At 35.5% G+C, this 144179-nt stretch overlaps 1 protein-coding gene across 8 annotated transcripts; it reads left to right on the plus strand.

The window, feature by feature from the left end:
* Positions 1-20182: 20182 nt before the first annotated feature.
* On the plus strand, positions 20183-85497 carry LOC105233657 (uncharacterized). 8 transcript variants are annotated; one of them, XM_049456856.1, is made up of 12 exons: positions 20183-20692; positions 27277-28685; positions 39144-39170; positions 55832-55989; positions 70056-70332; positions 71277-71371; positions 71482-71727; positions 71957-72604; positions 72895-72978; positions 81490-81729; positions 81983-82486; positions 83914-85497. In XM_049456856.1, exons 2-12 carry the CDS (start codon positions 27541-27543, stop codon positions 84045-84047), a joined length of 3558 nt encoding a protein of 1185 aa, XP_049312813.1. In that variant the 5' UTR covers positions 20183-20692; positions 27277-27540; the 3' UTR covers positions 84048-85497. The 8 variants fall into 8 exon arrangements, with proteins under 8 accessions (XP_049312813.1, XP_049312812.1, XP_049312819.1 ...); XM_049456855.1 differs by having other exon boundaries at positions 20183-20686; XM_049456862.1 differs by having other exon boundaries at positions 20183-20686; positions 55853-55989.
* Positions 85498-144179: the final 58682 nt, after the last annotated feature.

A 144179-nucleotide genomic window follows, 5' to 3' on the forward strand; every position in this document is an offset into this window, starting at 1 on the left:
TTCTGCAAAGCAAATAATATATTAACTATTTGCTATAAATTACATGACATTTCACTTATTTAACACTTTGCACTTAAGCTGAACTTATATTCCACACATTTTAGACACTTGTGGCACTTTTTTCAGAACGCTTCTAAGGTTGCACGCACTTCCGTGCACGACGCTCCTCTTGCTGCTTTTGCAGAACAAAAACCTTACACAACCGCACTTTACTCTGCTTTATCACGCAACACCACTGAAATTTGATTTTCACTACTTTTTCTTGCACAAATTCACTTTATTTCACAATTCACTAAATTTCACTTATTTTTAACAATAACACGAAATGACAGACGCCTTGCAACTGACAGGAAGCTAACATGGCGGGCAGCTAGAATCACCTGGAAAAAGAAATCAGCTGTTAAATTTGTCGCTTTAGCAAAGTCATGAACAGAAAAATTCTTTTAGGAGTGAGTTGGTGACATCTATAGATGATACTTAAAATGTACTAAATGTGAAATGGTCTTTAGAACCAGATAAGTGGAGACACACAATGTTCTAATGGGAAGTATTGGATAACAACTAAGGGTTTTTGTAGCAAAATTGTGAATTGAAAAAAGGTTATAAATACTCGTATAGCGCAAATAAAGATGGAAAGGATACAAGGAATTTAAGATACAGTAGAACTCCAATTATCCGAATTAATGGGGACCGGGACCCATTCGGATAATCAAATATTCGGATAATCGGATTTTTTTTTTTTAAATTGCCATTGGAGAGAATAAGAGCTACGTTTTGATATCGCACTATTTTTTTTTATTGAATTAAATGGAAGAAAACATGTTTTCACATGTTGTTAAATATAAATAAAAATGTAACTTATGTACAAGTTTTTTAGAAATAAAATCATTGTTTTTTAAACCATCTCGTCAATGTAAGCTGTTTTGCGGTCTTCAACCGTTTTTTTTTCGGGCAGCCAGGTCACGCATTCGCTTGACGGTGAGGCAGTTGTAAGTGGTCACACTCGCACCCTTACACGCCAGCTCCTGACGCTCCATCCACTTCAAAAAACAGTCTCGAGGCCGGCAAAAGGCTTCACTAGCTGATGGTCCAGCGTCTACTTCAACATTCAGCAGAAAGTTTCTTCTTCCACTTCCACTTCAACATCTTCTCTCACACTTACAACAACTTTCCACTCGTCATTGAGAATTTGTAAAACCAGACGTGTCACAAGCCATCCACTCTCCTACATCTTCAGCACTTACTTCTGTACAAACCCAGGAAGTTTTTTTACAATCATTTTTCTTATTTCCTCTAGTGACAACGCATATCTTCATCATCATCATCCTCTCCATATTTCTTGTTTCTCATGTTTCTTCAGATTCTTTTTTTTTGTTCTTCTCAGACGGTAGGCCTTTCAGTTTATTCCACGCACACGTCTTAGCGTCACTGGCGTAAACTGAAACTCCAAGCCTTCCGCCTACCATGTCACAAGCAGTCCTTTTAAATTTATTTTGTTATGATTGCCAAAAAACTGCAATTCTTCATCTTCAGTATTCAGAATAATAGCGCACTTAGACTTTTTTGGACAATTTTTTGTGATTCGGATAATCGGCGATTCGGATAGTCGGAGTTCGGATAGTTGGAGTTCTACTGTATTATAGAAAACAGACTGACTACTTCGCAACGTCGTAACGGATGCGAGACGAATTTGCAGACAAAAAAAAGACAGGCCGAAATACGTGAGTACGAAGAACTAACAGAGGAAGACCGCACCATGCTCTTGTAGAACCGCCAGAGGTGATCTAGTGACTGATGCCTAGAACATACAAAAATAATGGAGTGAACACTCCTTCAGCCTGCTGAATGGCAGTAAAAACATTAGGAGATGGTGAACCCAATTCCCCAATCGATGATGATGGAGAAGAAGTTCGAATAGCAATTACCCGTCTTAAAAACAATAAAGCGACGGGGGCTGATGGATTGCCATAGAACTCAAATCGAAACACCGAAACACGAAATCATTTTATTTCACAATTCACTAAATTTCACTTATTGTGAACAACCTTACGGGAGGATAGCCGCACTTTAACTGACAGGATTCTGAGCATTGCTCGGGCAGCTGGAATTAGCTGCGAAGAAATTCCAGTTACAAAATATGTTGCTTCAGCAGAGCCACAAACCAATCAGGTTTGGGTTTGATTTAGGAATGCGTCGGTGACATCTACAGATGATATTCCAATGTACTAAACCAAACCTGGTTCATATGAGCTTGCTTACAGCGACATCTCTAAGTGAAATTTTTAAGATGCTGGTTGATGCTTCTGGAGGCAACCCAGTAGAAAATCTACTTGATTTCTTTAATCTGTTATGATGCTTGATCAATGACGCCTGAGAGTATGCTATACTTTCCGATCTTGTAATTAAAATAAACAGTTACAGTTTTTTGTTTTGTTGCACCGTTTTGTTAATTTGAGTTATTGGACAATTTTTCCTTTCTGTTTGGCAATCGGTGTGTTGACACGTGCGTGTTTTTAGTGAAGTTTATTAAATTATTTAATAGTGAATAGTGTAAAATAGTGAGCGAATAAAGTGATTAATTATGAAAATAGTGTCGGCATGTGAAATAGTGAGAAAATGAATATCTAAGTACGCGTGCGTCATTGTACGGGACTTTGATGTTTGCAAGTGCGCGTGACCATATGCATGCAGTTATGAGAAAAAGGTAAGTATATATGTATGTATGTATGTATGAATGTGTTAATTATCATTAGGGCTATTGAAGTTTTTAAGCACGGTAATAATTTCTTTGTACTGGTAGAGATGTGTACATTGGTCCGTAGTATATGAATGGGGCGCCACCATGAATCTTTGCCTGAACTGTGGTTGCATAAATTTTTTAACTTTTCGAGGAAATGGTAATTTTGAAAAAGGTTGAAAGGTTGCCAGTCCTTTGTTATATTTAAATTGAAAAAAAAAACGTCTAAGAAATATAACTCATGCTCTAAACACATAACGACGACAGACGACAAACGACATCTGTCAAATATTACACACGTTCTTATGGACACTTATTTTGACGACGACACGAAAACACGACTGTAGGCCGACAGTTGTCATTCTCGCTAATTCCTATTTGCCAACGACAGTAGAACGACAGTAGAAGTAAGAGAAGAGAGATGAGGAAGAGTGGTGATGTCCACTAATAGGTAAAATGTAAAATTATGTCACAGCTCTTTTTTCTTTACAAACTTGACGTTATTTTACAAAATAAAAGCATAAACTAGCTCTATTTTATCATTTGTAATAACAATTGATAATTTAAAACAAAAATATATACCTATTTACTTATTTTTTGCATAAAAATTTTAACTTTGAACAAAATATTAAAATTTCATTGAAGTGCAAGGTATGTGTTTGTTACATGAAACGCAAAAATAACAAATGGTATAGATATAAGAATCTTACAGTTTAATTTATTTTTGCGAAGAGTTGCCACGTACAGAAAATTTTTAGTTTAATAAAATTGTTAAGATACATAAATTATTACCAGATGGGTATGAAAAACGGATCTTTCGAAAGGATTACAATAAGAATTATTTTTGTGAAGGTTGCCACCTGACTAAAATTTTGTGTACAAGAAAAATGAAAGGAAATAAAAATAATACAATATAGTTATGCAGAATTTTTAATAGCATATTTTTTAAAAGGGTTGCCACATGTTTGCAATTTTAATATTGTATTAGGCAGTTCAATCATATAGGGATATTAAATTGCAGAACAAATTGAAATCGAAAGAAATTTTTGATTAGAGTTGCCATCTACTTAATATTTGTATATACATATGTAAAAGAAATTGGTAAATACACGAATACTATGATATCGATTTTTATAATAAATGAGTTTAGAGAAGCCTTGCAGTTTAAATATGTTCGAAAAGGTTGCTACAAAATTTTTAGTCAATATACATTTGTACAATACATACATACATACATACATACATATAAACATAACTGAAAGTTAAAATATTTTCAATATTTAATAAAATGTGAATATTTTTGATATATACATATAGATTTGAAAAGCGTTGTCAGTTGTTTAAAAAAATATTAAAATCGTTTCAGCATGTGGAAACGCTGCCAAGCTATCAAATTAAAAGTTAAGGTTTCATAAGCTTTTTTCTTTGTTCATAAAGGGTGATCCATTTCGAAGTTCCCTACTTAAAAAAAACCCAGAGAAACCTCTAATTTAATGGGAAATATTTATAATCATTCGAAGGAACATTCTTTGGCATTTATTTTTTAAAGATTATCTCATTCAAATGTTGGCCGTGGCCACGTCTCGGATGGTCCATGCGTTGAGTCCAAGTTTCGACTGGTAACTGGTGAATGGCACGCATGATGTTTTGCTCCAAGGTCTGAATTGAAGCGGGATTGTCCCCATAGACTTTAGGTTTTTCATATACCCACAGGAAATGTCACACGATCTTGGTGGCCAATCGACCGGCTCAAAATGTGAAATTATCTGCTTACCGAAGTGTTCTCTCAATAAGCCTATTGATTGATGCGATATGTGGGAAGTGACGCTGTCCTGTTGAAACCAAATGTCGTCGAGATCACGATCTTCAATTTCAAGCATCAGATAGTCGGTCATCATGACAGGATACGATCGCCACTTTAAATTTTTTCGTCTCATTTTTGAAGAAATGATGATTCCACCGACCCGCAAACCACACCAAACCGCTATTTATCTGGATGAAATGGAAGCTCCTGTCTCTCTTCGTCCCGAATGCGCCAATTTTGCTGTTTAGATAACCATTGAGCCAGAAATGGGCATCATCGCTGAACAAAATTTGGGTCGAAAACGTCGGATCTTTTTGGAGCTTTTCAAGAGTTCATAGATCGAAGCAATGTTGCTTGGGAAGGTCAAGCGACTTCATTTCTTTCACAAGCTGTATTTTTTTGTACGTTTTCAATTTAAGGTCCAAGTCGTTCCATACGTCAGTCTGCTGGACGTGGTCTATTTGGTCGAATATTATCCAATAACAGGTGCTGGGTCTCCAAATGGGTTATGGTGTTGCGAATAGTATGCTCAGTAGGCCGATTGTGTTGACCAAACGTTGAGCGGAGAGTGCGAAACACATTCTTTACAGAACCGTGAATTTTCGTAATAATGTTGAACGATTTGTTAACGTTCTCCAATTGCCACGGATATTACTGGTTACTTTGTGCCAAAACCATAACTACAGACTGATCAGTTTGAAAGCCTTCTTAAAAACAAATGAAAAGTATGGGACGTCGATACCACAAAACTCCTTATTGAATTGTTTCATCCATATGAGGTCTAAGCTACTCTAAAATAAGTTCAAGAAAAATTCCTGACTACTGTATTACTAAAATTATACGCTATCCAAAAAGTAAGTGATCGATTTCGACGATCCGTCATTAGGTAATGCCAAAATCGTATACCGATCTTGTTTTAATGGGCTAAGCAACAAAAATGAGTGAAAAAAATGTGTTCGAAGAAACACGTGAGATGTAGCTCTCATAGGTTCTCGTATGCTGTTATATATTTCAACATTATTTACAATGTTGTTGTATTTTTATAGTTTTAGTTTAATTTTTTAACGAGTTAATTATCCTCAGCTATTCAAATGTTCGAATTTTTAAATATATTACATAACAAATACATACATATATCTATATATTAATTAAGCGTTTATTATATTTTCAAATTTGCGGTTGAAAGCAATTTTTGTTAAATACTTGATTTGTAAATATGTGTTTAAAATAAAATTGTATAGGCGGAAAATTAAACAAAAAATAAGAATGTGACTAGAAAGATTAGAACAACCAGCCCCTCGATTTCGTTAGACATATGTACATACGTCACAAACATATTTATATAGTATAGTAAATGTATTACACTGCTATGCAGTGCTTGACCGGAAATTGATTTTAACAACCGTTTTGGGGTTTGAAAAAAAAAACGTTGGCATAAGTGTATTGAGGCCAAAGAGGATCACCCTCTCTTTCACTTCCAATGAAAGATTGTACAAATTTTTGGGAATTTCGCGATCTTATTATTTCTGGCAGATAGATATCTCCCCTTTTAATTTTAATTATACCATACCAACTTGCCTATCATTTTTCACTTATTTTCGAGCCTGACAGTAGGAATGGTGAAAAAATAAATTTTTGATGATGTTGAATTTTTTTAAATGTTTTTTTATTATTTTACATTGTACCTAGTATATAAAAATAAAATACTTACAACAATTCTGGTCTAAATAATTAGGAGAGATACTTAAAAGCTAAATGTTAAGAAATACATTTGCTGCTACTGTTGTCTTACTAGGTCGAAAGGCTTCTTGCGTTTCAACCTGATTTCTCGCCCAACAGTTTCGATGCGTCTGGAGGCTTCCTCATTAACGTGTTGCCTAAGCCTCAGTTCGTGAGACTTTGCTAACTTGGAGATTTCATTTACCACTAAATTCACGCCTAGATCACGGTGCAGGTCAGCAGATCTAATGTACCAAGGAGCATTAACCAAAGTCCTTACTTTGAAAGCGCTGAATGCTAGCAATACATCATTGAGCAACCCAATGATGTTGAAATGACGATTAAGGCCTTGATCGTCCAGAAGCTAGTAATCGTATTGAATTGGTTGAAAAAGACCGGGAAATTATTGATATATGTAGTTGACATTTTTACTACGAGAATTTGGCTGAGGGATAAAATACGAGTAAAAATACTATTTGGACATGAGAATTTTTCAATAAAAATTTTTTAACAAAATAATCACTATATATTTGAAACAAAAAACAATGTGTTTGGAACATAAGAAATTAAGTTTACACCGAATTTCGTAAAAGAATATTAATTACAAATAAAAAAAACAAAAACTTAGTTATTTGAATTTTTCATATAAATTTTGAGGTTATGTGAAAATGGTGTATAAACAAAAGTCATAAATATTTCTTTCGTACAACTCACGACACATAACTTTTTACTATAGGATTCGTAGTTTTGCCCGAAATTGAGATGAACTGTTTTTAACCGTTAAAAATTCAACCACTCCCTCTGATTCTTCTTCGCGATCTCAGTTTGCCTCTATGTTATGTTTCCTATCATTGTAATGAGTTTCATCTTGCTAAGATTTGTATTGCTTTCAAAAATTATCTAACCTGGTCTAAAAACCAGGAAGTTTTGATAAATGAGGACCAAACAATTTAACAAGTTTTCGAGTAAAAAACAAATTTCTTTCATTAACCACTCCCATATTCGCTTTATGCATCACCGTGTGACTATTTTCTATTTCTAAAACTGAAAACCAATAAAAAAAAGGAGCATTTTATGATGATACCCCAGCCATTTAGACAGCTGTAACCGAAATGCAGAAGAACATTCTCATAAATGATTTTAAAAATCGATGCTTGCGCTTGTTGTATTGAGTCTAATTTGAATCCATAATAACTTTCACAAGTAATATACTATAATATACATTTTATTCTATACGCAAAAAGTTTACTTATTTTTAGTAAACACTATTATCGATCTTGGCTATATATTCTCCATTTATTTTGAAAACAATAAAGAACTCAGTATCGATCAACTGCTATTTGCAGTATTATTCTTATTTTGTATATTTTATATTGGTATTTGATATTGAGCTATTAGTCAAGTTTCAGTCACCGCCTCTTACAATGGCACTCCTTTATTTGCAAGCCTTAAAGGAATTCATATAAAGTCTAGAATATTATAGACACTTTTACTTCTATTATTTGTTACATACATACATATAATATAAACGTTCATATGATATAAATGTATGCGTACATGTATATTTATATATATGTATATGTATGGTAGGTTTGAATGTGTTTAACTGAGAAAATTCATGTAGTCATAAGCAAATATTTACTGTCTTCGTGCATGTTTATCAAAATTTGCATATTATCGATTTTCATCAATGACTTTCAAGCAAAATTGAACTCAACAAAGGAGTATTACTACGCATGTAGTATGTATGTATGTATGTATGTATGCATGATTTACCCATATACTAGGGCATACATAAAACATGTTTATATTTTTTTATAGTTATATACACGTACTTATGTATGTACATATATACATACTTATTTAATGTGATTAGACGTATGCATGGCTCAAAATATTTTGGAAAATGTGTTATATAATTTTTGATGCCGATCCACATCATGTGCCAGATAAAAATAAGTGTTTTTTTACTTCCACTATACAAGGACGCATATGGAGTAGATTTTATTATTCATATACATACATACATACTATACATATATTATATGTACAGACAAAGCTATATTTTCCTTTACAGGTGTATATCTTATAGCATAAAGGGATATAAAAACATCTGTATCTTTAATTTCAACGGTCAATTTGTATGGCAGCTATATGCTATATTTCAACGATCTCAACAAGATATATGGAGGTAGTATCTTGGCAAAAAAAATGTTCACTATATATACTCAATTTTGATCGATCAGTTTGTATGACAGCTATATGATATAGTGGTCCGATCTGAACAATACTTCTGCACATGAAAGGATTTTAGAGTTACATTTCAGCTATCCAAAAGGCGATTTCGACCGTATATTCTCAAATTAAAAAAGACCTTAAACACTAGTTTGAAATGCTAATTGACCGGGCTAAATGCTGTATGGAAGCACAAGGAAACTAATTTGAATAAAAAAAATATCTTTGAAAAATATTAATTGTAGTTGTTTTTTTAACAATCCTGTTTCTTTTGCGACAGACCTTGTAGTACATGCGATTACAGTGTCATATCTCACAGCATAAAGGGGTATAAAAAAGGACTTCATCTTGATCGATCAGTTTGTATGGTAGCTATAAGCTATAATGGTGTGATATGGGTGGTTTCGATAAACGAGCAGCTTTTTGGAGAGAAAATAACGTGTGCATAATTTTAGAACGATATGCCAGAAACTGAAGGTCCAGCACCCGCGCTGATCATTTATTTACATATACATACATGTATACCTCAAAAGGTACCCCCCGTTTCCTCCTAACTGCTTTCCATGGCATACTTCAGGGTATAATAGTAATTATGATGAAATTTTATATATAATATATGTATATAAATACATACATATTTACATATGTACACACATATGTATATGTGTGTATATATGTACATGTCTGAAAAATACATTATTACGAATATTATTTGCCCAAATGGCTTTCCATCCAATAGTTATTGTAAAAAAAATTACCTTATCATACAAAAGTTTGTTTTTGTTCTAGTTTAACTGACTAACCTATCTTCAGAGCAAATTATAAATCCATAGAAAATTGTGAAGTATTAAACTTTTAATTAAATTAAACGATTTTGTTTGTTACATATGTATGCAACAACAAAATGAATGAGACCTTAAGGACAAGAGAAACTGCAAAAATATAAAAATGCACAAATACATATTTACATTCCAGCATTGTGCGCAAATTCTGGTGTACAAGAGCTAATATACATATGTATACTATGTACGTACATATGCACATATACATACATAACAGTAACTGCAAAGCTTCGCCTGCACTTAGCACCAGCTACGAGTTTTATATAAAACAAAAACCTTATGTAATCTTTTATACGTTCTTGTCTATGTACATACATACATACTTACCTATCTAAGTGTATGTGTGCACGAAAACAACTTAATCTGCAAAACCAAATAAAAAGCACACACACAAACAGTAAAACAAAAGCAGCAATGAAAAACAGAAAACTCACTTAAGTACATGTATGTATATGCATGTATAAATGTATATAGACAAGAATAAGTAAATAAAAATATCAAAAAATGGTTATTCAATGAGGAAATACTTACACGATTTCCGATTGGTCGGTACATTTGCTGAGAAGGCGCAACGAGTGGGTCGCGAGTGTGGGTAGGGGACACACAACGCAAGCTGCCAACGAAATATAAAGTGAATTAAAATGAAAATAAAGAAAGGAAAACACTTCAATATACGAATTTATGTACGGAACAACTATTTATTTATTTGTGTATGGCAATATTAGGGGGTGCGTTTTTAATGAAATTTTTTCAAGTTTTATTTTTGCAACATTTATTAATCAAATAAGGATTTTCCATGAATACAAAAAACTTAAAAATCTATATTAGGGTGTGCCCTTATTATTGAAAACTTTTTAAATTTTATTCTTGCAAAATTTATTAATCAAGTAGGATATTAATCAATAGTTAACTCAAACTATGATCGTCAATATTAGGGTGTGCCTTATCACTGAAATTTTTTCAAATTTTATTTTTGCATAGTTTACTAATCAAGTAGTTATTTTCGTTGAATACAATAGATAACTCAATTAGGACCGTCAATATTAGGGTGTGCCTTTTTAATGAAATTTTTTTAAGTTTTCTTTTTGCATAAATTACTAATCAAGTAAAGATTTTCGAGCTGTTTCTTACTTCTAAGCCTTGACAAATAAGGTTTTTCTTTGGCCGTAAATATTAGCGCTAATGTAAAAATACTTTTTGGACTGTGTTTTGAAGATCAGAATTTTTTCATTTAATATTTGGTTTATAATTTATTAAATATATTTTAAGTTGGAGTTATACTTGGAAATAGAAGTTCTGCGATTTTTTTTTTTAATTTTAAGAGTTAAGCATTTTAGTTTAGAGGCCACCATGTGCAACCATACAACTGATATGAAAAATAAAAATAAAAATATATTTTTATGTAGAAGCTCTTTACTGTTTATAGTTTATCGTGCAGATATTTTTTCAAATGAAAAAGTTTTCCATATAAGAACTTGATTTTTAACGCTTAGCTTGTATGGCAGCTATACAATATATTGGTACAATCTGCACAATATATTCGAAGAATGTAGTTTTGCCTTCGGAAATATTGTTTACCAAATTTCGTGAAGATATTTCGTCAAATAAAAAAGTCGCCTGTACAAGAAGTTGATATTGATCAGTAGGTTTCTACGCAGCTATATGCTATAGTAGTTCGATTTGAACAATTTCTTCAGACATTATAGCAATACTTTGGATAAATATCCATGTCAAATTTCGTGAAGATAGCTAGTCAAATAAAAAAGTTTTCCATACAAGGACTTGATCTTGGTCGTTCAGTTTGTATGGCAGCTATAGTGTTTCGATATCGACGATTCTGACAAATAAGCAGCTTCTGAAAGTGAAAAGTACGTGTGCTAAATTTCAGAACGATATCTCAAAAACTTAGGGTTTAATTTGCGTATAAACAGCCAGACGGGTTAGACTCAGCTCGTCACAATGATTATTTATATACATACACACATACATATGTAAGTATATATGTACCTACATACATATACTTTATTGAGTCTGCGACGTTTCTTTCGCGGTTAAAAAACCTCAAGCAAACTTATTATACCATTTTTATTTTAAAGAAATTTTACATATAAACGGACTACCTTAATGTTTTGTATATGCCATTTTCATATACTTGTACGAAGTAAATAAACATAAGGACTAAAATTATACCATTGAAATTGCGATTGTCGAGCACGAAGTGACAGTATTTGAAAACAAAATGGTGGCAAATGTTCACAAATTTTCCTTAAAAGCAAAAGAATAAAAACTATACATACACACATGCAGACATAGTCATGAATTGTGCGGAAATAATGTTAAATGGGACATTGACACAAGCTTCTACTGATAACTATGACTTCCAATAACAATGTGTGGTACATACATACATACTTACATACATATATAAAACTGACGGTATAATCCCGATCTTGAAACCTCCACAGCCATTTTCCGTTTTAAATTAGGTTCCTCTTGGGCAATGAGGTTGCCACGAATTCATTATTACCCATACATATTTACATATGTACATACATACATAATTATATGTACATATGTATATAGAACATCCTGTGTTCTTATATTAAAAATATCAGAAAATGGAATACGAGCAGAAAAATAACGGTAGTTTTATTTGTGTAAAAACAAATATACTTGCACCTATGTATATACATACTTATAAAAACAACAACAAATATTACCTACAACACCACCGTTTACAGAGAGTAAGCGAAGCGATTTCAGTGCGACGCCACCTCCAAGCAGTATTGCCATCTCATTCAGAATACAATCAAAATTGGCAAGAAAAGAAATTAAAATAAATAGCACAAAAGCTAAAAGGAAGACGCGGGCACAAATGTGCCCGACAAATACACACACTCATACACACGTCAATGCACATCCCTACAAATGTAATGTCAAAGTGTGACTGTGTGACTGAGCGAGCATCCAGTGGGCGGTGGGCGGCAGGCAAAAACGATTGACAAGCGCACACAAACCGACTTATATTTGTTGGGGTTGTAAAGATATACACATACACACATATACATATAAGAATATACATACATATATGTATAAATATGAAATAGGGAATACGAGTTGCGATTTTAATGTACAAATGTTTGGTTGTTGTTGTTGAAAGCTCCCCAAAATATCCGTTTGTTGTTGCAAAAATCATATGTTTGTATGTATGTATGTCGGTGCACCGATGCGGCACCGACTACAGATGTTGTTGGTTGCGCCGAAGAGCGAGAGAGTGCTTTCCTGCCGAAGGCTGCACACTCAAGTAACGGTGTCGTACGGTAGTAAACGGCACTTACGCCAGCGCCATTGTCATTGCCATCGCCATCTCGTTCGCACAAGTATTTGGAAAAGGAAAAACTCAATTTGTCATTTGCTTTTTTAATTTAAATATTAAAATGTTTTCCCAATAAATGTGAGCGGCAGCGGCGACGGCGCCGACTGTCTGCCCACTACTGCGCCTGGGTATAGGTACATCGTATAACTACCAATGCTGCTAAGTGTGTGTGCTTGTGGGTGCTGAAATAGTTGTAGGGTTGTCATGTGCAAGGATAACGGAAAGCTGTGTGCAGGCAAATATGAGCGTTATGCGCAATATGTGAAATGTTGTTTTGAAAATTGGGAGCCTAATATGACAACATTGTTTTAATTGATCGAAATTGATAAAATTTATAGAATAAAATAAAATAAAATCTAAAATTGTAAATTCTACTCTATTTAGTGATATTTTCTGAAATTTAAAGGTTTTAATATTTTATTTTATTGTTCAACAAATAGTTCAAAAATAATATAAAATTTTGCAAAACAAATTTTATGGATTATTTCAGTGGCGGATTCAGAGGGGGATATTGGGGCCCTCACGGGCTAAATTGCTTATTAGTAATTTTACTACTCTGAAAAAATACAAAGTCCAGAAATTTGTCCTTTTTTTCTAGAAACAAAATTAAAAACTGTCTCCATTTTTGAATAAATGTATATATAAAATGGATATTAAGTTGTTAATAAATCCAATCAGATTCGTAACTGAAAGTGTTAAATTTGAAGCGACGCGGCTTGACAGAGAACTTGAAATAAATGTATGCTGTTGGATGGATTTCAACCGAGTTTGCTGCTTCCAGAAAAATTATGCGCTTTGAAAATCAAAGAAATGGAAAATCTTATTGACTGCTTGATAGATAGTAGTTTCAAAGACCCTTTGGATAATGACACCGTCGTACGACGCTTGAAGCTCAAAGGTGAACTTGATCACTGGCAGTACCATTGGGGGCAGAAACAAAAGACAGCAAGTTACCGACTACAGCATTGGAAACGTTGAAGAACTGCGATGTCGACCTATAACCCATAATTCATAGTTTTCTTCGCATATTATGCAACTTCCTGTGACGAATGCAAGCTCTGAACGCTCTTTTACGATACTTTCTCATACACGACAGCCGTCGCATTAATTTTGTTCGACTAAGGGAGCTGTCCATAAATGGGGGCATAGCAAAAACGAGTGTTAAAATGTAGATAGTTTTAGAATCAGAAGCTGTAACTCATTACTTTATTTCTATGGAATTAAATAATGCGAGCCAATGTCGGCCAGAAGTGAATGAATCATAATTATCACATTAATCTCCGTTGAACCACAGTGAACCTGACGACAGCAATGCATGTCATTTGGTTTGCTGTGATCATTTTTCGCAATGTTCTTAAATAGAACTAATACGCATCCAAAAAAGGAGGAAATATAAATTCTACACAATTTTCTTGACAGATTTTATAAAACCTTGTCCGTTTGTCAGAGATAATTTGAACGAAATATTTTCAAAATAGTATCTGTGTCCGGTCATTGGAACGTACTCATGTCCGATTATAGAAATAGCTTTTGGAAATAATAATATTATAATACAAATAAAATAAAATAATAAAATTTTGTGTTCATGAAATTTGTTCAGTTATGGGAGGTGTCTGGTTATAAATACTGTCCTTAATGGGTTATTTCACTGTATATTATATATATTATATATATTTTATATTATATTAATATATTTTGAACCATGCTTCAATAAGTCAAGTGGTGATGCATTAATCGTCTAACATAAATTTATTTTTATTGTGCTATAGTGCTTTATTTTAGCCAATGTAATTTCTTAGTACCATGAGCTTATTAAAAGGAAAGTTTAAAATCAGAAAAAAATATCTAATAATAAGTGTATATAAGCAAATGCAGCTATAGAATGAAATAAATTATACAAAGATATACTATTTCTGAGTTTTAAGAGTATCTGTCTATCTTCGTGATTTGTAAAAAACGACTTTTTTCATATTTTTAATGTCGATATAAACAACGAGAAACATTCATTTGACCGAAAACCATAAGTAGTGTTTTTAAGTATTGGCGCATTTCGATAAACCATAACAGATGACATCACGAAGCATCTTCTTAGGTTTAGACATAACGTTATCCGATTTTTTACATATTTTTAGCTTGAAAAATTTAGTAAAAACACAATTTCTTGATCGCTGTCATACGAACTAAGCTTTTGAGTTTGGCCAATAACGTGTGGCAGTTCAAAAGGGCAGTCTCCAATGAAAACACCGATTTAGAGATATATCGTCTTCAAATAGGACGCTGAAAGTGTTAACTATTAATTTTTAAACTAGAATTAGTATTTGATTTATTTTTTTTTAAGTATAAATATTGTGATATAATTCTAAAATAAATCAATAATAAAAACTTAAAGTTAGTGAAGACATTATTCCAACATTGAATTAATTTAACCATGCGATTACATTTCAATGAACAGTACTGTACGTTCACTTACACATATACAGTATATACGATTTCAGTTTCACTAGTAGGGGGAGGAGCTCTAGCTTGGCAGGATTAATTTTTGACAAACATTTGTCTTATACTATGCACACGGCATATATATGTATGTATACATAAATATGCATATTTATGTAGCAATATAACAAATTATATACATACATATAAATATTATATTATATAAAACAATTCATATAAAATTCGTTATAATTGTCTTTACTTAAACATTTCTTCAATACAATTAAATACATAAAGCTTCTTCCGTACAAATTTAATCCCTCTCTATTAAAGATGTGCGGAGAAACACCCCTTAATAGCAATAACTCCGCAAATTCCTATACAATTGACATTTCTGGCGCCACTCAGCACGAAAACGAAAAAAAAATGAAAACAACGCAAACGAAAATAGAAAAGTAATGTGAACTCGTAGAAACATTTGAAAGCAGAGAAGTAAATAAAAGCGCATGTTTATTGGTGCAGCCCACCTGCTCGCCGTATGCCAGCAATGAGAAAAAAGTAAACACCGCAAGGCATAGCGGCAGCTGAGCATTGCGAGAGAGAGAGTAGAGTTTGGTATTGCCATGCATGGGGCAGGCGTGCACAGCGTGTGCGACTGAAAGCACCACAGCCGTGCCCAACTAGAGCCAGGTGCGAATGCGATGCCTGCACTCGGGCACAGGCCGTGCGTGTGGCTGTGTGCGCGCACTGTGGAAACGAAATGATATGCGAAATGAGCGTCTGGAAAAATAATGCAAAAGAAATACAAACCAATAGAAAGAGGAAGAGCGACTGAGAGTAAAAATAAAGTAATAAAACAAATAGCAATCATATTCGAAACGGCAAATTGGAGAACAAATAGTAAATGTTGATTGTGTGTGTGTGGAGTGGTGCATACGTATGCAAAGTCGGACGGGTGTATGTAGTGGTACACGAACAGCAATTCAAATAGCTACGTTTTCGTATATTAATCGCATATGTTTCATATTCATTTCGTTTCACAATTCGTTTTATGTTTTTTTTTGTATTTTTTTGTTACAGTAATATGGTCTGCAGGCGAATTGCGTTTATTTGTATTTTTATTTTCATTTCTCAAACGACTGGCGCCCCTTAAAAAACCACTTCTGTGCTTGGGTTTGCGTATTTTTGTCTTACTTCCACACTTGGCATACGTCTGTCAGAGGAGCAAACGAAGATTCTGCAGCAAATATTAAATGATATGTATAATTCATTTGTAAGCCCGCAGTGGAGTAATAAAACCTGAAAGGGTGGTAGTGGTAGCCCCGCTGCCGCAGTCGTAGTCGCTGTCGCCACTTCTGTTACTGCTTCTGTCGCTACCTCTGTCGCTGCTTCTGCCTCTGTATCGTCCTTATCAATATCGCTGCCGCTGCTTTCTCCATTACAGCATCTTCTTCTGCTTCTTTGCTACTCCATCAACCTCAACCTCTAATTTTGTCTCTGTTGCCTTGCTTTACCAGTAGCAGTTGCAGATATCATTGCCGTTCAATCGTTTTTCGTTGGTTCATTCGTTGATTTGTTATGCTTGGTTGGTTTCTTTTTCTGGCTTCATGTACATATGTAAATGTTTTTATTTAACTTATCGTTGTTCTCTACAGCAGTGCTGGTGCTCTTTCGATTCGGTTAGTCAAAAGTGGGTTGGGTATTTATGTATATAGAAATCTATATTATTTATAAACATATGTACATATGTATTTGTGTATGATTTTTGTTTGTATGTATGTATGTATATGCTTTTAGTTATTTAAAATTGCAGCTTTTTATAGTTCCAAACTTATGTAAATACAGTTAAGTGCATTAAATTAGCATAATAAATTGAAATAAAAAATTAAATAAAAAGTAAAATTATTTGCAACTATTTTTTAACTATGTCAGAAGAGCTAAAATAAATTATTAAATATTGTAAATAATAAATCAGAAAAAAGTATTTGGTGGTCTAAAGCTTTTAAGTGGCAAGTGCACTTTTAGGGCTTAAAAAATAAAATTATTTACCCACAAGACATGCAAACATATTATAGAGACCGTATGTTTTTTGTGTCGGTATAATTACTTACTATTGAAGGCTGTAACTCAAAAACAATTTTAAATATCGGTTTAAAATTGTGGATTGTAATTTTTTAAGTATTGTAATTATGGTCTATTGATATATGGAAGAATAAAAAAAAACGATTATTCCAAATATCTGCTTGCGAATCTCAAAAAAATGCAGAATATTTGAATTGTATTCGGCAAATAATTCTAAAGGACATAGGAAACAGTTAAAAACAATATATTTATTTTTGAATTGACTCGTCCTTGACTACATAACTCGCCATGCGACGTGGTTGACTTCTATAGATTTCAGTTACAGAAATTTCAAACCAAAAACTAGTACTTTTTACATAATGTTTAACTATAGTTTATGTACTAAATAATTCTACTGACGGAGGAGGTGAATATTGGCAGGGAGGCTAGATTTGGGGTTCGATATCTCATAAACTAATATGATTTCGATAAAATCGTTTAAATTCGTTCGTTAAAAAAATCGATTTTTTTTCAACTCACACAGACCTTCGTAAGTTTAGTTACTTAACCTAATAATTTGTTTTAATATTTTAACCCTTAACATACGTATGTATATTCCAAAAATACCCACATTTAGGATACCAGTAGATTAACAGTCGAGAGGAGTTGAGGCGAGGTGATCTTTATCAGTAATACAACTTGGCCTTAAATTATTGATTTTAGAACATAACATAGATACTACCCTTTAAAATTTCAATGACTGAGAAAATGAAAATCGATATCAGTCTCTGAAATTATTCTCAACTATTAATTGGCTAATATTAAAACTTGAAGTTAAACCAGCAGCTTCGGAATATTGGAATGGGAATTTTTTGTCTTATAAAATTCTATAACACCTCTCGAATATTGTCCTAAATTTTCAAGTTCATCGGAGTAATAGTTTCGGAGATACAACCTTGAGAACTTGTCCGCTCGAGGCTAGCTAGGCTAGGTGTGCCTCTTTTAAACGCGTTTTTCTCGAAACTGTGCTTTTAAAGTCGGTTGATAAGATTTCGGGAAAACTACTCAATCAATCTTCATGAAATTTTTGACAGGTGTTTGAGGTACAATTTTTAAATCCAAGAGGATTTTTTGTTGAAAAAATACTTTTTTTACCTGAGGAAATCCATGTAACCTTAGAAGTTTAGTTACTTCACCAAATAATTTGTTTTAATATTTTTCCGTAAAAATACATTCCAAAAACGACCACTTTTAGAAAAATTACAGGTGAGAGCGGAAGAGGTGGGGCGAGTTGATCTCTGCCAGTAAATTAACTTGGCCTTAAATTATTAAAAGTTCAATGACTGAGAAAAAGAAAATTGTCGAAGATCTAAATCAGTCTCTGAAATTATGTTCAACAATAAATCAGCAGCTTGCGAAAATTTAAAATGTAATAAAATCAAAAATTCCAACAGTATGAGAGCTGTATCTTCGTTTAACCGATAGAGATGTTAGCTAAAAATTCTTATCTTTTGTACATGGCTGTGAAAAAAATTTTAATTTGAGATTTTCATATAACCATACTACAAACATATAATATATGAATATAAATATCTCCTTATACAGTTATATACATATGCCTCTACCCATTCACAGCTTTGTATACATTTCTTATATAAAAATAATAAAAATTTACAAGCACACACCACATCCTACCCAAAATACAACTGCAAATACAAATGAAAACAACCTTAAAATGTTTCCTTACAGTTATTTTCATTATTTTCTACAGTTGCTGTCTCATGTTTCATTTATAGTTAATGTGTATGCCATTTGACTTGGCGCACAATTGGGGTTGCAAATCCACACTCAATCTCAGCTAACCGTTATGCTTATGTATATACCCGTAAGGCCCGAAGTATTGTCATTGCAATCGTATTGTTGTATTGTATAAATACAATTCGTTGCTTGTGGTAATTTTGTTTTCGTTCCGATTCCATTTCCAATTGCTATTCACAACTGTTTATTTGTTGTTACATTCGCTATCTCGCACTCGCGCACATAGTGCGGCTATATTTTGTCACCATTCCAAACGAACACACACACATGCTACACATGCAATTGAAACGCGTACGCCCATCTGCCATGCCAACTACCATTTATATATGTATGCCGATATATATATTTATATTTCCATGCTCATTCTCATGGCTGTCTCGCATGCCCATTCGTACACTCGCAATCATTCGTATTCACAATTCACACAGTCGTATTCGTTTTCATGCACACACATACATATGTGTATGTACACATTCACAGTTGTCGTAACGAGCATAGAGCGATACGAATCGTTCGCAATGCAATCGTAGTGTCACAACAACACATCAACAAATGTGCAAAACAAACACAAGTAAACACAAGCGGCAAGCAGCAGCCACACATTTTTCGCTACCTGCCTGCGCGCTTGCCACAGGGAACATCGCAACATCATCACAACTTTACACCTCTCCCCAAATGTATCCATGTTGCTTGCTCTGCACACCAAGCAACTCCAACAGGAGTATGGAGCCGCTCTTTTGCCTGCCATGCGCTCACCTCTCCGCCACCTCACTCCACCGTTTGTTTGCTCCACTCCACAAACACACTCATTACCTCAAACACATGCCACAAACGTACTCGCAAGCTCAACTTTAATCCCCCTCTAACCACTTGAATATACGAATGCTACAAACATACATACAACAGCCGCAATTACAAATACACGCGTCTATATGTTTGTTTGTATGTATGTGCGTAGCAATGCAAACACACAGTTACAGCTACAGCCACAGCTACACTCCGTCCATTTCTCAAAATATACAGTTGCAGTTACAATTGGGGAAATATCTATGTATACATGTGTATTTCGTGTTGTTGTTGTACGACGTCGCTCATGCTCGCGCAACGGCAGCCAGCACACATTTCAAATCGGTTTCATTACGAATTTGTCATTCGTAAGCGAAGGTAATGCAATAAAAATTTTGCTGTGCGCGCTTCTCAACAACTCGTTCTACTCACTCGTCTCGGTCGCGTCGCGTTGCTTTGCGTTGCGTTGCCATTGCCATTGCCGCACGTTCGTGGCATGTGTTTCGTTCGTTCGTTTGGCTTGCTTGCTGTAGTGTAAGCAATTTGGTTATTCGGTTCACGTTGTGAGTAATCGTTGTTAGGCACGGTGTTATAGAAATGTTAGTGTTGCGAGTGTGTGTGTTTGTGTGTGTGCGTTGAATTTGTTGTGCTGTGTTTGCCGTCGCCAATAGGCGGCATTTGTCAAGTGAGCGGTGTCGGCAACAGCAACTGACAAATGGTAATCGGTCGGTGTTAGTGCGGATTTTATTTAATTCGATTTGCGTTCAAATCAAAAATTTCTATAACTGTATAAAAGGTGTGTTTGAAAATTATATAATATTCCGGGAAACTTATTTAAAAACAATGGAGTGACAAACAAATAGAAATTAGAAAAAGTAATGGTAATTTAAAAACAAATTTAAAGCTGGCATAAAGGAAAATATACAAAAAGTTATGATTAATTTTTAAATATCTCAAACAGATTTAAAAAAAATCATGAGTAATACATGAAAAAATTTAAACGAACACAAATAAATATAATAAAATTATAATAATATTATATAGAAAGAATTTTAAACCCTAGAAACTAGTTATATGTAATAAGATCACTAATAACTAAATTAACTGATTATAAATCGGAACAATAATAAAAATAAAATAAAAAAATATTTTTTTACATAAAAAACCAATTAATTCATTTTAAAATTGAATTAAAAATAAAATTTAAAGCATATAATATAAAAGAAATATATAAAAATATAATAAGGAAAATATAAAAAAACTAAAAGTTAATAAAAGCAGAAAACCGAGAAAATTATATACGTTTTTTCCGCCTATAAGCAAGAGGGAATGATTTAAACCAACTTAAGGGGCATAAATCGCGTGACAGTCTAAGAAAAAGCGATGTTTGGCAATTGCAAAAACAATAAACTGCTGTATCTATTGTTCTAAAGTTTTAAGGATTTATTTAAACATATTTTAAGAATAAACAGTTCAATTTTTGTTGCAAAAATCAAATATTTTTAGAGTTACACCTCCATTGTTGCAGGAATACCGACCTACACCGTCAATGAAAACTGAAAAAAGTTTAAGTGTATATTTAAAAAAAATTTCGAGTTAGACATGAACTACAGCGACGCTAAAAAAGGTCCACCACTTCCAAAGTGATACCGGTTTTTTCCGCCGGTGAAACCAAACAAAAAAAATTAATACTGGAAAATACTGACTTTTGGTTGAGAAAAAACAACAATTGCCAAAATGGCGGCGTTCCCACACATTTTCCTCAAAATTCTTTTTAGATCAGTTCAAAAAGCTGTTAATTCATTGTAAGGAGATCTATGTATATAAAGAACATGCCGAGAACTGATAATAATCGAATCATTTGTCTCCAAGTAAACACTCAAGTAAATTGGAAAAATGTTGTTTCGAGTAAAAATCTCTTAAAGAAATTGTTCGAACTGATTAAATTTTAATGTGCTATTTTTAAAAGTTTCATTTATCGAAATATTCAATTTCATTGAATTTAATGCTAGGTGTGCGCCTTAAGCTATATTATGGATTTTCTACAATATTAAAATTCATACCTGACTTAGAGACCAGCCTAGTAATATCAGATTATGTATCTCAGTACAAAAAAGTTCGTAATTTCACTATTATTTTTTATTTAAATTTTTTATTTTTTTCTGATAATTTTTTTTTATTTTTGTGTTATGGTTCCAAAACAAACTCAGAGTAATTAAAATATAGTAAAAATATTTCATTAAAAATACATATTTGAAATCTTTTTTTTAAGCAGATTAAGTCTTTTAAGAGGGCAAAAACTAAAACCAAAAAATAAATTAAACTATTTTCAGTTATTTGAAACTCCTCCTCTCAAAATAAAAATCAACTCAATCAGTCAGAATTATATAAAATAAAAGTAATAATGATAATAAAAAATGTGGAAAACTTCATCTGATATTCATCATCCGTCGCAAAAACAAAAATAATAATTTTATCCAAAAAATGCATTTTCATTGTTCAAGAAATAGTAGCATATAAAAAGGCTAAATTGTTTTTACAAAAGCAATTAAAAATCAATTGCATCATTTTCAATTATGAGCTTCTGTGTTACTGCTGTGTTTTTAGTATACCTCAGAATTTCGGCTTAGCAATAAAAAATAAAGTTTTTGGTATTCCATTGCATTTGGTCTTACAAATAAATTGGCTTTCATTATGCAACTCAGCAAATACAATAAATTATCATTAATAAAACATTGGGTAATATAAAGCTTTCAACTCCTTTACAGATTATTACTCTCAATAAGTTTTAACAATTGCGCTCAGAAATCTCCGTCAAACAAAACCATAATTAATAATTCTCTTAAATTCATTAAAAACAATTTTCGATAAAATATCTTAAAGCAAAAAATTATATTATAAATCAAATCAAATTAAAAATCACAAATATTATAAAATCAATAGGAACAAAAATAAATGAAAACAAAATAAATTTTAATTATACTATATAATTTTCTTGAGAATTTCGATAATGAAAAAAATACGAAAAAATCAAATTTTAATATCGATAATAATTATATTTTTTTACAGTTATACTCAATAAAAAAAATCATAAATAAATTCGCACAAAGTAAATTGTAGTAATCAATAATAATTTATTAACTTCACACCTGCTTTACGAAATCCAAACTAAGCATAGCAATGTCAAGTCAACAAACCAACAATTTTACCCACACAACAGTCAGTGACAAATCAAAGTCGTATGCAATGAAAAAAAAATAAAAAAACAGCAACAACAATAGCAGCAATACGTAGCCAATGCCAAGCTTATGTCAACCTAACCGAGTTGCCGAATAAGCGAGCCTCACACCGAAAATACCCTACAGGCTGCTCCACACACGGTTCGCAAACCAGCACCTCCCAGCCAAACTTACATACATATGTACAAATGCACAAATATGTACAAATGCATATACCTACACATTCATATAAATAAATATGTACATATGTATGTAGTCCAATTCCAATTGTAATCCCAACACCAAAAACCACCCCAAACTCTCAACACAGCACTTTCATTACTCACAAGCGCAACAACAATTTTATAATAAATATGAAAAAAATACAACCTCAACCATTTCCCCTCTTCAATTCAATAAAATGCGTTTCGTTGCCGCACATGAATCGAATCGAACCGAAATGAATCGATGCGACAGCGCCGCGCAGCAATCACAATCATTTCTCCCATTTCCGACGCAACTGATTGAATGTCATTTCTCGCTGTCGCTGTCGCTGCCACAGCTGCTGCCAGCGTCGCAGCCAAACTCAACGCTGTCGACGTTAAACAAACGACGTTGTCCACGTCGTCGTCAACGTCATCGTTGTCGTCGTTGGCATCGTCCTCGTCGCTAACGTCGTCGTACACGCCAGCAGTTGTCGTATTTTTCTTCTATCAAATTTCATTTTTTCGTTTCGGTTCCTTCTGCAATTGCGATTGTGTATGTAATGTAATTGTTGTTTGTCCCTGCTCGCTTGTTGTTGCTGGTTTGTGTGTGGCTGTGTGTATATGTGTGTGTGAGTGTGGGTATATCCGCGTATTTTCCCCACATTTGCTATTGCTATTGCTGTTGTTGCTGTTGCTGTTGCTACTGCCTTTGACTGTTTGCTGATTGTGTATTTGGGCGGCGCACTACGCGTCTATTTACTAACTAGTAGATATGTGAGTGCGAATTGTATTCGTATTCGGCATCGCAATCGCATTCGTATTCGCCGTGTGTTTCTGTGACTGTCTGCAATCATTTGTCCTCTCATACGCGCAGTGACACGCCGACGGTGCGGTAGTTAAATATTAAATGCGGTAAATTCGGTAGCAGTTTCGGTTATACGTTATTGGTGTTTAACTAATATTACAAGAAAAATTAATATTGTAACGCATTGCGTCAATTTATTATTTGAACTTATAGTGTTTTTGTGTTTATCGAAAATTGTGTTATTTTTATGTGTGCGAAATAATTGTGAGTGTTAAAAAAGTTACTAGAAATTAAAGTTCGATGTTAAATAATTAAGAGCATTAATTTATTTAATGCATAAATAACAGAATAATGACTTTTTATAATAAATAATATTTATTATTGTTATGCTATAATAAAAAAAATAAAAAATTCAATATTAATTGCATAAAAACCTTAATATGAATAATTGTTGTAAAACAGCATAAAAACTTTTTTAAATAAATAAACAATATTTTATAAAATATAATGCAATACTAAAAATAGAATTTGATTAATTGGCTTGCGGTCGAAGAACAAATTCTAATTGTTGCGGTTTTAGTAATTTTCATAAAATATTATTTAATGCAAATGAGCAATCAATAAAACAATTGTGTCTGTGTTTTAATATAGAAAGAGAAATTGTTTTTTTTTTTATTTGAATTTTTTAATACGGAAAGGAAAAACTTTATTTTTTGCATGTCTATAATTTTTTTTACTGTGTTCTTCTTTTAATTATAAAATCTTTTTTGGTGAATACTAAAGTTTTAAAGAATTTTGGTGTTATAAATAAATAAATAACTTCTTCTGTGATTAATAATAGTTTATAGTAGAAATAGTTATATAATAAGAAGAAAAAATACTTAATAAAAATAGAATTTGGAGTCTAAAATCAATTAGAATAAATTATTTGCATAATTTAATATAAATTATGGTAGTAATGGCAACGAGTTAGAATTTTTAAATAAATAAAAAATCGTTGTTGAAGTGTACAGTGTACAGTAGTTTTATTGTTAAATAAATCTATTTAAACTGTCTTAAAGAATTAAATCTATTAGTAAAAAAAATTAAATAGAGTTTGCTCTGATTTCATTAAAAAAATGCTTTAAAAATTAATTTCTTGATAAAAAAAAATTAAAATAAAAGTATACTCTTATTTCGATAAAACTTCTGATAAAATATAATAAAAATTATTTCTGTTAAAAAATCATCAAGATAGCTTTAAAAAAAATTATTTTTTTAATAAAAAATCTCTTTCTAGCACTAAATACTACTTACATATATATCAAGTTTTCTCTTTTGTTTTATTTTTTTTTTATATTTTTTATTTAATAAATTTTTCTAAATTTTGTTTTGATTTAATAACAACTGTAAAGTATAGACCAGTGCACATTTTAATATGACAAAAGGAGAGAAATTTTATTTAAAACAATTTGGAGCAAACCGCAATTTTTCATACGATATTTCGTATTTTTAAGTAAGGATTTTAGAAAAAAAGTGTATTGTTGTTGCTACCATATTCCTCGGTGTTTTGGTATGCTAAATAAAGTTTTGTAAATTGTTAAGTGATTTTGAACTTATTATCTGTAAAAACTTCCTCAAAAATTTCTCGATCTAGGAAGGTCTCAAAATTTTTTCAGTTTTAATAAACATTGGATATGAAAAAAATTTTACTTAAAAGTTTAAAATTACAAATTTTATATTGAATGTACAAAATTCGTCTGCAATGTATTTAAGACACTTTAAAGACAACCCTTAAGCAATAAGCAGATTATATGTTTTTTCGAAACTCCAGTCTTCACTTCACTTCACCGAAAGAAATGTGGGTCCAATAAACTATATTCATATGTACATAACCAGCTTGACGCGCTGGTCTCTGGTCTTAGAGATATCGTCATGAAATTTTGCACACGTTCTTTTCTGGATAAGAAGTTGCTTCGTTGTATGAATTGTTGTTACCTGTTACCATGTTATAGCTGCCATATAAACTAATTGATCTGAGGCAAGTCCTTGTATGGACAACTTTTTCAGTTTACAAGATATCTTCACGAAATTTTACACTTCTTGCTGTCTAAGAAAGTACTATAATCCTTGAACATATTTGTTTAAATCGGAGCACTGTAGCGTATAGCTGCCATACAAACTGACCTATCAAAATAAAGTTGTTGTATGGAAAACTTTTTCAATTGAGAAGATATCTTCACGAAATTTGCTAACTATAACGATATATCCTCAGAAGAAATTGTGCAGATCGGAGCACTATAGCATATAGCTGTCATATAAACTTGTTGATATAAAACAAGTCTTTGTACGGAAAACTTTTTTATTTGCTAACATATCTTCACAAAATTTGATATGTGTTACTGTCTAAAAAAGCACTACAATTTCTATATGTACAATATTTGTTCAAATCGCTGTACTATAGCATATGGCTGCCATACAAACTGACCTCTCAAAATCAATTTCTTGCATGGCAAACTTTTTTGTTTGGCAAAATATGTTCATGAAATTCAGCCTAGATGATACTCTAAGATGCCGTTACAATCTCCGAACATATTGTGCAGATCGGACTACTATAGCATACAGCTGTCATACAAATTGACTGCTCAAAATAACGTTAAAGATCTTCAAAAAAGATGTTTTTTCCTTATGTTATAAAAGCTGCACATCTGAAGGGGATTATAGCTGCGTTGCAGCCGAAGCTAACGTGTCTTTTGTTCGTATTGTAATTTCGAAGACTCTTTAAAGAGCATTTCGCCACTTTTTTCGGAAAACTGTGTTCTGTTTTTATTTCTGAAAACTTACTTTCTAAAATATTAAAAAAAAATCCAAATCTGGAATAAAACTCAAATTTACAAGGCATTCGATGAAACAATATTTAGGTCATTGCATAATATGATATGTTATTACATCTCTGAATTCTATGGAATAATCAGCTTTCTTACGTAAGCTGGCATAATATGTGTATATAAAGTGCTTTGCTCACTTTATAAGATAAATTTTAATGTAATATAATTTATAATATTTTTTTTTAATTTTTTGTTTTTTTTTGTTTTTTTTTTGTTTTTTTTTTTGTTTTTTTTTGTTTTTTTTTATTTTTTACAAAATATTTTTTTTTAAGTAATATTTTTTTTTAAGCCGCTAATTTTTTATTTTTTTTATTGCTAATTTTGATTTTTAACAGAAATAAAAAATTATTAATCAATAACCTTCCACAGTGTCATAAAAATCGCGCAAAATTACACAAAACTAATAAGAGCGACATACACACGTGCAAATATATGCGCCAAAACTAATTTGTGTGCTGCTCAGTGATAACGAAAAACAATAAAGTGAAATACAAAAAAAAAAAACAAAAAAATTCTAAGTTGTGCAAACTCCCCACAAGTATAACCAAGATTAACCGAAAAATTACGAAAATCACTATATAACGGTTAAAAAAACGCAAACAAAAATAGTTACAGTGTTGGATGTGACAAAGCATGGATTCTAACGCCATCGATGCACAATCGATCACAAGTGAACACAGTGTTGCCTCGTCTACCTCCTCCGCGCTGCATGGCGCCGTATTAGCGGCTGTTAAGCGCGAACGTTCACCGACACCGGTACACAACAACAGCAAAACAATGAACACCATTTCAGTGGCCACCAATCTCACAAACAATAATCATAATAGTAATAACAATAACAACAACAATAATAATAACAATAGTCCACGCCACAACAAGCTGAGCCCCAGCTATCATCACAACAATAATAATAACAACAGCATACTGTTGGCGCACAGCATGAATCCGACAGCGCTGCTAATGCATCATCAGCAACAGCAGCAGCAGCAACAACAGCATCAACAACATCAACAGCAGCTAAATGGTTCACGTGATGGCAATAGCAGCCGCGGTGGTAGCGGTCCCGGCGGCAGTGCTGCCGGCTCGCTAAGCGGCAGCATAGGCGACGATCGTCCGTCGAACGGACGCCTTTCGCATACTGGACGCGGTTCAAGTTGCTCGCCAGCCAGTTCACCGACACGCCATCCCAACGCCGTCAGTCCGGTGACATCGCTCAATCATACGATGATGCAACAAATGCAACAGCAACATCATCAACTTAGTCCACCGCCACATGTGACGGGTGTGCCGACACCGAATGGTTTGCCCGCTGGTCTGCCGCCACGCATGCCACACGGTTTGCCACCACATTCGCTCGGCTTGCTCAACTCACTGCAAATGATGCATCATGCCTCGCCGCTCGAGCTGATGGCGGCTGCCCATCATCATGTGCCGCCGCGCTCGTACAATAGTCCGCCACCGATTTCCACATCGGATCCCAGCGCTAACGAATGCAAGCTGGTCGAATATCGTGGTCAGAAAGTGGCCGCCTTCATTATTAGCGGTGACACAATGTTGTGTCTGCCACAGGCTTTCGAGCTATTCCTCAAACACTTGGTGGGCGGTCTGCATACGGTCTATACGAAACTGAAGCGCCTAGATATTGTGCCGTTGGTGTGCAATGTGGAGCAAGTGCGTATATTACGCGGTCTCGGCGCCATACAGCCGGGTGTTAATCGGTGTAAACTGCTCGCCTGCAAGGACTTCGATATTCTCTACAGGGACTGCACGACTGCCAGGTAGGTGGTAATTTTAGGGGTTCATTGTTTAAATATTTAAGCTAATTTGAAACGATCTCAAGTAAGTTAAGTTCATAACAGAGTTGCTTCACATTTTTAGGCGAAAATTGGAGTGATATTTTTGGTGTCTTCATGATCAGTCTTTTTTTATATCCTAAAATGAATACAGTGATTGTCAGCGGTACCATATTAGTCCCTTCCTAAATCTTTCTGCCTTTTTTCAGTTTGTGGGAAAACGGCTGCTTCTGATCAAGCTTTTCAATCCGAACACTTGACTAAATCTAGCTGAGAAATTTTCTCCCAAAATATTAGATATATTTGAGGATCCGAACTCGGCTAGAACCGCGTAAGCGGGTCTACGCCAATGAAGAAGATTTGAGGATCCCGCGAACTCAACTAAACATGTTTGGTACGGTCCAAACACTAAGCTATTGTTTAGTTCTTATAAACCAATGTGTATTCAAGAGAGTAGAATGTTCTGAAGCTGTCGCCTCTTTTAGTTAGATAAGATATCCGTGTTTATCGGTATTATCGTTATGTGCCTTTCGCTTAGCTGAAACTTCGGACAAGGAAAATTTAGGTTCAGGTCACATCGCTACTCAAAAAAATTCAGACAGCCACTATTCACGAGCTTCTCTTGAAGCAAAGTTTTCAGCAACGAATTAGTTATGTTTTGAAGATCAGTTGGTCCATTCGTTGAGTCCAATTTTCGATGACTGGTTCGAGCATTCCGACTGGTAACTGGCGAATGATAGCCGTGATGTTTTGCTCAATGAGAGAATCCATGCAGGATTGCCCACGTAGACTTTCGACTTTACATATCTCCACAGGAAAGAGCTTAACTGTGTGATATTACACGATCTTGGCGGCCAATTAAAAGGCCCAAAATGTGCAATTATCTGCTCATTGAAGTGTTCTCTCAGTAAATCCATTGATTGATGCGATATGGCGCCGACTTGTTGAAACCAAATGTCGCCGATATCACGAGCTTCTAATTTCAGGCATCAAATAGTTGGTTATCATGATAATGGTCGCTATTTACGATTACGTTTGCACTGGGATAATTTTAAACGAAATATGGACCGATGATTCCACCGTTCACACCATCACACCAAACCGTTTTTTTTTTGGTTGAAATGGCAGCTCATTTCAGATTGCTCTTCGTCCCAAATGCGACAATTTTGCTTGCTTACCTACACATTGAGCCAGAAATGGGTCCTATCGCTGAACAAAGGTTGGCTCGAAATCGTAGGATCTTCTTAGAACTTTAATATCTATATTTCTTGAAAATATCTCGTCAAATGAAGAGGTTTTCCAAAACAGCACTAGATTTCGAACGTTCATATTGTATAACAGCTATATCGTATAGTGGTCGGATAACGAGGATTCTAACAAATGTGCAGCTACTTGGTTAGTAAAGAATTTGTGAAACATTTCTGATCGATAGCTCAAAACCTGCGGGAAAGTTAGACGGATAAGTCTAAAAAGGCCTCGGCTCAGCTCAATACGCTGATCATTTATACCCTATATGTACTTTAAAGAGCCTCCCACGTTTCCTGCTGTGTAATACAAACTTCGTGGCCAACTTCGGTTCTAGTAACGGTCTAAAAAAAAAATTCTCAATACTGTTCTAAATATGTAGACGAGCACTCATGACACGGAAAAGTGGGTATTGGAAAGTTTTTTCAACCGGAAAAACAGTTGACAGCGCACGCATGCCAGTTACATGGTCATACAAACTGAAATTACAGTTGTAAAACAGTACTAGCAAGTAATTTCAAAGAAATGTATATTTATTGAAGACTCGAACGAAACTATTGTAAAGCTGCTAATATATGCCTGTGAATATTGCCGAACATGAAGTTCTAGTTATTATTTTGAAAATTGTTGCATACAACATTTGCTAGCACAGATTGCGCAAGCTAAAATGCTGAAGAACAATACACACATTTACATACTTTTGTTTCTGAATGTGTGTGTGTGTAGCTCGCAGTATGGTGGCATGCCTAGTAAATTCGTTTGCATTGCGTATTTCCGTTGGATGTCATCGCGAACGAGTGTCCAACGAAGCGATCGAAAAACTTTTGTGATTACCTGGCAAATACATGCATACATGTATACTTATATATGTATGTACATATATAGAGCTCTATGTTGTTGTTTAGCCAGCGCGCCTCACTCTCTGCCATGAGTGTGCTTGCTGAAATCTCGTCTATTTTAGGGCGTGTTTGGTAGGAACTTAGCATATTTGTTGTACACATGTCTATATACATACATATATACGATACTCATACCACTCTGCTCATAGTCAATTGCAAACTTTGACATTTCAAGACTTGCAATTGGTTTGCGCTTGCCATTTCAATCTCACATACATGCGTTGCTATTGTACTATTAGTATGTATGTTTATATGGCATAGCAGCCACGGCGGTAAATAAAAATATAATTAAAGTTGTTTGGCGTTGCTCAATGCAATTCTTCTCTCTGCACTCTATTTGCTTTGATTTGCCTATCGCACGCACCACGCCTATTTGCGTTTTTGTTGCAATCGCTATGTGTAAATGTTGTTGTTGTTTTTATTGATTCGCATTTTCATTTCGAACAAAGCGGAAACAGGAAATGAGAAAATTTCTTATGCAGTTCAAACGCTCATATAACTACATACGAGTATCTATATATTCATTTGCATATGCTCCTTGTGCTAGCAGTAACCGTATTGGTGTAAATCAAAGTAGCATAATGCGTTGCTTGCGCTTTTTCTGTGCAACCAACGACTTTAATAAAACCAAAGGCGGTGTAAAGTGCCTAAAGTCAATTTTTAGTGTAAGTTTTTGCATTTTTAAATAAATGGCGTTTCAGTTGAGAAAAGTGGCACGCAGTTTTTAAATTATATAAACTGAAGGTTCCCTACTTTTTATTTAAAGAAAAAACACAGAAACTTCAAGTTTTATGGACAATATTTATTATCGTTCGAAATAAAATTCTTTGGAAGTTATTGTTTGAAAATTATCTCTTTCAAATGTTGGCCGCAGCTACGTTTCAGATGGTCCATTTTCGATGACGCGTTTGAGCCTTTCGACTGGTAACTGGCGAATGACACGCATGATGTTTTGCTCCAAGGCGTCCAAGGCGATCAATATACTCGCTCAAAACGTGGTATTATCTGCTCATCGAATTGTGCTCTCAATAAATCCATTAATTGATGGGATGTGTGGGAACTGGCGCTGTCTTATTGTTGAAACTAAATGTCACCGAGATCACAAACTTCAATTTCAGGCATCAAATACTTGGTTTTCGTGACGCGATAACGGTCGACATTGACAGTTACATTCTCATCCGCACTCAGTTTTGAAGAAATATGGACTGATGATTCCAAGGGCCCACAAACCATACCAAACAGTTGTTTTTTCTGGGGAAACGACAACTTTTGCATCTCTTCAGGTTGCTCTTCGTCCTAAATGTGTCAACTCTGCTTGTTTATATACCCATTGAGCCAGAAATGGGTCTCATCGCTAAACAACAATGAAGTTGTTTTACTCAAATTATAAAATTTTCCCATTTTTCTTTAAATTTCTGGATGGCATTCCAAGAGAACTGCGCAGCTTAAAGACTAAGAATAAACCAAGCCAATTTTTATACTCTGTTCTTAAGTAAACCCTCTTTCAATGAGGGCATTCTATATCGATCGGAACCAATGGTAGTCAAAGGAGCCAAAAAAGTCTGTGCTATAAAGTGGTTGCAGCAAAACTTCCCAGCCACTGTTTACCCAAATATCTTGGAACATGAAACTGGGTCTTGTCATAATAACAAATTATTGCCTTGTGTTTAGTAGTAAATTTCTAGCGTTTTCGGCAATAGATCGCTTTAGTTAGATGAATTGTTGTCGGTAGCTTCATTAATGCTTTTAACTGGTTTAAGATGCTCATAATACGTCTTGCCATCCTGATATCAACAAACATAGATTATCGACATTCGGCTTCACTATTGATTTGGCTGGTTGGGCAGGTTTCACATATGATTTTTTGCGTTTACGGTTGTCGTAAAGGATCCAATTTTGATCACATTCCGATACAAAACCAACTTATTTTGTAGCATTACTGACATGCTAAATGTTCAAGTGCCAATATGACAAAGAAACGCTCGAAGTAATAAAAATATTGCTGCCGTTCAGGCAACTGTTGCTGAAGACCGCAATTTCTCGATTTCAAGACGTTCTCAAGAATAGGGAATATCTCAAAACACGGCAGATTTTGAGAAAGTAATTCGGCTTCCACTCGTATAAAATTGTTCTCACTCAAGAACTGAAGCCATTGAATCACCGTAAACGTCGTGAATTTGTTGATTTTGCCTTGGAACAACTTGAAAACGATAACGATTAAAAACAAACCATCTTTTCCGATGAGTATTTATGAACAACCAATTCACCTAAATGAGAGTTTTGTGTGATTTTTGGTGTGTTGGAATCACCAGTCCGTACTTGTTCTGAAATGAAACTGGTGACACTGTTACAGACAATGCAGAGCGGTATGGATCGATGATAACTAACTTTTAATGGCCGCCATTATAAGAAGTTGATCTTGACAATATCTGGTTTTAACAAGATGGGTTTACGTGCCACATAGCACGTGCAACAATCGAATTTTTGTGAGAAAAGTTTGGAGAATCGATTATATCAAGAAATTGTGACATTGAGTGGCCTCCAAGAAGTTGTGATTTAACATGGTGTTAAAGACTACTTCTGGTGGGGTTATTTGAAGTTATTGGTTTTTAGCAATAAATAGAGTCTGATTTAGGCTTCAGAAGTCAATATTGATGGTGCTATTCATGATATATGACTTTTAGTGGAAAAAGTATTCGAAAATTGGGTTCCTGCAAGAGAAGTTGAAATTTTGACACAAACTTGCGGCTGTTGAGTTGATCTTCGAATTACCTTTGTCAAGAGTGTCACGACGGGCGTTGGTTTTTCTGTGATCTGGTGTTGTATGAAACAGGAATAAACTTTAACTTCGGCTGTAGCTAAGTTACAATATGTTTCGCCGGTGTATTTTTATTACCATAAAGCAGCAGCATAAATATCTTCTTGTTGATATTGTTCGGTTAGTTTGTAAGGCAGTTTTAGGCTATACTGGTTCGATCTAAGCGATTTGTGCAGTTTTTAAGGTATTGTGTTGAACAATATTCTTTGCCAAATATATTTCGTGAATATATCTTGATACAATATATAAAAAAGTTTTCCACACAAGGATTTTATTTTTATTGGTTAGTTTGTATGACAGCTATAGACTATAGTAGCCCGATCAAGAAAATTTCTTTACATGTTATAGTAATTTTGTTAGACAATAATGCGTGCCAAATTTCCTGACTATATCTTTTGATATAAAACAGTTTTCCGTACAAGAAATTGATTTTGTTCGATTAGTTTGTATGGCAGCTATATCCTATAGTAGTCCGATCTAAAAGATTTGTTCACATATTATAGTAATACTTTGGATAATAATCCATGCTAAATTTCGTGAATTTAACTTCTTAAATGAACAACTTTTCCATACAAGGACTTGGTTTTGTCCGATCAATTTGTATGACAGGCATATGCTATAGTAGTCCAATCAAGTAAATTTCCACATATATTATGGCAATGCTTTGGGGAATAATCCATGCCAAATTTCGTGAATGTATATTTTGATATAAAAAAGTTTCCCACATAAGAACTTGAGTTTGACCACTGACTTTGTACGACAGCTATATCCTAGAGTGACACTATATTAAAACAAGTAAGGAAGGGATAAGTTCGCATGATAAAGTGATAATCGAGATTTCATTATCCGTCATTTACCTATCATCATTGCTTCCTAATGTATATATTATACAGAGAAGGCATCAGATGGAATTCAAAATGGCGTTATATTGGAATAAGGCGTGGTTGTGAACCGATTTCACCCATATTTCGTACATGTCATCAAGGTGTTAAGAAAATGTTATATACCGAATTTCAATGAAATCGGTGGAGCAGTTCCTGAGATATGGTTTGTGGTCCATAAGTGGGCGACGCCACGCCCATTTTCAATTTAAAAAAAAAACCCTGGGTGGAACTTCCTTCTGCCATTTCTTCCGTAAAATTTAGTGTTTCTGACGTTTTTTGTTAGTCGGTTAACACACTTTTAGTGATTTTCAACATAACCTTTGTATGGGAGGTGGGCGTGGTTATTATCCGATTTCTTCCGTTTGAACTGTATATGGAAATGCCTGAAGGAAACGACTATATAGAGTTTGGTTGTAATAGCTATAGTAGTTTCCGAGATATATACAAAAAACTTAGTAGGGGGCGGGGCCACGCCCACTTTTCCAAAAAAATTACGTCCAAATATGCTCCTCCCTAATGCGATCCTTTGTGCTAAATTTCACTTTAATATCTTTATTTATGGCTTAGTTATGACATTTTATAAGTTTTCGGTTTCCGCCATTTTGTGGGCGTGGCAGTGGGCCGATTTTGCCCATCTTCGAACTTAACCTTCCTATAGAGCCAAGAAATGCGTGTACCAAGTTTCATCATGATATCTCAATTTTTACTCAAGTTACAGCTTGCACGGACGGACGGACAGACAGACATCCGGATTTCAACTCTACTCGTCACCCTGATCACTTTGGTATATATAACCCTATATCTGGCTCTTTTAGTTTTAGGACTTACAAACAACCGTTATGTGAACAAAACTATCATACTCTCTTTAGCAACTTTGTTGCGAGAGTATAAATATGTGCGAATATTGTTTCGCTGCTTTGGAAAATTTATTTTCGCATTCTAATAATTTTGAAAATGTTCTACAAATGTCCAACCTGAGCTGTAATCTTCCAACATTATTTTACCACCTTCCCTCTCTGCATCTATGCTCACCCGACAGCTCATTTTGCCAACAATTTTTGATAGCAGCCACTTAACTATGGTGAGCCGCAACATTAACTGCAGCGCTCGCTGTTCACAAATAGACAGACAAACGGATAGCGAACCCTTTAACTAAAAACACATTGGTTAATTTCATTACAACAACTAAGGCAACTAAATTGGCTTTTAGTAAGAACATAAACGAAACAGAAAACAAAAATGTTTTCGAAAAAAGAAACAAACCCGAGGATAAACGTGGGGTGGGGAGCCACAAGCATACATAAGTGTGTTAATAATTCAGTGCATCCCCAATAAAGGATAACAAAGGAACTTGACATGAGCCACATGTGTATGTATGTACATATGTAAGAATGACAGTATGCAAACCAACAGTGCTAAGCGGTAAGGGCTACTGCAGACAAATATTTGGCGCAGGGTTGCAAAATAGTACGCGCAAAGTGTACTGCAAAAATTTTCAAGGAAATTTCAAAAATGCGCAGAACACACATACATAAGCACATACTTATATGTGTGTCCCTTTAGCTGCATGTGTATATGTATGTATGTATGTTCGGTAATATTGCGAGCAACGAAAATGTTGGCAAAAAACCGGCAGAGTTGTAGCTTATAATTACCCTTTCGTTTGGCCGTTCGAACGAGCAAGCGAGCCTTTTGACCGTCGTTGTGTCGTGCCTACGGTCCGTTTAGTGCACGCCGCGCAATCATGCTGCTCGCAGTGGGGCGCAATAGCCAAGCTACAAACACCAAAAACAAAAACACATTTGTGTAAAAGCACGCCGGCTCACATGTAAATATTGTGTTTTTAATGTTCGGCCGAAGTCAGGCGAACACATGTACTGACATATGTACATTTGCATGTACTTATTACGAATGTTTGTGAGCAAAAAACGCATCAGGTTGATTGTTGTAGTCCTTTGTAGTCGGCGGCGAGCCCTTTTTAGCCAATATTTAAGTCTCCCTGTCAACAGTTTACCACTTCTGTTATGACTGATCGATCTTCACTCTAGTATTTGCAATTTTCTCCCGGTTTATGTGAATTTATCTGACAGTGCAATTGCAATATGCATGTGGTTAATAATATGCTAAGCATATTTGCAGGTTGAAGGTTGTTCAAGAAGCTATCATATTGAATGTGCAGCTACTTTGAAATATAATTTTGTTTCTTGAACTGCGTTTGACTGGCTGAAATGTATTTTTTTAATTTTATTAGGTAAAATGAAGATTATTGAAATGTTGATTGAGCCTCTAGGATCCATACAAGAATGGCAGAAACTGAGCTGGATAAATTATTAATAATTAGGGCGATCCAATATTTATTTTCTTAGATTCGTATTACACAATTCAGATATTTTTCTGGTATGGAGGCCAAAGATTTTTTTACAAATAAAACAATTATTCGTCTACTATTGGTTTCTTCAGTAATTTATTAATATTTCTAGATATTACTAAAAAAATTATAGGAAATCATTAAATTTGAAGGTTTGTTCTAGGCATTTTTTCACATTCGATAAAAATTTAATATTTTAAAACTTTAATAAAAAATATTTTTTTTTAATAATTTTACTAACATTAAAAAAAATAATTTATTTTGAAAATAATATTTTTATCACTCATTTATTAACCGTTCAAGAATGCACCAAAAACATTTTCAAATAAAAAAAAATTAATTTCGTAAAGTTACACTGAGTTCAAGCAGTTGTCACGCTAAAAATTAGTAAAATTGCTACACATTTTGTATTATCTCCTTTACTAGCATAGACACCGCTATGCGGTTAACCACAGCGCGCCAGTTGTTTCTTCTTTTAGCTATTTTGCGAAAATTCGAGATACTAAGTACGGCTAGGTCCTTCTCCACCTGATATCTCCAAAGAAGTGGATGTCTTCCTCTTCTTTTGCCTCCACCGGCGGCCACTGAATCGAAAATCTTCAAGGTTGGAGTGTTCTCTTCAATCTGAACATCAAGACCCAGCCAGCCAGCCAGCGCAGCCGTTATCTTTTGTTTCGATGAACTATGTATGTCAACGTCGCCGCATATTTCGTACAACTCATCATTCATCCACTGCGGTACTCGCTTTTCCCAATGCGCAAAGGACCACAAATCTTTCGCAAAACTTTTCTCTCGAATTCTCCTAAGCCCAAGACATCAGATGATGTCATTGTCATTGCCTACGTACCTTGTAACATGACAGGAATGATGAAGGACATGTAGAGTTTGGTCTTTGTTCGTCGAGAGGGGATTTTATTTTCAATTGCCTACTTAGTGCGAAGTAACACCTGTTGGCAAGAGTTATTCCGCGTTGGATTTTGAAGACAAGATTGACATTGTTCTTGGTGTTGATGCTGGTTTTATGATTGTCAAGCGTGACGTGCAAGCCTTTCTTATAGAAGATCATACTTTCTCTATTTTGGTCTGCAGCTCGTATTATTTTCTCTAGAAATGGATTGAAGAAGTCGCACGAAAGGGAGTTGCCTTGTCTGAAGCCTCGTTTGGTATCGACCGACTTGGAGAGATCTTTCCCGATCCCGGGCACGCTTTCGTCTGACCATATCTTGCAAAAAAGTTGATGTATGCACTTTGTCAGTTCTCCGCCGCCATATCAGAATAGCTCGGCCGGTAATCTATCGGCCCCTGCTGCTGTGTTGTTCTTCAGGCAGGAAATTTCTATTCGAACCTCATCATAGTCGGGTAATGGAACATCAATTCCATCGTCATCGATTGGGGAATCGCGTTCGCCATCGGGAATGCTTTTGGACCGTGCAAAAATAGTCTAAAATGGTAGATATTGGTCTATAAGCACACCTTTTCTTGTTGAATTTATATTTTTTTTAGTTCCAAACATATTGAATATTGGATATTGAAGTCTTTCTCAGGATATTTTTTTAGCAAAATTTATAAATATGAATTCGTATTCTCTACTAAGGTTCTGTTAATTCTATCTATTTTGTGTATAATTGGAAAATTGTCTATAAAAGAGTATCAAGAGGTTTCTTGGACTCTATTCTCTATGGAGTTTTGGGAGTATTGGGGTGTAGTATTGGGTAAAATTTTCCTATTAAAGAGAATCATGAGTTTTCTTTGACTGTTTGCTTCTTGCTTTTTTGGGTTTTGGGAATACCTATTGTGTAGTATTGGGGAATTCACGAAATTTTTGCCTCATTTTTCACAATTAATAATAATTAGACTTGTTAGAAAAAATATAGTTAAGCGGGAGAATGAATTTAAGACCTGAAACTCTTAAAATATATATTGTTATACAATCACACACATGCATATAAGAAAAAAATTCACACACAGTTATGTAATAATTTCAACACTTCTTCAGAGAACAACTACAATGCTCATACCAACATGCAATACATTTCAACCCAAAAGCATTCATATGTACATATATACTTCTAAATATTTTACATACAAACATATATACAGAACCCAATGACTACTTATAGCAAATTGTATTTGTAGCTGTAATAATATGTAATAAACTCAAGTACATTTTTTCATATGAAAACTCGGTCAATACATTACTTTTTTCTCTTTTCTCTTTTTTAATTGCAGATGCTTATCGATCAAGCCACCTGAGAGGTAAAAAAAACACATAAACATATCCCTTCCTTACAAACGTAAAAGTAATGAATAATGAAAATAATGAAAAAATGCAAAAACAAAAAAATGCAAGAATTCCAATATCCAATTATTAGTCAATGCGCAAAAAATAATTGCACTAAGTACAACAGCAACAAAGTGTGTAATGTAAAAGGAATGAAAGACATGTGACTGCACTTGAGCGTTTTTAGAGCGAGGAAAAAATATTAAATTACATTGAGCAACTAATTAGAAAATAACTGTAGAATATGAAAGGATATGAAACAAGAGAAAAATAGCAAACTAAAAGCCAACAACAACAGCAAAATGGTTTATGAAACAGTTTTTTGAAGGAAACTGTGAAGGAGGGTGCGAAATATGGGGCAAAGGCGCATAACTGTCATAGCAACATGTACTAAATAACTGTTAAATGCAACTATTAAAAACGAAGGCTGTGGATTTTTTTTCATAAAAACATACAAAAATTCGTAACATAATTTAAAATTTTTTTAATATTTTTTTTTTAATTTTTATCTTGTCAGCTGGGGAGAAATTGCGAGGATATTGAGTAGAGTAAATATCGAGAACATTTTTGTGGAAGTGTGTGCTTCAAAAATATTTATAGAACATACATTTTTGTTCGTTTTGAGGAAATTCCGAATTAGTGGGACAAAATTTCGATTAAATGCATACTTTTAAGAGCAAATGCGTAAACTTCTGAAGCAGATTAGCTTGAATGTAGATACTTTTTAGTTTTGAAAATGTTTGTATCATTTTTGAGTGTAAATATTAGCGTATTACCATCGAATTTTTATGCAGATTTGTTTGTTTAAATTTCTGGAGCATTGGTTTTGTTGTTAGACGAAGTAAGAGGGCATATGTGAAAATTAATTTATATCCTTTACAAAGATTAATATTTTTATTCATTTATTGAAGTAGTAAAAGTTCAAGGAAAGGTAGTACTTAAAATTTCTTACCAAAAATAAAATATTAAACTATAATTTCCGTTAATTTTTTTGAAACAATCAATTTAAAAAATTTAAAATAATTAAAAAAAAAATAATAATTAAAAAAAGTAACAAAAAAATAATACATAATATAAAAATTTAAAAAAATAATAAATAAAAAAATAAATAAATAAAAAATAATAAATTGTTTAAAATTAGTATGAAAAAAATACTAACTAAAATGAAAAAAAATTTATATATTTTTTAAAAATTTATTTAAAAAATTATATTAATTTATTAAAAAAATTAAAAAATATAAAATATTAGTATGAAAAAATATAAATAAAATTAGGAAAAAATTAATTTAAAACTAAATCTAGAAAATAAAATATTAATAAATGAAAAAAAATATTAGTAAAAAAAAATAAAAACATCCAATAAAATCTAGCAAACAATTAATTTAAAAATATAAAAAATCTAGAAGAAAAATAAAAAATAAATTAAAAAAATTAATAAAATGAAAAAATTATATTGTTAAAAATTTAATAATAAATTTAGAAAAAAGTATTAAATTAAAAATAATATATTAGTATGAAAAAAATACTAGCTAAAATGGAAAAAAAAATAAAAAGTTAAAAAAATAATTAAAAAAAAATTAAAATGTCAAATATTAGTATAAAAAATATAATATATCAAGAATATTAGAAAAAATAAAAATAAAAAATTAAATTTTCAAATATTAGTGTGAATGAAAATGAAAAAAAAAATAAAAAAGTTAAAAAATAATTAAAAAAAAATTTTAATTTCAAATATGTATTAAATAGTATAAAAAATATTTTATTAAGAATATTAGGAAAAAAAAATAAAAATTAAAAAATTAAAGTTTCAAATATTAGTTTGAAATAATGAATAAAATTCAGTGAACAATTAATTTTAAAAATGTTAAAAAATGTATAAAACTAAAAAAAAGTAATAAATAAAATTAAAAAATTCAAAAAAGTTAAATTGTTAGATTTTAGTATGAAAAAAAACTAACTAAAATAAAAATAAAATTAAAAAAAGACAAAAAGTTAAAAAATAATTAAAAAGAAATTAAATTGTTCAATATTAGTATAAAACATATCAATAAATGAGGAAGACAGTTAAAAAAAAAATAAGTAAATTAAAAAAAATTTAATTGCTTTTGTAAAAAAATATTAATAAAAATGAAAAAAATAAATAAAAAAATTAAAAATTAAAAATTAAAAATAAAATATTAGGAAAAAAAAAATTTTTTTTATAAAAAATATAATATAATATTTGCTAATATTTGTCTTTGCGTCCGAAAATTTGGAATATTTTGAATTTAAGAATAAAATTATGAGAAAAACTTTTCTGTTTAATTAAAATTTAATTATTACTAATTTTATTGCTTCTTTTCAAACTAATACAAATAACTAAAAATCACACAATTAAAATCCTATAATTCACAAAGAAGTTTGGAACGCTTCATTTTCTGTACTAAGACACTAAACAAATGAAACACCATTCATTCTCACTTTTCTGAGCTGTCAAGGACGATTTGTCAAAAAATGTCTTAAAGATTTAATTTTGTTATATTAATTGTCATAAGTCTTCCATTAAAATAGTTTATTATATTTTTTTTAACAAAAAAGTTAACAAAATTTTTAAACGGGCTTATGGAGCTAAGTTTAATAAAATACTGATAAAAGTATAAGTAAAAGTTTTATAAATTTTTTAACATGATAAAAGTATTTTATTAAACTTAGCACCATAAGATTTTCCCTTACATACAATATATACGAAACAATATATTATTTATATACCCAGCAATTTTTACACTCACTCTAAAACACTCTTGCGCAAGTCATTTTCAAATACTTACATACAAAAATTTATAATTTTATAAAACATTGCTTGATAAAAACAAAGAAAAATACTAGAAACCTTTGAAAAACTATCCCATCCGCATACATATCCTTCTCCTAATCGACCTTTCAGCAACCTCAAGTGGCAGTTGGTTCGCATTCTTTTAGTTTTCCAAACACAACAGTTTTTTATTTGATATTTTTATTTTAATTTTTTTTTTGGTTTCCTAAGCTTATAATTTAATTTATGTCTTTGATCAGCCAGTTATGCTTTTATACCAGTTTCCCCTTTTTTTGCCCATCAAAGGGCTGCCTGCCGCATACACGCGACTGACCCAAATCGAGGTTGACAACGATTGGTAACTGTCAAATTGCTGTCAACTTTACATTGCATTACAAACAATTTGCTGTCCACCTACGCCAAAGCTGTAGGCGATTTTGGCGCAGAGCATTAGGGTGGTGCGTTTGTGTATCAAAAAAAAAAATTCAGGAATTTTAGAAATTTAATAGAAATTTTATGGTTTTTTCGAAAATTTTCATCTAAGTCAGTATTCACTGCAAATATTTAAAAAATTGTTAAAAATTAAAATTTTTCCTTCGAATGTCTTAGGAGTAGCTAAAGTCTATAGACCTAAATTTTGAATATTTTGTACCACGGGGTGAAAAAACTTAATGTTTATGCTGTTCATTTGTACATAATTTATTAATATTTCAAGAGTTAAAAAAAAAAATCAAAGGAAACATTTTTCAATGTTTTGCAATTTTTTTCTTCTTACCTAAAACTTCTTCGTAATAATCAGATAGTTTTACATGATTGAGAAAAACTATTTTCATTTATTTCGCTTATGAAAGTATGCAAGAATATGTTTATCGATTTTGGAGTCATATATTAAAATCGTTCCAAAGTTATAGGCACCTAACCAGAGATCTCTTGTTGGAACTTTAACAATTTTAAATTAAATTTTTTTTTTAATTTTTTGTAGGTGACCGATATTAAAGAATATAAAAAAATTCCTGACAAATTTCAAGTATAACGGTTGATTAAAAAATGTGGTTTTTAGCAAACACTTCGAAAAAGTCTAAAGATTCAAGTTAAGACCAAATCAGCCTGACGAAATATTCTTGAATATTTAAACTGTCGAAATATAATATGAAAAAAATTGCCGATTTTTTTTAAACAATGAGCCAAATATACCGTCCCACCCTAATAGCCAAACATATTATTTTCGCATGCAAAATACTTCTTGCGTGATTTTCACCAATCTTCTGTGCGGCCATTTATGTCAAAGTCTGACAGTTAAACCGCAAAACGTTTCCTTGTCCTCCGCGTTTGCCATCACCCGTTCCAACTTCAACTGTCACTCCACCTCATACGCCCTGCGATACGTGATAGAGACATCCAAGTGTTGGTTCCTTACATTTTATTGCCATTTTCTTCTCTTCAACTCACAAATTGCAAATGAAATGTGAAATCTTAATCGATTTCACGATCTCTATTCTAGTCGTTTGTTTTGCGTCCATCATTTTTGTTGTTCCTTTATATATTGTACATGCTGATCATCAGTGACAGTTGTGGCAATCAGTCGGCTTTCATTATTGCTCTGCGCTTGCTCCAGGCGAGCAGGTTGTGTGGGTTGCCGAGTTGTGGCTTATATATAAATATATTGGTATGTAATTGGTGTGGTGTGCGTGGTGCTGGTGGCGGTATGTTAACCACGGTGCTTAAATGACGTTTACATTTTTGCGGTCTCTGATCTCTGCAGCCAGCTTCTTGTACACGAGCTGCCAGACAAAGCGGCGTTTACTCGAATTTTCAGTTTGTTTGAGCCTCTCTTTGTAGGTGTGGGGCAGTGTTGGTGTAAATATATATGTATAGGTAGTTATATGGGCATCTGTTGGTTAAACCGCAGTGGAATAAATTGCATGTGGCAAAATTGTGTTAAATGAGACCACTCAACAAGTCTTATTGATATTATCTCCAATGACATTGACAAAAGTAGAATTGGTTGATGAGAGATTTCTTATTGCATTTAATTACATTGCAAAGGTAGAAACTTTTACTAAAGATTAGATGTTAGAGGAAGCGTTCATTTGGGAGAAATAAAAATTGAATATCATGAGTCAAAGATTGTGAAGTAGTGTTATTTGTAAAATTTTATTTACAGATTCTATTGCAAACTTCTAAAACACTTCATCATCTGCACAATATTTCTGAGATTCATCCTGGTTTTCTCCTGTACTGATAGGTTTTCTTCTTATCCAAAACTTCTTTGTAAAAATCAAATACTTTTACATGATAGAGAAAAGTTATTTTCATTAATTTTGCTTATAGAGTTATCTAAAAAAATGGTTGTAAAATCTTGAGTCTTATTTCAAAAACATTCAAAAGTTGTAGGCATCTAAGCTGAGATCTCTTGTTGGATCTTTGTGGATCTCAAATAATGTTAATGACTTAATTTCCACTTTATGTTTTTTTTGTACTTTATGTGAATGTAGTTAAATTTTAAATTGTTTTTCTTCTTGCCTGAAACTTCTTCATAAAAATCAAATAGATTTATATGATTCAGAAAATTTATTTTCATTTACTTCGCTTGCCTAATTATCTGACAATATGCTTATAGATTTTGAAGTCATATATCAAAATCGTTCCAAACTTATATACATCTAACTTGAGATTTCTTATTGGATCTTTGGATCACTACATTATGTTCATTATTTAATTGTTATTTTGTATGATTTTTTTGTTTTTACTCTATGTGAGCTAGTCCTTGATATTAATCTTGCAATTTTTTTCTTCTTTTCTGAAACTTCTTCGTAAAAATCTAATAGTTTTACATAATTGAGAAAAATTATTAACTATGGAAAGAACGATAGAAAACAAAAGTCCGTGCCTAATCGTGATTTCTAATAAGATATTTTAAAGCAAAATCTTCATCACCGCCACACAGCTTTTTCGGTATTGTTCCTTGAGACTGTCTACGGGATCAAGAGCATACATATTTTTTCAATGCTGGAAATGTGCATTATTTTTTATTTGTTTTTAAGTAAAATTTAAAAAATTTCTTCGAAAAAAATATGTTTTTTTTTGACTTCCAAATGCAAAGTTTTCACAACAAACATCCATAATTCAATTCCTACTTCATAAGAAATTACTGGCGAATTCATATTTGCTTCAAAAAACAATAGTAGAACTCACTTTCTACATTCATCAAACTTGCTTATATAACCATAGCTCTGTTCTCTAAATTTAAATATTATACATATATGATGCCTATACCTATACAGTATTACATACCTTATACTATATGTATATGAGCTTACTTGTACCTACTACATATTCAACGTTCGACGTCGACGCCTTCAACTATTTATCTGGCATTACCGTGGTAACTTAATTAAATTTAGCGTGCTAATAACTCATTTAGTTCAGTTTGAGAAAAAACAAATTCAAATTCAAACTGTGTGTGTTGTGGAAAAGCCAGAGAAGATGAGTGGCAACAACAAAAGGCTAACGTATAGCAATTAGATGCAGTGAATGTGTAGCCAAGCTCATATATAATATATTCCACTGTTAGTAAATGCATATTAGAAGAAGCAGCAGAAAAATGCGCATTAGGAAGGATCGCTGAGACGATGCACACACAAATGAATTGTGTAGTTTTTAATTGAAAAATATAATAATAATTAAAAAGAATTAATTTTTAATTGAAAAAAATTATGATAAATAAAATTAAAGGATTGGGTATTCAGGGTACTAGAGTTCATACAAGTATACAAGCGCTTTCAGGCAAATAATAATAGACAGAGCTTTAGGCACTTTCCGTATAAATTAATATATTTTAAGCTTCTCAGAGGCTTAATTAAACTAAAAATACCTTTTTTTTAGTGCCCTAGCTTCTTAATACTTTTGCGCACTTCGTAGTTTATGGTCAGGCTTTTAATATTGTAAAAGCAGCAGGATTCCATCCATCCATCGAAGAGCACAACAAGTTAAACTCAACTTTAAATATTAAAAAATAATATTAGTTAAATATCTAAAAGCAAACAGGAAACTGTTTTAGTAGCCTTGAACACTGCTGAGTGAATTTATGAAACTTTCCTTTTAACTTTACGATATTGCGACCCACCCTAGAGTCGATGAAAAACTTTATAATTTATAAAAATTTAACAAAATTGTCTGGGAATCTGTTACTTATACATAAAAATGCATGTGTACTATATTCAATATATAAGTATTCAGCAGGCTCCGCGTTTTCCACTGCGAAGTAAACTGAGAGCTTTTATGTCTGGTTGCTGATATTTGCTCAGTGGTAATTATTCTATCTACGATTCATAAAAATATATTTAATTATTTTGTACTAATTATGTTTTCAGTTATATATTTAATGAACTGTATTTTTTGTTGTTTTGGTTGCGTTCGACGCCCTCTACACTCAATTAAATGCTATTCGAACAAGCGAAATCACACCTTAGTCGGTTTTGTGTCGAATTTTTTTCCTCACATTAAATTTTTTTTTGCCAATTTTTTGCGCTTCTGACATGTGTAAAATAATCAGAGTAACAAAAAGTCGATTTAAAACAAACGGCTTACAAATTAATTAGATAATCTGCGTGGTAGACGCTTATTATGGCTAATGCTGCAATGCAATGCAATCGGTGAAGTGAAATAACAATGGAAAGCAATGTTTGATATCAGCAGGAAAATGTACAGAAATATAAATGTATATAAAGACATATATATTTATATATACATATGTATATACTTATGTACTTATTTTCATAGCAACCGCTGCGCAGTCATTAATTCATCAAGCAACTCTATTTCGAAGCGGCGCCAAATAAAATTGGTAAATTGTGTGGATATTTTTTTCAAGAGATACTGTTTGGTCTGATAAATGTATAATATATATATAGAAGTTATAATACCCTTTACAGGTGCATGTTTTATGACATAAAATGATATACAAAGGGTTTTACCTTGATTTTGATCGATCAATTTGTATAGCAACTATATGCTATAGTGCTCCGATCTGAACAATGTATTCGGAGATTGTAGCGAGATTATAGGAAATAATTTCTGCAAAGTTTCGTGGGAATATTTCGTCAAATAAAAAAGTTTCCTATACAAGAACTAGATATTGATCAGTCTGTATGTATGGCAGCTATATGCTATAGTAGTCCGATTTGAACAATTTCTTCGAATATTGTAGCAATAATTTGGGTGATTATCCATGCCGAATTTGGTGAAAATTGCTTGTAAAATAAACAAGTTTCCTATACAAGGACTTGATTTCGATCGGTCAGTTTGTATGACAGCTATATGCTATAGTAGTCCGATCTAAATCATTTCTTCAGATATTATAGCTTTGCTATGAACAATAATCCATACCAAATTTCGTGAAGATAACTTATTAAATAAGAAAGTTTTCCATACAAGGACTTGACTTTGATCGGTCAATTTGTATGGCAGCCAGAGGCTACAGAGGTCTCATATCGTCGATTCCAATAAATGTGCAGCTACTTGTAAAGAAAAGAATGTATGCCAAATTTCAGCTCGATGTCTCAAAAAGTGAGAGACTAGCACGCGTATATACATACCTAGGAACAGTCAGATGGACATGACTAAAGCGACTAACATCGATGGTGATAATTTTTATATATGGTATTTAACTCTATCCAAAGTCTCTTTCGGGGTTTTAAAAACTTCGCGCCAACCTTAATATACATACGAGTACCTTGTACAGTGCATAGATATATAAATAAACACAAATATGTACTTTCTTCACCCACATTTAAAGCTAAAAAGCAAGCCCAAAGCAGTCGCTAATATTCATTGTCACTTTGTCTAATGCTTTGAAAATTCCACTGAATTCTTTATAGCACAATCAAAGTGGAAAACATTTCAACCATAAGGAATTACAATAACTATTACGTTAAGCTTGTAAGCGTCACTTTTAAGCTGCCAATTCGTTGAAAAGCTGAAGACCACACCAAACAAAGACTATGTACACGAGCCAAAAGGAAACTCAAGCTCTCTGAGCTCATATTCAACATGTGGTGTGGTAGCAGAAAATTCCTGCTAATTTGTGACTTGCCGCGCCAGACACTGGCTCACTGTGCTTCCACTTAACTGGTTGGGGCTACGGCCGGTGGTCAACTCCAAAGTTGACAGCAATAAATGCAGGACAAGTGCAAGAAGGCACTGGAGTTGTAAGCTGAGACGACATTAAAGTGAATATCGTTGCTTGGTTAACTAGAATGACTTGCGCCTAAAAGCGAGAATGAAAATGAGTCTATTTACGGTGAATGTGAAAGCATAGGCTTTAAAAATTTATTCCAGAAATTATTGGTGTTTTTGAAAATTTTTGTTTAATAATCTATTTTTAAGTATGCTATATGGAGAAAATTTAATTTAAATTCAAAGGCGTGACCAATTTATTAACAAGTCTAATGTATAGAGATTAACATTTCGTATATTTTTTTTATTTAAGATAGCACCTGTTCCTAGAACCACCATCGCCCGTAGAAACCCTCTTAAATTGGTAACATCGAAGCAGTGAACAAGAGGGGGGATCGGTGATATAATTTTCAGACACATGGTTCCGGTTTCGGAATATTTCGCATTTCATTTTTCAGTATATCGTTTCTTTCCAGAAATCTGAATTCTTCGTATATTTCTCAGACACATGGTTCCAGATTCGGAACTCCGTATTCGTTTTTGAGTATGTAGTTTTTTCATAAATCTGAATACTATCTCTGTTAAGCATATTTTGGAAGTAAAACATCTATGAGTTGATATGGGTTTTTTTTGAATCGAATTGGAGTTTACAACATTACCTAAGGTTCTCACTCTCCGATGACTACTGTAGCATTTAACTGCCATACTTCTGCTCTCATCTTCAGAATGAGTTCTTGACTTAGAGAGTTGTGCTCATATCGCCTTTGACATTTTGCCTACTTGCATCCGCTATTTCAGGCAATGAATAAGCGGTTTCTGCCAAGCAGACAGTTTGGATTGCTCCCTCATTTCGCATGTTCGATTCCGAGCGCAGGATCCCGCTTTGCCTTCTGAAGGCACTCAATTATTGTCCGTTTGAAGTTTTTACTTTTGCTCTCGTTCCTTTTCATTATTCATGTTTATTTTGTAAGTATCCCCGCCTTAAGCTGCTATCTGCATTGCAAGCAGACCACACGAGGATTGACACGAAACCTTATTTTGTTCAGGGCCAGAACTATAGCTATAGTTAGGTTTTAAATCAATCGAACCTGTACTGCCAACCTAATGGCGACGTAGTATCGAACGTACTGAAGATCCACCACCATGGTTTTGACGGCTCGGATGCGGTATTACCCTGAAAGCCATTCTCAAGATTTCTCTCTTGCTTTCAGAAGTAACAGACTGCCACAGCCGTCTACCCAAGTTCAATGTGTCCAAATCTTTGTCAAAATCACGATCCTACTTCATTGTTTAATTTCTTAATTTGTCAGCCGTGCTATGCTCTTAGTCTGGGGCTGTTTTTTTGTTATTCACAGCTAAAATACATTTTGTAGATCGTTCAGTATTCGCCATCTATGAGCTCGGATGAGTTTAATAGTTGTCTGACGGCTTCCGTTGCAGCGTTTCCCGTCGCCTCCCGTTGTCTTCCTCTCATGGGTAGCTGTTCCCTTGAGGCAGTATAATGGGGTTGTGGATACTTATGTCAAGGCACCATCTATTCTCCTCGTCTTCGAAGACTCATAGAATGTTTAAGGTCTTTTAAGAGAGAAGGATTCTCTTACCGCTCTTGGTCAGGGACTGATTTCTGGGTATTCGCAGTTAACCTAAGAACTTAGGCCGTTTACAGTTCGCCAAGCTGCAGCCCTTGATGGCCAGAGCTCAGCCGTTCTACTCGACGTTAGGCGTTCCTTACTTATTAATATTATATTTGAAAATTAAAATTAGAAAATTTTTCTTCCAAAAGGTTTGTTTTTTCTTCTAAAATAATTATTTTTTTCCTCTATTTGAATTACTCATAAAGTTGCGTCACAAAAGGCACACAATAAATGGGCACACAATTATTTGATTCCAAATATATTTACACACATGTACATATGTATGTAGGTACACACATAACCCAACTACGCAGCAGATTCTTGTTTTTGGTAAAAAGCGCAACACAAATATATTTTTAAATAAATATGTGGCAGTGTGCTTAAATTTGTTTGCACGAAAATTCCAAGTTAATAAATAGGTAAATACACGCAGAGGCAGAGGCAAAACAAACGTAATACAAATAGAAACAAATTAAATCTTAAGTTAAATATGTGCATAGCAAAGCTATTTATGCGCCATGAACACACAGGCCAGAAGCCAGAAGACAATTATTGCACAGCAGCAGGCAGCAAGCAGCAAAAACAAAAGCAAATACTGCAGATAATGGCTTGAAGGAATTATTAAAAGACCAATAAATAAATACATTCGCATATGTGGAGCTGTGTGTCTATGTATGTATATTTGTGTGTGTAGAGTTATTGCGGAATATTTGAAAGAACGCGACTTTTTTATTGCCAAACGAACAAATATGTGCGCTTATGAATATGCTGTTATGTGACACGCTTAAGCAAATTTGTTAATATTATTAATTTATGCGACTTGATTGCATTAAACATACATACATATGTACATATGTATGTATGTACCAGTACAATTAATTTATGGTTAATGAAAGTTTCATAAAATATTATGAAATCCATGAGTTATAACGGTTATTAAAGTTTGCACAGATGTTGGGCAAAATTAATAATTAAAAAATGTAGAAAATTTTGGTTGAATTAATTTTTTAATAATTAAAAAAAATTAATATTAACTAATTAAAATATTTAGTAATTTTTTTTTAATTTTTTATTGAAAATATTTTCCATTTAATTTTTTTGAAAAATAATATTGTACATAATTAGAAAATAGGATTTAATTTAATTTAACAATAATTTATAATTTATTTATTTTTATTTATATTATTCTTCAATTATGTTATAATTTCTTAAATTTTAGAAAAATTTTTAAAATTAATATAATTAGCTCTAATTAAAATTTTTTTAAAACTAAGTAATGTGTTGCTATTTATTTCTGTATACTACTTTTTCATAAGTTTTCACACTATTTATTTGAAAACCTAAAAATAAAGAACTAAAAGATATGTAAAATTCAGTTTAATATAATTTAAAATTATTTTAAAAAATTTATGAAATGAATTAAAATTATAGCCCATATTATAATTTAACTATAAAATATGAAATGATTAAAAATAGTGTATTAATTTTTAAAATTCTGTTTTTAATCATTTTTTTTTTTAATTATTAATTAATTAATTATTAATTTTTAAAATTTACTCATTAACTTTCTTTGAAACATTGTTCACTAAAATCATTTAAATTTTTAATTACAAAATTACAAAAATTAATTTTAATTTAAAAAAATTAATAAAATTATTCAACTAAATTTTTTTATTAAATTTTTTAACTTATTAATTTATTACATAATTTTAACATTAAATTTTTTCATTTTTTTTTTTTATAAAAAACTAAATAATTTATACAAATGTTTTAATTAATTATAAATAAATTTGTTTTGAAAATTTTTAACTAAAAATTGTTAAAATTTTAATTACATAAAGTAAATAATATTATATTAAATAATATTCTTTTGTAAACTTATTAATTAATCAAATATTAAATTTTATAATGACTCTTTCTTATCTACATTTTTTATAAAAAATAATAATAATATAAAAATATAAAAATTAAAATTAATTTTAAAATTAATTAAACACAGTTTTAAAAATTTAATTTTTTTAATTTTAATAAATATATGTTAATTTAATTTTAAAGATTTTAGAAATATAAATATTTTCAAAGCATTAAAATTTTTTTTCCAAATTAGTTTAAAAAAGAAGTTATTAAATTAATAAATATTAAAAAAATCAATTTTTTAATTAATTTTAAATTATCTGAAATAAAATTTTACATATTTTTACATAATTAATTCAAGAAAAATTAAGGATTTTTTCGATTATCTTTGAAATAATGTATAACTACTTAATTAATTGTTACTAATATATATACATATATATTTTTTATCATTATTATTAACCTCATTTTTGTACAACAAAAAAATATTGAAACGCAAACTCTTACAAAAATTAACTTACTTGAACTCTGCACCCGCCTGACTCACCTGCTTTTGCTGTTAAATAAAAGAAGAAAAAGCAGCAATAATAAAAAAATATCTTCTCCGTGACATCTTCAAAACAATTGACTCATTTGTTTGGAATTAAGTCCATGCACACACATACAATGTAACACACATACATCCATACATTTGTACATATATCCCGCAATGGCATGAAAATAAAATCTTTCTGTGGATTTCTGCACTCATGTGACATCTCAGGTTTGAGTTCTTTCAACGCAATTGGTTGAAGATGAATTGTATTGTAAATTTCATGCAGTGCATGCCAACGTGCTGACAGTCATTAAGAATTTATGATACTCGTATTTCTCAACTTCGTGGTGGAAGCCACCAATTGCCTAACCGAGGCGAAACCTTTGCTAACTTCTTTAACAGACCATTTTATATATCGCCTATGTTCAAACCCATATGTTTTAATATCAACTTATATATTTACTAACTTCACAGTCATATTTTAAGTAATACAGTGCATGCAAATATTTATGCTACCGTTTTTTTGGCAAGCAAATTATTTACATTTATTCTAATTTTTTTATACTACTTTTCAATTAAATATTCGAATAAACGAAATTTGGTTCTACGAGCGCATGCACATGTTCATACTTACATATGTATGTACGTATGAGTGTGCCTGGCAGCAGGTGTTTTGATTTGCTAATTTTTGCGCTACTGCCCAGCCCTCACATCTGTGTACATACATATGTACTCACATATGTATGTATACATGTTTGTATGTGTCCAAATATTGGTTTGGTGGATTTTGATATATTTACCATATTTACAGATAAGATTAAGTGGGATTTTTGGCAATAAGCTTAAGTAAATTGCAAAATTTAGATAACGCTTAAGGTTAAGAAGGCTTCTTAGTAGAGAAAGTAAAAGTTTTTGCTTAAAAATTTTTTACTTAACAATTTTTATGTTAATTATAGGACATATTTTTTTATTTATTTATATATGTTTGCGCGTGAAGGGGGTGAAAATGCTTTCCGCATCATCAGTGCTGTCGTCATAGCAGCGGTATGTGCCGCTTGCAGGCGCACTTGTTGCTCAAATCTGGGCCTTGAATGGATCCCTGTGCTACTCCTAACATGACCGCTATCTGTAGGGATCTCTCTCTAGTTTGGTACAGAAGTTTTCTGTTGTTAAGGTAGCCTCACATCACAGCTTTGAGGTAGTCGTGGATTTTAATGCTTTTTTGGACAGCTAGCGCTGTTGAAGGCGTTGAAGGCGTTTCGGATCTCTAAAGTAGCCTGCAACACCATTCTTTTGTATTTATGGAAAAGACGCTGTTCAGCTTCTACACTTTCAATGACGTGTTTTTAAGCTCCTAGAATTGATCTCCCGGGTCTAAAGCCATGTTGTCTAGGAAAGAGTCCTCTGGCTTCGCTGATAGCCGCTTCGAGTTTGGGTTTAAGCAGCCTTCCATAGAGATTTCCTGCCGTGTCAAGCATGCATAGTGGACGGTACGCTGATGGCGAGTTTGGATCTCCTTTTCAATTACTGATTAGCACCAGCTGTTGCTTTTTCCAGGGTTCAGGGAATATCCCGGCTTCGAGGCAGGCGTTGTACGTGTTCAGTAGTATTGCCGGTCGCTCTGCAGCGATTATTTTGAGGATTTCTACTAAGATCCTTCCAGACCGAGTAATTTGTTGGCCTCTAGCTTACCAGTAGGAAGTTGCGGCTCTTCGGGGTAAACTGGGAGATTTACAAAGATCTTAGAGTGTTTTCTGGATCACTGGCATTTTTTTCTTTTGTGGGAAAGAGTGCGTTTATGGTGTGAACCAGTTTGGCAGCGTATAAGTTAGGTGGCTTTGGCCAAGCACCGAGTTTCTTCATTACTATTCTGTACCCTAGTTCCCAAGGGTTTTTGTTAATATGTTCGCGTAGTCAAATTGAAATCATTAAATTTTGTACATTTATTAATCTAAAAAAATTAAATAGCTTTAAAAAATTATAAATATGATTAAAAAATAAATAAATACTTTAAACTCTTATAAAAATATTTAAAGCATACAAAAATTTAATTAGATTTTAAATAGTCTTCCAATTTGCCAGCTCAAAACTATTTTATCCCACGTCTGCCTTGTTTTGTTGTTGTGTAAATAAATATATCATGCTACCTTTGAAAACGCATATCAACATACATACATACACATATACAAACAAATTTATGTACTCATTTATATTTACATTTCTAATCTCTTACGTGAACGGTAGCAAGTGTATTTTGCCCTGGTTCCGGGAAGTAATCACTATATTTGCTGCACGCTTAGATACTTATGTATATCTTTGTCTGTGAGTCAAGAGTAAATCACATTAAAATAACTGAAAATACCTTATAGTGGGCGAGCAATGCGGCAAAAGTATTCTCGAAATTAGATTTCACTTTCTTTGTATTTATTTGCAGTTAAATAAATAAAAAAATGTTTTGACTTAGTAAATAGCGCAATTGCGGACTAATAAATAAATAATGCTAGACATAAGCTAATACCTAGAATAACAACAAATAAATAAATAGTAGTTGTGCAATTAAACTGCATAAAAGGCGGGAGATAGCGACGTAGTATGATGTTTACTATTATGCGCCTTTGAACGAGTCAGACATCAGTGTATTAGCTTGAGGTTTTGGGATGTGAAAATAAACATTTTTTCTGGAAAAAAATTTGAAAAAAAAATTTTGAAAATTTTATTAAAATTAAATTTTAAAATTATATTCAAATAATTTTGAAAATTGTATTAAAATAATTTTGAAAATTGTACTAAAATAATTTTGAAAATAATACTAAAATAGTTTTGAAAAATTTTTGATTTGAAAAAATTTGTTTTGGAAAAAAAATTTTGAAAATTATATTTAAATAAATTTGAAAATTATTTTTAAAAACTTTTGAAAGTTACATTAAATTAATTTTGAAAATTTTTTCTTGTGAATATTTTCGACTTGAAAAATTATTTTGAAAATTGTTTTAAAATAATTTTTAAAATTATATTTAAAAACGTATAAAAATTATTTTAAAATAATTTTCAAAATTTCTTTAAAAACAATTTTGAAAAGTTTTCGACTTGAAAAAAATTTTTTTGGTAGTAAAATTTTAAAAATTATTTTAAAATTAATTTTAAATTGATACTAAAATAGTTTTGAAAATTTTTTCTATGAATATTTTTGATTTGAAAATAAATTTGATTTGAAACAAAATTTTGAAAATTAGATTAAAATAATTTTAAAAATTTTGAATTAAAATAATTTTGAGAAATTAATATCTAACTATGATAAATTGGAGAGAGTTCTGATCTATTTTTTTATTTTTTTGAAAAAGTTTAGAATCAAATGCCTTTTCTCAGCACAGTGCTAACACACAGGCAACATATCGATAATAATGCCAAAAAATTATAATTACCACTAAAATTCTTTCTTCTCTTATTAAAAAAAAATACTAAAAAATTCTCTTAAATTTGAAATCATAAAAGTTTAAAAATAAAACATAGTTTTCCTTGCAATTTTATTCATTAAAAAACTATTTATTATGGAGACACAACTACGCTGCTGTTATCCGCTTAAGAAAAAAAACACTTTCACTGTAGTTTGTACTACTGACACTTGCCATTATTTTAACCCAACAGTAACTCTCTGCAATTCCGCAGTTCCAGACCGGGTCGACCGCCAAAACGTGGCCCCGTCGGTTTGTCGCTGCCGCCCACACACCTGTCACAACATCCGCAGTTGAAGAAGCATCGACTGGATAATGGTGACTACGCATACGAGAATGGCCATATTGCTGGTGAGTAAAAAAAATTATATATTTTTTATTTATTAGTTTTTAAAGTTAAATAATACTTGATAGTAAAAATACTTGAGGGTCATTCTAGACCACTTAAACAAGACCCAAACTTCAGGCCTTTTTGTATAGAAATTTCGAAAATGGGTGCCCATCCCATCATCCAAATGATATGCCCATCTTCGGAATCTGCCTTTCAAAAGAACCTCAGGGGGCAACATTGATTCTAGGAACTCGTTCTATCTGAAACAAAATAAAAAAGGGTTCTTATTCTAAATGAGTCTTGTAATTTAAGTTTTTAGCTTAACATTAACTTGGATCAAAGTGGAAAACTTGAAAAAAGAGCAATTTTTTATCGAAAATTACAAAAAAATGTATGTGTTTTGACTTTACTCTGTCGACATGCTAAAGTAATTGGACCTTATCCTTGATAGAAAGCACTTAAAACCATTCTACATTTAGCACCCATCGACCTGGCCGGCAGTGCATTGCTGTAAACTGCTGTCAGACTCCGGAAGACCGGAAACAATAAGAATTCCAGAGAGATTCTCTCAGACTTCGACTGCGTTCCTGATAAATAGAACCACTGTGTCACGAAATCTACTCCTAATGACATCTCCGCGCGCACATAACTCCGAGGGTTATTCATATGTATGGGCGGGGCGGAGTCGCTGGAGAAGAAGCGTAGAGCGCTTTCTCATAAGAATCGAATCTCAACGGGAAGTTTACTTCTCCGAAGTGCGGGTTCTTTTGGGGAGGTATGCATCCTTTCTGATAAAGTTGCTTCGATATTAAGCTTGTCTGGGTGCTTGGAATTGTCAGAAACTGTAATGTCGAAGACCATGTAAGAAAGGCACCTCTACCCAAATCCCATTAAGATGGGAACGAGCAGCGGTTCCCCTGATTTCCTGAATTCGAGCGCTGGGTCTCGCTCAATTTCAGCAAGCATTGTTCATCAACCAGCAGTTGTGGGGTTTCAAAGACCTTATGGCCCAGAGTGGAACGTAAAAGATCCATTGAAATGCTAGCTCTTAGTAAGGTTTACATTGCCGCAATGTTAGGTATCTTAACGGGGTACTGTTCCATAGACACTCACGCAGTGAGATTATTTTTGGAGGACGAAACTTGTCAAAGATTGCAAGGAGCAAGATGAGGTGGAAACAACTAGACACTTTCTTCTCCACTGTCCACTTTTTGGCAGAATTAGATTGAAGCATCTCAGTTGCCAGACTTTTCATGAACACGGAATGTTAGCTAGAATTGATATAAGCTCCCTCAATAAATTTTAAGCATGCTCTAGACATTTTGTCGATATGTGATGATGATGGACATCACAACGTTTTTGGATGCCTTCGTAGGATTATTCGTAGCCACACAAAAAATCGCCTTATTTACCTAACCTACTGTGAATCTGCAGTTAAAGTTTCGATTGCATAGATTCCGAGTTCTTGGTGACCCGATTTTGAGAAATTGAGTTTCGAGACAAACCGCGTAGACGCTCGAATTGGAGAAATCATTTTTTAATTAGCTATTCCACCAATACTTTGTTGACCATAAACTGTACTTCCAATCCAAAAAAGAAATATCAAGTTTTTGAAAGCCTTAGATTGGTTGACCCCTTCACAGTAAACACGAACCGAGTCATTAGTTAAGTCTTTGAAATATTTTTTACATCCCTTCAACATTCATTACTTCAAGAGCTCCCTCTAAAATATTTTATTACTGCCATAAATATCATCTAAATCAAATATTTTTGAAGACAACTTGCGAATTTCACATTTTTGTGGAATTCTCACAATTTTCTCCAAAAGAAATTTCTCATTTTCCACGCCGCAAGCAAGAATGCCAAATCGAGAATCGCAAATCAATCAAAACTCATCGCCAGCAGCCGCTGAAATTACAGCAACAACAAGCACAAATAATACGTTTGTTTGTATGTATGTAAGCAAGGCATCATCAATACCAATTCTTTAATGGCCAAGCAACAGCAAGCGCAGTAATAACAACAACAACAACAGAGAAAAACCAACTTCATACAACAATGCCAAACCACAATTGCAGACAATAAACAACAATAAGTAATTGCAGCGACGAATGCAACAAAACAGTTAATAATCAGCATGTACAACAAAAAAAACAATACAAATGAAAAATAAAACAACAATAGTAAACGCAAAAGGAAATCGCAAGAGAAATGCAAAAAAAAAAAATTAGATAAAACCCAAAAGCAGTTGAAAAGTGGTTGGGAATGCTGCAAAGAAAAGTATCAGTTCCAGGTTTTGACTGAAAGATCACTGTAATTCCACAGAAACATAATTCATGGCTGGCTGACTTGCTGCTCCGTCGGTTGGTTAGATTTGATAGCGACGCTTCTTGTGCTCGGCCGGATTTGTGTTTGACTCTGTCTGTCCGTTCGTGTTGTCTGCCATTATGTTTGCTACAAACCACGAATATGTGTGATATTTATTATTCTCTGCTACACATCCGTTCATCCGCTCAACCACTTGCAAGTGGGTAATCTGCCGCGGCTGATAGCAGCGTTGCACAATTGCATTCGAAATGGAATGGAAAGAAATCATTTTAGGCCTCGCAGAAATGATCGTGCAGCGAAAATTGCGAGTTTATTTATTGACAGAGTTGCGAGTGGTACTGAGTTGTTGTTGTAAGTTGTGGCACTGTGGTTGAAATGCTGATTGGATGTTGTCAAATATTTTTTTATGAAATCTTTCATTTCGTCCGCTTATATTGATTTTCCATATGCCTACCCTCTAAATTGAGATCCCTTACGCGGGGATCCCTGTGATCCTCGATCGCTTGAAGTAAGCTGTCGCGCTCGTTTGCTAAAAGTGCCGCTTCGACTGGGAATGGAGTTCCGAAATTCCTCGAGTTGAGATGAAGTGCGCGATCAGCTTGCGGAGTTGGCGTTGTCAACGATTACGTCCGTAGGAATGTCTAATGTGGTTAAATTCTGTGAAGCCGACATAGCCAGTTTTGTTAAAGTTAAGAAAGGTTCGACTGTCCACAGAAAAAATACGCGTGGTTTTTCTATCGAAAAGATTGTGGCCAGGTTGTCTGATGCGAGAGTTAGCATGGATTCCCATTTCCTACATCACAGGTACCCACAATTCTGGTGGTAGCTTCAACATTCATTGGGCAGAATGACGAATCGCCAATCTGTTTCCCCGAATGTATCACTCCACGATCTTTTGACAGGCAGTAATTCCAAAGATCGTGATTCCAAAGTTGCCTAGTACCGAACGGTTCTCACCACGAAGAAGCGGGCCTAACCTCTGTTGGGCAACATGTAACTGGGGGATGTATATATTAATTATTTCGAGCTCGACTGGTTTCAAACTGGTAGTCATGCTGCCTACTTGAGCTCCTTGGAACCGTTGAGGTTCATTGTTGGCCTCTCGACAGTAGGTGTGGTGCTAGGCTAGGCGGCGGTACACCTGATCAAGATGGAGTTTGGATTTAGCTTTTTGGCGTGAACGTAGCAGAAAAGTAAACAAAATTCCGGGATCGGGTTGGACGGAATATCAGAATGGATCAGAAGGGCACAGAGCAATTCTGTTGCTCTAAGGATTTCCAACATAACTTACTACTCACCGATCCAAACAGGGTTAGATGTCGAAATAACATCACTTGGTCGGATAAAAACCGGATAATTTGCAATAAGGTGGAACTGGCTATAGTGGGAAGAGCACCTAAAACTTCTTTGACTTCATTGAGCGTCCCAAAAATAATAATCACATCGCCGTTCGATATTATTATTTTCTCATTTTTCTAAAATCTGGTACAAATAAAATTCATTGACCATATTATTGCAATTCATCGAGAGAGATTTGAGCTATAAGACAAATATAAACATTTAAATCGCAAAATAACACACAGTACTTAAATCAAAGTAGGCCTCCTGACGATTACGATTGTGCAGCTTTAGCATGCACGCATACATGCATACATGAGCTCGTAGGCACTCGTTTGATTTGCGTTTTCACTGCCATTGCCAAAGCAAATCATCATAAAATTCGCTTATTGCAAAGCGCGCTGCATAAATGAATGGCTGTTGGGTGGACCAAATGACTGACTGACTGACCACAAAAGCAGAGGAAATATTAAAAGATAAACGCTTTAACGTTTTTGCGAATTGCACAGCGAAAGCGGCTTAAATTTATTGTTGTTCTACGCAACATTACGAACACAAGATGGTTGCAATTGTGTGTGAACAGTTAAACTGGCGTAAGCATGGGTCGAAAGGAAGGCTCTACCAAAATGCGGCCATATCACTTTTTGTATGGAGATGAAGTACAAATGCCACAAAAGCGCTGAATTCAATGCAATAACAATCATTTAATCGGGATTTACAAGCAATTAGGTTCTGAAAAGTTGTGTTGACTTCCTGAGTCGATGATATGATAGTCGAAGGGTTGTGATATCAAATGCTGAAGGAGTGATTTTTTGGAATATTAGAAAAAAAAAATTATTAAAGACCGCTGATTGAAAAATTATTAAAGAACTGATTGCGTCCTTAATTCTTAGGACAATAGTAAAACAACTGGAGTAGCTTGTTAGGAAATTATATGACGTCGGAGCAGTTACATGGATTTGTAAGGAACACTATTTATTGAACGCCAAAGTCTCGATTTCTAATTGAGAATCTTCGAATACTTTATTATCCTCCAATAAGTATTAAAATCACATGAAAACTTGCCCTATTTTCGGATCTCTAAACTCTTTTTACAGCAAAGAGAGTATTAGCTGCATTTGGTTAGATATTTCTTTGCTCTTTACTGGCTGGTCGCCCGTCAAATAATGTAAACAAAATAGCGATACAATTGCAAGGTACACCGATAGTGCCTCCTCTTTGACTCTTGACAGCTATAGATGGTTTACGAAAATGGTATAGTCACCTCTTAATACATATTTTACTGTTCATACTAGTATGATTGATATTATACCAGGTGCTTGTTCGATTCGAGACTTTTCACTTGGCGAATCGAAGACATCTACGAGTATTCATAGAATTGAGGAAGTGCTTTGATTTCTATATATTAATTTTAAGAGAAATCATAAGAATTAGAATTCTTACAAGACAAGATAAAAAAATGGAAATTGTTATTTAAACCCTTTTATACTTAGAACAGGGTATATTAAGTCTGCTAGGAAGTTTGTAACACCCAGAAGGAAATATCGGAGACTCATAAAATATTAGAAATACGAAAAGATTTTTTCGACTAGCAAATATACATACATATATACGAATTTTGTTAAAAAAAGCAGTTTTTTCGTCCTCAGTTGTAGCGTAGCGCGCTTCCCTTCATAGGCCTCTTTAGTTTTGGAAACAAAAAAGTCACAGGCGGCCAAGTCTGGGAATTACCACACAATTAATGTTTGGTGTTGCCTAAGTACTCGCTCAAGAGCAACGATGCGTGAGCATAGGTGGTATCATGGTGCATAAGCCAATTTTGTTTCTTCCACAAATCCGATCGTTTCTTGCCGATTTCTTCGCGCAAATTGCACCTAACTTGCAGGTAATAGTCTTCATTGATCGTATGACCCTTTAGTAAGAACTAATGAGTCGCGATATTCCTGCAATTGACCAAAACTTTTAGCAAAACCTTTACATTCGACCCAAATTGGCGCGTTTTTTCGGTCTTAGCTCAGGTAGCAACTTCCATTGGAACGTTTGAGCCTTAGTTTCCATGTCATACCATCATTCGTTATCAGTTATAACCTTGTGGAACAGATCTGGATCATTGCGGATTGAGGTCAACATCCTTTGAGCAATGTCAACGCTACGCGGACGCGACAGCTGTCAAATACTAACTACACATTCTAAATGACCGATCTTGATAGCATGAGTAAGGGCCACGAGTACCATACTTACCTTAGTGTTTGAGATATCGTTCTGAAATTTTGCAAACGTTCTTTTCTATGCAAAAATCAGCCAATTCCAGCCAATCAGCCGGTATTGGACTACCAAAACATATAGCTACCATACAAAATGAACGATCGGAAAAATGTGCTTGTAGGGAAAGCTTTTTCATTTGTCCATATATCTTTACGAAATTTGACATGGACTATTGCCTAAAGTATCTCTACAATCTACGAGTGAATTGTGTAGATCGGAGCGCTATAGCGTATAGCTGCCATACAAACTGACCGATCAAAATTAAGCCCTTGTATGGAAAAGTTTTTTATTTGATAATAAATCGTTTCAAAATTTGGCATACTTTGTTTTCTAAGACAACGCTGCAAACTCTAAAAAAGTTGTTCAGATCGGAACACTATAGCATATAGTTGTCATACAATCTGATCGATCAAAATCAGTATAAAAATCTTTTTATACCCTTTATGCTATAAGAAATCCAACTGTGAAGCGTATTTTAGCGCCGGTGTAGGTGGAGTTAACGTTAGGTTAGTTTTCATAGCAAAATTTCTAAATGCTATTATTAAGGGGGTAATTTTTTTTCTAAATCTGATAGATTAAGCTTAATAGAGTGTAACATTTAATTAAATACTCATGATTTCCAATTATTTTCAATTACGTCTGAGTTTTTTTCTTATTTACTATTTTTGTAATACTGTGTTTATTTATTTTATTTGAATTTCATTTATTCTGTTTTTCGTTTTTTCTTTCTTTTACGAATTTCTTTATTTGCGTTGTTACAATAAAATCAATATTCCCTCATTTCAAAATTAATAGATTTTTTCACAAACCACATATACGTTTGTACATGTGTACATATTTACAATAAACTTATATGCACCCATACATAGACATATTAATTGATCTGCAATTACACGCGTTTATTTTGAATCGTTCATTCTACTTTATTTTTAATTTCAATTTTTGACATTTAACACGCCCCCTACTTCGATTACCACACTACACCAACTACATCCAGCAATAACAATAGCAATTACTTTAATATTTACATACATACATATGTACTACACAGGTATCTACATAAGTGTTCGAGCTTCTCAACGCAAATGCGTTCATGATTTGTCGAAAATTCCGCTTTCAATCGCCGATTCGTACAATCAATTCCCTCAAATCGGCAAATCTTTTTAAGATTTCTATGGAAATATACACAAATACAATATTTGTTTGTATGTATGCATTACCGATCGACGCGCTGCCGAACTGTCTTGCTATGCATCTTCACAATGCGCTGAGTGCATCTCTCATTGCTACCTTTATTTTAAGTGAATTCTTTTTTATTGAAGTCCAATTTTTTTCTTCTTTCAATATTTGCGAATTTTGCTTTGTCATCGTTGCGGCGTTTCTTTTACAACGGCGAACAACATTTACAATACATTTACTGTTGTGTTATTGATTTGTATTAAATGCTATTTTCTATGGTTTGATCTTTGGCTATGGAAGCCGCACTTTGCTTTCTCAGTTCGGTGAGTGAGTTATGGGCGTTGATTTTTGAGTGATATGCAGGTTTGTTTTTTTTTCTGTCGGTGTAGCGCCAAGCATTTGTTGCGTTGGCTCCCAGGCTTGTTCGACTAATAATAGATCATTAATAGCGAGAAAAAGTGATCGCATTTGGTGTTGTAATTGTTTTTCGTAAATTTGAGGGTTCGTTTTTAATACAGGGAGACTTAGTGTGATTTAAATGTTTTGGAAAGCTAGGTTGTTATTTCCGCTTAAAGACTGTACTTAACTGTAACTTTATAATATCATAAAATCCGAAACTCTTTTAAAGATATGTTACTCGTAGTTTGGATAAAAGGCCATGATTCAAGAAAAATATGTGCCTAACTTTGACAATTTATTCTGGGAAACAATGGCAGATGTGCAGAAGCTTTTGGATATCCAAAGATTCCATCCCACTAAAATCGGAGGAAAGGCACTTGAACCAAAAAATCAAAAAGTCTAACTGTGACAATTTCTTCTGAGAGTCAATGGGAGATCCGATGGGGGTTTTGGATGTCCAAAGATTCCATCCCACCAAAATCGGAGATAAGGCCACTTTAGAGTCCTCAAAAACTGCCTCACATTGACAATTCATTCTGGGAATCAGTGGCAGATCCAAAGGAGTTTCGGATATCCAAAGATCCCATCCCACCAAAATCAGAGATTCTAATACAAATTCAAAAAAATTTACGAAGTGACATCAATTTTAAAAATTTAGAAGGAAACGGACGCAAAAAACGAAAACTTGGATTAGCTACTGCTGGGAGTAAAAGGAAATGAATCGATATTCTCCTTTTCAGACTTCATGAAATATGTTGTTAAATATATACAAAAATTGTAAATTGAAATCTTCCGATGTAGTAATGCTTCCTGGGGCTATCTTCGTAATTTAGGCTTTCAAGAGGATTCCTCTGAAACTAAATACAAAACGAGATCATAAACTACATATATATATTGCTATATCTAGCTCTGATCATTTTAATATTCTTTTACATAATATATATGCATGTACATATATATGTAACTACTACATGATCAAATTTGACCCGGACTGACCAACAACTATATTTTCACGTATTTTAATACAAATATTTAATATCATCTTCGAAACAGACTCCAGCGAACGTTTAATCCAATTCTTTATACATTTATACGCTTTCAGCAACCTTTGATTCCTTCGATTTAGACTCATTTTTGTTTCGCCATTGACAGATTAAAGGACAGACTTGATATCATATTCATAAAACAACATTTCGTCAACAGTAGAGACAAGTTTCTTGAATGAAAATTTTTTAGCTACGCTCTCAAATCTCTTTTTCGCACACAACGTTGTTGTTATACCCAAAACAAAAACCAAAACAATAACCAAAACAATAGTCAAAACTATAACCAAAACAATAACCAAAACTATAACCAAAGCTATAACCAAAACAATAACCAAAGTTAACACGTTTTGAGAGATGTTGCGATGCTCAAGTTCACTTTTTTTAACATCTTCGACGTCAACTACGTCGTTGTTGTACCCATAACAATAACCGAAGCAATAACCAAAGCAATAACCAAAGCAATAACCAAAGCAATAACCAAAACAATAACCAAAGCAATAACCAAAATGTGTTAATAAGATATGTTACGATCCTCAAATACAGTTTCTTCAACTTCTTTGATGTTATCGTTACTAAAAGGGGGTGATGGATGACATGCATGAGGTAAGTTTTGGATGACTTCACGAACTTCATTCAATGCCTTGCGCCGCTCAATGATCTTGGTGATAAAGAATTCTCTCATAAAACAAAGACTTGCCAACTGCTTTTTTGAAAAGAGTAAGAGAGATTTCATACTTGCCTTGTAATAAAAAATATTTAATATACTCGTATATGGTGACAGTTGAAGGCAGTTTTGAAATGTAAGTAAGTCATTATTACCGTCTATTGGTAACACAGTATTGCCTTAACACTTGGAAAACCTCTTTTTAAACTTTCGTTTTATCGTTGGTTTGAAGTGAAGGTAATAATAATTAATATACATTAAAAATATTAGAAAATATTTGAATATGAATATTGAATATTATGAATATTTCAATGAAATATATAATTATTTTATCCTTCATGCCTTAAATAACATTTTAATTCTATTAATTGCTTATAATCAACATTCCATTTCATTCCTTTTACAACACTTAATATTATTCAAATATTTTTCCAAATCAATGTGCAATGCAAACCACTTTGTAAATTACAAAAATCAAATTGCTCGCACAAAACACGATTTCCAAAAGTGCAATTTGCATTTATGACACTTTTATGGTGACACTATCGATTACCGTATGGCCAAACAGTTGTTGCATTGTAACTGTTCACTTATTTGACAACGATTTTTTCAGTAATTAAGTAAATGTTAGTTGAATAATTTTTTGTGACTTAAATCGTTAATGCCCACACACTTCCACGAATATAAATGCTTTTGAAATCATACACGTATATATACACACATGCACACATATACTTCTATACACATAACTAGTATGTGCATTTGTCGCATATGTGTGAGTAAATTATTTATTTACATGTAAACACACAGGTGTGAGATAAAAAAAATATTTAAATTGCTGTCATTAAAGTATTTACATGACATATTCGTAACTACTGGCATTTACATTACAAATACAATGCGAGTGCACGTGTTTTACACTCTGTCAAATAAATTCCCGGGTACAGTATGAAATTGAAATCAGATCGAGCCAGCTGGGAATACAATTCCCCTAAGCTGCTCCAGATCACTCAGCTCTTTCAAGGGTTGTTTGAAGAAATAGATCCCAGATGAACATCTTAAGTCTTACAAGTCTTGGCATGCTACAGAGTAAATGGAGGACAGTGTTGATGGTGAACATACCAAAAAGTTCTTTTTTCTAGGCAAAAGGTTACTTAGTAATCTTGTAGAGGTCATCATAGCGTACATACACTTAAGATCTTACCTTCAGCAAATGGGAAGAGTGGATTTAAGGCAATGCATAGCGTGCGCAGAGAATGAGGAGACGCTGGAACCTTATCTCTGTCAGCCAAATGAGAAAGAACATATTCTCAATATTCCAACTTAAGTGACATTGGGCAGCTGAGGTTGAAAAAATTAGATTTTTTAGCAACTCCGCTTGGTTACAACCAATCAACCAACCATTTGTATTTTGAACTCAGCTAGAATCTATAAGCTTAGCTCTTTTATCATCACTTGATATGTTATTTGCTTACGGATTTAATGATTTTTTCATTTTTCTAATTTTTTTTTTTAAGAATTTCTATAAGGACTTTAAATAAGGATTTTATTTAGGAGTAACAAAGCTGTGGATCTACCTGCAAGAGGGCTCGTTTTCTTTTATTAACTTTTTTTCCTACTAAATGGAATTTTAAAGATTAATTTCTCGCTGAGATGTCTCTTCGAGACAATAGAATACAAATTTTATGTTCAAATATGCGAGTATTCATAATAAAAAATACTAAAAAATTTTTCAAAATCGAATAACAAGCAAAGGTATTGGCAAACCATCTACACTCCTTCTCCTTCAATTGCTTCTAAACCTCACCTTCCATCCATCCGCAACGAAACTCACTGCCCTTCTCCTTCAATAGCTTCTACCTCTCCAATACAACTATCTCCCACGTATGTATACAGGCAGAGAAAAATCCGACAGAGTTTGGTTTGTCGACTCCATGATCCAGCAGATCCGGCATACATACAGTCAAAGAGTGTGAGGATTAGAAACCCAGATTCTCCGAATCTGATAGCAACTTTCGCGGCCATACACCTCCCAGCGATTTCTAAGATGGTGAGAGGCCTTATCTTTTGCTGATGGTTCCCTTGCAACAGTATTAGGCAATTAATGCATTCCTGCCCTCTCCTTAATAGTATGCTTCCATAAAAGCACCCTATCTAGGACGTTAGCAATAGATAGATAGCAAGGAAAGGTATTGGATAATCATCTCCAAGTTCCAAGCTGGTCTTTCCAGCTTTTGCATAAGCAAAAAAGCATATGTATAGCTGAACTAATTGGAACTGAAATCTCTTCAGCTGATTGCGGCTTGGTTTATACTTAGATGAGCCTGTTTTAGCGAAAAATTGTAAAAATTTCTATAAAAAAATTTTAAAATCTTCACTTGCCCATATCCCAGCCGAAGCTTATAATAAGTGTATGAAAAATTGTGTAAAGCGTTGGCAACTTGTATAGAATACGTAAAAAAGATTAATTAATTAATTTTATTTTATTTCATTTTATTTTATTTATTTTTTTTATTTTTTAATTTTTTATAATTTTTCCTCGAACTTTTATAACAGCATATATTTAATATGTCATGTGAACACACACACGAACGCGCCTTTCTATCTGTGTTATCGTTGATATTACAAAATGTGACAATTTAACAAAATTACTTATAATACTAATACAAATTTTTATCCCCACGGTAACAGACGGACAAACGCCAGCAAAAAGTGCAGCAAAAGCTGGCAAATAATTGGATATACATACATACATGTATAAAAATTAATATACAAACACATATACAAAATTGTGTGTATGTACATGGCAGCCATTTGAGCAAGTGAACAAGCAAAGCAACCAAAACGCTTAGCCCGCCTGTCCGACATACGACCTAACAATCTGGTCTGGTCAATACTAAACGTTTACCGCAACTTGCCGGCCAACGTTTAGTCGACATAGAAATTGATAAATGTGCAACAACACACATACATATGTATATATGTGTGTGTATGTTTATGTATGTGTATGTGTTGATATTATATCTGTCTCGTTGGCCAGACAGTGTTATTTGCATATATCCAGGTGAGCCTTTATTATCAATGGCGCGCAGACTAAAGAAAATACTCCCTAATAATATGCATATAAATATATGTACATATGTATGTACATATGTATTTATAATACATATTTGCATATAAACACACACCCTTCATGTGTTTGCTTTTTTTCGCGTGTGTATTGGTGAAAATTTTAATTCTTTAATAGAGTTTCAATGATTGTCCGTCCGCCTATTTGTCTCACGCAATGAAGCGCTGTCTGCTGTGCGGTTATATGTTATATTATAAGTATATATGTACATATGTATGTAGTTATATATACTTGTGCACCTACTTTAGAGTAAAATATAGTATAATATTGGCTTGAAGGGAATTGTTTATATACAAACGTTTATATAAGCAATTAAATACTTATGTGCGAATAATAACATGTCTTTTTATGTAAATGTATATGTAACTACAACATACATATATATTTATATACATATATACGCATTTATCATAATCAAAACTGCTTATGTATGCGTATCAGATATGCAGATACTCGAATGTATGTATGTATGCTAATGGTGCGAACATTATGGCCGGCACGCCGCTTGTCTGTCATTATTGCGCTACCATTGGGAATAAATTAAGCCACAATTATAACAGAGTTGCCAATGAGTTTGGTGTTTGATCTAATTGCTGTCTGAATTCATTTCCAGCTAGCTGCTGTTATTCGATAAATCAAAAGTTGGGAACACCAATTTACTGTTGCATTTCGCGAACCTTTTCATTATTTTGGTTTTTATGGAGTAATACACATTCGAGCTTTGAAATTGCCTCTCACGAGACAAGTACTGTCAGATGAATATTTTACTTTTTAACTCTTCTCATTGAAAAGCTGTGAGAGGACAGCTGAAATACACATTTAATAATATTTTAGGTTATTTTAGGTTCGGTGGTTGATCTAAAGATCGCACTTGGACTACTATAAGCAAGTCCTTTGTGAACAGCACTCCTAAATTCGATCTTATAAGTTAGCAAAGCGCCTTTTGGCCAATAAGAATTTGCTCAGATATTCAACTTCTATTTCCACCAGCTCGATAGTTCCAAGTGTTTAAGCCTTGATCCGGCAAACGCCAGGCAATCAAATCTTTTTCCATACGGCTTCTGCAGTTGGCTTCCGGTGACATTCTCAACTGATAGCAAGGCCGCGTCGAAAGGGTAGAACTCCCACAACTAGGAAGAAGATAGCTATACTGAGAGAAAAGAACTTACTGAATCACTTACGATCTATTTTGAGTTGGGTATTATTAAAAAGTGCTTAAGCCTTCATCTCGCAAACGCGGGACAATCAAGTCTTCCTCTATACAGCTTCTATCTTCTTGGACGAAGATAGGGCACTGGCCGCTTAGAACTGACAAAACGTGGAAGAACCTAGCTATACTGAGGGTAAATAACTTTCTGTGTCTGTTACGATCTTTCTTGGATCAAAAGTATCAGCGCAGGAAGCGATGGTGGCCCAGGCTATTGAAATTAAAGAAGTGTTCCTGGGTTATCAGTTTACAAGATGATAATATTTCAGTCATTGTGCCACTCTAGATTCCTACAAAAAGCCTAACTTTGCCAAATTGTTCTCGCAATATCGAAAAGGAAATTGATTTGCTATCTCTCATGATTTTTTAAAGAGAGTGTTACAACTTTTTATATTGACAATAAGATTTAAAATAAATAAATAATTTAATAATGATTCTTAACAATAAAATAATAACAATATTTTAACCATATAATGTAATTACTTGACATTAAATAATAACAATTCCGATCAATAAATTTATTATTGCAGATTTGAATCGCTTGGAAAAGTCACCACTACTCGCCAATGGCTATAATCCCCCGCCCATCAATCATATGGCCTTCATGCAAATGAATCACCATCCCGGCACGGCATTAATGTCACCCGGCATGCCGCCACATGGCTTACACGCTCGTCCCGACAGTCAAATGCTGAAAGCCGCCGCTCAAGGCGGCATGTCCGCGGCGAATATGGACGCGTTGGCACGTTCCGGCATTTGGGAGAATTGTCGTGCCGCTTATGAGGATATTGTTAAACATTTGGAACGGTAAGTATATTTAATCAATTTTCATCAGAGAAGAAATTTTTATGTTTTTGTATTTAATGGAGAATGTGCTTTTCTAAGCAATAAGAACTGTTTCGGAATACCAATATCCTATGTACTAAGACTAGCTTCGAAACATCCATATTTTTCTCAAAAACTCAAAAAATAGTCAGTAATTTAAAGATTGCTGTTTTAATTTTGAAGAAAATGTAGAGAGTGTTCAAACTTGAAAACAATGGAAGGATCCAATATCTCCTTAAGTATTAGCAAACAATTTTGACCCCGTTGGCTTCAAGTTAAGAAGTTCAACTTCATTTAGAGGAACTATTTCAACTCTAGTTGGGATACCGATGATATTTTCATTAGAGATGACCTTTATTCTTCTTCTTCTTTATTGGCATAGTCACCTCTTATGCGGTTCAAGCCAAATTTACAAGAGCAAGGCTGTGTTGATCCTTACATTGGGGGTGTTTTTTCACGTGGCTGGTCTAAGACAAGTAATCGCGAGCTGCTTGAGCCATATGTAAAATAATAGTTTTTGGCCGCTCTCAAGTGAATGACGCTCAGAGAACTTTCCTCACTTGCGTGAATTTCTACCCATAGCTCCATCCTCCAAAATATAACCTTTATTATTCTACAGTGTATTTGACTACCATCCCACCCCTTTTTATGAGGTTAGGTTTACTTTTCGGTTTCAAGTAGAATTTCACAGGCATAGAAGGCTACATAGTTTCCACCTCGGTTGCACCTATTTATGAGACCTTCGGTATAGTTTGCGGAATAGAAAGCAAGGGAGCATAACTTTGATATGTCCATATTTGTAGGTGAGATTGCCTATGTCCTTTGGCAAGCCTGTACCCAGAATTTTTTGCTTATCCTAAAATTATAATGAAATTAATATTGATTTATACTATACTTGTCACTTTTCTCTCACATTTCTTTGCCAGCTTACGTGAAGAGCGCACTGATGAACGCCAGCAAATGAATAGCGGCGGTGGCGTTGGCAATGAGCCGAAGATACGAGATCTAAGCTCACGAAATTGTAAGTACTTTTCCCCAACTACTGGCTTATACATTTTTCATCGCGAAAACGTAAACGAAAACATAAAATATATGCAGTGCCTTTATCTTTCTTTCATTACAACCCTTCAGCTGGTTCGCCGAGTCGTCAAAGTCCCGTACTGAATCTCTCCAAATCCGGCGGCAATACCGATCAAGGCAGCAATTGTGATGAGCGCAGTGAACGTAGCGAAATGCATTCGCCAGTGCATTCGGTGCGCGATGGCAGCGTCGGTGGCGGCAGTCAGGGTGTGATTGGCGTCGAGGACGACGATGACGAGAATCTGAGTGATGATAATGCGTCAGAAGTCGACGAACGCTGCGCCAAAGATGAAGAAGGTGAGTGCACTTTATTTTTAAGCAATAAACACACTAAAGACAATGGGGGAATAAAAGAAAACGGGGCGTGGATATATACACATAAGCTTATGTAGTGTCATAAATACTACAACCCAACACAAAGCATACAAAAGCTGGCTGCAACACTGACTAATGTTGCTTTAACGCATTCCTTTTGTTCCTTCTTCTTCTGTTTCTTTTTTGGCCGGCCCTGCTTTTGTTTGCACAGACTTAAGTGATACGGAACGTGATAATATAACGTCGTCGGCGGCGTCACAACGTCATCATCCACTGCATCATCACCACCACCATCAGCTACATCATGGCGCCAACAGCAATGCCATGGGCGTGGGCGAACGTGGCGGTGTTGCGGGCGGACCAGGCGCCGGTGTTGGTGTAGGTGTCGGTGTTGGCGGCCTTGGTGTTGCCGCCGCCGCAGCTGCCGCCACCGCCGCTGGTCTCAACGAACGCGACATACTCAACACGCATGCAGCGCTACAACAATCACCCGTCTCCACACACAATGCGGCCGCCGTCGCAGCGTTGCAACAACATCATCAGCGTGCGCTCAACTATTCACATTTGGCAGCGGCCGCAGCCGTCGCTGGCGGTGCCACTGGTGGGCCCGGTGCTAAAGCTGCCCTTACCAATGGACCTGGCTCCGGTGGCGCTCTTGCCGGTACAGAAGCTCTGCTGGCAGCCAACGATGCCACGGCAGCTGCCGCTTTGGCCGGTGGGCTAGCGCTTGGTCCACTCGCTATGGAATCGCATGAAGCGCCACCGTCAAATCACGCGTTAATGAACAATATAATGACTTTAATGAAAGTGGTTGCGGACAATTTACGACAGCAGGATCGACACATCACCTATGAAAAAGGTGAGAGACTCATTTGTATACATATGTACTTGTCAGTTATTAGGAAAGGCTAGAACAAAGTGAAAACAGCGTAAAGTGTTAGTTGTCGTTTGACAGCCGACAGACAGCGCTGTTGGCTGCGTAGTTTGAACTTTGTGGGCTTTTCACCCTTTTAGCTTTTTATTGGCGGCTGCATTGTGACTTTTACTTTGCCGCTTTGATCTTTGCGCTTTGTCAATAAATCTCTAATCGACTTTCTCTATTTCTTTTCTTTTCGTTCCATTACGTTTTTTTGCTGCTTTTCCTTGCAGCGGAGCTCAAAATGGATGTTTTGCGCGAACGCGAAGTCAAAGATTCATTAAATCGGCAATTAGCTGACGAACGGAAACTCAGAGGTGAGTCGCAACAAATGTATACTTATAGAGTTACACATACATATAATTTTTTATATGAAAAAACTTGTTGTAATTGCATTGTAACTGCCGTCGCATGCTGTCTCGGTAATGTAGTTGTTTGTGCTTGCCAGATCGGCTCTAGAGACAAGAGTCTCTTGACAGCTAATTAACATTTTATGCTAATTTGAGGTTAAATAAAGTCGTTTTAAGACTGTAGGTTGTAGCTAAGTTCGTTAAAAAGGAAATAACTTATGCACCTAGGAAATAAAGTTACGTTAATCTGGTAGGCCAATAAGCCACGCATAGACTAATTTGGTACTTTGCGATACCAGATTGAGTTTAGGTGCAAGGTCCAAGGGGAGTAGTCATCTTTTAGAATGCCTGCGCATGACGCGTGTTTTAACAGACTATGCGGCCTCACTATCGATACTTTCTCTAGTATATCATATCCAGGGGACCACAGATGCTTACAGCGTAGGCTTGTCAATGCGGTACAAGTACCAAAAAAATTGACACCGGGCTAACAATGTGAGATAAGGCAAACTACTAGGGACTTATTTTAGACAAGAAGCTTTCATGGAAACTAAACTTGGACACTTGGGAAAAGAGAGAAGCTACAGCAACTTACTACTGTAAATAAATGATGGGGTCTAAATGAGGATTAACGCCTCATATAGTATATGCATCGGAAGATCTCTTAGAACAACGCCAAATCAGACACTAAACACTATTTTAAATATACTGCCCCAGACTTGAGTTGTAAGCAACTGGTAGCAAAGTCAGTTCTTAGATTGAGAGAATCCTCCCACTTAGTTGGCTGTATTATGAGTCATTCTAAGATACTTAGTACGGAAATTTTTGAAATCCTATAGAATTAAACTTAGAATCAGTAGCCAATACACCCCGACCTTTCAGAGAAGAGAGGAAAAGCTGGATAGTGGTACTGGGATAAGGACTTCACACAGGTTGAAATCAAACCCGAAATGATTGGTCACTATTTGGGAGAATTCTCGCTCACCTACAAACCAGTCAAGCACGGTAGGCCCGGTATTGGTGCCACCCACAGCTCCAGATTTTTATACAAAAGTGCTTTGTCTATTATTAAAATTTTAAAGCAATGGTATAAGATTTCTAGTAGAAGCATTAACAGGTCAATGTCTTTATTGGCAGACATGCCAGCCAACTGGGAGCACCATACAATGCTTAATGTAAAAGCTGTCAGGAGATAGAAGAGAAAAAGGCTTTGGCACAACTAGCAGAATGCAGTATCGGTCGAGGGTTTCTTGACGATATTTCGAAGGTTGCAAAAATAAAATTTTTTCTAGTGATGAGCTTCTACCAGGGCGCAGGGTGGTTCAGAGAGAATATAATGAAGTGAAAGCATTTAACCTTAAATTAGCATAAAATGTTAATTAGCTGCCGAAACACTCTTCTGAAGGTATATCTGTGCTTGTGGTTTTATAATAGGTCATCTAAACGCCGAGGCTCATCGTCAGACTCTACTTACCTACCTACAAGTATATACTGAATAATGTCTTTACGGCCATAAAGTGTAATTAAAACCTGAAAATATAATATCTTAAGATTTTTTGTTTGAAATATTCTAAACAGGTCTAAACCCTTAAACTGAGTATTATATGAGTACTCAACTGTTTTATCTATTTTTGGAATGCCTCAAAATACTGACTTAAGTTATGCCACCTATGAATAAAGGAATTAAATCTGAAATCCAAACCATAAACTATATATTTATATACAAAATCTATTTTTAACTCGAAAATTTAATCAGTCTTTCGCACTACTACTCCTTCAGTACCCCACGTGTAAATGCAAAATATATGCCCCTTTTTGTTCAACTCCATTGAAGAGCTTCCACTTTATGTCGCTGTAAGTAGTTGTCACAATTAGTTAATACATTTTGTAATATTCAATCGCCAGCAATTATCGGTTGTAAGGCAGCTGGAGTCTAGAAATATATACACATGAAAGTATTGTCTGTATATTTGTATGGCAAAGCAAGCCTTTGCAAAATATTGAAGACGCATTAACTGATTAATATTGAATTCCTGCGATGGACACTACAAGGAGACAAATCAGCGCAAATCAAGCGAATATTAATCGGAATTGACTTAAATAGCGATGACACCTGATATGATTAAGTAGAAAAGGGACTAAAAAAATAATATAGGAGTACATACATATGTATATATATGTGTATTTATATAGTGAACTGGAATCATAAGTAATCATAAAAAAATTAATCACAGTGCAATGATTCGCAAACGGAGCTCACAACCAGTGCCAGAGTGACTGCCGCAAAACAAGCAAAGATAAACAGTAAAGTCGGAATGTCAGAAATATGGATTTGCTGAATGTTTGTTTGGATTTTTATTACGTTGTTTTTGTTTTTTTGAAATTATTTTTCAACAGAAATCACAATTCGATTTCATTTAATATCATTTCATTAGTCATTTACAGTTGAGTGATTCTTTTCGAGAAGTCGCAATGCGCACGCGATTTCGCTTGGTGGAGGGAGGGAGTACGATAATATGCGTGAGTTTGTTTGAAGTTGTCTTCGAGTTTTATGGGTTTTCGGTCACACATGCTTCAGCTTTCGATAATTGTTTTTCATTGCATTGTTCTGGAGAGCGATATGTATATACGAGGGTGGTTCAATAGTGGTTTAGCCTTACCACACGATAGTGACATTATTCCAAGAGGTAACTGCTATCATGCTGGATATTCTCGAAGACGTTTACGGTCAAAATTTTCGATTCGTACTTCTGTTTTGCGAAATCCGACAGAATTAACCTTAAAACCGTTCGCAATATTGCCTTTCCTTCCTGAGAAGAGTGGGAAAGGGATGACGTGGACAAGTATACATGGATTAATCTATACGGATGGGTCCAAATTTGATAATCAGATGAAAGGAGATGTCTTTTTAGCAAAATTAGATACCTCAATCCTCTACCGACAACTAGACCACTGCAGTATGTTTCGACCGTAGATCACTGTAATTAATGAAAGCCTTCTTGATTTGACCAAAATTGTTTTTAAAACAAAAAAATATATCCATTCGATAGTGACTTACCCTTACCACACGATAATCTCAAGAGGTAACTGCTGTCATCCAGTATATTCTCGTGGACGATTACCGTCAATATTTCCGACTCGTACTTCTGTTTTGATCTCGTATGGATGATGCAATACCAAACTGGCGAAATTTGGCGAAGAAAAAAAGCATCGTCACTGAAATTGGACGAACTAGCCTACGAGCTGTCCTATATTCATGTATTCTTCAAATTTGGCTCAACAGGGCTTCTGTGAAACGTCAAAGAGTACTTAACCGGGAAGAAATTTGAGTCGTTTGGGCACCGATATTAAAGCTGCTTCTAAGGCATACCTTGAAAAGCTCCAGAAACGTTTTTTCGAGGCAAGTTCAAGAAGTCGGAGCGTCGCTGTTACAAATGTGTCGAGCCAAAAGGCGTATATGTTGATAAAAAGCAATCAATTTTTCTGAAATTTCCCTTTCTCTTTCGCAAACTAAACAATTATTGTGTCACCCTCGTACTGCCACACAAATATTATTCTATTATCTACTCCTCAGTACTCCCGCATTCATTTCTGAATTTATAGCATTTTTTGCATAACTGTGTGTGGAGTGTCTTTTCTCTTTCGCTTTTGGCCTGCCTTAAGGCCCCTCTTTAGCGTCGTCGTCGTTCTTATCATTAAATCTACCACAAATGGCAAAAAGTCGACAAGAAATCGCTGAAATCGTACATCGCATAGGCAACATATGTTGCGGTTTTTATATGACTATTCCAATGCCAAGCACAGACACAAGTACAAACATACATACATCTCCCGATGGGGGGAATGAGTTATGGGGTGTAGCTTGTTGTAGTAGCGTCTGGAGTCTCGGCTGCGCTCAAATCGGGTCCAAACAACAATTCACTGCTGACAAGTAAACATACAAATTGCATGCAACAAAACTTCTAATTGCAACTAATAACAACAACCTCAGCCGAACAGCGAACAACACGAGCCGATTTTTCATCTTTCGCCATTGCATGCGAAGCGTCCATTCATTCTCGTAATCACACATTTGCTCATTCGGCGCGACTTACAATGGCAATTGGAATGCCGAAGTTGTGTGAAAAAAGCGCAAAACAGGAAAATACAAAATAAGTTATATTTGAAAAAAAAAGGATATGAAAATTTGAGCAAAAATTGTTGCAGATAATTGGGGCTTTGAGCAGTCCATACATGTGTTCTCGTATGTTTACATATTTAATTATGCACTGAATTGTGAATAGAACAAGCATTTGTAGGGATAATGACTTGATTATTATATTATTTAAGGAAAGGCTAAGTTTATTTTGCTTTATGTCCGCGTTATCCTCGGGTTTTACTTTAAAAAAGGGACGAAATTTAAAATCTAAGATTGCGCGAAAAAGATCAGGGAAGGGGAAGTAATTCATAGTATTAACGGTATTAACATATTGACCAATATATAACTATAAAGTCTGCTGGAAAGTCGGATATGATTATATCATGTATATAGAGGAGGTTAGGTGTGAGTTAATTACATTCTCCATTGATAATAAACTAAAATACGCTCGAAAACATATTTCCAAACATTTTTTTTAAGATAACTCATATGTTGGGTAGTCGAAAAAATACTTTCGTATTTTGTAATTGATGTGTAGGATGATGAATAGTGTTGGAAAGCTGAGATTTTAAGTTCGTAGAAGTTGAGAAAAAGTTACAGCTGTTCAAAAATGAGTGAAAATAATGAAAAAATTTTGAAATACATATATGAAAGCTGGGGCAATTTTGTGGACGTATTTCACATAAAACCAGGATTCACTTGGTTTTTCTAAGATAAGCCATACATTATTCGATATAATGGCTATAGGGCCAACCGGAGGTTTGAAATTCTTATATTGGGGGTTCATAGGGCTTAATCAATAACTCATCAATTGACCAATAGAATGGGTATAAAGCCAACCGGTTGTTTGAACTATATTAGCCGTATGGGGGCTGCAGATCGCATTGAACCGATTTTATCTATTTTTGTCATCAAAATGTATTATCATCAGAAAAAGATTCTCTCTAAGGTTCATTATGATAATTCACAAATTGACCGATATAAAGACAATCGAAAGTATGTAAACCTTATATTGTATTTAGTTTATGTCAGCCGAAATAGTAGAAGCTCATATTAATATTTAGAAAAAATCGTCTCTGCATTTCATTTATATATCTCACAGATTAGTTCGTGGTCTTGGTAAAAAATAAGACATAAGTTCGGTGGACGAAGTTTTCGATTTCTGGGCGCTTGAAAAGTTATAGTGCGATTGTGACCATTTTTAAGGCAGGTGCTAAGTGTGGAAGGGACTATTTGTATAAAATTCTATTACAATACCTTCCTTCGAGCTGGATTTATATATGTATTGTCATGTGAACAAATACGATAGAAATTAGAACTGTTTTATAGGAAAAGTGGGCGTGGTTATAGTCCGATTTCGCCCAATTTGTAACCTACAGATGTCAGGATTGAAGTTGGTCAAGAATTGGCTGAGATAAAGCATTTCACCTAAACGTTGGCAGTGTTACACCCACTAGTATAAAGAAGCCTCTTAACATTTTTCTTAAAAAATATAATTTTTTTCAATAAACTTCCTTTTGCTACACAAATCACTTTCAGACCACAACTGCACGTATTAAGTACCTACAATTCGTATTTAAATACATACCTACATTTGCTCTTATTCGCATATAATTTTACTTATTAGCTTTCTTGAGTGGGTTGTCAACGCTCGCCTTCTGCCTACGAGCAGCATTCACATTTAGTGAGGTGTGTCAATACGAATTAATTCAGAGTCTGCTTGGTGGAACGGAAATGGAGTTACTGAAGGGTTTTATTATTTAAGTGCGTACCTATATATCTACATAACTACCTAGGTATAAATAAATATGTAGTTACCATATATGTATGTATGTATATGTATGTGAATTGTTAATCTGCCGTGGGAGATGAGATAAAGTTTAGCAAGCAAGACAATAAACATTGAAATAGAGTTATAAGCTGGAAATGTAATATTACTGTATTGGTGGTTGTGGTTGAGAAAGATGGCAAGATTTACAACATAGTGGAACCCTGTAAACTTTCAAAGTTTAGATTTAGATATTATCACGTTTTTGAAATTGGGCGAAAACTAGTATCGAAAAAGGGTTCTGAAGAGTGGACTTTACATATTAGCGTGTGTCAAACTACTACTGGCGAAAATTAGGATCAAGAAAAGGTTAGGAAGAGTGGTAAATATACATTAGGGTGGCAAAAATATTTTTTTATCATTAGGGTGGACCGAAAATATGTTTTTTTCGCTTGCTGCTCTAAAAAATTGGTTGGTAAACATCTCTAAGGAATGTTTTAGCTCTTAATTGCAAAGGGAAGATCCTCCGCCTGACGGGTTTTTATTTTGTTCATACTATCAGATATAAAAAATTCTTGAAAAAATATTTCGTTTCAAAGAATGTATAGGAAATTTAATGCTCTACAAAATGCTCTTCTTCGGGTTTTCCATAAACATAACCATTTCAAAGAAAAACAAATTTTTTTTGGCCCACCCTAATATTCGTATAACTATGAGCTTTTTCGCTTAATATTTTCGCATATTTAAGTTAGCGAGATTTATATAAATTTTTCAAAATATTGTACGTTTTGAAATCACATCTAAAACAACTCGACTCTCTCTCTCTCTCACCTCTCTCAACGGGATCCCTTATCTTAAGGAGCTATACCAGTGAAAAACATGAAAAATTAGGCGATTTTCGTGAATTTTTTTAAGAGAAAGTACGCGATTGAATATTTCGAACTTCCTTTAACATAATAAGGTATATTTTCAGCTATATTTCAAGTTTTTTTTTTAAATGTTGAAAAATAACGGAGTTATGGGCTGTCTTCAGAGGTGCAAAAAAAAAAGTGTCCCAACTGCAGGCATGATATTGCCGAATGAGTAGCTGAAACAAAAAAAAATTGAAAAGTTTATTAAACGTAAAGAAATTTGCTATACAATGAACTACGATCTTTGAAAAATATCAAAAATTAACAAAATGGCGTAATTTTGAAAAAAAATCGTTGTTTAGGGAAAAAAAGGTATTTTTTTAATGCGAAATTGACAATTTTCAATCAATCAAAATGATCATAGTCCATTGTATAGTAAATATATTCAAAAATACTTAGTTTTAATTTGAAGTCGATCGATCAATATCTGGTTGAGTTATTATGCCAGAAATTTTGAAAAATGTCGTTTCGAGAAAAACGCGTTTAATGTTTCACTTTAATATGTTTGCACCTCCGAGCGGTCGCTCTTTAGAACGCTGCCATCCGAAAACTATTCAAGATACGACCTTCCCGATTTCACAGGATATTTAAGGAAATATAATCTATCGAAAAATCAAATAAGAAAATTTTTTTTTTGAAAGTGTCACACCTTAAAACTCAGCCATGAAACCTAACTTAACCAATCTACTGCCTTTGCAAATATTCTATATAGCAGTCCCAGTGCCCAATCTTAAGGTTCTGCCAAGGAACCAGACCTAACCTAACTAGTGCGATCCCCATCATAAGATCAGTCTTGAAACCTAATCTAACCGTCCAATTATATAGGATCTGCTTAGTAAAATTGCATATGATATTATTTTTTCAAAGGAAGTCCACTATATTTTACTACAATTTTGATCTCCATAACCGAATAAACACAATCGATATTTGACTTGCTGACCCCCTCCTCATCCACGCACTTATAGTTATTCATATTTATGAGCACTTCAATTGTCCGAAACGCTAATCGGCTTTGACTTGAATATCGCTGGCCGTAGTTTGGCTGTAAATTGACGCAGAATGAACTGACGATGATGACGTTGACGTTGCTTGTACTGAAAGTAATTGAATTACATAAGTGAGGCCCACACGCAAAACGGATTCGCAGTTGACTGCGTCGTTAAACATAACATATACGAGTGTAGATCGTCAAAGTACCCGGGCGAACAAGCAAACGAACGAACGAACGCAACGAACGTTTGAACGAATGAATGATCAATTGAATGGACAGCCGGCAGCAATCAATGGCAAATCAGCAGCAAATACAAATATTCGTTGGATTTATAAAAGCTACTACACATATACTTACATATATGTATGTATGTATGTATGAAGAGTGCAACAACAATTGTGCTCAATGATCTGCCAGCAGCATGCCGCGCGCAGACGCATCACAAACAAGCTGTCGGCTTGGACCCGCAGTGCGAGCGGCGTTCGGTGGGTCTTTGGGTCGCTGGTTTGGTTGATTGCTTGGCTGACTGCAGGCGTGCTGCAGTTGCATATTGAATTACAATTTCATGTCTATTTTTTTCTTTGCTTTTCTGCTTAGCTACACTTCGTTGTCGTTTTTTTCTTTGGATTTTTCACAAAATTAATTTTCCATTGTGTAATTTTCGTTGCAGTTTTGTATCAGAAACGCTACCGTCGCGAGCGTAAAATGCGCATACGCTACCAACAGCAGCTGGACGGTGGCAAACGAAAATTGACACACCCATCAAATGCGGGTGGCAGCAGCAGTGGTGGTGGCAGTGCCAACAATGGCGGTGCCGTCGGGCCCAATGGCAATGAGGATGGACGCAGCAGTGTGGGCGGTGAATGCAAAAATAATAGCGGCGAAGCAGCGACACGTAAAACGGAACCAGGTTGGTAGCTCATACATTATTATAGAATATATTAGAAAATATTTTATAGCTAGAAAGCATTACGCAGCCGTACTAAAACTATATAGAGATACCCACCAAATTTTTCTATTATTTCTCTAGTATATACATACACAGTTATGTTGTAACTCTCGTTTCTAACTCTTAAAAACTGAATCACTACACTCGAAACTACGATTAACCGCCCCTTCTTTAACAAACAGCCTCTCCCTGTGCTCTCAATCTCGCCCCTTAGATAACGATTGCAAATCGAGCGAAAAGTCTGAGAAGTCGTTGAATTCCAATGATGGCTGTTCGCAATCACAAAATGCACAACAACAATCACAGCAAACGCAGCTACAACAACAACATCACCAAACACCATCCCAATCATTGTCACATCATCATCTACAACAACAACAGCAACAACCACTGCGCCTGAGGCAACGTTCGGAAAGTCCCAGTTTTAAACGTGAACCACACTCGGATCGTGATAGTCCGCTCGTCGGACGTCGTAGCGTCGATCGTTTGGAGCGTTGCGATCGTGATCATGCCGAACGTGAGTCGCGTGAACATTGCGAACGCTCAGAACGTGATTGTGGCGACGCCGCGGCCATTGAGCGTTCACTTAGCATGCCACCCACTTCGCAGGCGGAGAGCAGTTTGGCGGCGGCGGCTGCAGCTAGTGGTGGCAAGGCACCATGGAACTATCCGGGCATCGATTTAATGGCCACAGGCGCCTTTTGGCAGAACTATTCCGGTGAGTTCCTTTAAAATATTTTCATATATCGTTAATAAATTTTAGTAATGGGCGGGGGGTCTCCCTTGAGTGGAGATAATTTTAGAATCTGTGAAAGCCTCTTAAACATTTTTGTACTCTCTAAAAAAGTTATTGAGAGAAATTGTGGAAATCTCGGTTGCAATGTGCCGTTAAGGTTTTGGTTATTCCACTTGAACAGTTTCCCGGTCTCCCTGCAATTCTCATTTATTTATCTTCCTGGTCTACTTTTTTGTTAATATTTTCTTCATGAACTTCATGGAATGCTTACAAATTACTTTACCTGTTTATCAACATAGAGGCGCTAATTAGACCCTGTGCAAGTTAAATTTAGTTTGCTCTCATAAGGAAACGTCGGGGAACCTATAAAATACATCATCACAGTGCCCAACTGAGTCGATTTAAGTATCTATCCTTGTCTATCCACAGTCGAACTTCTTGAGAAGTTGATCTGAAATTTGGCATACGTAATTTTCTCCCCAATGGCGCTTTCTTGTTGAAACCAAATATCGAGGAGATCACGATCATGGGCCGAAAACGGTCGCCATAGGGGGTTACGTTCTCACCAGCATAATTTTTGAAGAAATATGGAAAGATGATGCCACCAGCCCATAAACCCAACCAAACTGTTGTTTTTTCTGAATGAAATGGCCACTCTTGGATCCCTTGAAACTGCTCTTTGTCCCAAATGCGGCAGTTTTGCTTGTTTACATACCCATTGAGCCTGAAATGGGCTTGTCGCTGAAGAAAATTTAGCTCGAAAACGTCAGATCTTCTTGAAAATTTTTTAAAAGTCCATAGAACGAAGCGATGTCGCTTGGGAAGGTCGAGCGACTTCACTTCTTGCACAAGCTGCATTTTGTACGCTTTCAAGTTAAGATCTCGACGTAAAATGCGTCAAGTCGTTCCATACGTCAGTCCGAGTTGCTGCGAGCTGCGACGAATCGATTCTCCAGGGTCTTGGTGTACACTCTCAGCTACGGCTGCTATATTTTCTTCACTGCGTGCTGGACGTGTGTCCAGTTGGTTTGATTTAGCTATGTACCCATCAATTGGTCGGTCCATAAGCGAAATTTTTGAGATATACCTCCCCAAGAAGCTACTTATTTGTCGGAACCGCCGATATTGGGCACTCTACCATACATCTGCCATATAAACTGACCGATCAAAATCGATTTTGTTTTTACTTCTGAGGAAAATTGGGCAAATTGATGAGAATTGCAAGAAAAAATAACTCCTGAATGAAAACTTGTAGGAAAGAAAGAGAAAGATGGAAAATACTCTACGTTCTTAACCCTGTGATACCCTACAAACCGTCTTTTTCTCTTCTTGTTTGCAATAAAAATATAAATTTTTCTAAATTTGTTGAAAACTAACCTTACTTTTGTCTATTTTTGTTTCAATTCCAGAGTCCTTGGCGCAAGAAATCGAATTAGAGCGCAAATCGCGCGCTGCCAATGCTGAACGTGATGTGAAGAGTCCCTTAACTGAGCGCCCACCAGCGTACTACAAGAATTCGATGCTCTTCGGCGGGGCAAACTAAAGAGTAAACAAAAATACTTTAAGCTTGTGCAACAAAGTGAGTATTCCAAAGACGATACAAGGGGGAATACATATGTACATACATACAAGTATATGTACGAGTATAGGTTATTTACCGACGGCCCCAGTGTGAAGCACAAGTAGGGAGCGGGAATTATAAAAATTGTTAAGGATGAGAGAATATTAGTTATATTGCAGTAATGATCTCAAGGTGTAAACGCGAAAATAATAAATAAAGGGAGAAAAGTGCGTTTGGAGCGAAATTATAGCAGCACAATACCAAGAAAGCTATGAAAAAGCGAGCAAAAATAAATGTAAAATGCAACTGCTTTGGAAATCTCTTAGCAGTAATTAGTATACGATAGCGAGTGCGCAGCCGAAAGTGCGTAAAAATAATGAAAAAATATTTGTGAATAATAAGAATTATAGGAATTTTAAAAAAGCATTTACGAGTAGAGCAAATAGCAGTACTTACTAAACTAGTTACCAGTGGAGCATATGCGAGCGGGTATATAGTAGTGTATATAGACAAAAGCCAATAGGTGGCAACGTTTTTTTATATGTAGATATTTATTTGTAAATTTGCGAAAATTAATTTAAAAAAAGCTTAGCGAATTCTTTCTGCGGTTCTTAAATACTTAACTAAGTATGTACTACTTGAAAATGCGCAAGTAATGGAGAAATACTTGAAAGTAACTAGTAGCCATAGATATGTAAGTGCTTACACATACATACATAATTATGTATTTGCATATGTAGTACATAGAGTATGTTTATTTAGACGTTTTTGAAAAGCGTACTAAATTAAGATTAATGTTCACACACACACACATATAAACTTGTATGTATAATTAATTAGATAATTAGTTGCTTAAGCCAGTGAGAACAGCTTTTTCGTAGTGAAGTAGTAGGTTAAATTAAAAAAAATTAAGATAATCTTAAAATTATGAGTTCGCGTTACATACATACATACTTACACACATACATACATACGATACTTATGTAGCAAATGGAGCATAAATGATGCTTCATGTAAGCAACCAGTGCTATATAAGAAAGCTTCCTTGAATCTAATGGCTTGTATGTAGTTAAAACTGTTAGCTGCATAAGCCAGTTAGACATGGCTGTATGTAAGCTTATGTGCTTTTACATACATACATACATATACCAATAACTATTGTAAGTAGTTCAGTAATTGTTTAAAACTAAAATGCTGCTTCAGAACCAAAATATCTGTAAATACGAGTAATTTAAAAGCTGACACTTGTTTGCAAACGATTTTTTCGCGTTACATACATACATATTTTTATCAACTACAAGGCAAGAGAGGAGAGTTGAATATGTGGGAGAAAGTTGCTACACATGTAAAAAAAGAAGAAAAGATTTGTTTTAATAAGCATTTGGGGCAAAGTTTCAAAAAATTTAAAAATCTCAATTAATTTATTTTTTTTTTAATTTAATTTTTTTATTTTTCTTAATTTTTTTTATGATTTATAAATGATTAAGTTTATCATAGTTTAAAAAAAATTTGAAAAATTTTAAAATCTCAATTTAATTTTTTTTTTAATTTTTCTTAATTTTATTATTTTTTTTTATGATTTCAAAATTTTTTCACAGTTTCAAAAAATTTAAAAGATTTAAAAATCTCAATTTAAACTATTATTTTTTTATTAATTTTTTTAATCTTTTTAATTTTTTTAATTTTTGTTAATTTTATTAATTTTTTTATGATTTATAAATAAAAAAAATTTTTCATAGTTTCAAAAAAATTTTAAAATCTCAATTAAAATTATTTTTATTTTAATTTAATTTTTTTAATTTTTCTTAATTTTATTAATTTTTTTATGATTTATAAATAATTACATTTTGTCATAGTTAAAAAAAAATTGAAAAATTTTAAAATCTCACTTTAATTTTTTTTAGTTTTATTAATTTTTTTTATGATTTATAAATAATTAAAATTTTTAATTTGAAATTTTTTAAAATCTCAATTAAAATTATTTTTTTTAATTTTTCTTAATTTTATTAATTTTTTTATGATTCATAAAGTTGTTTCATGGTTTCAAAAAAATTTGAAAAATTTAAAAATCTCAATTAAATTTTTTTTGTTTTAATTTTTCTTAATTCCAATTAATTTTTATATGATTTATAAATAATAAAATATTTTTCACAATTTCCAAAAATTTTGAGAATTTTAAAAATCTTAATTTATATTGAAACTATTTTTAGTTTTAATTTTTTAAATTCTTATTAATTTTTTTAAATTCTAATTAAAATTTTTACCACCAGGATAAACTAACATGTTTTAGTTCTGAATTTATTTTGTGTTATTAAAGTCAAATTGTTTAAAGAAAAATGTGGAATTACCGAAAACATTTTTTGGGTTAATTACTGATCACAAAACTATTATTTACAACAACGCCAGTGTTTTACAAATTTTCTATGTAAATAAAATGAAAAGCAGCTCCCAGTTACGAAGCCACATTTGCTTGCGAAAAAATTTATATAATTACAAATATAGTTTCAAACTGTATTAAATGAAGTTTAACAATTTAAAAAAAAATTAAAAGAAAAAATTAATAAAATTAAAAAAAAAATTAACAAAAATTAAAAAAAAAAATTAACCAACGCTTCTGTAAGTAACAGTATTTAATTCAAATAATACATAAATTTATTATAAATATTATGCAAGCAACTGAAAAAATCTTAAATTAATTTCGAAAATTATATTTCCATAAAAAATATTGAAAAATTAGACACGTTAAGCGCATTAAAATATTTGAGTAAAACAAAGTTAGTTATTAATTAAATTATATAAATAGCTATGTACTTAGTAAGCGTTTAAGTGAGAAAATGGCAAGAAATAATTAACAGCAAACTGATTGCATTCACAATAATTAAATACAATTAAAGATCATAAAATATTGCATAAATAGCAACATCAATACACACATACACACACACACAATGCAACTTGATGCATTGCAGCAATTAATAATTATAAATAAATACCTTAAAACATTCAGTAAATTACATAAATACATAGCTTACCTACAAACATACATATATATACTATACATACATATAAACATACATAGTTACCCATTTGATTGCTTCGCATTGAAATGCAAAATAAATAATAAAAAAAAACACAAAAAAAGAAAATGCAAATAAATCGAACACAAAAAATATTAAACTATTATTAAACAATGCTACAGTAAAAATAAATTATTATTACTATTATTAAAATAAAAAAAATAAATAAACATTGTTTTATTTCGTATTGAAAGTGCATAAATATTGATGCAGAGGAACTGAGGGGCATACTCTCTCTCGAAAGTAAGTATTTATTTAAGAAATTTAAGATTATCTTGTAAGGGAATACAGGGTTTTCCTCGACTAAAAAGCAACCCTTAATAAAAAATGAGATTATCATGGAACAGTGTCTTATACATATTAAAAATGTGAAGGGAAAGTATATTGATCCTTAATTGTGGTCAAGTTCTTCGTCTTAATCGTCCTGGTTGAGTTGTTGTGATATGAAAGAGCAAAAAAAAAATCCTTCAACGTCTACCATACCCTTCTAATAGGCGAACATAATAAGCGATAGATGTCTATAATCCAACCAATTTGCATATAACTACATTATAGTTGTAATCGGCAAGAAGAAAATTGCAATAACAAGGTTTCGTTTCAAAACTCTACCTATTCCTATGTATTATGACAATATTTTTGCTAGGAATTATGTGACATTTCTTGTCTGAACGCCTGGTAGGTCTCATGACTTTAACATTTAGGTTTTTCATTTTTCTCTTGAGGGCGAAAAAAAGTAAGCCAGATTTTATTACTAAACCCCCCTAGAAGCTTGAGCAATTTACTTCGAAAAACAGCATAAATTCGCCCGCAACACATCAGGCGAACGGAAAAGAAAGTTGCGATCAACTAAAAAACAAAATTTGCATTCCTTGGAATTCTTACACAAACAATCAAACGTTTCTTTATGTCCACCCATTTCTCAAGTGGAATGTATATTAATTTTGATTTTTCCACCCATTCCCCAAAAGGAATGCAAGAACTGATATTTTGGAGCAGTGTATTTGCAATACTTCTATTTACTATATACATACATTACAATCATTTGTGATTGCGTGGCGTTGCCAGATTTTTACAAAGAAAGAATAAATTCTTGAATTTTACAAGATTCTCATGCATTCATTTATGAGCGTCTGGTAATTAAGAGGCTTTATGCCAGCAAAACTAAAAATCACCTTGTGAATTCTTATGGGCGCTTGGTAATTTACGCTGATTTATTAATTATTTTGTCAATTAATTTTGTCAAAAATAATTTTTTTTTTGGAAAATTGTATGAAAAAATATTCTCAATTACCAAGTGAACAGCAAAGTAAATCATGTAACAGAAAGCCACAAACAATGTATCGATTACTGCATTTTTTTCTTTTGCGAAAATCTAGCAACAAACACCTGTTCCATTTTCCAGCATTTTCATACATGTTTGTATATTTCTGAAGTACTAATCGTTACATCTTCACATTTATTTCTACAAAATTATCCCTCAGCTCATTTATGCGCTCCTAATATAATTCCAGTATTTCTCAATTTTTAATTTGCCCCTATGGAGGCGTCATGTCATCATCGCCCCCTATATGAATGATGTGATTGATGCAAATAAAATTTCTTTCAAATTTGCATAGGACTCCACACTGCCATACCAGGCGAATAGAAAAATTAGTTGACCACCTGTTTGCATAAGCGATCGGATGATGACCCTCAACTGCAATAACAATTAGATCATGATAATTTGCAAACACAAACAACTATACGTTTCGTTTACTAAATCGTATCCTTTCAACATAGCTGCGAAATCTACAGTCATATTTCACTGTGTTGTTGCAGGAGCCTGGGATCATATATGGATCATGTGCATCATATGCATAACAACAAAATACTGCCAGCGAATTTACGAACAAATCACTTTTTGGGCGATTCACGCTGATTTAGATTTTTGACGATTTTTTTGGAAGGATCACAAAAAAAAATTTTGCAAAAAATAATAAATTTTCTACGAACAAACGATTCTCAACTACCAGGCGAACAGCAATTTCAATCATGTGAATCTATTTACAGCATCAACATGCCGATCGCCCTATTTTTACTTTGCGAAAATCTAACAACAAACACCTGTTACATTTTCCAGCATTTTCCTTCATTATCAGCAATATGCAGTGTCGCCAGAGCACAAACAAACACTCATACTGCTCATGCAGTTATTTTCACGCAGTGTTGTTGCGCGCCTACACTAATGTTCTAACTGCAGCATGTGCATTTGTGAGAAGAGTGGTGGAAAAGAGTTGCCGAAAAATAAAATGTCTCATTTCCTTACTATGCCTGTCGGAACAACAATAAACAATCACACACTTTTTTGCTAATGTTTTGTTGTTATCAATTAACTCTTAGTCCTTTGTCCTAATAGAAAACACAAAACAACAAATACAAGCCTACTGCTTTTTATGTTCGCCTGGTTACACGAAAGCACTTCGCCGCATTTCTGCGAAGTTCTGTTTTACGAATTTAATACATACATACATACATATGAAGAAAGAGCATCCAAACACAAATTCTCTTACTATGTTGCTATATTATGTATTTAGTATGGAAGCATGATCGCAGTCTCCTTTAGCTACTTACCATAAATATACTTTTTAAATTAAATTTAAACCATTTTTTTTTTAATTTATTAACAAATTTATTTTATTTCTTTATTAAAAACACATAAATAAATTTTAATTTTTTTTTTATTTTTTATTTTTTTAAATATTAATAAATATTATTTTTTACTATATTAACAAGAAAACTATTACGTATAAAAATAACACAAAAAACTTATTTTGTATTTTTTGACACTGTTCAGGATCTTTACATTGCAAAACTTCTAGTATGATGTTGTGTTGTTTTTCCACCAAAATTCCTCATAGAACATCGGAGTTCTGCCATCTTTTTGTACCTGTAAAATAATAGAAAAATTAATAGAAAATGAAAAAAAAAAATATAATTGAAATTTGTTTATATTTGAAATTATTATAATTTGTTTCAAAAATGTGTGTAAAAGAAATAATTATAGTTTTTGGCGTTTAGTTTTTAAGTTTTATATAAATATGAAAAAATGTGTACACATTTTAAAGGTATATTAGTGACAAAAAATTTTAAAATAATGTTTGTGTTTGTGACAAAGGGAACGGATAATTTTATTGATAAAGACAGATAAAAAGAGAGACTAATGGACATTTGCTGCACAGTATTATAGTCGCAGACTAGTTTTTAAGGGAAAAAAACTCTTTTTTTGCGAATTTATTTCTTAAATATGGATTAAGTAATTGTATTTGGACCTTTTGTACTTTATGGAGCATATTTTGGTCAATCTAGGGCAATTTTTCATGCAGAAATATTGAAGCATAAGCCGGTAACAGAGTTTCTCCGAGAACGTCTTGGCTAAAAAATATTTTACGGTGTTCACCATAATTCGCCTGGAAATTATCCGCTAAAATAAAACAAGAAAACATAGTCAAACTATGGTATGATAAAATTTTTCCTCCATCGTTCCCTGATCATTTTTCTTTGTCATTTAAAAATTTTTGAAAATGGTAATTAAATTTTCCGCATAAATGATATATCAATAAAATGTTTTCTGCTACGTTGCTAGGACTGTTCTAAATTACTAAGTCAATTATGAATGCGATCTGTCAACCAATTTGTTTACAGCAGCTGCTTAAGTCGGTACATCTCAGTATTCAATAGATAAAAATATGAAACAAAGAATTTGTCTTAAATTTTGTATTTCTAAGCAAATTACGGAATCTATATGAATGCTGGAAATGGGCTTACAGTGATCCAGTTTTATCAAAAACACAAGCCATCGAGCGGTACAAAGCCTTCAAAGATGATCGAGAGGTCTTAAGATTAAGATTAAGGTTTGATGATAAAAAAACATAGTATTATTGATAAAGATAGATGTACAGATATACTCGTACTAATGGACACAATGAAAAATATAATATTATTGATAAGAATAAGTCCTGTATAGATAGACAAATGATCATTTGCTGCTTATTATTATAGTTACTGATAGGAGAAAACATACATTTGTAAAATATATATGAGTTGTGGCAATAGAAGTAGATACGAATTATTTACGCATTGCCGATTTTCATAGCTGGAATTAACCTCAAATATATTAAAAAATCAAGGAAATGGCAGATATCGATCTGAAAATTTACACGCTAGCAAGAAAACTGCAAGGAGCTGGGGATTTGTCACATACATCAATATCGGATCACTATGCCATATAACGGGTGATTTTTTTGAGGTTAGGATTTTCATGCATTAGTATTTGACAGATCACGTGGGATTTCAGACATGGTGTCAAAGAGAAAGATGCTCAGTATGCTTTGACATTTCATCATGAATAGACTTACTAACGAGCAACGCTTGCAAATCATTGAATTTTATTACCAAAATCAGTGTTCGGTTCGAAATGTGAAAATCCGCTTTTTTATCGACAAATTTTGTTCAGCGATGAGGCTCATTTCTGGTTGAATGGCTACGTAAATAAGCAAAATTGCCGCATTTGGGGTGAAGAGCAACCAGAAGCCGTTCAAGAACTGCCCATGCATCCCGAAAAATGCACTGTTTGGTGTGGTTTGTACGCTGGTGGAATCATTGGACCGTATTTTTTCAAAGATGCTGTTGGACGCAACGTTACGGTGAATGGCGATCGCTATCGTTCGATGCTAACAAACTTTTTGTTGCCAAAAATGGAAGAACTGAACTTGGTTGACATGTGGTTTCAACAAGATGGCGCTACATGCCACACAGCTCGCGATTCTATGGCCATTTTGAGGGAAAACTTCGGACAACAATTCATCTCAAGAAATGGACCCGTAAGTTGGCCACCAAGATCATGCGATTTAACGCCTTTAGACTATTTTTTGTGGGGCTACGTCAAGTCTAAAATCTACAGAAATAAGCCAGCAACTATTCCAGCTTTGGAAGACAACATTTCCGAAGAAATTCGGGCTATTCCGGCCGAAATGCTCGAAAAAGTTGCCCAAAATTGGACTTTCCGAATGGACCACCTAAGACGCAGCCGCGGTCAACATTTAAATGAAATTATCTTCAAAAAGTAAATGTCATGAACCAATCTAACGTTTCAAATAAAGAACCGATGAGATTTTGCAAATTTTATGCGTTTTTTTTAAAAAAAAAGTTATCAAGCTCTTAAAAAATCACCCTTTAGCTGTCATACAAACTGTTCGATCAAATTCAAGATATTTTTTACTTATAAAGGGGCTAAGCCAGTAGAACCCATAAAAAATTAGGCGATTTTCGTGAATTTTTTCAAAAGAAAGTACACAATAGAATGTCTTGAAGTTCTATGGACATAATAAAGTATATTTTCAGCTATATATTAAAATTTTTTTCTTTATAAAAATGAGTAGTTGATACAAAAGATTTCAAAAAGATTATTAAAGTTTAAGGAATTTCCGATTTTGGAAAAATATCAAAAATTAACAAAATTGCGTATTTCAGAAAAAAAAAATTTCTGTCATTCAAAAACTACTCAAGATATGACCATGCCGATAAACTATTGAAAAATTACAAAAAAAATCGATTTTTTGAAATTGTCACACTAGCAAAGCCCCTTAAATAACCTTAATTCACTTTGAACAAACTGTTTATATAAAGCAACATGGCTAGACAGAACTAGCTCGTCGTCTTCCATTGGATGGAAACCATCGGTCAGTTACGTTTTATGCACATATACATATGTAGTTGCTATAAGAAATGAATGCATTCGCGAATTGTATTATAGCTTCGGTGCAGGCGAAACGTTTTCCTTGTTTTCTATGTCCGGAAAAGGGTGTATTGAATTTGCCAGCGATCAGTCTGTATCGATCCAATAGAAGCTGATCATTTGTCAGTATAGTCGGTATTGGATTGCAATAGCATACAAACTGAAAGAAGACCGGTTTTAATCGAACCCCACACTGAAAGTCGTCCGTGAAAGTCGTTTTCAGTCGATCGAAGAGATAAAACGAAATTCGTTAAACGAACGTAGGCCGTTCCCAAAAAGTGCATATGAAAAGGGTTAAATCAATTTGTGGATTTCAAAATGTCGATATTTTGAGAATACATCTATACATATACTCTTAAAATTTGATCCTACAAATAGTCGCAGAGACTTGAACACTTTTGTAAGAAGTTTTTGGGCCGTTGGATCGCTCAACTTGAATTTTTCACACGACTATCCAACATATGTACTTGTATGTGTACATACTTGTATATATGTAGGTATTTGTCAAATATTGATCGAAGGCATAAGACTTTTGATAATACATAATTTCGATTTTTTAAGACAGTCTAAAGTGTATATTTTTTCGACAAAAATCGTCTTAAACTCAAGTCTTCCATTCAAATATAGTACCTTAGTAGTTAGCAGCTTTCCTTATATCATGTGTATTCATTTATTCAAGAAAAACAATACAATATTTGCATATAGGTATATACAAATCTTCAAATTTTTTCTTCATATTTGTATTTAAATACCGTTTAATATACCCATACATAGAAATATACAAATATGTGTATAATCGCCTTTAAGCTATGCCCACCTTCTATCGCCCGTAATCGCTGTCTGGTTCCCATCAACTAATCAAAACACCGAGACAGCAACCAAACATTAGACCAAATAAATCTGCTGATGCAAATCCATCAAAACAACAAAAATCTCAAAGCAAAGTGGCTAAAGTCAGCAGAAGAACATCTTCAGTTTGATTGGCTTGAGTGATTTATGTGTCGCCTGTCTGATGAATAGGTACGACGAAACGCAGCGGCGGCGAGCAGCGGCCGATAAACAAGTATCACAAGATAACCATGCGAACATATACATACATATGTATGTATATAAATAAATGTACATATGTACATACATAAGTGAAATATATGTGCGACTCGGTGAGCGTTTCTTTCGCACAAGCCAAATGTTTGGTCGCAGACAGACGTGTTTTTGGCAATGAAACGTTTTCGAAAAATATTGTGATTATGATTATTGGAAAATTATATTTAATTCACAGTTAATCGAACACGTACGAAGCGAAGCCTTCAATCGATACACACTCGCATACCCAATACCCAATAAACGATCAACGCAGACTACTTTCATATGCAGTTATTCGCATGTGAGCCGAGCAAAGCGAACCCATCGAAATTGGGATAAAACGGCACTTAGAGACTTAGCTTATAAAATAAAAGCATTGAATTGCAAAAGTGGAATAACAATGAAGAGTCGCAATCGAAAAGGTCCGATTTACTTATGAAAACCACTTCGCCCTTCACTCTGCTGTCCTGTCCTGATCTGGTTTGTGTGGTGCGAGTGACTTGAAAGTTCGCTGCGCGGCGGCATCGCTCGAAAATGACCCCAATTATCGATTTAACTTTATTATTGGTTTTGAGATGTGGCGTTCGTTAGTTGGCGCAAAAGCAATATAGAACGTTTATCTCACTGTCCCTCATACGAAGTATTTATATGTGTATATGGATGTATGTATATATTTCTGCAGCTTTGGGAATAAAATAAATGCATATGAAGACACTTAAATAATTTCCCTACAAATATTCATACGCATTTAATGCTGTCCCAGTGGTAAATTGCTCTGTCTTCGGGATCCAATTTGAGGTTCCTCATCGCTGAACAAAATTTGGCTCGAAAACGTCCGACCTTCTTAGAACTTTTCATGAACCAATAGAGCGAAGAGATGTCGCTTGGGAAGGTCGAGCGGCTTCAGTTCTTGTAAAGGGTGATTTTTTAAGAGCTTGATAACTTTTTTTAAAAAAAAAACGCATAAAATTGAAACGTTAGATTGGTTCATGACATTTACTTTTTGAAGATAATTTCATTTAAATGTTGACCGCGGCTGCGTCTTAGGTGGTCCATTCGGAAAGTCCAATTTTGGGCAACTTTTTCGAGCATTTCGGCCGGAATAGCCCGAATTTCTTCGGAAATGTTGTCTTCCAAAGTTGGAATAGTTGCTGGCTTATTTCTGTAGACTTTAGACTTGACGTAGCCCCACAAAAAATAGTCTAAAGGCGTTAAATCGCATGATCTTGGTGGCCAACTTACGGGTCCATTTCTTGAGATGAATTGTTGTCCGAAGTTTTCCCTCAAAATGGCCATAGAATCGCGAGCTGTGTGGCATGTAGCGCCATCTTGTTGAAACCACATGTCAACCAAGTTCAGTTCTTCCATTTTTGGCAACAAAAAGTTTGTTAGCATCGAACGATAGCGATCGCCATTCACCGTAACGTTGCGTCCAACAGCATCTTTGAAAAAATACGGTCCAATGATTCCACCAGCGTACAAACCACACCAAACAGTGCATTTTTCGGGATGCATGGGCAGTTCTTGAACGGCTTCTGGTTGCTCTTCACCCCAAATGCGGCAATTTTGCTTATTTACGTAGCCATTCAACCAGAAATGAGCCTCATCGCTGAAGAAAACACGCGCGCGAAACACATTTCGAACCGAACACTGATTTTGGTAATAAAATTCAATGATTTGCAAGCGTTGCTCGTTAGTAAGTCTATTCATGATGAAATGTCAAAGCATACTGAGCATCTTTCTCTTTGACACCATGTCTGAAATCCCACGTGATCTGTCAAATACTAATGCATGAAAATCCTAACCTCAAAAAAATCACCCGTTATAAGATGTATTTTGTACGCTTTTATTTCAAGATCTCGATGCAAAATGCGCCAAGTCGTGCCATAAGTCAAACCGAGTTACTGCCGACTCTACTCTTTACGGTCTTCTTTGCACTCTCAACCACGGCTCCTGTATTTTTTCACTGCGTGACGGACGCTGGACTAAGTTCAAGCTATTTTTTTTAATGAAAATGCAATTTTATTGGAAGGAAATGGATACAAATGAATTGTTCGAAGTATTACCAATCGATAGTTATAACTTTTTCCCATTTTTCAGGGCCAAGCTCGAATACCATTACGGTAAAACTGTTCATCTTGTGATGCCGTCCAGGAATCAAGACATGTTGCGATACCGTCTTGTGCGTGGAACAGCCTCTGAGCCAGACCTTGTGTTATTAAACGGAACAAGTAATAATAAGGCGAGTGTGATAGAACTTTCCATTTAGGCGTTTCCTGGTAGGCTTTAACGGGTTTGTAACATGAGGCCAAGCGTTGTCATGCAGCAAAAAAACCTTGAGGTTGCTTTTCGTTCGGTGCTCATCATTCCCAGCACATGTAGTCGCTTTGAAATGGTTTAGCGGGTGACTCACAATGCTCTCAAGCAAGCTCTTTTTACATTTGACACGGACCCTCATCGAGCAATGTCTCTAATTTACCCTCTTTGCAGTTTCGATCGCTTCCGATTCCGAGTTAAATGAATTTCATCCATAACCAACTAGTTTATAACCAGTTTCTTTGTGCGACCACACCAATTCATTTTCATCACTGACATACATACATATATACCTACATATATAATATCTACTTCAAACACAAAATTTCTTATTTCTAAAGGGTGATTTTTTAAGAGCTTGATAACCTTTTTTTAAAAAAAAACGCATAAAATTTGCAAAATCTCATCGGTTCTTTATTTGAAACGTTAGATTGGTTCATGACATTTACTTTTTGAAGATAATTTCATTTAAATGTTGACCGCGGCTGCGTCTTAGGTGGTCCATTCGGAAAGTCCAATTTTGGGCAACTTTTTCGAGCATTTCGGCCGGAATAGCCCGAATTTCTTCGGAAATGTTGTCTTCCAAAGCTGGAATAGTTGCTGGCTTATTTCTGTAGACTTTAGACTTGACGTAGCCCCACAAAAAATAGTCTAAAGGCGTTAAATCGCATGATCTTGGTGGCCAACTTACGGGTCCATTTCTTGAGATGAATTGTTGTCCGAAGTTTTCCCTCAAAATGGCCATAGAATCGCGAGCTGTGTGGCATGTAGCGCCATCTTGTTGAAACCACATGTCACCCAAGTTCATTTCTTCCATTTTTGGCAACAAAAAGTTTGTTAGCATCGAACGATAGCGATCGCCATTCACCGTAACGTTGCGTCCAACAGCATCTTTGAAAAAATACGGTCCAATGATTCCACCAGCGTACAAACCACACCAAACAGTGCATTTTTCGGGATGCATGGGCAGTTCTTGAACGGCTTCTGGTTGCTCTTCACCCCAAATGCGGCAATTTTGCTTATTTACGTAGCCATTCAACCAGAAATGAGCCTCATCGCTGAACAAAATTTGTCGATAAAACACATTTCGAACCGAACACTGATTTTGGTAATAAAATTCAATGATTTGCAAGCGTTGCTCGTTAGTAAGTCTATTCATGATGAAATGTCAAAGCATACTGAGCATCTTTCTCTTTGACACCATGTCTGAAATCCCACGTGATCTGTCAAATACTAATGCATGAAAATCCTAACCTCAAAAAAATCACCCGTTACTTAAGAGCACCACTTTCTTGCCGAAATTAAAAGGAATGCTTATGATTATGGGTTTATGGCGCTGTTATGCGGCTTGTGTTCTGTTATTGGTGTGTGGGTCCACACTTTTTTCGAAAGTTGTGCAGCAAACGGCATTAGATTACAGGTTATAAGCAGTCAATCGTATTTAATTCTAGTTAATTTCTGTGTGAATTGTTTCGAAACGTTTAACTGATTGACGGTTACCATTGTTATGGTGACCATATGAGCAGAAATTTGGGGAATATCTACACAAAACTACAGCTGCACATGCATATAGGTATATGTATGTAAGAATATGATATTTGATCAGCCCAACGTAGTAAATATGTTCGCGAAATAACTGTTTTTAAAACATAAATCAAACAATTATCGAAAGAAACACCGTAATTTGGCTCGGCATACTCTCATGAAAATTTTCGCAGAATATGGGTCATGTATTTGGGTAACTGTTTGTGCGTACACATATGGTGGAAGATTTGGTCCACCGTACGAGTATATTTGGATTCAAGTGTGGATAATTCAGAGATGTCTACTTTAAGTGGTAGAATATGTTCGTTGCCGTCTTTTGTAGACACTTAAAGTTACATACAAAAATTCAGGTTTATTCACCAAAGTTGTGCCAATTTTTGTCCAAATTAGTTAAAATTTTTTAAGAAAATTAATTTACAGGAGCCTTATATCAACCAGACTTCCATAGCTGATCATCAACGTGGAATGAACTAGAGTCATATCAAGGAAACCCTTAACCAGCTATACTGATGACTGAGAAAATAGTAATGATGTTTAGTAACTAGAAGCTGGAATGATGGTTTCGCCTTAACTTTCCCAGTTAATCAGAGCATTAAAATAGGTTTCTTCTTCTTTACTGGCATAGACACCGCTTACGCGATTATAGCCGAGTTAACAACAGCGCGCCAGTCGTTTCTTCTTTTCGCCACGTGGCGCCAATTGGATATTCCAAGTGAAGCCAGGTCCTTCTCCACTTGGTCCTTCCAACGGAGTGGAGGTCTTTCTCTTCCTCTGCTTCCCCCGGCGGGTACTTTCAGAGCAGGTGTGTTTTCGTCCATTCGGACGACATGACTCAGCCAGCCTAGCCGCTATCCCAGTCGCTGGACTATGTCAATGTCGTCGTATATTTCGTACAGCTCATCGTTCCATCGAATGCGATGTTCGGTGTGGCCAACGCGCAAAGGACCAAAAATCTTACGCAGAACCTTTCTCTCGAAAAATCGTAACGTCGACTCATCAGATGTTGTCATGGTCCATGCCTCTGCAGCATATATCAGAACGGGAGTAATGAGTGACTTATAGAGTTTTGTTTAGACTTTACTTTTTAACGGCCTACGTTGGCAAAAAATATTCTGAGTTGGAGAACTGACGGCGCGATTGTTAAGGCAAATAATTCAAGCAATTTTAAACGTAGGAAAAAAGTTATTGCATCCACGTATCTACTAGTAGGCAAGGCATCGACTCTTTAATACATAGCACAAATCTTGAATTTATAAAGCTAAAAGAGTCTTTGTGAAAGAGAAAAGAGCACAACAGTTCTGCCTCCCATGGCAGAACATACCTAAATAAATTTCTCTTCTATTCTATGGGCAGTATGGAGGAGAGCCAAATTGAAGGCTGTGGACAAATTGAACCTTCCACTTCGCTCTAGGGCTCGCGTCTGGCTGCCAGCCGAACCTTCCTCAACGAGTGAGATTGAGAAAATCCTCAGAATCCCTCACTACCCACTCATGACTGAAGGGTAATAAGGCTGAAGAGAACCCAGGAATTATATCTACAAGCGCTGATTCTGTTAAATACAGACTCCGTCGGTCCTCTCAGCAAAACTAAGGGAGCCATAAGCTACATATATGTTCGAAAGGGTGGACCTTAGGATACTGCCGACGGATGCCAAAGCTGATGGCGCTCAAGCAAATGCGATGGGTATGATAGGAGGAGGTGGTCAGGCGACCATGGAGAACAACCCGAGCTTCTCGGACGCAACGAGTTTTGGGGGCGGTTTGTCAATCGGCGAATCCGTCCTCATCTTCAAACAGTTGTTAAAGGAGGTACTGGTCGAACACGACGTGGGTGCTGAACCAGCGTTTCTTTAGAAGTGAGTGAAAGATGAGATTCCACCAGATTAATCTCCAACATGCGAAGGCGGCCTACGTCAATTTACTGTTTCGTCTAAAGCAAGACGATGTCGTCCTGATCCATGAACCGTGGCTGACTAGTAACGGCATTTCTAGATTGAGGACAAATGGTCATAAGCTGCTGGCGACCAACGAACCAGAGCCTGTATGTTGATTCGAAATGAATGAACGGTATTTCTTTTACCTAATTTCAGCAGAATTGATGTGGTGACGGCAAAACTGTAGTGCGATGGAGATTTCTGGCTAATTTCTGCATACATGTCGCATGACGATAAGGTGGAATCACCTCCCTTACTGTTGAGGAAGTCCTTGGCTGAAGCGTCACGAAGAGGAACTGGCGTGGTCATTGGTTTCGACGCCAACTTACGACATTCAATCTAGGGCAGATCGGACAATAAAAACAATGGTGAGTCGGTGATCTAAGTATGTGACGACAGTCGACAGTGATAATGGAGAGTATTATTGATTGATTGAAAGATGAGGAATGCACCGCGACCTTTGGTCTATTGTGCCCTCTCCTAAATCACATAGACTCACTTAGCCCCAGCGCTTTGACGAAGTCTAGTACGAGTGGACTACCGCGTGCTAGTGAGGCGATGCGATCCGTATCCGGAAACATGGATCCAAGGTCCTTAATTCTGCGTCTACAGACTGCTGCGCAGTCGATCAGCAGGTGCTACGGGGTTTCAGGTTCCCCGTCGCAGAACCGGCAGTTAGCGCAAGAAGATAGGCCCATGTTGTGGAGAATATTAAAAAAGAAATTCTGGCTATAACACAGAATTTGCTGTGTTCTTTCCATATTCTACCATAAACTAGAAAAGAGGGCGGAAGTAAAGGCGCTAGCGTTTCAGCAGTACACATATTTCGCAAATCCGTCTAAATTTCAATATACGCAAGCTCAGAGGTGCTTGAGTGCTTATGTTACGAACTGTCGAACCAATAAAACATTAATTAGTCATAGTTGACTGCGTGTAATGGCGACATTAGACCCAATGTGGCGACGTCCCTTACGCTAACCAAACGAGATAAATCATCCAGAGCTGTTGACATGCTGCTGTCACCAACACTGCCACAATTTATGTGCATACATGTGTACGAAAATGCTTACAATAAGCACTCGTACTCCACATTTAGCTATAACTGCCCATCCCAACAACAACAAGTAGCGTAAAAACTAAAAGCCAGCCTGGAAACCAAAGCTTAGAATAGAAAAAAAAGAAAAGGTAAGTCAGTCTAATAGTGAACTAACAAGAAATTTTACAAATAAGCCGACAATGCAATGCAATCCGAGCATGCGCCTACGAGCAGAAGCATGCAGTCGTAGCCGAGCCGAGTACGCTTGTTGCATCCACGCTGAGTTTTGCAGAAAAACGCGAAGCAAGCATTTGGCGTTGCTGGGCGATAAATCAGCAGCGGCTTTTAAATAATAAATGTAATTGAGTCGCGCGCGCGCATGCGCACAATACGCCAGAGCCAATAGATCGCGGTTACCCACACATATACACATTGGCTCCTAGCAAAGGCATCCATCCTCGGCGAGGCCGTGTGCATATCTCACAGATAGTTTTTGCTGCGGATTTGTGTCTTCGGCTAGTTAGCTGGCCTAGTCGGCTGATCGCGTGTGGGAATGCAACGCTGCACGCCGCGCATATACTCGTATATATGTATGTATGTAGCTCGCTGGCAGCGTAGAAAACGAGAGCTTTACTTGCAGCACTTGAATATTTTTTGATACCAAGTAATTGCTGTTGTTCTTGTTGTTGTACGATCATACAAAACAATATCGGTATATGTGTAAACTAGCATAAAGCTATTTAGCAGCTTGCCATAAGTGCTTTAAGTACTTGAAGTGCTTTGGAAAGGGTGCGCGCATGCGCCATGGCACCGAGATGCTGTCAACGACTGCCTGCAACTTCATGTAAGATCGCTGGCACAAACGGCAGGGCATGGCACTTAGCCGGCTGTCGCCACTTCAGTTGACGGCATTTTTACTCTCTTGTGTGTGTTTTTACTTTACTTCACTTAAACTTATTCGTTTTTTCTTCTCCTTTTGGTACATGAATTACATTTGTCGTATTTAATGTGAGAATGTACCGTCGTCTTGCTTATATTAAGGTAGGCGTGTTTTTGCTGGAGATTTTTTGCCTATTAAGTGCCTTCATTACTGCGTTAATGTCCTATTTTGATTGCTGTCAGAACAAATTAATTAACTTTGTATGAGTCAGTAAACAATTACGAGGGGATATCAAGAAAATATATATGTACACGTATGAAGATCCACTTCGGATTTCATTATTTTACATTTATATCATTTCAATATTCTTAATTCATTCCAAAATGTACTTAGGTTAGGTCAGATGGCTGATCCCTCAGCTGTTATGTACAGTCCTTTGTAAAGCCAGATTCCTTTTGTTGGATATCAGCTATCGGTAAAACGCCCTGAATCGATTGCAAATCTGATTAGGTTCTTTGTCTATATGTATTTCCGTTATTTTCTAAGTATGACATCCGAGGTATTTTCAGCTTAATCTGGCAAAGGTGGGATTTTCAAGAAGGAAGTGTTGAGATGATTCTTCTCATGTTTTTTCAAACAGATAATGCAGCTCTTTCCACATGAGTCCTAATCGGATAGTGTCCAGTTAGAACTAATACAATTATTGAAAGTTAAAACTTGAGTTTCATAGATCCCTTGTGATTTATCTTGAGTCAGAAGGACCTCGCAACTGCACAACTGCACTGGTCTGAGGCCTACGAGACCAGTAGTAAACCACAGATAGCCAAAGGAACTCCTACCTGTTCCCATTCCATAGTTATTGAGAGTAAAGTACTCAGTCTTTCAGTTTCCTGCAGAACCGCTATGGCCAGGCACCCGAACTAGTCTAATCGGAAATTAACTCGATTCTAGAGATACGGAGTCTTAGCATCCTTCACTAGTTTTGAGCGCAAAGTCAGCGAACTCAAGGCTAATATCGCGGCCGTACTATTGAAGTGGATAGTAACCAATCTGAAGGAGGCTACGCTCTGTAGCAGTACGAGCAGATCCATTGCTGCCTTTATGACAGCAGAAGTGGCTTAGATGCCGCTGCAGTGGTCAGGAAGACTAAGGCTCCTGCTGATGGAAAGTTCTCGAGTGTAGTTCTTTACCAGCAAAAAAAAACAAATTATTTAATAAGAGGTAATTAAAAATTCCACCGATTATTTTGGTGTACTTTGTGCTGTTTACTAGAAGGAAGAACCCGTGGTCTGCGCTAACGAGGTTTGTTCGACAGTATTATGTGGATTGTAAATAAGCTTATTGAAGAAACTCTCGACAAACAGATCGACATCCATTTTGTCGATATCATATTCATTTTCGACAGTACTGATAGGAGCTGCCAAGTCCATATTTGGTAACCATGTGAAACTCACACGGTTATGTAGAACGTCATGATCGGAAAGGTGCTCTCCGAGCTGTTTTATACCTTTTTAATAGAATGCTGAAAAAGTGATACCCATCGCTAATCGAAACAGCGGTGATATTATCCACGTCATTGTAGGCAGCTATAAATTTAAAAAAAAGTGAAGGACTTTGTATATTTCGGAAGATCAAGCGCATAATGTCTTATGCCACAGATGCTACTTTGGAATTAGTAAGTATCTCCAATTGCAGTATCTTTTCGACAAGAACAAAAATTACGCTCTATAAGTCTACTAACACTATCGTCCTATTATACGGCAAAGAAACATGAACGATGACGAACCGATATAAGAAAGCCTTTGGTGCAATCGAGAGAACTGTTCTCGGTAAGGTTTGGAGCCGTCTGTGTGGGCAATGAGGTACGCACAGAAGATGATGCTACAGTGAAAAGTTGTTTCAGATGTGACCTCGCAAAGCTTAAAAGCAACTGAGGAAGTGCCAAAAAAATTGGGGGATGCCTTAAGAACTACGGGTTCACTTGTGGAATTATTCCTCATAATGCGACATCTAACGTATTGACTAAAGCTGACTCTGATTTGGGTCTGAGTGAAAACACTAATTAATGTAGTCATCGAGAATATAGTAAAAAATGGAGAACGATTTAAAAAGCTTTTTAAAAAAATTAGTGGAGAGTTTTGTTCGAAAATGGAATTTTTTGTTCTTGAAACAAGGAGGTGTGTCTATTTAGGATATCTAACCAGGGGTCAGTTTCGCATCACTTTTACTCAAGTGCGAACCGAAAACGCTTACGTACTATATGGACGTTTTTGCGGAAAGATTTTGGTTTCAGGGTTCACAAAATCCAACTCTACAAGAATATGCGCAAAACGAGATCGCCAATGATCCCTCCACTCACATGAAACTTATATTCACAGATGAAGTTTACTTTCGATTGAATGGGTAAACTAATAAACGAAATACTCGCATTTGGAGTGATGATAATATACAAGACGGAAATGATCGGAACGGAGAGCGAATCATTTATCCGTATTTCTTCAAAAATGAAGCTGAACATAATGCTACAGTAAATAGCGAACGCTGTAGACTCTACAGTGTAGAGCCATGATTACTGACAAAAAGACAGAGCTAGATGTCATACAATCAACGAAACGCTCAATTTATTGAAGAAAAGTTTTGGTGAGCGCATTATCTCGCGTCATAGACCTGTGTCATGGCTTCTAAGATCGTGCTAATTATTACTGTCGTGCAATTGCTTGTCTGCGCAGGTATGTCCGAAACAATTGACGCCTTAAAAGAAAATATTCGACAAGTTATTGCTGACATACGGCCCCAATTATTGCAAAAGGTGCCCGAAAATTGACTTATCGGCTGGAATTTATTCGAGTCAGCTCTTTTTATGACATTCCATAATACATTTATATAACACATTAAAAAATTTATAAGAAAGCTAAGTTCTTGTCTATAATATTAAATTATATACGTGTCATTTCTTCTTTAAAAACACATGTCTAAACAAGTCAGGAAGTGCTAGTTTCGGGTGTTACCGAACATTTTATACTCTTAGAACTTGCAGGAATCAAAGCCAGAGAAATACCTTAAGTATTATATATATAATATACATATTTTTTTCAGTCCCGCCACGAAATTTCCTTGGAAATACCCTAAAAAAATTCCCTGAAAATTTTAGCCCTTAATATTAACATTAAGAACTGGACCAAGGACGGTAAAAATTTTCCATAGAAAATAAGCTACAATCGTGAGTTTTTATCTTTAAATTCCTACAGATGAGAGGTCCTTTGTGGCATCGCTTTGACTTTAAACGCATATTTCTCAGAATTGTTCACTCTACAAAAGTGCCCAGTGCAACAAAGTCGTAACTCACACCGGCGAGGTAGTACGAGGCTCTAAACACGAATTTCGCATTTTTTTTGTATATATCTGGTAAATGACAAGAGCTATAGAAAAAATGTACATGACAAATTTGTAGGAAATTTTATTTGCTATATAAAACGTCCGAGGTCAAAATCGCTATCGCTAATACTTCTCGAGATATTCGGCTTTTTAAGTAAGGCTTTATAGAATTTTTATAGATGGTATGTATTAAAAAATCTATGAAAATTGCATATAGCCTTACTAATTATGGACAAAGTTTTTGTCCACTTTTATCTATTTTCGGTACACTGTTATGAGTACAACACGCTTTGTAATTTTCATTGAGATATCTCATATATTTACCGATGTATATATGTATGTGGTATAAGGTCACACGGAAGTTCGAAAATCTTTGTATTAGGTATATGGGAAATCAGAGAAGTATTGATCCGATTAAAATCATTTTTATACATAGAGTAACTATTGTCAGGAAAAGATTCCCTCTGAATTTCAATTGAATATCCTATACAATGTCCGATATTTTCGGTCAAAAGTCAACTATATATACTGGGTTGCACATATTCGGTACTTAATTGTTTGAAAAGTTTTGGTTGGATTTGGGCAATTTTTGGTCATACAACCATTAGGCGAACAATACTATTATACTCTTTAGCAACATGTTGCAAGAGTATAAAAACTTTCTTCATATACATACATTTTTTTGGCAAATTTAAATTATACTACTTCTTCCTCCCATGGCACCTATTTCAAAGGAACCAATGACGTGCGCCCATTTTCTGCATATTTAAAAAATTATTTACACGGAAAGTCCCTCTGTATATATTCCATTATTAATTTTTTTATATTCGGTTTCCTGCTCACTCCACTAATCCTCATTTCATATACAGAATTATTACGCTACAGTGATGCATTTGTGCAAGTGTGTTTGTATATACCCATAAATATATTAAAGCATATGCATATATGTATATTTATTTGGATGGATAAAAAAATAGCTGTATAATATAATATTTGTGTGCATTTAAAAAGGTATTTTCGTTCGCCTGCAACATATGAGCACTTGATCGTGTTTTTCAATATTATCCTGCATGATCCCCTCGCGAGCTGTTGGTTGTGTCGTCTTCGTAAAGGATACTTCGTTTTCAAGTTTGTGGTTTTTTTGTTGTATTTTTTAGCAGCGTTTTTCTAATGCACTCACTCAACCAGAAAACATTGAAATCTGCGGCAACCGCGACCGTTTTGGCCTTTTGTTTCGCTTTCAATGGCCTTACAAAATCGTTCGCACACACGCATATACACATATACATATGTACGTAAGCATATGCGAGCACTTCACTCGACTATTTAGTGTGTTGCAATATGTTGCCAAGTTCGTTGTTTGTTGTGCTGTTGTTCCTTGCAAACAATGCTGCAACAACATGTGCGGATTATTACCGCAATCTGTTGTTAGCATTGTTGTTGGTGCTGCTGTTTTTGCTACGTCTGTCGCTCTGCAATAACTCTGCACCGTTAATATATTGAGTGGAAATGGCAACGAAAGGATTTTTTACTTATTTTTATATTAATGGTTGCTGTTTTTTCTGGTGAGCTAATGCGGTGTGTTATTGGTGGCTTAGTAGTCGCTTGAAATTGACAATTCGCAGATTAAATGCGATTGCCTTGTACCCTTTGTGGGTAGTGAGGCATGCAACAGCTGTAGGCTTTAATTCCATTTTGATTGCAATTGAATTGTTCTTATTTGTAAGCAATGGCAGTAAGGGCTTAAGCTTCTTCAAATAGGAATTTGCATAATAAGATGCTCCTTGAAATCAATTGAGTATCTTTCTGCATTCTCACAGCCTCAGTTTTTATTTATATGTGAAGGTGAAAGTTCAAAATAATCTTAAACTAAATCTTACCCCCAAAGAACGGCAATTAATGGAGTTCATAACCTAACTTATTCTTAAAAAATATAAAAACATTAGATTATATTATTGTGGAATCACTTCAAAGATTTATGAGCATGTTCTGATTTGACATTGTTAAATAGCTGCCATATTTTTCCTTTTATAATAGCTAATCAGCTGATTAAGAGAGATGCATGATAGTCATAAAATGACCTCAACGGTTATTAAATTTTTTTACGTACTTGTTTGTGTTAGTAAAGCTTTCCGTGGATTCTTAAAAGAAGGGAGAGGGGCAGTGAGCCTCTAAACAAATGGATCAAAGCTTGGTGAACTGACCATTCACTCACTCACGGCGATACTAGCTTTGAACTCATTTATAGTGCGTTCAGAGCTGGTCGGGGAATGCCTAACCTCGGTATCAATAGCATCGAGTGTCTTTGTGATAAGGCGGGTATGGGTACCGGGCCACAGCGAAATCGCAAGAAATTGTAAAGCTGTTGAGCTAACAAGGAAAGGGACCCTTGAACCGCTATCAGTAAAATGGGAGCGGGTCGGTGCTGTTTGGAGGAAGATGAGGTGAAAACAACTCAACACTGCCTACTTGATTGGCCCGCGTTTGGGACTTAAGACTTAAGACAAGACTTAAACCCTTCGCAGTGCATACCATCAGACATCCAAACATTCAGACATATAAGTCCGTCTTTCGGGTGAACCCGAAAAATGGATTGTAAACAAGATCGGACGGTGATTAGATTAGACTGGGACTTTTTACTCCGACATCCAACGGCTTTTGATGAGGCACGTCCGGGTGTTCCAAAAACGGCTTCACAAAGGATAGCATAAAAACGTCCATATTCTAATATTCGCATACCCGAAGTAGTTTCTTATTAATCTGTCGCTATTCACTAGAAACTAATGACGGTGGATATAATGAACTCCAACTGACAGACCTTGATATATTGCGATAATTTGAACCAACTCAAAGCAAATCTAAATAAACAAGAAAATATCCTCCCTGGATTAGATTTCAATAGTTATTTCGAAGTGAGAATATCCACTAGAAGTGAACAGAAAAGAGCTTTGGTAGGGTAGGCGGATACTATCCTAATCTATATCGACATTCAAAATGTACTATAAAGTAGGAAGTGGGGTCTATTCCAAGGATCGTGATATATATCTTTCTACATGTCTACCAAACTAAGGATCGTGCAGTTCTACTGAATATCTACGGCATCGGTAGCGTTATCGTCGTAATTTCAGTTTAGTCAACAAATGTAGGCTGTAAAGTCAACTGTCAGGTCAACGCGGCTTGCCCCGGGTTAGTTTATCGGTCACAGGAACATTTTCGCGACGAAAAAGCAGACGAGTAACCCAAGTGAGGTGCCTGTATAGACGACACTGATGTAGAAATAACACAGTGCTTTGTAAGAATGATTGATACGTCTACGGAGATCAATACATCTTTTCTACAACAGAGCTAATCGTATTCGTATTACCAAAAAAAGGTCCCTTTTAGGAATATAAATTGTTTCTCCCACGCACTGGCTGTTGGTTGCATTATGCTAAGTATGAACTACTGCCCCATCAACAGTATTCTCCAGAATTGGCCCCAAACGAACTATGTTTGTTTTCAAACTAGAAGAAATCACTCGTCGAGCAAAGAATGCCTACTTTGTAGACCTCAAGAAGACGTCTTTTTCAGACAAGTTAAAGTAGTATCCTCGTACATACATATATACTTTGAATTGATCCATCAAAAAAAGGATGATCCATTATTCTATTCTATTGTGATTCTTCTTTATTGCCGCTATATAAACAACCGTTATGTTACCCAAATAGCATTCACAACATCATTTGTACTTCAGTCAACAAGTACATTCCTCTTCCCATCATTTTAACAAGTGTCCCACTAATTCGGTTCGGTCAATGCACGCGACATACGGGCGTTGCAATCATTTGTGATTGGAAAGAAATTGCAGTTCAAAGATCTTCAAACAGCTGACCTCAGCTACACCCACAACAGCAAGCTGCGAGTTGAAAACGCGCTTCCTCGAAGACAATATCCGCGATGGCATCTTTCGTCTCGTTTCGCAATCATCAGGCTTTACGCAGCAAAATGCTGTTGCAGCACGACGTCTTCCGCCTGCTGCCGCAACTATTACATCATGAACAAGTAAGGAAGGGCTAAGTTCGGGTGTCACCGAACATTTTATACTCTCGCACGATAAAGTGATAATCGAGATTTCATTATCCGTCATTTACATATTTTTTTATTTTGCTGTAAAATTAATTAGAATTAAATTCTGAGAGATTTACCGATATTTTCGGTGAAAAATTAGGTTAGGTTAGGTTGGGCACTGAGTTCTTCGTGTTCGATATCAGGGACCTTGAAAAGTTATAGTCCGATCACAACAATTTTTCCACAAGGGATACCTCAGCTCAAATACCGTATTTGTGTAAAGTTTTATTCCGCTATCATCATTGGTTCCTAATGTATATATAGGGTGATTTTTTAAGAGCTTGATAACTTTTTTTTAAAAAAAAACGCATAAAATTTGCAAAATCTCATCGGTTCTTTATTTGAAACGTTAGATTGGTTCATGACATTTACTTTTTGAAGATAATTTCATTTAAATGTTGACCGCGGCTGCGTCTTAGGTGGTCCATTCGGAAAGTCCAATTTTGGGCAACTTTTTCGAGCATTTCGGCCGGAATAGCCCGAATTTCTTCGGAAATGTTGTCTTCCAAAGCTGGAATAGTTGCTGGCTTATTTCTGTAGATTTTAGACTTGACGTAGCCCCACAAAAAATAGTCTAAAGGCGTTAAATCGCATGATCTTGGTGGCCAACTTACGGGTCCATTTCTTGAGATGAATTGTTGTCCGAAGTTTTCCCTCAAAATGGCCATAGAATCGCGAGCTGTGTGGCATGTAGCGCCATCTTGTTGAAACCACATGTCAACCAAGTTCAGTTCTTCCATTTTTTGGCAACAAAAAGTTTGTTAGCATCGAACGATAGCGATCGCCATTCACCGTAACGTTGCGTCCAACAGCATCTTTGAAAAAATACGGTCCAATGATTCCACCAGCGTACAAACCACACCAAACAGTGCATTTTTCGGGATGCATGGGCAGTTCTTGAACGGCTTCTGGTTGCTCTTCACCCCAAATGCGGCAATTTTGCTTATTTACGTAGCCATTCAACCAGAAATGAGCCTCATCGCTGAACAAAACACGCGCGCGAAACACATTTCGAACCGAACACTGATTTTGGTAATAAAATTCAATGATTTGCAAGCGTTGCTCGTTAGTAAGTCTATTCATGATGAAATGTCAAAGCATACTGAGCATCTTTCTCTTTGACACCATGTCTGAAATCCCACGTGATCTGTCAAATACTAATGCATGAAAATCCTAACCTCAAAAAAATCACCCGTTATTATACAGAGAAGGCATCAGATGGAATTCAAAATAGCGTTATATTGGAAGAAGGCGTGGTTGTGAACCGATTTCACCCATATTTCGTACATGTCATCAGAATGTTAAGAAAATATTATATACCGAATTTCATTGAAATCGGTCGAGTAGTTCCTGAGATATGGTTTTTGGTCCATAAGTGGGCGACGCCACGCCCATTTTCAATTTTTAAAAAAAGCCTGGGTGCAGCTTCTTTCTGCCAATTCTTCCGTAAAATTTTGTGTTTCTGACGTTTTTTGTTAGTCGGTTAACGCACTTTTAGTGATTTTCAACATAACCTTTGTATGGGAGGTGGGCGTGGTTATTATCCGATTTCTTCCATTTTTGAACTGTATATGGAAATGCCTAAAGGAAACGGCTCTATAGAGTTTGGTTGACATAGCTATAGTAGTTTCCGAGATATGTACAAAAAACTTAGTAGGGGGCGGGGCCACGCCCACTTTTCCAAAAAAATTACTTTCAAATATGCTCCTCCCTAATGCGATCCCTTGTGCCAAATTTCACCATAATATCTTCATTTATGGCTTAGTTATGACACTTTATAGGTTTTCGGTTTCCACCATTTTGTGGGCGTGGCAGTGGACCGATTTTGCCCATCTTCGAACTTGACCTTCTTATGGAGCCAAGAAATACGTGTACCAAGTTTCATCATGATATCTCAATTTTTACTCAAGTTACAGCTTGCACAGACGGACGGACAGACGGACGGACGGACAGACAGACATCCGGATTTCACCTCTACTCGTCACCCTGATCACTTTGGTATATATAACCCTATATCTGACTCTTTTAGTTTTAGGACTTACAAACAACCGTTATGTGAACAAAACTATAATACTCTCTTTAGCAACTTTGTTGCGAGAGTATAAAAATAATCGGCCATAAATATCCGAAACATGTGCCGCCAACACCAACGCCGTACCAACAAAAATAAAAATATTACAAAAAAAAGCTTAATTAAAACTGCATTCAACGATTTAGAAGGAAGCGCTAGGCTTACGTAAGCGCAATCGCAATCGCATCTTCCTGTTGTGTAACAATTAAAGTTTGCGATATTTTCTCTACAACTCATTTCTTCTCTGATTGCATAGAACGCCCAATAGGCGGTGACGCACTCGGTTCACTGAGCGCACTCTCGACTCGGCTAGTAACCTCTATTCGGCGGTTTAATCGGTGGCCGCATTGATTTCGGTATCTCGACATGGCGATCGCTTAGCTTGGCATTTGAAATGCAATCGATGTTTGTGCATTTGTTAGGCGATTTTACAACTAATCTTGCATTGCAAATAAAAGGCAAACCATAAGTAATCGTACTATATAGTACAACGAACAAACATGCCATGCGGCACACATTCCAGTTGGCGGACTCGGCGCTCGCTGCAACATTTGTGAGTGGAAATCAGATGGTTAATAGTCAATGGTATGCGCCAAATACCGAACCAAACTATGTAAAGCTCGGAAGTCGGCAACTCTTATGAAAAGAGATAAGTTTGAGTAGTCCGTTGGACAATTTTGGTTTATCGTAGCCAAAATAAGCAATATCTTCAATGGTCAATGGATGGTATATTCATCACTTTTATTGATCACATACTTCATTTTTTCAAATATTATTCAGAGTTTACTCAGAAAGGTACTGAATCTAGTAGTAAACTGACGTACAGCTATACCAAAAGCGTGGTCAAAATAAGGGAAGACCTCTCCGAGCCGTTCGTTAGCAAACCAAGTTTCAGACAAGGCAACTCTCTATCGTAAGATTTCTTCAACCTCCTCCTGGAAAAAACAAAATGAGCTGCAGAATAGAATAGAGAAGGTAAATCTTTTAAATACTCTATGATATTGATATGATTGGCCTCAACAACCGCGCTGTTGGTTCTACTTTCTCCAGACTGTATAGTCACTTCCTCTTTTTAATGAAGCTCTGGTTAAAGAGGTTAAAACTAAGTCAAAAATTTGAAACGACTCCAAGTGGCATCTTCCGCGATCATTATTATGAGGATCAGCCCCTTAATCTAACCTAATATAAAGTAAAATCAAGAGGATATACATTTGAACTTACTTTTATGTTATGGACGATATAATAATTCCATTGACTACGGTTAAGAAGGTGGAAGTTTGAGATGTTTCTATAGTTATATGAAAAAACTGTAAGAAAATAATGGGGGCCAGAAAATTGTTTCAGGTGCTTAGCTGAGCAAAGTTTTCTTTGATAAATTGTGACGAGAAAGCTTTTAATATGAAAAAAGGAGATATGAAAGTTAGAGGAAGCTTTAAATATGTTTAAAGTAGATTGCAGAAAGTGGAAGCTACCGGACTATGTGGATTTGGCGATTGTAGTGTAAATAGAAAAAGTTCTAGTAAATTCAAGCGAAAAACGATTGTATTGTTAAATGGACGAAGGATAGGTAAATCGAACATGATGTTACGAGTATGTATCAATTCGATAGAGTCGAAATTTCGTCATTTTCAGTTTTAACACTAAAAAAGAGTTGCTTCTCAATGTAGTCATAGATCTCCGGCGCTTACTAACGATAAAAAATATTTGCGGAAAAATTCAATTAAATAGCCAAAAGTCGCCAATGCCATTTGCAATGACCTGTAAAAAACTGAGACTACTGCAGAAATGCAGTACGAAATCAGCTGCAACTTTAAATCTGCCGGTGCCCCCAGTGTTCACGGTTGGATCTGCGTTCACCGTTGCCACGCGGTTGCGCTGGCCGATGTTGGTGGGCGTAGCTCTAATCATCGTTATGAAATTAATTTAAAATTGAAGTTTTTATGTTGCTGATAAGTTAGCACTGGCGTTGTTGCTGTTGTTGTTAGTTGCTTGCCTAACATACAATTTTCGTATTTTTCTATATTTCCCAAGTTGCATTGCATTGCGTGATTTCTGCGATTTCAGGAAATTACATATTTACACAGGCCCTCTAAACACATATGGCCACAAACATGTGAGTATGTGTGTTTTATTGTATGTGTGCGTGAAATATTTACACCGTTGATTGCAATTGCATTATTGCATTGGCATAAACTATAATTTGCTTTAGTGTAATCAAATTAAAAATGATAATTGGCATGCGGCAGTCCAATGGTGTTGGTGGTGAAGTGGGTGAGTGCGAAAGTGGTTTCCTATGACCCGTTAGTTGTGGAATGTCTAGTCTAACATTTTAATTGCACACCATTACTTAATTTAATGTAAAACAAATGCAGGTGCAGAGGTGTAACAAACATTTCTCATACACGCAGCACAAGAACTAAGGCTTTCAGAAAAAAGAACGACCTGGAAACTATTCAGAAAACTAAAAAGTCTTGTATGTAATCACTTGTGGTTCGGCATATCACAAAAAACAAGGGAAGACAGTGAAAGCTGGAAAATAGTATGTTTCTACTGAAGAAATTGAACAATCTAGTAGAGTAAGTGTTCGATAAGTGGTATTTAAATAATATTTCTTATCTAAATATTTCATAGATGGTTTTGTCGATGATGGTATGAAAGTGAGCCCTGAAAATATGGGAAGAAATCTCTAAATGAAGTGATAGTGGAGAATACACTCGGCAAGATTGTGGTGGAGTATGAAAGTTTCGTGAGGATGCAGCATTCAAAATATCCCGTTCAAATCAATAGGCAACGTGGTTCTCAGAAGAGAAATTGCTAGTAGAACGAAGCTTTGAGACCTCTGTTCAAATAGCCCAAGCAAGGGGAAACTGAGCAGTACAGTGCAGCAGGCTGCAGGTGGATGTCATTAACGATAATTCCTTTTCAGCGAGCACTATTTAGGAGGGATGGGTGAATGATTAAGGCTTAACTCTTTAGAAGTCCTAAGGACCTACAGGGTGGGCTGATCAGGTCTCCTTGGATTTCTTTACGGGTAATGTCGCTAAAGTTAGTGACACCTTTGAAAATTTAAAGTTTATACCTGCCAAAAATATCAAAAGGAAAACGTTCCGAGATTCATCAAGCTACAAGATAAGTCTATACCGATTATAGACCGTCAATCGACGACTTATAGTTGATTAAAGAGGAAAAACCCAGAGAACAAAGTACTACTACTAGTGTCAACCAAGGGCATGCTTTATTATCAGGTTAGATATTAACGCATTTCTTTGTTCTAAGAAGGTAGATTTTTTTTGATATCGTCGTATATGGTCCACGACAGGGATGTGCCACATGTACATGTAAAAAGGTAGTGACATCCACGACTTCCATCCAAAAAATTTGCCGAGCTTATGAGTCGGTCTCAAACCCAAAGCCTTCAAAGACGATCGAGAAATCATTGAAAACATGCCTTGTTCTGGACGACCTTCGATCACTTCAACTAATGAAAATATTAAAAAGTGAAGGATATGGTGCTTGAAAATCGTCAGAGAAGTGTTAGAGAGATGGCAAGAGAACCTCTCGTAAGGCCACTCGAATGGTTTTGGTGAATATTTTAGATATGAAGCGCGTTCCTGCTCGACTGGTTCCGATAAAGCAGAACATTTTTTCAATTCAAGTACCGTAAACAGGTTCTTTGGACATGCTTCATCATGTGACTTCCAATCCAACACTCACAAAGAGCAATTAATTGCTGATGAGACATGGGTTTATGAGTTTGTTATGCAAACAAGTCAATTATCATTGTAATGAAGGGACATAATCACGCAAACGTCGCTCAATAATCTAGGTTATGCTCATTGTTTTTTCGATATTCGTGATTTGCGGAATCTTGAATTTGTGCCAGAGGGACAGACGGTCAATAAAAAGTTCTATTTGGCCGAATTTGAAGCCAAAAACGCAATGAATACCATCGGTTAACCAACGTATCCACCAGATTTGGCTCCGTGTGATTTTTTCTTGCTCCCCAAACTGAAATTGCTGCTCAGTGGAACCCGGATTCAGTCAATTGAAAGGATAAAACGAAATTTCCTTAATGAGTTGATAACCATCACATAAAGTGCTTATGAAAAGTGTTTCGAGAACTGGAAAAATCGTTTGGCATAAGTGCATTACATCTGGTGGGGACTTTGAAGGCTACTACAAAATATTTACAATTTCCGACTACTTTTTTTTATCACAATATATGTAAGTCTCGACTCTGAGGCTTGGTAGACCTTTCATACGTTTGGCTTTAGTTTTGTATTTTACAAGGACGTATGTATGTTTTAGCTTAGTGGGTTGAGTACGTCACTGAAAGAATAGGAGGTTCAAATTTCGATCATGGACAAAGGTAAGTTAGAGAGAAAGGTTTTTCAAGTAACGGTCGTCTCTCTCAATATCAATACTGCAGACGCTTTGCTGACGTAAATAAAATGTGAAGCTCTCTCGATTTCTGAGATAGCATCAATTCTAAGATCATATATGCAAGTACATACTATACATCAATATACTCGTACATATCACATACATATGTATGTATGTACAGTGAGAAAAAATATTGAATAGATTTGTATAGGAAACCACCCAGGCATTAATATCATTTTGTTTAAAGGGTTTGTAAGTAATTATATTACTTTAACTAGAATTTTACAGAACATAAAATAGATATTCGTCAATATCGAAATTATATGTATGCACAAATTATACAAAAACTCGCGCTTGGTATTTATTTTCAAGAGAATTTACCCACAATCTGCCGGCATGAGTGCCGAATCTATTAATCCAAAGAGCGATGACGCTAATTAAATCGAATTAATATGAAAAATAAAAGATATAAAAGAAAATCATAATCTAAAGAAATCGACATGAACTCAGCCTCGAGTGGTTGTGAATTTATTCAATTCTGCACGTCTTCAATGCCAACAACAATGCCGGGAAGAGGGTAGGGGTGGCGTGCTGCACAGTTAATGCAGTTATATTTTACTTTTATTACCATGAAAATATGCCAGCGACGACATTTGATATTATTGCGCTAATTCGATACTTTTCAAGCAGAAAATATACTCCATATCCCACATAAGTACATATGTATGTATACATAATTACATATACATATATGAATACTTTAATATATTTAAATTCAATATGATTCGCCCTCATGGCTGTTGTTGCCATTGTTGTTGTTGTTGTTGTTGTTATTGTCTGTCTGTTGTCCGTTTTTATTTTTACATAATTTTCCATAATTTCATTGATTACTTTTGCTGCGTTTCTAAAAACAGCCAATGACAACAATAACAATAAGAATCGTAAGACCTCGTAGTAGTCTGCGAGCGTGTGTGCATAAGAATTTAGACAAAGAATTTTGCTTGAATGCAATTTGATATTTGTGATTTGCTTATGAGGCTCACTCGTACGTCATCCCTTTTCGATTTTTTCCTCACGTCGTTTATTTACTTGCGCTGAATGCGTCGAAGCTTGCTCGAAGCCCAGAGAGATACAAGTATTTGGTATCCATGCATGAGTGGATTGAAGTGTATCTATGAGATACATTTCTTTACGTACTTTCAATGAGCAGCATAAGCTTATATCCAATATATATGTATTTGTGCTTTACTCTCGTGTGTATGTTCGAATTTTCGAGACGATTCGATAACGAGTTATTATTTGATAGTAAACTATCAAATTTGGCATTGGGAAACTATTTATAGGAAACCTTCCTAGTCTAGAAATATAAAAAAAATCGTTTTTTTCAAAGCTTTATTATTCAAGAAGTTGTCTACTAGAGCATTTTTCAGAACTAAGATTATTTTCAGTGATCCACTTAGGTATTTTGCTGGCATCCAAACTGGTTCGTGTTTACGTTAACCTTTAAACGTGTTTTTCTCGAAACTGTCTTTTTAAAAACGGTACCCACGATTTCTCAGGCTAAATTCGAGCGATTTATAGACGGTCTTATTTATAGTATACTTGTCTATGGCCGGAACTATCCATATCCACAAAAAATTAAAATTTTTACTAATTTTAGATTTTTTATTTCTAGACTAGACTATACTAGAATACCCTAATATAATATTGTATAATTAACTAGCACATGGTGTGTCTACAATAAAAAGGCAGTGACGTACTACAAAGGGTACTCGGAAAGAATGAGTTAGGTTTCCGAACTGCTCCCCATGATCTTCAAGCCGATTATCTCACTTAGGGAATACAATAGAAACAAAAGTCCCCTTTCATGTAAAAACTAATAGTAGTAATTGGCTACCAATGCTGTTTTCCAAGCAGGTTTACTGGCACATCGAAGGGCGGTGTGATATCCAAGATATTTCATTCTCAATCTAGCGAAAGATTTCAGTATTTTGAAAACTTGACAGTCAAGGAGAAGGTATTAGGATGTTTCTATCTCATCTCACTCAAGACAGCTTTGGAAATTGGCATAGCTCAAGATATTTTTCACATGTACATATGCCTACAGGGTTCGTCCAGAAACTAATGGTACTGAGCCGATTAAAAAAAAAAATTATTGAACCAATCGTTACAATTCTTTAACAATTTTACAAATAGGCTTCTTCCACCTCGAGGCAGCGCTGCCAGCACAATTTCCAAAAATTAAAGACGTCACGGAAGACATTCACTGGAATAGCTTTGAGAGCCGAGGTGCATACTGCTTGGATCCTCTCTGTCGTCTCAAAATACTTGCAAGGAAACAAAGAAAAGTTCCGGGGGAGCCACATTTGGACTGTAGGGCGGCTGCGGAAGCATTGGGATGTTGCCAATCGGCTGCAATGTCTTGTGCGACCCGATTTTGACCCTTCATTTGAGTCTCTTGAGGACTTCCACGTCAAACTTGGCTTTGACGGTTTGTCCAGGAGGAACAAATTTCTTGGTCGACGGTGGCTGTTTATCGAAGTCGCAGGTCTTCCAGCACAGTCTTCATCAGCAACCTCTTTCCGGCCCTTCGAAAAGGCCTGGTGCCATCGTAACACACCACTTCTTGGCAAAACAACATCTGGGTTAGTCTGCTTGATCATATGAAACATCCCTTTCGCAGACTTCGCGAGTATCACACAAAATTTAATCACATATATATGTCTGCTCCAACGAACGTTGCATTTTCGTCTTGCACCACTCACAGAAACACGTCCCGCGAAACTGTTTATCCTGACTCGCTCGTTCGTTAGCTGGGCTACCGAATCCAGTTGGTGCACGCACGCTCCGAAGTACAGTCGCGGTGGAAGAAAATCAGTCCTATTACCATCCAGAAGATACGACGTGTTCGAACCAAATTTTGTTCAGCGATGAGGCTCACTTCTGGCTCAACGGGTATGTAAACAAGCAAACTTGCCTCATTTGGGACAAAGCAAAACATCACCAGTGTCGTTCGCCAGTTACGAGTCGAAATGCTCGAACGAGTCATCAAAAATTGGACTCAACGGATGGACCATTTGAGACGTAGCAGCGGCTTACATTTGAAAGAGATAATCTTCAAAAAATAAATGTCAGAGGATGTTTTTTCGAATAATATTAAACCATAATTTTGAATTCAGCGATGTTTTCATTTCTGAGATGTAAACAAGCAAAATTGCCGCAGTTTTTTTTGAATTTATTTAAAGAGCAACCTGAAGTGATTCAAGAACTACTTTGCATGCATAAAAAACACCGATTTGGTGTTTTTTATTGATATTTTAAATAGAATACAGAAAAAAAAAAATTTACAAAAAAGTAATTAAAAATGATGCCGGTGAGGGGGGAACTACAAGTGTAAAAAAAATGGCGCATCCTGGTGACATTGATCCTGACGCCCCTGGTGGTAACCGACTATTTTATGCAAAAGAACTTCTTAATCAGTAGTGATGCGGTTATAGTCCCTACCTTAGGGAACACGAAAATTTTTTTTTTTTTTGAAAAATGGCGACTGCCTGAAAATTAAAAATCATTTTTTTTTTATTTTTTAACGCTTTTTTTTTGAAAATACCTAAATTTTTTAAAATTTAAAACATTGGTTCGGTCGATATAAAGAAGGTTTCGCACAAAATTTCAAGTAATCGTTTGTATAGAACTTGAGACAATGCCGGTACCGTGTGGAAAAAAGTAGTTTCGAGAAAAACGCGTTCAAAAAAGTGAGTCTACCTACCTACCGGGCTAGGTACTGCGTCACTAAAGTAACTGTAGCTCTTAAAATAATTTATATAATAAAACTCTTTTGTTATATGAATTATTATAAATAAATAAATAAATAAATTACTCAACGAATCCATTTGAAAGATAATCTTCAAAAAATAAATGTCAGAGGACTTTTTTTCGAATGATAATAAAGATTTTCCAAATTAAATTTGAAGTTTCTGTGTTTTTCCTTTAAGAACGTAGGGAACCTCGAAATGGAACACTTTTTGTTATGCCTACGGAAACTTATGATTTTTACTTAGTAGAAAAGATCTCTATGAGAATTTTGATATCAGTTTGATTCATTTGTTGTATTGTGTGTTTGTTAAGCTAGAAGGAGTTGGACCAAAAAGTATCAAAAGCTCATTTGTGAAATTTCAAAAATCGGATAAGGTTTCTAATCACAAACTCATTGAATAAGAGTTAGTTTATAACTGATTTTTTTATGGTGAGCATTGAAGTGAAAATCGATCAACTTTCTTCATTGCGAACTCAGAAGATTGTCTACATATACATATGTATGTATGTACATGTATGTTCATAGAAATATTCATACATATGTTCCTTATCTTTATATGTACATAGTATGTACATATTTACACGTATGTATGTATATACTCATAAAAAATTGAATATAACGGCAACACTTGGCATTCTGTATAAGAAATCATGCGAGTTGAAAAAATTCTCACACATACATACAAGCATATGTATGTACGAGTATGAAAAAATACTGCAGCTGTGGTGGTGACTGCAACTGTCACAAGTAATTATAATATTTCACCGTTATAATTAAGAAGTTTTACTGCAGCACATTTTGGTTTTCTACTTTCGTATGGAATTACGTTTACCGATATTGGTAGTGGCTGCTGGCAGCACAATAACAAGAACAGTTGCGCCATATGAGCATACAATTTTCCATACATGCAAATTTATATGTGTATGTATGTATGAATGTATTTATTAAAGTATGCGGTGACCACACATTATGTACAGACGGGATTTATGCTGTGATATTCTCGTATTTTTTCTTCGCCACACGCAACTGTACTTTATTTCAATTAATGTGTGTAAGTGTTCTGCACACTTTGCACTTCTTCGGCTGCAGCATTTTGCGATTTGCTAGAGCCAGACTCGAAGTTCTTTTGCATATCCTTGGTTTTAAATTATTGACAGGAGCAGCTGTTATCAATAAAAAATAAAGAAGATGGTTTGTAGTTGTGCCTCCGATTGGCCATCAATTGTGGGAGTTTCTTAACAGGTGGCATTGACATTAATATGCTTGGGAATGTATCGAAGTATTGAAACTCATTTTACATATGTATGTACATACATATGTGGGAAAGTGTAAATGTAGTTTGGTAAAAAAGCCAGCGATTCACTGATTTTGATTTTTTTCAAAGACTTCAAGAATTTAAGTATAAAGTATGTAATGAGGTAGCAGTGGTGACAATCTTCATCCAGAGGGCGTTAGACTTAAAGACTTATTCCGGACATCCACTCGTGGATAGACAGACGACATGGGGACCTGGATTTCCATCTGACCCAAATACTAAGTGGACATGGGTGTTACCTTTACAATTCCATAATGACATTAGTCCGAACTGTCCGACGTGTACAGAGTATATAGATGACTCTGAACATGTATTATTTTATTAAAACTACACTCGTTGGCAGTTTTACGGTTGATAATTTAGCGACGCTTATTTGTCAGTCGACTGAGAAATGGAAAGCTGTTAGTGAAGCATCTGTTTTTATTATGACAAAACTCAACAGATTAGGCGTCCGTCAGTCCACTATGAAAAATGCAAAAGTACATCGGTCCAAATTTTAAAAGAGATACAAGTTTTATTAAGATTTTTCAATTTTATTACGATCATGCAATCAAGAAGCTATCACTTTTCTTAAAGATTTCTCTCCCTGTTAAGTTTTGAAATTGAAGAGTGATCGTTATGTTGATAGGTAAGACGGCTATTATGCCCTGAAATAGGTTTGCTACCAAGTTAGTATAACTCAGAAGGGCACGTCAAATGCCTTATAAAGAATACTTCTGTATATACGTGGTCAGCGTAACGTGTGACTTATAGTGAGATAAACGCAACTATACGCATTGATAAGACCAGCCATACATTCAATTTTGCATGCACATTTGACAATAATAAAAATTTGTTCGCGTTGGATCACCCACAATTTGCCAATTGCTCAAACAAAGACTCGTGTCGATTGGTCGAGAGAAATGTTAACAAAATACCATAGCGATGCTTCGAAACACGTCTATGACAACGCGACAGGTGATGAATGCGCACGAAAGAAAACAGCAGTCGACTGTATGGATGTTTCAAGATGAGTCAAATCCAGCAAAAGGTGTTCGCTCTCAAAGTACTTCTTGGATATGTCGCAACCATACCACTGGAAAAACGCAGAGTAGTAAATTCTGGGGGTGTACAATCATTTGCTTGCCAGTTGTCTTACAAGAAATCAGGAAAACCAACAACCGAAGATCTCTCTTCACCACGACAATGCTACTTCTCACACATCGACGGAAACAACTAAAAGTTTGAGCACTCAAAACATCGATTTGATGTGTAAAGCATAATAAAGTCTTGACTTGGCCTCTAACGACTTCTTTTTATTTCCGTACAAAGAGAACAACGTTTTGCAACACTTTAAGAGGTGGTTGATGCGTTCAGAAGGCATGTTTTGGAGATAAGTACCTCAATCAGAGAGGCAAAAGTGCTTTGACAATTAGTTCAAAAGTTTATAGATCTTAATCGAGCACATTTTGAAAAGCATAAAACGATTTTCGATTATAAAAATTTGCTTTTTTCTTGAAACCCGAAATATAAAAAGCAAACTACGTAAGAAGGCGAGTATGTATCTCAAGTGTTCTAGCAATTTTATCTGCCGAATCGAAGGTAACCACTCAGAAAGATTTAACACCCAAGTAAACCAAACTTCGATTTTTTGGAAGTTGCAGATGATTCGTTTATCTTGGAACCACAACCAATACATAATGCAAAATACCGTTTTGCTATTGAGTGTATAATATTCTGACCAATAGAGATATAGAATTTAGATCCACTTGGTATACTAAGAAAAATTTGTGTGTAGATAGCACTTCAAGTGCGACTTAATAAAATTTTGAATAGCAGATCTTCGCCAAACACGATAATAAGAGAAATTTTTCTACTAAAAATATGACAAAGACAATTAGCTTATAATGTTCTCAGCCGTGAATTGGATAAAATCCAACGGCGAAGTTGGCTAGGTCAAATTATTTGGTTTTTCCTTTGACTCTACACATCTCTTTCATCTCCTAGGAAAAACAATGTATGTAGTGGAAACCAAATTTTAGAAAGGATCAACCATTCCCCATCTTGAGACCCAAAAGTCATGATTGGTAATATTCGGCCGAATAGACCACGTCCAGCACGCAGTGAGAAATATATAGCAGCCGTAGATGAGAGTGTACACGTAGACTATGGGGAGTCGATTCGGCGCCGTTCGCAACAACTCGGAATGACGTATTGATTGACTTGGCGGATTTTACATACGTGGGGATCTTTAACTAAAAGCGTTCAAAATATAACTTGTCTAAGAGGTTTGAAAAGCCAACTTTATGAATATGTGATGGCTATTTCTGAGAAACGAAAATTAGTTGGTGAAATTTTAGTTTGAATGAAAAAACGAAAATTCCTATGTAAAATGTATGGGAACCTAAAAAAAAAAATAGCGACCCTTTAGAGTTAAGCTACAGCGCCTGGATTGAGGGAGGATTTTTTGTTTGTCAATCACTAACATTTGAGGGGATAACAGTTGAAAAAAATTTAAAAAAATTTTTTGAAGCACCTTAATGTAAATATATACATGCATAAAAATTGGGGAATATTAGTGAGAATCTGTAAACTAAAATTTCAAAATATCCTACTATCTTTGGTTCTGTTTATTACTATGAACACAAGTGTATTTAAATCTACATTCACAATACTCAAATTCCGCAATATAGATTTTTATAAAGATTTAAAAAAAAACAAAGGGAAGAGTCGAAGGATATTCGAACAAAGCGATATATCATGCATATACTAAAAATGTACTTATAACCATACCTATGTATATACAGTACATAATGTTAAACCTAAAGAACGAAGGAAACACTAAGATTTACATCCTCGGCGGGATAACTGTAAGAAGCGCAGGCTATACGAGTGCAATAGAGTCGGTGCAGGAAACCATTGTGCCGCACTGCGAGGAGAAGGAAGAAACAAATCTGCTACTTCAACGCTACCGAAACCGCAACTTGGGCACGTTTCTTACAAAGATTGTAATGAATATTGCACCACGCTTACAAACATAGTGCAATATGCGTCTGCATGCTTTTATGTGTTTAACTATGTGTGCGCATATCGATAACAATGGTTTGTATGAAAATAAAAGAAATGAATTAAAAACAAGGAAATTGTAATTTCTTTACTTTGGCAACGGTGGAAGTCTAAGGAAAACCGAAACAAGTGGAGAATAAAGCAACAGTTTTTGAAATTACCGTTATGTATCCGTGGTACATATTGTTAATACGTATGTAGTAAAGTAGAGGTATATGCAATTGTTAAAAACTGTGGAAAAAAAGTTGCGGCAAGCGTGTTGAAGTAGGAAATTTGAACACACAAACAATTAAGCGCGAAGAAAGGAAACCAAGCAAAGGATATACCAAACATTCGGTTATTAATAAATTTCGTATGAAGATTTCTTTTTTCCTGAAATTATGCTACACTTGGTGTGTGCGACTCGGTACTTTTGTAGAAGTATATACATATGCAAGTATTATATATGGATGAATAAATATATATATTTATATAAAATTATATACACGTGTCTTATTATTGCTTGCAACTAGAGTGCCAGGATATTCTCGGCTCAACGGTAAAGTTTACATGTAAAGTAAAAGAATTTCGAGAATTCCATATGAACTCTTAAAACAAGTATATGAATTTGATATGAATATAAAATGTAGACACTGTGAACTTTATAATTAATTTTGTGGTTATTGGTAGTATAATTTATAAACAGTTCTGAATAATTCTATACATATGCATACGTACATGTATTGGTGTCTATGGCATTTTCGATATATAAAAAGTTTGCAGTAAGCATGATTATTGGAACCAATTCTACTCTGGTATTTTAATTTGAGCACTTTTAAGGACTTAAGCCAGTCCACAGCCAACAAATAAGGCTTAACTTTGACAATTTATAGTGTGTTAAAAGGAATCCAATTTCTTCATTTAATTTATTTTAATGAATTTGTTCATAATTTTAAAATTCTTATTTATTCTTCAAAATCTATGTCGTCCTCCTCAAAATTATAGCCCTTAGCCCCAATTTACTTGTACAACGTTTTTTCCAATACCCAAACCCGTTGTTAAAATCAATTTCCAATATCCTTCAATTGACTCAAAATGGTTTCCCCAGAGCGTTTTTCGACTCCGACTAAATCAGGCGAAAACGGTGTTGGCGGCATGATATTGGTTGAAAATTTTTCTAAAAACTGACAAAGAATCACTTCGGTATGCGACGGTGCAGTATCTTGACGCAAAAACCAAGAGTTTTCTGCTCATAATTCCGGCCTCTTCTTACGAATAGCTTCGCGCAAATGACGTTAGACACTCAAAAAATATTCCTTGTTGACAGATTGGTCGGTCGGAAGGAATTCGGGATGAACTACATCGCGATAACCGAAGAAAACTGTAAACACAACCTTGATTTTTGACTTGGTTTTTTCGGCTTCGGCCCACCTTTACCAAGATATTCGGTCGATTGATCTTTGTTTCCGGGTCGTAAGCATAGATACAAGATACATCGCCAGTAATAATACGTTTTAAGATATCCTGGTGGTCAGAAAACATTGTTTCATAGACGTTAACGCGACGCTGTTTTTCAAAAAAATTTAGCGATTTTGGAACCAATCGTGCTTTCACTTTTGATGGCCCAAATGAGCTCTCAAAATAGTTTTCACTGATTTTGCTTATATTCCAACGACGCCATTAAGATCTCTGACTGTTAATCGTCGATTCTCAAGCACTAATTCCTTTATTTTATCGACGTGTTGATTATCTGTTGATGTTCTACGAATCAAAAAAAATTGTTCGCGACACACAATTATCACCGAAGGCCTTTTCCAACATTCTGAATGTTTCGGCATCGGAACTTCTTTGTTGAACAATTTCACACATTGTAAAAATCGTCTAATGCACCTTATGTACATCAAAAAGACAACTGTATACTAAACACAAATGATTATTTTCATATGACATTTGGCACAGATGTCACTAAAAGTCATACAAACCTAGGATAAAAATATTTAGAAAAAAACATCTTACTGTTTTTTGCCCACAGCCTTCCACCGAGGAGTGTAATCCCAAGAGCGGCTTAAATATTAGGTCTCATTAGTCATCTCTAACTATCTGTCACGAAGGATTAAGCTTCTAAAACCCGGCTGGGATCTTCTCTTGATAGTATTTCTTTGCATAATCTATATATATTTTCTATTTTACGTAACCGGAATTGTCTCGCGTTTATATTTGGCTTTGCTCATAGCAATAAACTCTAGAGTAACAGCTCAGGTTTTGGAACCCTAGCAATAAAAGGCATACTACTAAAGTAATTTAGGATAGTGTTGATGGTGGACAGACTAAAAAGCTTTTAATTTTATGTATAAGGCAACTAGCCCCTTATCTATCCTTTTATCTATCTTTAAGATCCCAATTTCAGAAAATTGGTAACGTGGAGTCGGCAGGCAGGTTGATGAGGCGCTGGGGATAGAATTGGAATTTGCGAATGTCCAATCTTGAGCTGGAAAAATCGCGATACGTGGACTCCAATGCAGGCCCGTAGCCAGCTTTTCATTTCGGGGGGGGGCTGAAGTAAAAACATATATAAACTTTAAATTTTCTGTTTATTAAGTGCACTCAGCCGCTCATTGCCCATCACACTGCGTGGTAAAGTTTTTATTCTTTTTAAGGTTGAAGAAGTTCTTTCGAAGGAAGCGGTCGTCACTGGAAGAGTTGGTAAAATTGTAAGCAGGTAGTGAATATTTTTAAAATACGTTGCATCGCAATGTTGCAGTAATTTCAACACTTCTATGGTTGGATCTATTGTTGATAAGCTGGCACACCACAATCGATACTCTGATTTTATGCTGTCATTGATATTTGCTCGTCGAAGTAAATAGTTAAATTTTTTAATTCTTCGGCATTATCAATTGCAGCAAAACCTGGGAGTAGAATTTGAAATGACGAGAGTATATCCTCATACACTAATAAACGTTCTGTCATGCTTTGAATCAGAGCACCAACGCATGGAATAAATATTGTAACTCTGAAGTGGCTTTCAGGGGTTGTGCAAGGTGGATTAACACGAGTAGTTTGACGCGAAGTCACTCTAGAGCAAAAAATCGCTTTTCTCTACCGCTAAGAAGGCTGATGCTTTAGACGAAATGGACCATGTCTTACTCGAAATTATTTCCAAACTTAGTACAATGAATTTGAAAAGCTCCACAAAGCTTATAATGCTTTCATGCCTTTCTATAAACCTTGTTTCACAAAGGCGAACAAGTCGTCTTTTTTTGCTTTCTGGTGTGTGCTTCTGTATAATGTCCCGGAAAGTTGTGTTTGCATTTGAATGGTTTCTAAATAAATTTTCTATTTCATTGACAATACCAAGGCAGTTCCGTATTGAAGGTAATGACATAGTATTAGAAAGCGCAAGGTTCAATCGGTGACTAGCGCAATGAACATATCGTTGTCTTATCCTGGTTTGCGCTCCACTTAAATGCCCTGACATGTTTGCTGCTCCGTCATATCCCTGTCCAACCAACTTCGCCATATCAAGATGGAGATCTGTACAACGCTTAAGTATGACTTTTGATAAGTTTTCAGTCACCGTCTAGTGTAGTTGCGTACGACTGTTATAGGTTTGAGCTGAGTTGTGTATAAGAGTTTCAAAAGATTCAGTCAGTGATAAATCTTTTTTATATGCGATTTATTTAAAAAATTTCGGGGGGGGGGCTTCAGCCCTCTAGCCCCCCCCCCCCCCCTGGCTACGTGCCTGCTCCAATGTTTTAACATAAATGACATTGGGCAGCTAAACCTGATCAGGTGTTCTTCAAATCCACTAAGTTGCTGGATAAGGCTTAATTGTTTACCATAAGGGGCCTAATCAGTGGCAGATTCATATTTTGGAGGCTTGGAAGCGTCCTAAGTTGGAGAATTTTAATTCAAATTCAGAAGAATTGCATATGTAACATCAATATTTAAAATATGTGGAAAGTTAAAACCCCGCCGAAAGAAATTGTGGATCAGCCACTCGGCCTGGTGATGGGTTAAGTGCGACCACTTGCGATCTGCCGCTCCTACGCCTTCTTTTTATTCAACCAATCATCATTATTTAAAACTATTTGCGAATTGAAATAAGTTTTCAATTATAATTCGGACCGGTATTTTCTTCACTTAAGTAGCTTCCCAGCTTAAACCTTGCTGTCATTCAATTTATAAATCAATTTATTTAAATTATTTCCAATGAATGCGTCAGTTAACTAGTCGGGATTAAAACACCAAATTCATGTGAGGATTTAAAAAATATTTTGGCAACTAAAATCGTTCCAAAAACTGTTTTGAATAATCCACAAAAATATATATGTATATTCACATGTATGTGGGCATGTGTGTAAACAAGATTTTTCCGCCCTTTCTCTAAATGAGTTATGCCATGCAGAAGAGAGTTTATGACGGCGCCGTGACTTGGCGAAAATTTTAACATGAGCGGCAAGCTATTAGACATACATACTTCATTAATAATCAAGTAACATTGATTTAAGCATTAAACAACAATGTAAAAGCGGCACATATTTAAGAAGCATACATACAAACATTTGGATACAAAGAATAATTGAAGCAGGCATTTGTAAGTGATTTTTTTGACTTCTTTAGAAGTGCGGCAGTTGACGTGTATACGAGGGTGGACCAATAAGTATGTAGGCTCACTGATGCCCGATGGCGGTATTGTCGATAGAGTGTAGCCACAATCTGCCGAAGCGGCCCAGTAATGCTTGGAAAGCGCGTGCCAGGGAATCAATATAGACGACCGTCAAAAATTGGTTTAACGATTTAACGTCAGTTTTCGATGAGACACACTCAGATGTCTCGGCGACAACGGCGGATAACGTAACAGGAATTCGGGATCTCAGATTGTCAGACCACTGATTAAAGGTGCTCAAGATAGCAGAGCGGGCAAGCATCCCAAAGGACCGCAGCGGTCATATCTTGCACGAATTATTGGGCATGACAAATCTGTCGGGACGATGGCTGCCACGTTTGCTCAATCGGAACAAAATATTCAACCGTGAGACCACATCGCAAGAGTGGTTTTTGGTGTTAAAGCACAAACAAAAAAGATTTTCTCCGTCGTTCGGACACACCAGTGATCATTGATCAAGAAAAATTCGAAGCAATGGACACAACACGGCGAAAGGAGGCAATCCCTATTATATTGGCTAGGAAGGTGATAGCCGAAAGGAATTTATACATCGGTTCGTTGGAGTCGACGAAACAAGGATCCACTTGGACACCCTAGAGATCAAGAAACATTTGAGGTCACAACGCCGAAAAGAAAAGCTAGTCTAGTGATAGTCAAAAGGAATTTCTCTGTCAGTTTGTTACCGCCGACGAAAGATGGATCCACTTGGACACCACAGTGATCAGGAAACATTCGAAGCAATGGTCACAACACCGAGAAGAAAGGCTGGACTATTCTATTGGCCGGAAAGGTGATAACCAAAAGGTTTTTTTTCGTCGGTTTGTTACCGCCGACGAAAGATGGATCCACTTAGATACAGCATAGACCAAGAAACATTCGAAGCAATGGACACAATACGGACAAGTTGTATAATCGCTGGGTCAAGGGTATCCAACTGTATTGAGAAATTGCCTATTAACCAAAATTTTCGTATTTCTCTCCTAGACTAAATATTTATTGGATCACCCTCGTGTGTTCCATACATACATACTTATACATCTGCACTATCAAATGCGTCAAAAATATATACTTTTTATCAATGTAATTTTCATCGATATCAAACGCATTTTATGCGGCAGAAATATAAAGCCGAAACCAGCCAAGGCGGTAGACGCACGAGCAGCCTGACTGACTGACAGATACATTTTATTAGTGGTGTGATGTTGAAAGCCCAACAGCCGCCGCTTCGACAGCGGGTACTTATGTGCTTAAGTGAGTTAGTCAGCGCGTGAATAGATGGATGAGCGGAATGAGAACGAATAGAGTTCTTAGCGCTTCGGCTGAGTGACAGCCGTTAAGTTGGACGGCCAGTCGGTTTGTTCGTCTTTAGGTCGTACGTTCGGTCGGTAGTCAAATTGCCTCATCATGCTGCTGACAGGCGCAAGGCGTAATGGCGCTATATGACTCCGGCCGATTGCCAACCGTTTTGGCGGCCTCCTCTGTATGCCGCAGCGCAGCAAGCATCCTTCGGGCTCGCTTTTCCGTTTTTTTTGTGGCTCACTCACAGTTTACATTATTTCTTATTCAATTTGCGCACAATACAAGGCAATCATATAATATTACTTACAATAGTTGCTTGCAGTTGCTGCCGTTATTTCATCTTTTCCTTTACTTTTTAGCAAGCAGTGGTCTTTTTGGTAATCTCCAACCCCTTGGTTGTCGTTTTTTGCAGTAGTCATGCTGCCAGTGATCCATCTTAATTTTTCCGACATTCGTTCGTTGCGCAGTGTTGCTTCGTAAGCGTTGTGCCTATTGAAAGAGAGAAGATTTTTGCATTTTAATTTGTCGTTCGTTGGTTTGTTCAATAAAAAAGGATACATTACAAAAGGAGCAAGTAAAAATTGAATTAAATAAAATACTACATTTGGCGAATTGGTTGCGTGAATAATGAACACGAATGGTGCGGCGCTCCGCTGATCGATGACATTTTTATTGAGTTGTACGGTGGCAGCGAAAAGCGCTGCATGACAGGAGCGTCTCGGGAGACATGCATTTGGGTTAAGTGTATTTTTGAATGATAAAAAAATTTTAGACACGGTTAACATTTGCACAGTTCAATCGAGTTTTGAACTCCCTAAAAAAAGTAACGGTTTGTTAGGTTGGAATCAAAGTTATTCAAAAAAGAAATATTGAAGATCTGACATATGGAAACCATTTTCGTATTAAACTTTTTATTTATTATTAATCACATAGTCTATCTGGAGGAAATTTTATTCAGTATCATTCCTTTGAAGGAATTTATAGCGGAATCTACTCTATATTTTGCGATATTCCTCTTCTTTATCTCGATTGGTGGCTTACGCACCGACTCCCAAGTGATCTCAGGAATTTCTGGCGAAATCTACTTACTATTCTCACATATCCTTCTTCTTTATCCCGACTGGCGTCTTATCTACTGACTCCCAAGTGATCTCCGGCACAGTTTGAATACTCTACTGGGGTCAAAAAGTAAAGGCGAGGTGATTACCATGGTGTGGTGCACTTTGAACTCCTTCAGGTGAGCCAACATGTCAACAAAAAATATTATTTGAACGTTATTCTTATGTAACTGACGGAAATACTCGTATGTTCGAACAACTCTTATTCCCATGAGCATGGTAATGTATATACCATGTCATACTTCATTGATTCTTTCCGACTTGTTTGCCATAAACTTGGCTTATGTTGTAATGGCAGGGAGGTGAAGGTATGTAAAGAGGTCAAATTCCTAGGCCTCATATTAGACTGAATCTTACGATGGTTTAGGCACGTGAAATAACACAGACCAGGGCCACCAAGGCACTCATGATAAGCAGACGCCCAGCTGGCAGATCCTGGGGCTGCAAACCAGGTATCATGAGGTGGCTGCATACCAGATCGCAAGGCCAACTTACTTATTAAGCATCGCAGACAATACAGTCTTCGGTAGGCCTTCAACTATCGAAGCTGCAAAGACTCGCCCGCAGAGCGATGCCCACATGCCCCACCGCAGCAGCTGGAGCTCACACCGCTGTATCTAGTGATCAAATAGGCATCGAAACATACCATGATGCTCATGTCAATAGAGGGTTTTGGCAAAGGGATGATACTGTCGTCTCAGCAAGTGAAGGCCTTGGGGTAAGATACACCACTGGCCTTTCTTATAAGAAACGGCGTTACGAAGAGCGTAAACTTTGCAAAGAAGTTTAGAGTTACTCTCTGCAGTTAGGCGGAGTGGAGTGATCGTATTCGCGACCAACTACTGAGGGACAGTACTATTTAGTGATACACTGTATTCGGGGATTCAAAAGATGGGACCTACTTCGAATGTCAAGAAGAAGGGTAAAACGGTTAAAGAGTACAACTATTTCGAACTATTTGGTCGGTTCCACGCTGAAAAAGACCATATTTGTCAATATTGCTCTATTCCACAACAACCGAACCTAAATCGAAAAAGGTTATGAACTGTTGTGATATCTACTTTAATCTCCAGACTTGGTTTCGTACGATTTGGGTCTCAGTTCTAAGCATGCAAAAGTAACGTGTCGGGTAGAATTTTTAGTCAAATGAAGAGGTTACCGCCGCCACGGAGGTATACTTGTCGTATTTTTCAGACAAGTTAAAGATATTGGAACATAAATGAAGTATAGCTGAAGCAAGTGGGTTCAACTAAAAGAAGAGTATTTTAAGAAAATATATGACATTTTCCATTGTTTGAAGAACGCGCTCGTACTTTGGTACACCAACACTTCGGCCCTTTTTCTTGAACGCTCGTGCACACCAGTGACGCAAAAGTAACTAATCAAGTTCTCAGCACTTTTCTTTATCGAATCACGGGCATACGCCGATTGTTTGGCTTGACACATTCGACCAAATGTGCACACCGAAGGAATCAATCAGATTGTCATGCGCCGTCAACATACTTTTAATACACCTATTCGCACGCACTACATACATATTTATAAATAAATTCAAAATTCAACCCTTTCTCAAAACACTACATCATACCGCACATTTCTGGAGGGGCGCTAAAGAACTAGAAAAGTAAAAAGAGTACAAGTAAAAAGGAATCCAAATAGGTGATACGTCATCATGATTTGGCAATTTGCCACTAATACTTTACAATATATACAAACAGCTGTAAATGTGTGTATGTGTATGTGCGTCCTTTTTCGGCAGCACATTTGGAATTCTGCTTGCATTTTTTAAGATTAACGAATCTCCAACAGCTGAGATTACAGCGTGATTTGCAGATTTTGTGCGAACGTTATTTGACATAATGTTGCCACAATCGATGTTGCGTGCATGATTCAATGCAGAAAATGAAATAAATATACATATGTATATGTATGTGATACATACGTATTTCTTAAGGAAGACCAAAAAAAAAAACAACAACAACAAATAAAAAGTTGCAAAAACAAGTTAAAACGTATAATATCCTTCACAAATGCAAAATATTTCCAAAGAACTTGATTTCCAACATTCAGTTTGTATAGCAACTATATGCTATAGTGGGCCGATCAGAATAATTTCTTCCGAGAAGAACCCCTTAGATGATAACCCGAGCCAAATTTCTTGGAGATACCTCATCAAATAAAAAAGCTTTCCATATAAGGTCTTGAATTTGAACATTCAGTTTGTATGACAGCTATATGCTATGGTGGTCCGATTTGAACAATTTCTTCGGAGAATTACTCATAGCTTTAGGCAATAATCCATGTCAAGTTTCGTGAAGATATCTCGTCAAATAAAAGAGCTTTCCACACAAGCACTTGCTTCCGATCGTTCAGTTTGTATGGCAGCTATATGCTATAGTGATCCAATCAGAACAATTTCTTCGGAGAAAGATATATTGCCATAGGTGATAACCCATGCCAAATTTCTTAAAGATATCTCGGCAAATGAGAAAGCTTTCCATACAAGTACTTTTATCTGATCATTCAGTTTGTATGGGAACGATCAGAACAATTTCTTCGTGACAAACGTAATAAAGCCTAACCCGGGTATAAAAATATAAATATGTACATACTTTATATATATGTATACATGTGTGTTGTTTGTGCGTTTGGCACAGTCAAAGCACTATGACTTCATATGGCACCGGCTTCAGCACTTCGCTCATCTGCGCTTTCATGTCGGCAATTGCGTGCGTAGCGCAGATACTTCATCTGTAAATGGCATAAAACACGCTGCTCTTGTTCTTCTTTATTTGTTATATTCTGTTGCCTGCCGCACGCTGTTGTAATTTGTATTCATATGCCAAAGTGTTGCTGTGCAAATCTGAATTTTGTATTGCCATATGTTATTGTACTTGTTGTAATTGATAAAATGCCAAATTGTTATTGATGTGCACGCGCGTGTGAATGTCTGCCGCTGCGCGCTCTGCAGCAGTATTCAAAATACAATGTATGCACATAAAGGGTGCTCACGATGTGGGTTTTCGTAGTGACTGCTGGTTCTTCTGTTTCCCATTGTACTATAAATATTAGTTAGAATCTGAGATATCTGACCACAATCTTTAGAGGATCTTTCTTCATGATAAACTTTTGCCTGATAGAAAAATAGACCTATTGTTTCGAACCTGCACCTAGACACCAGTTATTTTTCTATTCTCTAGAAATACCATATTTGAACTTCTTCTGAAAAAGTCCGGATCATGTAGAGTTTACTTGACATTATGTGTATTATATACAATCACACCACTCTCCGTCTTGCTGTATGGTGTAGAGGCATGGACGATAACAACATGGATGAAAACACTCCAGCTTTGAGAATATTCGACGCAGTACCCATCGGGGGAAGCAGAGGAAGAGGAAGACCTCAACTCCGTTACACAGCGGAAAGGACAAACAAATGGTGCGCTGTTCTAAATTCGGTTATAACCGCGTTAGCAATGTCTACGCCAATAAAGAAGAAGAAGAAAAGCTACAAAAATAGATTTGGAGAACAAATTTGTGCAAACTTTTACCTAGAAGAACTTGACAGACAGATATCTTCATGTATCTTAACCTCTTTATAAGTGGATTCACTGATTTGCTGCACTCATATAGGCATATGGGATTTTGATTCGATCCTCCATTGTTTCGTTTGCATACCATAAGTCGATAAGTAGATTTTCCCAAAGTAACTTTCATTAATTACGGTCTAGATCACCTTCGCTTGTCTTCCTTTTCGCCTCACGCACAAATCTGCGAAGGATTTCTGGACATGGCGAAGCCGTTGGAAAATGGAAATGCAATAAGCTTTTTCACGGATGGATCGAAGAGTGAAGGTGGATTCTTCTGTCAAGATCCCTCCATGAATTCTAGTTTCAGGCAACCAAATCAGTATAGTATCTTTCAAGCGGAAATGGCTGCCATGAAGGTAGTAATAATCAAAAGTACATCTTTCTTCAGAAAGGTGTGCATTCATTCTGATAGCCGAGCTGACTGTGCGCTCGCAACTAGTCAAGAAAAGCATGATCTCATTAACAATAGACCAAAGCTTCCTTCATATTAAACTTGTATGAGTGCGTGGTGTTTAAAAATACAGTCATCAAGCGAATAGTGAGATCTGAAATCGACTGGACTTGTATAACACTAGTGATTGATATTGGCGTCGCTACTTTGAACAACTTTTGTAGAACCCTTAGAGGTGATTTAATGACTGATGCGCAGAGCATACTGAAATTATGGAGACATCTTCTGCCTGGTGAATGCCAATGAAAGCATAACACTAGAAGATGGTGAAGCCAGTTCCCCGAAGAAGTTCGAATAGAAATTACACGTCAGGCGGAACTATTCCAATAAGGTGGTGAAGAACTCATATGGAGCATGCATCAACTTCTTTGTAGAATATGGTCGGACAAAAGCATGCCCGACGATTGGAATTTAGGTGTGATCTTCCTAATCCACAAATAAAGAGACCCCACTACAGTGGGATAAGCCTCCTCAACATCGCATATAAATTTCTATCGAGTGAATTGTGTGAAAGATTAAAGCCCACCGTTAACAAACAAATCTTATCACTGTGGCTTCAGGCCTGAAAAATCAAGAACTGAACAAATATTCACCCTACGCCAAATCTTGGAAATTACACGTGAAAAAGACACGTCATCAAACAAATAGTCATCGCACTCGCGACCTATCTGGTTGATAGAAAATTCTACTTTATATGGGAGGAACATTTTAAGCCTCAAGGACAACATTAGCTGAGGTAACCTTTAGAGATTTCAAGGGATTGACGTCAATATATTCCTCAATAAACTAAATTATTCCATAAAATTGAACTTGGACATGATTTTGTTATCAAAATGGACACAAAATCTGCTGAATCTTGGTAGAAAAGTCTTCTGAAGCGGCGAAAATCATGTCTTTACTAGGAATACGAGTACATACATTCATATATATAGCTACTATATTTTACGTACTTTATGTAGAATGGCGAGATCGTTTCAAACTTAGAAATATGTAAGATCCTTAAAATATAATTAGGAAGAATTTTTTGTGACTCCAGATATAAGAACATATTTACGTATATGTTTTTTGTTATTTAATTCCGATAACGCATTATAAAACAAGTAATTTTTTCACCACCCTATAATAACTCGTTGAGTGCATACAAATAAATGGCACAAAGTCAAATACTTATTCCTCGAAATTGTAGAAATTCACGCGTTTTGCACAATAAAAATATACCAATTGCATATATATGGTATGTATGTACGTATGTAAATAAAATTGAATTATCAGTCAAAGGCACTTTGGTATTAATTTGTTGTGAAGTTGTACGCGTGCGCACACGCACCACCTCGCACGAAACGCAGCAGGCGTTGAGGCTAAGTAGAATCGTAGAATTGAGAGTTCTGCTCGGCTGCCGTCACAGTTGTTGGCTGTTGAAATGTTGTTGCTGAAATTGATGTCCAACTGTGAAACACTGTGCTGACATCTCGTTGAAATATTGGCACGCAAAGCAATTCGCCGCTGCTGAAGGCTATCATACAAATCATGCCTGACAATTGCACAAACACATTTGTGTAATGCGAGAATTGTACGACTAGTTGCATGAAAATTGATAAATGAATATAATGATAAATTTAGTTGAGGTTGCCAATTGAAAAACATAGCACATCCTGCAAACTTATTAATATAAATTTAAAAATTTTTTATAGAAGTTTTGAACTTTTTTTAGACTATAAGGAGAGTTTAAAATGCCTTCATATAATATAGGGAGCGACATCCTACGTGAGTGGTGTACCCACTAAAACACTCCTCTCTTTTAACATGGATTTTTTCCTGCCCCGGAACCGCTTTTTCAATACTTCGGCGTAAGATTTGCCAGATGGACTTATTGCAGGTTAGAATCTACTCTCCTTGCATCCGGAGGTCTCTACGATTTTGCGGCCAGCATCAAGCTATTTGGCTAACCTCCTCTTGACCCTCCGGGTCTTCACGCCTTAGGAGGATGGATCCATGTGTAGAAATTCACGCATGTGAGGAAAGTTCTCTGATCGCCATTCACTTGGGAGTGGCCAGAAACGATTCTTTTATAAATGGTTCAAGCAGCTCACGACTTCCGGTCTTAGACCAAGTATCCTTTGGGTAACCGTTTAAAGGCGAGCTAAAGTGAGACAACCAGCCATACCTTAGCAGAGTTGTGTGCTGAGTAACAACAACCTCGGATGAGAAATCCCTCTTTTGGAGACGATCATGTCAAACGCATTAAGCATAAGGACTTCGATTTGACGGCATGCACCTGGAATGTTCGGTCTCTTAATTAGGAAGATGCTGCTGTCCAGCTGGTTGATGTTTTCATAAGAGTAAAGGCTGACATCATCGTCGTCCAAGAAATGCGATGGACGAGACAAGGACTGAGGTGAATATCTCCTTATGGCATGGACTACAGTGTAGACTCCGTTATTAAGCCCTGGCATTCACCCTTGGCGATTGACGTCTAGCCACAATCTACATCAAAGCGAAGTTCTTCAACATATGTATGTCTGATTTGTGACCACGCTTCGCCGGATCCACCGGAAAAACGAAGTGACCAAACATGTCTTCTATGAGCGCATGTGCGCATCTATGAGAGCTGTCACCACCCAACGATGTCAAAATCGTGCTTGGCGACTTTAACGTCAGGGTGGGCAAAGAAGGTATCTTTGGCACAACGGTCGGTAAATTCAGCCTCCACGAGGACACATCCCCAAATGGGTTGAGGCTGCTCGACTTCTCCGGACCCCGAATATAGATATATGTAGGTGTAGTTCTAGATTCCAACAAAAGAAATTTCACCAAATTACTTGGCTGTCTCCGGTTCGAAAAACCACCTACCCGATCGATCATGTTGTGATAGACGGAACACACGTGTTCAGTGATTTAGATGTGCGTATGCTCCGAGATCCTAAGATCGACATGGACCGGACCACTATCCTGCTGCAGCCAAGATATGCATCCGTCTCTGTGCAGCAAAAAACTTACGTCAACAAACACAAGGAAGGTTCGACGTCGAAAAGCCACAATCGCATCAGACTGCCGAACGGTATTCGACTTGCACTTCAGCTCTCTCAGAGCACTCTTCAGCAACTCGGTATAAGGGAACCGTACCTCTACTTGGATCACCCGTTATTATCAAGCCCATTTTAAATATACCAAAATAAGTACTAGAACAGGTGAATTCGTTAACTGAAAATGTAATCATCAAAGCATTCTCGGTAGAACATTTTGGTGCCCTTATTGTGTATTGTAAATATGTAAATTTCGTTGAGTCCACGGTGCACATTGCGGGGGACTAATTGGCAAATTGTTAACTTTTCGTCAGAAGGTCAGCATGCAGAGCTACATAAAAGCCAGAAAAGAAAGAATAAAAATTACCGCAGAAAAACGCCGATGACCGAAGTACTGTTAAAAGTCAAAAGTGGAAGAACACAACGGATTTAACCTCACGATGTACCTACTCATAAATAGCTCATAAAAGGCGACGCTGCAGAAGATTGCCAGCTTCATAACATTAACGTATCTGTTAATCGCACCGTTTGACTTTTAAGTGATGACGTCGAAGCGGCGGGAATTTATGCGCCGACGAGTCATAAAGCAAACAAACAACAATCAATCGCCACAAAACGGTGCCGTGATCGATACCGTTGGACATTGGCGGATATTGTTATTGCTGTTGTCGAAATTGCTGCTGCACTTGAGTCGCATTGCTGGATCGTAATAATCCTGCCGCGTTGTGAATGAAACATGCAACATGCTGCAAGTGAAGCTGCGCCATTTCCGTGTGGCAATCGAGCATCGGACCAACCGTCGGTTTGTTTATTATTCTTTTACCGCAGCGCTTACTTTAAGAGACATTGCGCCTGCTGCGTCGTCGTCAACACGCTTTCTTGCGTCAGAAACATAAGCAAACATCGTAAATGCCACATTACTTATTAACGCGCATGTATGGAGAGTGGAGTGGAGTTACAAGACTTTTTAATTCACTTTGATCTGGAATTACGTCAGTCGTTGTGATTTTTATTTAAATCTCTCCAACTCCAACTCACCTGATCTCATTCTCATTCGCCGAAAGGATGTTCAGGATTCAAGAGGCAAGTGTTCTGTTATTGTAAGGTAAGGGAATGGTAAAATTGAAAAATAATATCTTAGCGTTGTTATCCATTATATGCATTCCGTTGACCTATCAATGATCTCCTCAACAGGCATGTGATTTGGTTTTTAACTCTTGGCAACAGTTGTTTGAGGTTATATATGATTCTGGAATATGACTGTCAAATGTGCATAACATACAGTTGTAATGCTCTTTCAATTCCGCAGTCCTTCAAAAATTTCATTCAACAAATCAGTGACCCTAAATTTTACTAAACTTTTATTTATTTGATAGTTTTCACGAACCACTGTTTCTATTTGGCGATTCCTATATTATTTAACCTCTTAATTTTAATTGTGTATATATGGGATAAACGTTTGAATCTTTCCCTCAGTAGTTGTCGGTCGAACGAAAATGTCGAGAGTAGAGTTTCCTTTAAGCTTTAGGCCTGGAAAATCGACAACTGACCAGATATTCATCAAATGTTGGAAATGGATTGGCACACATCATCTTCTTGTCGATTTCAAAGCTGCTTTTGACAGCACGTAAAGGAGCTACCTTTAGTTCTGCGGAAGATTTATGGTCCTTTCCGCATTCGCAAGGGTGAAAGCACAGTCGATGATACAATAACATAGTTCAACGAGTTAAGAGACAGCGAATACGCTGGCTAGGTAATTTCGTCCGAATGGATGAAAACACCACAGCTCCGGCTTCGCTTGGAATCTTCAATTGGCACCAAACAGCAAAAAGAACTAGTCAGGAAGTTTAGCTCTATTTAATTAAGGCATCATTGTTTTTTCATGTCATCAGATATACTATTTAATGTCATACATATACATACGTATGTATGTATATGAGTACCGAGACACTTTAACAAGCCCATAAGTTTAAATATTTCAAAATACATTCGAATTAGCCTAGCCTTATAAAGAACTATTGGAAGTTATTTTGTTACCTAATTTTAAGTGCTTCTGAAGGCACATGCATTGAATCTCATCCGTGTAAAGCGGGCAAGCACTTATATCTATAAAAATGCAATTCTTCGCTTTTGAAGCTAATGTGACCAAAACTCTCGACGCTATCGTGTCAGCGAAATATGGACCGCTGTACGTGATAAGGTGCAGAGAACAGCAGCAGTAAGTGATAAATTGCGACATTCCCATATATTTGCTTGAAAACAGAAGGCAACTCTAGTTGTGAAAGAAGATGTAGCAAACACTTAAACTCAGTGAAGATTAGTGGATAAGGGAGCGCAAATGAAGATGGACAATCAAAGATATAGAGATGGGGGAAGAAAGAACGGATAACATTAGAAGACAAGCTTGGACACCTCAGCGGCAAAAACTAGATGCAAACTTTCCTGTTCAATTCGACAGAAGATGAGCAAAATAGCTTGATGCTGGCTATAAATTCGTAGGCATCTCTGGACGCAGGAAGGGCAGAAACTGATCTTCAATATGTCCATCTTAGAAACCTTGCACTGAAGTAAAGCGAAAGTGGTCCCGGGATAAGGGAAAGATCTGTGATAGATGGTGGATACACCACTCATGTAGGATGGCGATCCCTATACATATGATGCGAATCATTTCGTCTACTCATGAATGACAAAAATAACTATATCGTGAAGATTGCTGATATTCTGACCATAGGGCTAATAAAAAAATCATAATTCCAGGTTCAGTATTTTATGGTTTACTCAATGAATACCATTTATAGTTTTTGGTTCGGAATTAGAGCAGTGAAATCAAAAAGGGCTTTTATTTAATATAACATAACCATTTTCCTTCGAATGCGACCGCCACTTCCGACGTGGTCAAACATTGCTGGTGATCAACGCTAGGAAAACGACTACCACTAAAAATAACCTGACAATAGTTTACTATCTATATTAGGTTGTCAAATCTATGTTCCGTCTTTACTATACATCGTTTGAAAGGTCTTGATATGACCTACAAAACGACGCTATGCATGATTAGTTTGGATATTGCGTCCAGTCCAACAGTTGAAGAAGTGTAAACATGGAGTTCACTAACGCCGAAATTCGCGCTTTCTTTCGTTAAAGGCAAATCCGCTGGAGAAACGTTCCGTGAGATTGATGTTGTTTTGGGGATTGGTACTCTATCACTTCGAACTGCGGACGAATCGTTCCGACGATTCAGAGCGGGTGAAAACGACACTATGGATAAGCCACCCGGCGGAAGACCTGTGACGACGAATACCGATAAAATCATGGAAAACATCGTGTTAGACCGGCATGTCTCGGTCTGGCATGTCTCGTAACATCGTCCAGAAGATGGAAGTTAGTCCCCAAACCATTTTAAACCATCTGCAGGAGGCTGGATACACAAAAAAAGGTTGATGTTTGGGTGCCGCACGATTTTACGCAAAAACAACTTCTAGACTAAATCAACGCCTGCAATATGCTGCTGAAACGGAACAAAATCGACCCATTTTTGAAGTGGATGATGACTGGTGACGAAAAATGGATCACATACGTCGAAGGCCGGTAAATCGTCCCAAACAGTGGCCAAGCCCGGATTGACGGCCAAGAAGGTTTTGCTGTGTGTTTGGTGGGATTGGTAGGGAATCATGCACATGAGCTGCTCTCATATGGCCAAAGGCTTAATTCTACCATCTACTGCGAATAACTGGAGCGCTTGAAGCAGGTGATCGACCAGAAGCATTCAGAATTGGCCAACAGGAAGGGTGTAGTGTAACACCAGGACAACGCCAGACCACACACTTCGTTGACGGCCTCAGAGCTTTAATCTGCCAAATTATTAGGCCTAATGGAATGACATAAATAATGGCCTCCTTTCTAGAGGAAAAAATGCTCCACTATTAAGAAAACGCACCAGTTCACACCTTTGATATATACCCCCATACGTACTTTTCATGTTTCCAAACTTGATAAAGGAGTTCAACGCACAGAAGTTTTAGGCGTTGCACATCCCCAAGTTCAAGATGTTAAATCATTATGTTGATAACTAGATCGTAACTTTTTCAACATTTAGGTTCTTTGTAGGCTAAATCTCAACGGACCGAAACTCACAACAGGAAACATTTTAGTATTTAATATGAAGTTTGCTGTTATATTTCTAACATAAATATTTCTTGTGTCTGAAAATTACTCACTGCTTTTTATTTTGGTCATTTTCGTTATGCATCATCGAAACTAAATCCATAATTTATAGGTTTTCCCTGATCAACTTGTGGTATGCTGCTAATCGGTGAAGGGAACTGCATAATGATGCTCACATATTCACCAGGCACTAATCAGTTCATTCATAAAATGAATTTTTCATTTAATATCTACATGTCTACAGTACATATGCTGTCTAGTCGCATCGTTTGCTTGCACCAAAGACAGCCACAACTCAAATTTTGAGAAAAACACTTTTAAAGTTATCAACTCCACCCATCAACTTCACTTTTTACGCAATAACAATGACTTATATATATATTTCTCACTCAGCAGCTGCTGTGAATAGAAACATGAAATGCGGACACAGTATAATTCTTTAGTTAATGATATAATAGTTCGTGCATATGAGACTTAAAACTCCCATTTTTCGAGTTATGACTGCCTTGCAGTAAACAAACGCTATGTGCTTGAGGAAATTTGGAAAATTGATTGAGAGAAAATGTTGTAATTATTTCGTTTTTGTGCATTTCGTATACAATAGTGACCACAAACATTCTTCAATCCTTTAAGAAAACAAACATTTTCGAAATTATTGAAAAATTATAAATGTAATAAATCAGCGAAAATGGCTGAGCTGCTGAAATAAACAAGTCGTTAAACGCTAATGCGTTCGCACAAATATCTTCTAATTTGAACATTTTTAATGGCAAGCAAAGCTGTGAAGCCAAACACTACGATGAATCCGATGTCTACGCGGCATGCATACATATAGCATATATAGTGTGTATGAATTTCCATAAGCACCATATTGGCGGCGGTGCAACAGTTTGGTGGATTGTGGTGACGCGGATGGCGTTAAGCGTGTAGCGAATATGATGAGCCGCGATGGTCGTAAAATTTTTGGGGCCTAGCGCCACGTTTAGTAAGTCGTAAAACGGTTAAAAAGCAATAATAAACACAAAAATCAACGCGCCACACACACACACGCACATAAACACTAGAATTGGAACACATGCTTACATACCGTTAGTTAGAGTTTAGAAAAATGGAAGTGAGCAGCGTTGTGTTCGAGAAAAGAAATAAAAAAATAAAAATAGCACGACTATTTGGATACGCAATGGCTCACTCCGACGCTGGACCTCACAGTGCGCGTACGTGTTTTAGTTGCGCCGCCGGCTGTTGTTGGTGGCTGCAACATATTTTCCAACTTGCGGTCAAACCGGCAATGGAGCGCCTGCGATATATGTACGTAAACTTGTGTGTATTTGTGGAGCACGTGGCAGTTTTCGAAAAGCTAACACTTTCGCTGTTAACAGGCGGCAACAACGACAACAACTGCAACAACATTAGTAACTACAACAACAATTAGAGCACGCCTAAAGCAAATACAGCATCATTAATATGTAACAAAGCTGCTGGCAATAGGCGACGCGACAAAAGCAAACAAATGCTGCCGATTCTCCGCATTGTTGTTGTACTCCTCACTCTCCCTCGCCCATCTAGCGACCCTGCTGCTGTTAAGGGGCTGCTCAACTTCACTGCATTGATTTGTTGTTTTTGTGTTTTGGTGTCCTAACGCGCATTTTAATTAAATCACCCAACAACAATAAAATTTCACTTTTATTGCAATGCGCAGTGCAACAATAAAAACAACAACAATGCAATGTATATACACGGCAACGACAAGCATTTAATAGCTGCTTGAAGTTATAACTCACTGAAATGTAGGCATTGCAACTCATTCGTTGATATTTAACAACAACTAACTACAACAACAAGAACAGCAATCATATTGACTTTGCTGTCACAATGCAAACTGTTGTGAAGCATTGTTACTAGGGTGATCATTAAAATTTTGAAAAGGAAAAAACATTCACTTATATTTTGATTGATCAGTTTGTATGGCAGCTATATGCTATAGTGGTTCGATCTGAAGAATTTACTCGAATATTGTAGGTTTACTTTGGAAAATAATCCATGTCGAATTTCGTGCAGATATCAAGTC

The sequence above is a fragment of the Bactrocera dorsalis genome, chromosome 1 (assembly GCF_023373825.1).
Source record: "Bactrocera dorsalis isolate Fly_Bdor chromosome 1, ASM2337382v1, whole genome shotgun sequence".
In the NCBI taxonomy this organism is placed as follows: domain Eukaryota; kingdom Metazoa; phylum Arthropoda; class Insecta; order Diptera; family Tephritidae; genus Bactrocera; species Bactrocera dorsalis.

Bases quoted from the DNA above. Each gene is read 5' to 3' on its own strand.
- LOC105233657 (XM_049456856.1), top strand. From the start codon at position 27,541: ATGGATTCTAACGCCATCGATGCACAATCGATCACAAGTGAACACAGT. The intron at 55,990-70,055 runs GTGAGTAAAAAA...TTATTATTGCAG, and splicing joins CGAGAATGGCCATATTGCTG to ATTTGAATCGCTTGGAAAAG. The intron at 70,333-71,276 runs GTAAGTATATTT...TTTCTTTGCCAG, and splicing joins ATTGTTAAACATTTGGAACG to CTTACGTGAAGAGCGCACTG.